This window comes from Macrotis lagotis, chromosome 4, assembly GCF_037893015.1.
Source record: "Macrotis lagotis isolate mMagLag1 chromosome 4, bilby.v1.9.chrom.fasta, whole genome shotgun sequence".
NCBI classification, from domain to species: Eukaryota; Metazoa; Chordata; class Mammalia; order Peramelemorphia; family Peramelidae; genus Macrotis; species Macrotis lagotis.
In genome coordinates this window covers 217,587,424-217,731,602 of record NC_133661.1, presented here as the reverse complement: position 1 = coordinate 217,731,602, position 144,179 = coordinate 217,587,424, and the positions used below count along the sequence as shown (strand labels likewise).

The 144,179-nt window shown below is 33.7% G+C and overlaps 1 non-coding gene across 1 annotated transcript; it reads right to left on the bottom strand.

The window, feature by feature from the left end:
* Nucleotides 1–120,017: 120,017 nt before the first annotated feature.
* On the bottom strand, nt 120,018–120,145 carry LOC141523207 (U6atac minor spliceosomal RNA). Its single transcript, XR_012478398.1, has one exon. It is a non-coding gene; the product is annotated as a U6atac minor spliceosomal RNA (small nuclear RNA).
* Between the last annotated feature and the right edge of the window lie 24,034 nt (nt 120,146–144,179).

Sequence of the window (144,179 nt, the reverse complement as noted above, 5' to 3'; positions counted from 1 at the left end):
ATGCTAAAACTAAACCCATGGCGGGAGATTGAATCATTTGATAGCATGATGCATATTGGCAGTAAAGTTTTTCAGTAGATGTGATTGCTGATGAGGCAAGGGGCTAGAGCACTCACAAAGGAGATACCAAATTGTAGCTCCATATCAGCCAAAGTTGATGGCTGAGGTGGCCAGGCTAGAAGCAGGGCTTGGTGGTTGGGGCAGGGTAAATACTTGTTTTGAAGACTCTCAAGCTTTCCTTTTCATTGGTGGCTGTTGGTTAGTGATTGTTGGTCATACTGGTAGACTTGCTTATTCTTCCCAAACATGATACTTCTTGATCTTGGTTACAAGAGTCTGGACTGGAAGCAGAGCTAATGGTTAGCAGGGATTATGTCTATCATTCTTGGGGCTTTAAGGATCAGAAACCTGAGTCCAGGCAAGTTTATGACAAAATTGTCCTAATATCATTATGTACACATATACAAACATATACATATATGAAACTTGCATGTATACATGCACACACATGCATATACACTACACATATACATATCTATACAATGATCTTGGAATTATTTCAAAGCACTATCAGGAAAAATGCTAATCTCTGTCACTAAAATTTGAACTGATATGCTTTAACATTACCTATAAATGTGTTTTCCCCCTTTGCAACATGGAAGGAATTTCAACCCCTCCCCCCAAAATAAAACAACCTAAATTCATATTTTCTTCAATTTAGAATAGTCTATGGTAGTATACCCAATCCCATTAAATACTTTGCAGAGTTACTGGAAAAGTACAGATAAATTAAGTGAATTTACCTTTAAGGCTCATTGTCTATTTGAATTCCAGAGAAGATAAACACTATTTTCTCATGGATTCAGGATTTATAAATATCTTCATGCAGAACAAACACTATATAAGGAGTGATTTAAAGGAAGATGTTACAAATAGAGAGATGAGCATGCAGGCTTGTGTGTTCATGGGCAAGTGATATACGAGTTAAGATTCAAAGACATAGAAGGAGATAGCAGCATTTTTGCCTTTCCAGTGCTAGCATACTGCAAATAAATAATCCAGGACCTTTCAAGTAATATTGATTGGCAGATTTATTTCACTTCTAACATCTGTGGCCTCTAAAATTTGGCCTTGGGATGTCATAATAATTCAAAATTATGGATTTTCTCAAACTAAAGGATTTAGAAGATAGTTTGCAGGTGGTACTTTGTTAAATGCATCTGGAAATTTTTTTTAGATCAAATGAAGAGCAAAAAGAAATATTGTGATTCTGTTTTTATTGCAAAAGAAATATATTGACAATTGGTATGATTTTTCAGAATGGACTGACTTCAAAATTATTTTTTTTCATAAAGTATACACACAATAAAGTATACACACAATAAAGAATTTTCATAAAGTATACACACAAGCATTTCTCTTATATTAATGTGTGTATAAAAAGACAGAATTTAGAAATACTAAGCTTTAATTCTTGGTGTACCTATTTCAGTATCCCTAGCAATCCCTAGAAGTTACTCCAGTGGAAATGATCTTACTTTGTGAATACTTCCATATGATTTTTGAACAGGAAGCATGATACAGAATACTATAATGATAACAAATGATGAAACCTCCTATTGCAAAACTCTTGAAAGATGAATAAATGGAAGGCCAGAGTGATTGTGTCTTGCTTAAGGTCAGAAAAGTCCTGAATTTAAGGAATAGTATTAGAACTCAGAACTTTTTCCTCCTACTCTACTGAACTATATCACAAATTCTCTTGCTGATTATTTTAATTAAAGAATACATGTTTCTGTCCTTTTGGTGAATGATTAGGAAAGTGTCTATCTAATTAAATGCTCTGCTGGTATTGATAATTGGGTGAAAATGGGATATTTTTGTGTGAAACAGGAATCAGAAAAATTCTATGGGCAAAATGATCTATGGGAAGAACTCAGATGTTGTTGGTATGCCATTAGTAATGAGAACATGCATATTTAAAAAATTATAATCTATTGGTGTTATCAGTAAGAAGCTAGTTCTATTCTTAGTTAACTGTTGGATCCATAGGGAGAGATTTCTCAGTTTACTCATCTGTAAGGTTATAATGCTATAAGGATAAAATGAGTTAACATATATAAAACATGTCATCTTTTTGTAAATACTAGCAATGATGACTAAAGTGATGGTGGTAGTGGTGGTGCTGTAAGAGATCTTAGGTAGTGAAATGGTTTTTGTCATATTCTTTGTCTTCATCTTTTAAATTAGACATGAATATCTTATTTGGAATAATGGTGGCAATTAATAAATATAGTAGAGCTTTAAGAGGTTTAAGATGTTTTCTATAGAAAAACTTTATAAATAAAAAAATGAGAAAGTGACTTTGAAGAGCAGTTAAAAACATAGAATTATCATAAACACCATTTATTTAGACTCATTAGATAAAATCTTATGGAATCCCATGTGACTGACCTAAATGGAGTATGAAGATTTCAGTTTTATGTAAAAGTAGAAATACATAATATTTCTGTCTGATAAAAAGCAATAACTCAGAATGTACTTTCTGTATTTGTAATGCAAAGGTTTTCATCAAACAGGAGGAAGAGAGGCCATCATTTTTGAGCAGAGCATCTCTTATGAATTTCTTTGCTGATTGTCAGTTTGGGCAGCTAATGTTTTGTTTTCAGCTCTCCTACTGCAGTTGATCCCTTTAATACCAACTGCCTTTCATCTTCATCTACTCTAGCACATCTGGCACTTACAATGTACCCTGTAGCTTCATTGAGTTATTTCCTGCTGATATATGTCTATATAGAGTTGTGATGATCACCTATGTACGTAAGTAATACAAACCTGTTCTCTCTCTCTTTCTTTTAAACTGAGATAGCATTGGCACCAGCCTCTAATCTTATGTACCACTTTTTCCCCTTTTAGAGCTAAACTGGCAATTCTCATCTTGAATAGCTTTAAAATTGCTCATAGCAATCAATGACAACTGAGGCATCACTAAAGAATTCCTTTTATCTTCAAGCTCCAATTTAGATCTGTCATTAAGCTTGAGTAAGCTTGAACTGTCGGAACATTTTTCCTCATTGCATGCTCCAAGCACAAAAAGTCAACTTCAAAATCAAATTTGTTCTCTCTCTCTTCCTACACTTTGCAATAGTTTAATATGAACAATAAAGCTGAACCAAACAGTATTGTAGATCTTTACTAACAAATAACAATATGGCTTAAAAATGGTGAACCTACCAGATCTCAATTATAAGGTGCAATAAATCATTCACTCAAACTGTATTTCTTTTTTTCTTCTACTGCCAAAGAGGAGGCAATATGGTATTGAGAACAATAGTTTTGAAGACAGGAGGCATGGTTTCTAGTCCTTGACCTTGTTGTGGCTTTGGGTATGTCATCCAATCTCCCTAAGTTGTTTCTTCTTCTTTAAAAAGTTGTCATTAGACTAAATGACTTCTCAAGTATGTTCCAAGACTAAAAAGAAAAAAAAAAGATATGATTTTAAATGTTGTTAATCATTTTGCTGAATTTCATTACCATACTGTTCAGGCATTTAAAGGAAATACAGTAGAAGAAACTGCCAAAAATTTCTAGAAACAAAAAAATTCATTAGGAAGTGTAGTCTCACAAATTAGCCCAAGAAAAGGTGAACAACAAGGTTCATATAAACAAGGTGAATATGAAAGTTGACATTATCAAATAAGTTTCTATCCTGATGATTTTCTTACTTCCTCTCTGATTCACATGCCTCAATCCAGTACTTTTCTAATATTCCTTAATCTGTCCTGGATTTTAAAATTCCAATTTAATAAAGCCTCTATTATAAGTGTTAGGAACACTATGCTGAGATTAAAGAACATCGAACGTGGCACTAAAGTTCACATATATCAGTTTTTAACACCTGAGATAATTGAGAGAGATCGATAATTTGTATTCAAAGTTAGAAGGGAGGTGAGTGTTGGATCTGCACGCTGTGTTTATTTCTTGCCCTACAAGTCCTCCTCATTGTGTATAGAAATTCACAGATTTAGAGGTGGAAGGGATGTTAGAGATGCTCTTATCTGATTACCTCATCTAACTGAGAAGAAACTTAAGACCCAGAGATATTAAGTGACTTGACCAATTGTTACACAAGTAAAAATAGCAGAGGTAGAGTTTGAACCCAGCTCCCCTGATTACAAATCCAGAATCCTTTCCTTCCCATTACATGAATTCCCTAAGTCAGTGGAATGAATGTTGTCTGGTCTCACTAAGACAGAGAAAGAAAACACATTCAGCAGGACAATGGAATGTATTTGCTGCTCTAGGAATGACCTAAGTAGAGAAGTAATCAACAATCTATAAATGATGAATTCTTTGGCTCTGTAACCCTTTGAACAAATTTAGATGCAAATAGTCCTAAGTCTATCTTTTTCAATGAAAATGACATAAAGTTTAAAAAAATTGAAGGTGCTAAGAATCATGAGTTTCCGATTATCTACTAGTCTTTTTCAGTTATTCAGCAGTTTTACTCTTCATGAACCATGTACATTTATACTCTAGGCCCTTTTATTTTCCACTATCTCATGAAATCTATCCAAATTCATGTTCATTGTTTTCATGATATTAACCATCTCACCCACTACTGTCCTCTGTTCCTTTTGCCTTCAATCTTTGCCATCATCAGGATCTTTTCTAATGAATTTTATCTTCTCATTATATGGTCAAGTTATTTAAGCTTCATTTTCAGTACTTGACCTTCCAGTGTTCAAGGGATTCTCAAATGTTTTCTCTGGCATACAAATACGGGATGTTTAATCTTTTCCTTTCTTATTTGATCACAGTCAGCTTACCTTGGTTCATAGATCTTAAATACAGATTCTTATGCAATTATTGATTTTTACTTTGTTTTCTTCACCAGATACATCCACAGCCAAACTTCTTTTTAGTCTTTGTCTAGCCATTTTATTAGTACTGAACTTTCACATAGTTGTCTTTTGAACTCTTCCCCGATAGAATATTAGACACCTTTGGACCCGAGGGTCTCATCTTCTGATGTTATCTCTTTTCTAATTTTAAAATAGTTCATGGGGTTTTATTTGTATAGATATTAGAGGAGTTTGTCATTTCCTTTCCCAGTGGATCACTGGATCTATTTTTTTTTGCTAGAAATCTCTACTATTACCTGTTTATCTTGATAGCCCCTGCCTGGCATAGCTCATAGTTTCACTGAGCTAAGCAAGCCTATCCACCAAGACAAGGCAGTGAAACAAGAAGAGAGAAAAAAAATTTAAAAGGAAAAATCTTTGTTTCATGTTAAGTACATTTAAAAAATATTTTGAAATTAAAGCCTATCTACATTAAAATCTTACATAAATAAATTTAGAAGGCTGAAGTAGTTGCAGTTAAATGGAAGGTTCATAGCTTTCTCAAAAAGTTGAGGAAAGGAATGAGCAGAGTCAGTTATATCATACAACAAAGAAAACAAGAAGCATCATTTAGAGGGACACTTGGTTAGTTCATTATGCACTATTCATTCTGAGCTTCAGCAAATATGCCAAGTCCAAGATAATTGTGACCTGTATGCCAACATTGGTAGCAGAGAATAAGGTAATAGAAAATTTTTGCAAGATAGTTACCTAATCTTTTGAAATTACTGTGAAAATGGATCCAAATAATGGTGAAAAAAATCATTACAAAATATGATGAGTTGAAAAATAAGGCAAAAGATTTGTACATTATTCAAAAATCTCATGTATATCATAAGATGGTCTTTCAGTAAGCAAGATAGCTTATACTAGAAATGGAAAACAGGAACCATGTCATCAAAGGAATGGTAACTGATAAAGCATTCATTTTAAAATAAGCTGACTGTGCAATCAGATCTTTGGCTACATGAGCCAGGATAAAAAGTGAAACAAAATTAGAGGAAAAGATAAAATTAGAAAGCTCTTTCTTGCAATTTGAAATAACTCCAGGGACAGAGCCAAGATTATCTAATAAAGGCAGGGACTCCTCTGTGTTTTCCCAACTTTCCAAACAACAATAAAATAACACCTCAAAATGAATTCTAGAGCTGAAGAACCAACATATGGATGGAATGAAACAGCTTAGAGGGTTAGCAGGAAAACTTTGAATCACTCCATTCAGTATGTATAACACAGAATGAGTATTGGTTATATTCAGCAAGCCAACAACAATCCTTAGGGGGAAAGAAATTAGTGGCCACAGCACTTTCTGGAGTTCTTAGCCCAGCAAATGTAAGGTGGTCATGACAATTGATCAAAGATTACAAGGAACTCCTTGCTGACCCTGGGAGTAGGGCTCTTTTGCATTGCTCAAATATAATTCTCAACCACAGTTCAAGGGAAAAAAGGAGCACTAGCAGGAGAGGGGACCCTGGCCACAGTTCCAGGATAGAAATGACTGCTTAGCTCATTTCAAAGACCAGAACACAGAAAAGGAGAGTAGTGACCACATTGCTTCTTGGATTATGCCACTTTGGAAGAATCAAAAACTTATCAAACCTCCAGTACTAATTCTGAGGACAGCTGTATGAAAAAACCTGTAGCTTAGGAGAGTGCCATATCCACCTAGGAAACAGCATAAAATTAAAAAAAATAGTTTGAAAAATTAAATAAAAACAAAAAAATCCTCATCATAGAACATTTCTATGTTGACTGGGAAGATCAAAACACTAATTCAGAGGGCAGTAAAGTCAAAAGTTCTATATCTAAGGCATCAAATAAAAAATGAATTGATCTCAAGTACCAAAATAATTCATAGAAGAGTTCAAAAAGAATTTCAAAAGTCAAACAAGAGAAGTAAAGAAAAAAATTGGGAAAAGAAGTGAGTGATGCAAGAAAATTATGAAAAAGTCAACAACTTGTAAAAGAGTTTTAAAAATGAGAATAAAGCCCTAAAAACAGAATAGGTAAGATGCTAAAAAAGGCACAAAGCTACACTAAAAGAACTCCTTAAAACAGAATGTGCCCCATGAAAAAAGATGTATAAAATTTCACTGAAGAAAAGAATTCATAAAAAAGCAGAATTGGTAAAATGGGGAAAAGGTACAAAAATTTACTGAAGAAATGGATTTTCCAAATAAGAACTGTTTAAATGGAAAAAGTGGTACAAATGCTTATTGAATGAAATAATTCCTTAAAAATCAGAATAGGGCAAGTAAAAATTACTGACCCAGTAAGATACAAATAAATAATAAAACATCATCAAGTGAATGAAAAAATATATCTAATTGAAAAAGCAGTTGAGATGAAAAAATAGATCAAGGAGATGTAATTTTAGAATTACTGGGCTACCTAACAGACTTAATCAGATAAAGGGACTAGACATTATATTTCAGGATATCATCCAGGAAAAACTGCTCTGGAATCCTAGAACCAGGGAGTAGCAAATGAAAAAAATTCAGTAATCACCCTCTGAAAGAAATCTCAAAATGAAACTCCTGGGAATATTAAGAGTCAAATTTCAGAGTTCCCAAGGAGAAGATATTGCCAACATCCAAAGAATGCACAAATCAACTATTATGGAGAAATAGTAGTGGTAATATAAGATTTAGCAGCTGCTACATCTATTAGTGATGTTGGAATGTGACATTACAGAGGACAAAGATGCTAGGATTACAACCAAGAAATAGATGGGTTTCAAGTATTCCAGATAAACAGAACAGAACTCAATAGAAAATTTGACTTTAAAAAATAAGACTCAAGAAAAGAATTATAAGGTAAATGAAAGAGAAATCATAAAGGATTCAATAAGGTATTACTGTTTACATTTCTACAAGGGAGGATGATGCTTATAACTCCTAAGAACTTTATATTATTAAGGTAGTTAAGAGTGTTCATAGACAAAAGATATGGGTAAAAGTCAATTATGATAGAATGATGACAAAAAAAAAGAAGTTAAGGAGATGAATAGAATTTTAGAAAAGTCACATTTGCTAACCCTCTGGAGAAAACTGAATGGGAATAGAAAGGTATATATCTTTTATTTTTTTCCCCTGTGGTACATGGCACCTATTCAAAAAAAGAAACCATGTATTAGGGCATAAAAATCTCAAAAGCCAATGTAGAAAAAACCAGAAATATTAAATTCATCATTTTTCAGATCATAATGCAATAAAATTACATTTATTAAAAAGTCACAAAAAGATTAAAAATTAATTGAAAACAATATAATCTAATCCTAATGAATAAATGGGTAAAAAATAAATCAGAGAAACAATAAATTATTTCATTAAAGAAAATGACAATAATGAGAAAACACACCAAAAATTAGGGCATATAACCAAAGCAGTACATAGAGAAAAATTCATGTCACTTAAATAATTAACAGTAAAATAAAGGAAAAAGCATATGAATGAAATTAGTTATGCAAAAAAAGAACAAATTGAAAACCACCAATTAAACATTAAATCAAAGGAGAAATTAATGAACTTGAATATTAGAAAACAATTGCATTAATAAATTAAACTAGGAACTGGTTCTTAAGGGGGAAAAGCTCACAAAACAAATTATGGGCTATGTTATTATCACTAATGAAGATGACATCGAAGCAGTTATTAGACACTATTTTGGAAAATTAAATGCTACAATAAATCTACAATATATTTAAATGTATAAATATTTCCAAAAATATAAATTGCCTAGATCAACAGAAGAGGAAATAAATTGTTAAAATAACCCTTACTTTGTAAAAAAGAAATTGACCAAGCTATCAGCAAACTCCCTAAGAAAAAATTCCCAGTTCCAGATAGATTTGCAACTGAATTCTACCAAACATTTAAAAATAATCAATTTTAATTTGCAATACAAATATGGGGTTGATACCTTAAACCAGGAAGAGCAAAGACAGATAATGAAACTCCAAATTCAATTTCCTAATGAATATTGATGCAAAAATTTTAATAAAATATTGTCAAGGAGATTACAACAATATATCACAAAGATATTATATTATGACCAGGTTGGATTTACACAAAGAATATAGGGCTAGCTCAATATCAGGAAAACTATCAGCATAATTGACCAAATCAATAACAAAATCAGCAAAAATCATATGATTAGCTCAATAGATGCAGAAAAAGACTGAAAAAATACAACACTCAAGCTTATTAAAAACACTTAGAAAGCCTATGAATACATTGAGCTTTCCTTAAAATAAGAAGCATTCATGTAAAAACATCAGCATGAATTATCCATATTAGAGATAAGCTAGAAGCTTTTCCAATAAGATCAGGGGGTGAAGCATGTTGCCCATTATCACAACTATCATGACTAACATTCAATAGATATGCTAACTATGGAGATGAGAACAAAAAGAAATTGGACAAATTATAATAAGCAAAGAGTATTCCAAAACTCTTATTCCTCCCAGATGATATGTTGCTATACTTGGAGAATACTAGAGGATTAATGAAAAATAACTAATTGAAATAATTATGAACTTTAGCAAAATTGCTTATTTAATATAAACCCACATTAATCATTAATAACAAAGTCCAGAAGCAAGAGCTAGAAAGAGAAATTACATTTAAAATAATTGTAGACAATATAAAATAATTGGTAGTCTATCAGCTAAGACCAACTCATAGAAAACATTTATCACAAAACATTTGATCTAAATAACTGGAAAAATATTAATCTAAACAATTGGAAAAATTTGATCTAAATAATTGCAAAAATTACCTCATGATTGGGCAATATAATGAAAATGACAATTAAACCTAATTTAATTTACATATTTAGTGCCATACCAAACAAGTATGTTATAGAACTAGAAAAAAATGATAACAAATTTATTTGGAAGAATGAAAGGCAAAGAATATTAAGGGAATCAATGAAAAATGTGAAGACAGTGGCTGTATTACAAAGTAGTAATTGTCAAAACAATGCAGTGTTGGCTTGGAAATAGAGTGATAGTTCAGTGGACTAAATTTGGTATACAATTCACAGTAGTAAAATACTATGTCAAATCTAATGTTTTAAACCCAAATGCTTTTGGACCAATGCTTTTGGGACAAGAGCTATTTGATAGAAACTGTAGGGAAAAGTGGAAAGCAGTCTGGCAACCAGGTAATGCAGTGGTAGTGTAGTGCCAAGTCTGGTATCAGGACATTCTCAGATCAAATCTGACTTCAGGCATTTACTAACTGTGTGACCCTGGGTAAGTCACTAAACCCAGTTTGTTTTAGTTTCCTTGTCTGTAAAATGAACCACAGAAGCAAACTGGCAAATCACTTCAATATCTTTGGAAAGAAAACCATGAAGGAGATTATGAAAAACTAGACATGACTGAAATGACTAAGCAGCAACAACTAAGCAGCCCATAGTTTAGAACAACTCACACTGTATACCAAGATAAAGTCAAAATGGATTCATTATTTACATATTATAGGTAATACCATAAGTAAAGTTCTAGAAGCATCTATGACCAAGCAGGAGACAGAGAACAATTCAGGATGTAAAATGAATGATTTTGGTTACATTAAATTAAAAAAAAAATATTTTTTGTACAAACAAAATCAATTCAACCAAAATTAGAAGAAAACTGGGAGAGGAGAATTTATAGCAAGTTACTCTGATAAAGATCTCATTTCTTGGGGGTGGCTAGGTGGCACAGTGGATAAAGCACCGGCCCTGGAGTCAGGAGTACCTGGGTTCAAATCCAGTCTCAGACATTTAATAAGTACCTAGCTGTGTGTCCTTGAGCAAGCCACTTAACCCCGTTTGCCTTGCAAAAACTAAAAAAAAAATCTTATTTCTCAAATATATGGAAAACTGAGTCAAAATTATAAGACTACAAGTCATTCTTCATTTGATGGCCAATAGATATGAATAGGCAATTTTCATAAGAAATCAAAGTTACTGATACTGAACAGCTAGGGGCAGCTGGGTGGTGCAGTGGATGGAGCACCAGCCCTGGTTAGGAAGACCTGAGTTCAAATCTGCCTGAAACACTTAATAATTACCCAACTGTGTGACCTTGGGCGAGTTACTTAACTTCATTGCTTTGCAAAATCAAATAAATAAGCAAATAAATAAATAAATAGTAGCTTGATGGTATAGTAGATAGAATAGAGATAGCGCTCCAAATCACTATTAGAGCACTGAAGAAGAAAACAGCTCTGCTACATCTATCAGACTGACTAATATGAGAGAAAAGGAAAATGATAAAATGTTGGGAGGAGATGTGAAAATATTGGGACACTAATGTATTGTCAGTGGAATTGTGAACTGGTCCAACTTCTGGAGAGTAACTTGAAACTGTGCCCCAAAGGCTATAGAACTATTCATATCCCTTGACTGTCTTTATATAAAAGTGTTTTTTTCAAATAAAGGAAATAGATATATGCAAAAATATTTATAGAAATTCTTTTTGTGGTCACAAGGAACTGAAAATTGTGGGAATGTCCATCGATTGGGGGAATGGCTGAACAGGTTGTGGTATATGATTATGATGGAGTACCACTGTACCATAAAAAATGATGAACAGAATGATTAAAGAAAAAGGTAAGAAAGACTTAAATAATTCATGAAAAGTGAAGTGAGCAAAACCAGGAGAACTTGTACAGCAATATTGTGTAAAGATCAACTGTGAATGACTTTGTTATTCTCAGCAATACTATGATCTAAGACTATTCCAAAGGATTCATGATGAAAAATGCTATCTGTATCCAAAGAAAAAACTGATAGAGTCTGAATGCAGAGCAAAGCATATTTTTTAAAAAGCTTTATTCATTTTCCTTGTTTATTTTTTGTTATGTTTCTTTCACAACATGACTAATATGGAAATATGTTTTGTATGATTGCCCATGTATAACCCATATTAAATTACTTGTCTTCTCAATAAAGGGCAAAGGGAAGGAGGGAGCAAGAGAGGGAGGGAAAGATTGCATTTATATCTCAAAATTTTAAAAGAATGTTAGCATGTAATTGGAAATATATTAAAAAGCACATGATTCTAGTCTGAAAACTGACTAAAAGTGAAAGAAAAGTGAATGATAGGTCATTGGATTTTTAGAGAACTATAAAAGATATAAAAGTTGCTAAGGAACTAACTTACTTGGTAATGCTTGATTCTTTGCCAATTAGAGCAACACAACAATCAAGTGAACTACACAGATAGAGCAAAACGTTGTTGGGGAAGTATTTTTTCAAAACCATTTAAAGGGGATAATTAGTTTAGTGTGAAACTCATCTAAGACAAATCATCCTGGAAAAATGTAAAGTCTGCAAGGATAGAACCAAATAAAAATAAAATTTAATCCAGTGAGTATTTCTTAAGTGCCTATTATATGCCAAACACTGTGCTGAGCACTAAGGATACAATTACTAAGAATTATAGTAAAAAATGATAGTCCCTATCGTGAAAGAGCTTACATTCTAAAATTGGAGACGACATACTAAAGGTGTTTCTTGTTTTTGTTCTCTGTTTTCTTTCACAATATGACCAATATGCATATATTTTGTGTGATTGCCATGTATAATCCAAATTAAATTGAAAGGGACAGAGAGGAAGACAAAATAACTACTTGAAACAAGACTTCCCTGAACCAGAGAGAAGAGCTCCAGTTTCTAATCTAAATTTTCTTCTTGTCCATAAGCAACTGGGAATTTAAACCAATAGTCTAGATATTAGTCCTTTGAGTTAATTATATCTTATTCATAGATTCTGGAAAACAAAAATAGCCAGGATGTTGTGGAGCTATAAGTTCCTCATTCTGGCTTCTGACTGTAGAAAACCAAACTGATTAACTGAATAGGAAAACTGTTTAAGGTTCTATCCTTAATGAACGTCCTTTCTTTACTCCAAATATTCTTTGACTATGACTGTCTTATTTTGTTAAGTGAAGTGTATCATTTCATTGAAATCATGGAACCTGGTCTATTACAGAGTCCCTTAAGCTTGCCTTACTTTTTGAAGAAAGTAGTCAGAATCCTGATGAACTGTAACTAGCACTACACTAGGAGAGAAAGGGACTGGTCTTTGAAATATCTCAGAGGATATTTTGTTTATTTTTGACTTGGGAGTAGTTTTAAATCACTAAAGCTCTGTAAGGTGTCATAAAAATATTAATGTCAAAATGACAGAGAATTCACCAGCAACTAGAATCATAAATTAAGAGGTAGAATTAGAAATATATTGGAGCCATATCTATGAGGTATAACATGGTTATACCTTGGAAATTGGAAAATTATAAATGATTTTGAGTAATAGTTTTGTTCATTGCCTATACTTAAGAAAGTGATAAAGATGTTAATAATTCAAATGAAACTTAAAAGTTTGTAATGCATCCATTTATTTTTCCTCTGAGAGATAATTGTTAATCATTTACCAGCACATCCCTGAATAGAAGGGACATTAGAAAGATCATGTAATCTACAATACCCACACTTCCAATACCCATATTTTACAGCTAAGGAAACAGTCTTAGAAAGGTTAAAATGATATGATCGATGGAATTAAGTCATTCCAGAGTTCAAATTTAAACCCAGATGTTTGAATTCCAAGTCCAGAACTTTTGGCATCATATTTTATCATCTTTTAAATTACTTTTTATGAAAAATTATTTATGTATATACTAAGATGAAGTTGAGGATGTCAAAAGAGAAAAGGAAGATTTATATGAACCTCAAATAAAATATTTTTATAAACTGCTTAATTTTTTAAAAGAGGATATTAAGCACAAGTTAAAAATTAGAATCTTTCTTTCAAGAGAAAACAAGAGGTGAGTAGGATATTAGGTAGCAAAAATTAAGTCTTAAGTAAATGTGTTTTATGCATCTAGGTCTAGGGGAAAAAGAAAAAAATGTTTGTGTGTATTGTTTATTGATTTTTTTCTCTTAAAATCAACTTTCACATTGTCTAAGAGACATTTTGAGTCCAAAAAAGCAAATCATATATGGGAAAAAGAAACTAAGCACAAGATTTATAGTATAATAAATTAGGATGTACTGGATAAAGAATCAAATTGATATTTCAGTGACATAAATCCTCTTCTGATTAGTATATTAACATTTTTGATGTCAGAATAGTATAATGTTGAATTCTCATATTTTGAGGAGAGCTAAAAGTATGTAACAGAAAGGTCTGTGAGAAGATTATATATAGGGCACTTCAGGATAGAAGCTTCCTTATGTTTCCTAAGCCTATATGAGTATGGACTGATGGGATTCTTATGAGTACAATACTTGGAGAAGAAAGAAACAGTGGGTCAGAGGTATGTGTATATCTATCTATCTATCTATAACCATAAAAAATATATATATATATATATATATATGTACATTCACATTTGAATAAGCAAATAACTTCCATTTTTATTTATTTTTCAGATTGCTGGTAAAATATGGTATCAAACACGTAAATTAATTTTTCTTTCTTACTTTGTGGCATATTTGTTGGGGGCGGGGGGAAGAGGCTTGGCGGTCGCTTAGCGGGGGAAACATAATCACCTTATAAGGGAATGTTACAGAACTCGGCCCCTCATTGAGTAAGAGTTCATGGGAGGGAGGACAGAGGGGATAAAAGTGTCTGCTGAGAGGTTGGGAGAGCGGGATGTGATCACAGAAGAATAAAGACTCATTATCCACCTCAGGCGCTCTGTCTGGTTCTTCCCCCATCAAAGAGTGGGGGCCGGAGGTACCCCGAAGACTCATCATGCGTTGGACTGGTGAGTAAGAGGACGGACTAGCATAAAGAAGCTGGCGTTGTAAATAAAAACCCGGCACATATTAATGTTGGAAAACCTGTGAAACATATTAATGCCAGGAATGTTCAGGTTAGCGATAAATGCATCTGTCTTTTCTTGCATGCATATATTCATTTATGATTCTCAAGTTAGAAAAAAGAAGAATTCAGTGAAACAGTAAATCTTTGTAAAGAAAATCTAAGTACATGGGGAAAAGGAACATTTATCTACTTGGGGAATTTCTGAAATATGTATGCTATTATAAAAGTTAATTCCCCTTCTAAATAAATGATATTCAGTTTTTTTTATTAGTATACAGATCTGAACCACTGCACAAAACTGCTAAGATTTTTTTTTTAAGTTTGGAATTGAAATTTTGTTTTTAGTTAGGCAGGTGAAAGGGCCGAGTAGGTAAACTCTTATTTGTAGTTTGAGCAATTTTTCCATGAAACTTTGGGATTATTGGATTAAATTGATAATGAAATAGTTTTTAAATATGAACATTTCACTCAGCCCTAAATAGATTACTAATAAATGAGAGAAAGAACTCTCATGCCCACTAATTTGTATGAATTCAATGTCTTAGATAATTGGAAATTATAGGAAATCTTAATAACATTTCATATTCTTTTGTTTTACCTCGAGGTTAGTAAGCTTATAGGATCATAGATTTAGAGGTGAGAGGTCAAGTCTAACCCCTTCACTTTGCAGACGAGTAAATTGAGGCACACCAAAGTTTACAATCTTGTCTGAGGCATCTTGTCTGAGGTTATATAAATAGAGAAATATATATATATATATATATATATATATATATATATATATATATATACATATAATAAATAGTTATATAAATAGAGACAGGGTCCAACACCAGTTTTTCTTTTCCTCTAAAACTAATTTTCTGTGCTGTCTTTCAAGGAATTTGGATATAACTATGAGTTGTAGTTAGACTTCAAATTTTCCCAAGATGTCTTGGGGGAAATCAATTAATTGGAGGGGGTGGGGCAGAGAAAGAATGACTAGTGGAAAAGAGTGGAATGGGGAAACAGCATCAGTAGCTATCTTATATTTGAGATGAAGATAATTGAGCCATTTTGTGTAAACATAATAATAAACATAACAAACTATTAATATTAAAATTCTTTATAAAAACAATATTTTATTATCATCATCACAATTGCCTTTATCTTGCTTTCATCTTTGTAAAAATAGAATTCAAATGCAAATAGTTCTATGAAAAGTAACTATTCTATTATTCTTTTATTTTTAGTGTTATTTGTATTATTGTAAAGGGAATAATATCCTTGATTTTGGAATTGTATACAAACAGAGGGAAGATAGCATGGAAGACAATAAGGAGTTAGTAATCATAACTTTGAATTTGAATGGGGATGAACTCTCCCTTAAAATGTAATTGAATAGCAGAGTGGATTAAAAACAAGAATCCTACAATATGCTGCTTACAAGAAACTCATTTGAAGCAGAGAGATACATATATAGTAAAAGTAAAAGGTTGGAGCAAAATATATTTTGCTTCAGCTGAAGTGAAAAAACAGGGGTAGCAATCCTTATCTCAGACAAAGCAGCTGCAAAAATAGATAGCACTAAAAGAGATAAGGAAACTATATCCTTCTAAAAGGTATCATAGAGAATAAAGTGATTTCAATACTGAATATATGTACCCAATAGGATAGCATCCAAATTCTTAGAGGAGAAGCTGAAAGAACTACAGGAAGACATAGACAGCAAAACTCTACTAGTGGGAAACCTCAACCTCCTGCTCTCAGATCTAGATGAATTGCATCATAAAATAAATAAGAAAGAAGTTAAGGAGGTAACTAGATTGTTAGAAAAACTAGATATAATAGACTTTTGGAGGGAATTGAATGTGGATAGAAAGGAATATGCCTTTTTCTCTGCAGTACATGGCACTTATAAATAAATTGACCTTGTACTAGGGCATAAAAATCTAATGATCAACTGCAGAAAGGAAGAAATAGTGAATACATCTTTCTCAGATCACAATACAATAAAAGTCATATGCAATATTGGACCAGGGAGATATAGACCTAATTGGAAACTGAATAACCTCATTTTAAAGAATGAGTGGATCAAACAACAAATAATAGAAAGAATCAATTATTTTATCCTAGATAATGGCAATAATGAAACAACATACCAAAAGCTATGGGATTCACTCAAAGCAGCTGTCAGGGGATATATTATATCTTTTTTGTCTTTGTTTTTTTGTTTGTTTTTGTTTTTACATTTTTCAAGGCAATGGGGTTAAGTGACTTGCCCAAGGCCACACGGCTAGGTAATTATTAAGGGTCTGAAGTCAGATTTGAACCCAGGTACTCCTGACTCCAAGGCTGGTGCTCTATTCACTGTGCCACCTAGCTGCCCCAATATATTATATCTTTAAATGCTTACATGAATAAATTAGAGAAAGAGGAAATCAATGAACTAAATATGCAACTAAAAAAATTAGAGAAAGAACAAATTAAAAATCCCCAATTACATACCAAATTAGAAATTCTAAAACTTAAAAAAATTGAAAGCAAAACACTATTGAATTAATAAATAAAACCAAAAGTTGGTTTTATGGAAAAAACCAATAAAATTAATAAACCTCTGCTGAATTTGATTTAAAAAAAAGAAAGAATATTTTACAATTGTAGTATTAGGCTATTAAATATTCTTCTTTAGGTTCACTGAATCAGTATAACTATAACAACAAATTAAATGATAACTCAATTTGCTCCCATGTCACTAGATCTCCTCTGATCAGTTTCTTTGATTTGAAAGCTTTTCTAACAAGTGCTATAATTTCAATGAGAATTTTTGTGACATTTTTGAACAATTTCATTCTTAATTTTTTTTGTAGATCAGTGTTTCTTCCAGATGGTAATATACAACTATTTAGTCTGTGATGTTACAGTAAATATTGTTGGATAAATTCTCCAAATTCTTTTGAGGTTTGTGTTTGTAACATGGGGATTTGTTGTCTATCAGACCATTAAAGATAACTGATTTTCATTTGTAATGATCACATCACATGTCTTACTTGTATTTGAAATTTTTGTAGCCTAGAACATCATTTCTACTATTTTAATCCATAAGATCAATTGATCATTTAATCTGAGACCCTTAAGGAAAATCTTGCTGTAGTTTGCTTCATGCCATGGTTCAGAATCACAATTATAAACCCCTTTTGTTTCCAACAAACAAAATTCAGAAATGTATTTGAATATTCTTTGTGAATTTATCAACTGAAGACTTCATGGTGTCACCCAGAGATAGTCTTTTGATTTGATTCTGGTGTCTTAGTTGTTTCATAGGATCCAGACAAAAGGAAACCACTTTCAGATGCATTTTATTTATCTAAAGTCACGTACCTGTTATAAGACTTTCCTATTGCTAGATAAAGTAATATGTGCTTTATATTTGTGTATATATATATATATATACATATATATATATATATGTAAAGACATGCATATAGATGCATATGCAAACATACATATATGTGTATTTATGTTAGGTATAGGCATTTGAATATATATGTATGCATATACATATGCAAATATGATATACATAAACATTCACATAGGTATAGATAAGCACAGTGCACATTTATATACCTATAGCATATATATATATATATATATATATATATATATATACAATAGATAGGCATATGTATGTATATATGCATGTATTTAAAGATATATGCATCTATATACAGTTACACATATGTACATATCCCTGTCTCTATTTCTATGTTTATTATATGACCTAAGAATATCTATCAGCCATGTTCTTCCTTTTTTGGTGAGGAAGTATTAGATTTTTCCATAATAGATTTCTGTCTTTTAATCAATTTATTTTTCTCTTTATGGGTTTGTTTGAGTGCTTTGCAAGGATACTTTCCAAATCAAAAATAGTTAATTTTAGAGTAGTGGATGATACTTTAAGAAAGTCTTTTCACAGGGATTAACTTCTTTAAGTGTGTTTCTCTCATTCAGTGTTGATTTCAGGATGCCTGAAGTCTTTTAACCTATTAAACAACAGATATATTTTTTTAAGTAATTTTATCTTCAATTTGTTAAAACTAAAAGAAACCAAGGTTTTGATTCTTTTTGACTTCAGTCTCTGGTTCATTGCAATTTTTAGACTCAAGATGGAAGCCTTTAGTCTTTCTCTTTTCTTAGAATACATTAAGAATTTTTTTTATTTAGATTTAATTTTTTTAAAATATATTGAAGAATAATTTCATCAGATTAAAAGGTTTTCCAGAGGATCTATATAACTTGATATCCTTCATATCCATCAAGAGAGTAATAAGATATTTTGATTTAGCTCATTATTTAATTTGAAAAATCATATTTAATTCTGCTAGAGAGATATTAATAAATTTATAATTAGACAGAACCTGATAGGAGCAATTAGATGGTTGGCTCTGGTCAAGAAGAATTCACTTAACACTTTTTTGCCTCAGTTTCTCATTTGTAAAATGAGTTGAAGAAGGATATGGAAAACAACTCTAGTGTCTTTGCCCAGAAAATTCCAAATGGGGACAAAGAGTCATATGTAACTGACATGACAGCAAAAACAATAGCAATAGCTACAGCAACAAGAACTTGAATGAACTTTGTCTTTCTGAAAAGCATATTATGTCAATTATTCTTGAAATAATTGTATTTGTGGCATGTATTTGAGATCAGGTTTCCTTGCTTACATCAAAAATTGTAGCATTCACACTACAATGGTCTGTTTCATTTTTGTAGTTGAATAAGCCATGACTGCAGAGATACATGAAAAGTTTTTCATTAATCAACAATGGCAACAAAAATACTTTAACATTTTGTGACTATTTATTTGAGGATTTCCAAATAAATAATAAATTGCTCTTTGATTATCTGCTTAACTTGTTATCTCCTTATTGTCTGACCTTTGATGAATAATTAAGGGAATGTAGAAGTTCTGATAAATTTTGGATTTTTAAAAATTCTTTTATTTTCTTTTTCCTGTTTTAGTTTTTTTCCCTGAATATAATAGCATCTGGAAAAAAAAGAGAATTTCTATTCTATAGTATATTTTTTTTTAAAAAAGGAATTTATTTGAAATAACAAATTTATGTTGTTAATAATTGCTTTGTCTTAAATATATAATAGCTTTGCCTGTAGTTTTCAGAGTTGTCCTGTTTATTTAAACTTTATTGTGCATCTTATGTTTTCTTCTCAACTTTTTAAAAAAGATGCCTCAATGATCATCCTGTTTTTTTTCTTTTTTTTGAAATCTCCCTTTCTCTTTTCTTGACCCTTAGTGTCTCTGTCTCTCTGATTTGTCTTTAAACTCTCATTCAATGGAGACAGAACCCACAGAACCAGTGGGGCAATTCTCCAGCCCAAGGTAATCTAGAAAATTGTGGGGAAGGCTTTTGTTCCACAGGGTTGGAGGGAGAAACAGAGTGGAAGCACAGTCAAGATCATCAAGAGGGAGTAAAGGAGCCTTCCGGGGGAGCCTGGGTCCCTGGGAGCACCAGCTCCTAGCAGCAGAAGCAGTTTACTGACCTGCCAACCCAGGAAGCACCAAGCACAACTTGGAAGATCAATGGGGAAACCTCTGCCAGAGTGAGTGGGGAGCCAGCAAGGCCCTCAGGGCAACTGAGGTCTTCAGCACAGGCTAGAACCCAGGAAACCAAAGCAACCTCATGGAGCTGTTCAGCAGGGAGCTGCCTGGCAGTTGCTCCCAGAGTGCTCAGCCCATGGAAGGTAAGGGGGTGGAGGTAGACTGTTGAGGTCTTTCCTCCAGTACTCTGATGCTTTGTTCACATTCAGACCTTGGTCACAGTCTGGGTCCCCATACTGTCATAGAGCAACGACCCTCCTCACAGCTCCAGGGCAGAGGGGGTATGTTTATGGTCATCCACAGACCAGGAGGACAGTCAGAGCCTCTCATAGTACCTTGATGGAATTGAGGTCCTTGCAGGGGTGTCCCAATAATACTCAAAATCTCAGGAAGCACCCCAAAACTGGGGTGGGGAAATGAGTAAACAGAAAAAAATGGAACCTGGCCATAGACAATTACTTTGGTCCCATGAGGATCAAAATACACATTCAGGAGATGAGAAAGTTCCAACTTCTGCATCTAAAGATGCCAAGAAATAGAGAATTTGGGCTCAGGCTATGAAAGAGCTCAAAAAAGAGTTTGAAAATCAAATAAGGAAGGTAGAGGAAAAATTGGGAAGTGAGATGCAGGAAAACCATGAAAACCAAGTCAACAACTTGGTCAAGGTGATCCAAAATATGCTAAAGTAAACAACATGCTAAAAATCAGTTTAAAGCAAATGAAAAAAAAAAACAGTTCAAAAAGTTAATAAGGAGAAGAATGGCTTAAAAAGCAGAATCAGGGGACGTCTAGGTGGCACAGTGGATAAAGCACCAGCCCTGAAGTCAGGGGTACCTGGGCTCAAATCTGGTCTCAGACACTTAATAATTACCTAGCTGTGTAGCCTTGGGCAAGCCACTTAACCCCATTTGCCTTGCAAAAACCTAAAAAAGAAAAACAATCAGCGAGATGGAAAAGGAGATAAGAAAGCTCTCTGAAGAAAACAAATATTTCAAATGTAGAATGGAGCTAAAGGAAGTTGACAATTGAGAGGCATCAAGAAACAATAAAACAAAACTAAAAGAGTGAAAAAGTAGAAGAAAATGTGAAATATCTCATTGAAAAACAACCAATCTGGAAAACAGAACCAGAAGAGACAGTTTAAAAATCATTGGGCTAGCTGAAAGTCATGATCAGGAAAAGAGTCTTGACTTCATTTTTAAAGAATTTTACAGGAAAATTGCATTGATATGCTAGAAGCAGAGGGAAAAATAGAAATTGAGAGAATACATCAATCATCTCCTGAAAGAGATCCAAAAAACGAACCCCCAGGAATATTATAGCCAAGATCCAGAACTCCCAAGTCAAAGAGAAAATATTACAAGCAGCCAGAAAGAAACAATTCAAATATTATTGTGCTGCAGTCAGGATCTCACAGGACTTAGAAGTATCCACATTAAGGGCTTGTAGGCCTTGGAATATAATATTCCAGAAGGCAAAAGAGCTTGGAATGCAACTGAGAATCAACTACAAAACTGAAAGTTTTCTTCCCCAGGGCAAAGATGGACTTTCAATGAAAAGGGGGAATTTCAAATGTTCCTATTGAAATGGCCAGAACTAAACAAAGTTTGATCTTCAAGTACAGGACTTAGGTGAAGCATAGAGAGAGTGGATGAGAAGGGTAAATTATGAGGTACTTAATGATGATGAACTGTGTGTATTCCTGCATGAGAAGAAGATACTGATAATACTCATGAGCAGTTAGAAGGAGCTTTTATAGATGAGCTACAGGAGAGAGCTGAATTTGAAGGTATAATTTATTGTAACAATGGATTATGGGTAAAAAGGGAATGAGAGATAGGAAAAGGAGAGGTAGAATGGGCTAAGATACTTCATGTAAAAGAGTTAAGAAAAAGCTTTTGCAAGGTTATGGAAGGGGGGGGAAGTTGAGAGGGATTGAGGGAGTCTTCATTCTCATAGAAAAATGGCTTAGAGAGGAAACAGCATACATACTCAATGGGGCATAGAAATCTAGAAGAAAAATGAGAGAAAGGGGATGGGAGAAAGGGGATGGGGGGGGGAGGGGGATGTAGGTGATGGGGAGAGGGTAGATCATGGAAGAAAGTAGTGAGATGTAACATTTAATTTTTTATTTTTTGCAAGGTGATGTGATTGGGTGGTCTGTCTGGGACCCCGGGACTGGGTGGCTGCTGAGTCTCTGGGGTGTATGCTTGGAGAGTGAAAGGAGTGAGAAAATATAATAAATGGTAGTGTGGAGGAATGGATGAAGGAAATTACAATCAGTATAATCAACTGTGGAAAAATAGGGAAGCACCTTTTCTGATGGACTTATGATAAAGAAAGAGATTCACCCCAGAGACTGAGCTGATGGTGTCTGTACAAAGACCGATTCACATTTTTTCCCCTCTTTTACTTTATTTCTCATGAGGTTTTTAATTTTTGTGGGGGGAGAGGTGAGAGAGAGCAAGATTATTTTAATAATGTATACATAAAAATAAATAAAAAACCTCACTCAATATCACTGGAAGGTGAAATGAAGGAGGTGCAGATTGGAAGAGGAGAAGGAGGGGAAGGAATAGTGGGGGGGAAGGGGAAGCAGGCGAAAGAAGAGGAAATTTTGCTTCCAAAGTCAACCAAAATAAATCCCTATAATAGTGGTATTCAAAAATGTGTGTTTTATTCTCCATCCTGAATTTACTATCTGTTTCAAAATAGCTTTATTCATCATCAGTTGTCTGGAATTATAATTGGTCATTGCATTCAATAGACATCTTTCAAAGTTATTTTGAACAATAATTTTATGGCTATTGTATAAATTGTTATCTTGATTCTGCTGCTCATTTCACCTTGAATTGACTCATATGAGTTTCCATGTTTCTTTCCCTTAGTTTTCAGTTCTTTGCCAGAAAAACAAAACATACAAACATTCACATGTATATACACACATTTCTGTATATATAGATATGTAATCATGTAGATTCATGTACACATATATTTGTATATATAAGGGTTTTTTATACATGTGTATATAACAAAATTTATGTTTCATACATATTTATATATATCAGATTTTTTGCTTTTTTGTTTTATGTATATATGCACATACATATATATTTGTAGTTGGAAATATTTGTGCATTACAGGTATGTGTATATGTATGTATATATGTTTATATGTGAATTCTTTCCTTTTTACTTTGATTATTTCAGTATCAAAAGTCTAGTGGTATAGCTTTGTCAAATTATATCCATTCATACTTTATTGACTTTTTAGTTGGAGTTGCTTTCCAAAATGGCTGAATCAACTCACAGTTCAATTAACAATGGATTAGTGTCTTCCCCTCACTCCTCTGGAGATTATTCAACAATTGTGAATTTCCTTTCGAGGATCAGTTTTACTAATCTGATGAGTATGAGGTAGAATTGCAGTTTCTTCAATTGTGTTTCTTTATGAGTCATCTGGAGCAATTTTCATACACTAGATAGTTTTGACTTCTTCCTTTGAACAACATTTTTTCCTGTCAATATGTTTTTAGCATTTCTTGTTTAGAGAATTATTCCTGTTATTATAAATTTGAATCAGTAGTTTATATTGTTGAATTCCCCCTTATAGTACATCCTGATATTCTTTTCCACTTAACATAGGCGTATGTTCACATCTATTACATTCACAGATATAATTAATTATACATTATTTCCTTTCATCCTGTCCCCTTGATTTTCTTTTCTTTTCATAGAATAATTTGCTTTATATTTTTATCTATACATGATACTTTTTAATTTTGAAGCCCTTTTCCCTTTCCCATTTCTTGTTCACAGGTTTTTACTATTTGTTGAGTTTCATTTTAAATCCTCTTCAGTGTCCCTTCAGCATAATAGTTTATTTTCTTTATGACTACTTCCTGATCTATCTTGCCCTTTTTTTAAATTTTTCTTCTTTCCCCTACCATGTTTATATCCCCTTTGTATTCCTATATTATGTAATGTGTGTTTATAATTCTGTGAGTATGTGTTCAACCTTTCTTTTTTCTGTTTAGATGAATGTGATATTGAGAGGTAGCATGGTCATCCCACCTTCCTCCGTGTTTGAATATTCTATATCCCATGTGACATAAAGAATTCCCTTACTTTCCTTTCTCTTTGTTCCCCAATACAGTCTTTAAAACCCATTTCTTCTCCTAAGACAATAAAATTAAAACAAAACTGCTTCCTCAAAGGTCCTCTCTTTTATTTCACTTTCTCTATCACCCTTGAAGACCATTCTATTCTGAGTATTCTTGTTTGTTTGTAACTTTATTATCACATTACAGATCAAACAGGTACACTTTTCTATATTTCTTTTCTCATATTTCCATTTCAAAGGGTCTAAAAAAACAAGAAAAAAGTATATTTCTGGTATTTTACTTAGGAAGACTTAGGATTTCTTTATTTCATTATAAATCTAGTTTTTTTCGCCCTATAGAATTATATGCAATTTTACCAAATAGATTATTTTTACTGCAAATCTTTGTTTGCCTTTTGCAGTGTTATATCCCAAATTCTCCAATCCTCCATGGAAGCAGTTAAAAGGTCTGTCATCTTCTCTGAGGCTCCTTGATAATTTAATTCTTTATGTCTGTTGTATTTTTGCTTTGAACTTTAAGCTTTAGATGTTGGTTATGACATTCCTGGTTGTTTTCATTTTAGGATTTATTTTGTGAGAAAACCATGAATTCTTTATATTTTCATTTTGTTATTCCATTCTGGTCATTTTCATTTGTGATTTCTTGAAATATGATATCCAAGCTTTTTTAAATCAAGATTTTCAGGAAATCTGAAAATTTTAGATTAATTCTCTTCAATTTTGTCTTCTAGATGTTTTTGCAATCTTTTGATTTTGTTTTAACAAAATTGTTGTCAAATGGAGTTCTTTTCTCTTTGACTCATTCTAGTTTTCAGAGTTTAATTCAGGGTCAAAATTTACCAGACCTTTGTAAAGCACTAAATTTCTTGTTGACTATGCATTCTTGCCTATAAATCCTTTTTTTAAAAATTACTCTTTTACTCTTTAGTATCCCAAATTCAGCAAATGGGTCTTTATCCTTTTTCACAGAGAAGTTCAAGGCCAACTGATAAACTACTTTCTCTGTACCTTCAAACCTCTTACATTACTATGTATTGTCTCCTCCTTTTCTAATATCTCAGAAAAAGAAGATATTCCTTTGGTTAAGTAAGAATTTTTGTCCATATGTAGCTTTATCCTAATCTCTCACAAAACCTTATATTCTTGAGTCATCCATTTTATTACCTTTCTTGGTTCTCCAATCTTTCCCTTTATTTCTACCTTTAAATTTACTTACCTCTATCTTAAAAACAAAACAAACCCCAAAGTCCCTACTCTGCACACACACACACATATACATGCACAAACACTCAAACCCACAAACACACACACATATCCCATTTCCCTCATTTTCTGATGTAGTTACCATAAACTCTTTCCTTCCAGTGATAAATTTTATGGAAAAAGTAAACTCTTTTCTGCTTTCATGCTTGCATTCTGTGAATTTCCTTTCTATTAAAATCTGTGACTACAATTGGTCCTCTTTAATGCCTTTTAAATTTGAACATTATTCAAATCTTTCCTTTTTCCCATTTGCTACCTATTACCAACAGAATCAAATAGTTAGCCCTCAGTTTGGTTTTCAAAATTCTTCTTAAATTGGTCTTTTCCTACATTTCTAGTTTTCTTACATCAATGTACTCTTGCTACCTCTCACACACACACACACACACACACACACACACACACACACACACATATCCTCACTCTGTTCCCTATTCCTTTCATGTTACCCACAACCTCCACCAATTAGATTCCTTCTCTTCCTTCAAGATTCAGCTCAAGTTCTATCTTCATGGGCAGCTAGGTGGTGAAGTATCAGCCCTGGAGTCAGGAGGACCTGGGTTCAAATCTGACCTCAGACATTTAATAATAACCTAGCTGTATGACCTTGGACAAGTCACTTAACCCCATTGCCTTGAAAAATATCTAAAAAAATCCTATTTTCAATAAGAAGCCTATTGCACTTTTGGTGCCATTACTTTTTATCTATTTTGAATGCATTATATATGTATATATATATATATATATATTATACATTTTTGAATGCATACATTTGAATGAATAGGTTATGTTCCTCTAACTTGTTAATAATATTAAATATATTAAATATATAAATATGTTTATTTTTCCATTAGAATATGAGCGAATTGAAAGTTTTTTTTCTTTTTTTATGTGTCCCAAGTTAAATCAACAATCATGGGATTGAAGGGACTGGGGAAGAGAGGCCTTTTGCAGGCGTTAGAATTTCTATTACTGGAAACAGTGGCAAGGGATGCAGTATTAGGATGAGCTAGAATGACAGAACTGAATGCCAGAAGATGGAATTAGTGAGAAATGAAAAGTTTTAAGACAAAAGCAATTTGTTGTCCATAGAGTCAGCAATGCAAAGTAGAACTGGAGAGGGACTTGAAGGATTAGTATTGAGGGGAATGGGAATAAGGTAATAGGTAGTAGAGGAAAGGAAAAATGGGCTCATCCATAATAGGCAAGGGTTCAAAAACACTGGGATTGAGAAGGTTATTGGTATGGAATTATACCCACCACTGCTGATTTGAGTTCAGGAAAACTGTGACTGTCAAGTCTATTGAAAAGAAGGGATTAAATACTCTTGGGCTTTCCTTTAATAACCAATTTTGTATCAGGGTAGAGATGTTAAAAACCTGTAAGAGTGAGAAGGCTTTATTTTTAGTAGTTAGAGGTAACATGGAGGGGATGGTACAGGAAGAAGTAGGTTTATTCAAGATAGGGCTAAACTAGAATCAGCATCTGATCTGGGAATCGGCATCAGGAAATGTTCTGAGAACAAGGACAAAACAATAATAAATGTGTTTGTTGGCTAATTAGTTATTCTGATCTCTCTTCCTATATTCTTTTCCTATAATTTCTTCATTTATTCTTTTTTTTCCAACTATTACCATTATCTTGCATTTGGATCTGGAAGAGAGAGTCTGGTGACTATGGAGCCTTCTTTCACCTAAATTCAATTCACTTGTATGTACTGTCATCATCTCCCTGACTTCATGTCCTGTGCAAGAACAAAGGACCACCACCACCACAAACATCAGTGGTAGCAACAGCAGCAACTCCTAAATTTGTATCTAATTTGACATACAATACGATCTACTTTTCTAAACTTATCTGATTCATGTATTTATGGAACCTATCTTCTAACCATATCAGCCAATGTTGCTACCCTCATCTATCCTGGGGTTCCTACCTTTGAATTTTGGTCATGTTACTCCATATAAATTGAAATATTACACCTTTTCACTATTTCTAACTGCTGAAATTCTATCTATCTTTCAAAGCTCAGATCAAATGCTACCTTTTCCACATCCTGAAAAAGTCAAATATGATTCTTCTTAGGTCCCTCATAGAAATTTACTTGGATCTTTTTAAATTATCATCTACTTTATATTTGTTTGAATGAAGTTAAAATATTTTCCAAGAAAAAAATACTTTCCAGGGAATCAAGAATAATTATAAAATATAAGACTTTATCTATACATAGAACTGTTTATAAAAATAGTGATTTATCCAAGCCTTTTTCTTCTTCTCTCCCTTCTGCCAATCTTTTATAATTTCAATAGCATTATTAACAGAGGGTAAATGGGAAAAGAAATAAGATAAAATTAAATATTTTAAAATAATTTCTTTCCTTATTAGCCAAACATTAGCCAAAAGTTTGGCAAAAGGAAGATTGCTAAACAAACTAATTAAAAATAAACTTTATAATAGACAAGAATTTATTTTTTTCTTACTATCCTCTTTAATTTCTTTTTTAATCTCCTTTACTTTAACATGACCAAATTTCCTTAGATATAATTGGGTCTATCTCATTCACTAGGACCATGTTATAAAGCTTTGAATCCTGGTTCTATGCCATCAAATGTGACTGTTTTTATAAATATTAAAATTCTGTATTTCTAGACCAATAAATTTGGCAAGTAAGGCTGGTATTATATTATAATATCATAATAACATACAATCACATTATAAAATAAAAATATGCCCTTTACTCTTGAGATGTAAAATAAATCTTAATTTTGTATCTAATCTCAGAAATATAATTTATCTTTTTTAAATTTCATTTTATTTTTCAATTAAAAAGCATTTGCTTTTTTCTTCTCACCACTTCTCCCAATTTCAAAGGAGAAAAACAAAGGAAAAAACATAACAAATATACAATTAACAAAAGACAAGTCCCCATGTTATCCATGTCCAAAATTGCATATTTCAGTTTACATTCTGAATTCATCAATTCTTTGTCAGAAGTTAGTTATGATCTATAATAGATCATCTTCCATTTTCTAGAATCATGCTTAGTCAGTGTTCTTGTCTTTCAAAGGTTTTTATCTTTACACTAATGTTGTTATTTTATAAATTGCTTTCCTAGTTGATTCTGTTCTCTTCATTCTGCATCATTTTTGAAAAAATACTTTTATTCATTCCTTCATACAAAATACTATTTCACTACATCTATCAGCCATTTATGTAATAATAGTATCTCATTTCATTCACATGCCATAATTTTCTGAGGCTTCTCTCAATTGATGGGTACACCATTAGTTCCTAGTAATATGGCACTCTAAAAAGAGCTATTATAAACACTTTTGGTAAGATGTACCTATTAGATGTATTGCTTGGTCAAAATTTATATACAGTTTAGTGTTCAAATTACTTTCTAGAATGATTGGACCACTTCACCATTCCATCAAGAGCACATGAATGTTACTGTTTTCTCCCAGTCCCTCCAACAGTTGAAATTTTCCTTTTATAAAAATCATTGCCATTCTTATGAATATGAGATAGAATCTCAGGCTTGATTTAGTTTATTTCTCTAATGATTTATTTGAGAATTATTTATAGAGCTGTTGATAGCTTGGATACCTTCCTTAGGAAACTGCCTGTTCATGATTCATTTACACTGACTCCAGTTGTCAGTAGCGTGTGTCTGTTGGAAAAGGAAGTGGGAGTCAGCCTGGCCAAGAAATCCCACAAATGCATGATTGTACCCTCAGAGGCAAATTCGCAATGGGTGATGTTGACAAGGGCAGGAAGGTTTTTGTTCAGAAGTGTGCACAGCTCCACATAGTTAAAAAGGCCTGCAAGTGCAAGATGACTTAATATGAATGAAATCTTTGACCAAAAGACTGTACAGCCTTCAGAATTCTCGTTAACAGATGCTAACAAGAGCAAAAGTATCATCTGCTGAGATGATACACTGATGCAATACTAGGAAAACCCACAAAAGTACTCTGGAATAAAAATTATCTTTACAGGAATTAAGAAGGCAGAATGGGTAGATTTGATAGTATATCTTTAAAAAAGTCAACAAAGGGATGAATAAGTTGTCTTTTGTATTATTTAATCCCAAATGAAGATGTCTCATGTTGATATTATCTTTTCTTTTTCTGCATGTGCCATAACTACCCTATTTAAATTGGTTTCATTAACTGGAGAACTTTCATGATTAATAGCTGTTTAAAAATATTGTTTAGCAGTCCTAATTAAAGGAATGATATTGAGCAGGTGTATTTCAGTTATAATTCTAATCACAACTAAATTTATTAGATTTTGTTTTTCTTTTAAAATAGTTAATTAGTTGACATGTAGAGCCTATATTAGATTGCTTTCTGTCGGGGGAAGCGGGGAGAGAAAGGAAGGAGGGAGAAAAATGTAAAAGGCAAAACCAAGCCAAAAAATATGATTGGCGAAAACTAGCATTGCATGTTGTTGGAAAACAAATAAATAAAAATGTTTTTAAAAAAAAGAAAAAATGAATTAGTCTTGACATTTTTTGAGTTGGTCAAGCCTACCTTTTTTTTTTTTTAAATCAACAGCACTTCTCTTCAACTCTAACCTGGAAAGCTTTTTTTTTTTTTTTTTTTTTTTTTTTGTATTTTAGATACATTCAGTTGTGGCTCAGTGAAGAGAACAGTCAGGCAGTCAGTCTTGGAAGTCAGGAAGGCCTGAGTTCAAATAAGACTTCAGAAATTTACTAATTCTGTGATCTTGAAAAAGTTAGCTCCAGGGGCAATTAGGTGTCACAGTGGGGCACAGTGGACAGAACATTGGCCCTGGAGTCAGGAGGACCTGAGTTCAAATTCGAACTCAGATACTTTAATAATTGCCTAGCTGTGTGATCTTGGACAAGTCACTCTTAACCCCATTGCCTTAAATAAAAAAAATTAAAAAAAAGAAAAAGTTAATTCCTGTTTGCCTCAGTTTCCTTATTTCTAAAATGTGAATAATAATAAAAACTATCTCGCAGGGATATTGTGGTGATCAATCGAAATTAGGTTTGAAAAACATTTAGCACAGCATCCTGAAACATAGCAAATACTATATAAATGTTAACTATTAATTATTATTATATCATGAAGAAAGTCTACTTAGTAATTTCACATGACTTATCTGTATTATTGTTGTGAAAATTATGTGCCTTATACTGTTCAAAGGCAAGGTATACTGAGTTAAAACATGCCTAGGGATTTCCACTTTATATTTAATAATTTTTCACATGGTAAATATTCTAATTATGTTGATTTGATTATTATACTGCAATTAAAGCATTGAAAGTCATTTTGTGTTTTATTTTATAAAACCCGGAGTAAATAATACCACATCATATAATCACCTGCACAGATAAATTCAGCTGAAGACAGGACCATTTGCTGAGCTTTTAAATACTTGTTTTAAGTTAAGCTGTAGCTTTAAATTGAATTTGAAGTTTGTAGACATGTCATATAGTGTGTGAATAATAGTGTTCTTGCTCCTCACTTGGAGGATTCAAACAAAAAGATGTATCATCAATACATTTGATCATGATTTGATCATAAGGCTTAATTCAACAATTAAATATACTCCTGAATATATTTTTCCTTCATGCTATTGATTAATTCAATCTCTTAATTTTAACACAAAGTTGATCAATACAGAAGTTTCAGTGTTAATCCACAAAGGCAAGTTATCTATTGTGCTGGGTATGATCTTTTAGACAGCATGAAACAGAGCTCCTCAGAAATCTAATTTAGTTTTCAGTGACTGTAATCAGAGAAATAAATGTTCACATTGTCAGAATATTTTTTTTAAAATGGCCTTTTCATGTCTTTGGATTATTTATCAATTGGGAAATGGCTCTTATTCTTACAGATTTGAATCAGTTACTAAAAGAACCTAGAAATTAGTTCTTTATCAGCAAAACTTTCCAGTTACCTATTCTCTTATAATTTTATATACATTGGTTTTATTTATGTAAAAACTTTTTAAAAAAATTATATGCAACCAATATTCTCTGTTTTATCTTCTATGGTATTCTTTATCTGTTGTTTGACTATAAACTCTTTTTATGTTCCTCTAAATTTTAATAATATTAAGTTTTATATCAGTCACATATTCATTTGAAATTACTTTAGTGTATGAAAGGATGTGATATAAAAGTAATTTCTGCCAGACAGTTTTTTAGTTTCTGAGAAGCAGTTGAGTTTTTATAGTTTTTGAACAGTAGACTACTAAGTACATTTGTGTTATTCATCTTTTAATAATCGATATTTCTATCTCTCTTTTTCTATCTTTCCTGATGTATGTAATAAAGTTACTCTTGTTTGTAGTTGGCCATCATTTGCTCAAAAATTGCTAGTGATCATAATCTCATGTTTATGGAAAAACTGAAATTCAGGAGTCTTTAGTGGTAGTAATGGAAGTGGTATTAATTTAGGAGATAGATTTTTTTAAGATTGATTTGTTTTTGAAAAATAAGTAGAAATAACTTATTATTTGGAAAATCACTTTTCCTTTCACTAGCCTTAAGATTTTAAATTTTTTTCTGTATCTATCTTTCCTGTGAAGTGGCTCTTCTTCTCATTAACCCATATTGCTGCTACTTTCCCACATGGTGTTAATTTTTTTTTTTTGCTGGGAAATAAAGGGTTTCATAAGGGAAAAAATGATGAACCAAATATTGCTGAATTCAAGAGGTCCTTTAACTTATCTCATTTTAAAAAAGGACAGTGGAGTCAAAAGGTAACATTAAATGAAGTATTAAGATAGGGAGTAGGACTACTTGGGAAGTATAGTAGAACAGTCACTCAAACCTCCATTCTAAAAAGAAACCAGGAGTACAGAGTACATTCTTCAAGCTGCTTCCTTGTTCTTAAGGCTAAAGTAGGAACAGGGAAACCATGATTTATTATTATTTTTTTTAAGAAGTTGTTCTCAGGAAGTGGTAAATCATTACAGTAACCTCTTAATGGGATTTCTTAGTTCATCTTCTCTCTATGAATCAGAATAACTCTGGAGTTAGGGAATATTATTTTTTTGGGGGGGGGAGGAAGGAATTTTGCCCATATGCAAGGGATTAATCGGCCACCCTTGCATAGGCAAGTCAGCTAGGAAACTGGAATGCCTGGCTTAGATGGTTCCAGAAAATAGGGCATCAAGAGTTTATTGGAAGAGAAAAAATAATTTCCTGAACTACAACACATTATCTTGAATAGGAGAAATAAAATTATTTTTTTTTCTCAGGAAAAAGAGAGTCAAACTGGCTTAGTAATTCTATCATGGAGGCTATTTTTTAACCTAAAATATTCAACTTTGACACATCATTGAAATTAGGAAAGTTCTTCTGTTTGATTTTTTTATTCTATTATGTCTTTGAAATATATGTCATATAACATGCCCAAAAGAAAATAACTAGATGCTATGGGGATAGAGTTAGAGTTAGAAAGTTAGAAAGCCCTATGCTTTAGATACTTACAAGCTCTATGATCCTGGGTAAGTCATCTCTCATCTACAAAAGGAGATAGTTAGACTTAATGATGTTTCTTCCAGATTTAAATTTATGAAATCTATGGGTCCACTTACTCTGTTATTGTTAGCTAATGCTTGAATATCAAAAGATATCCTTTTTATTATGCATATTTATTTCATTTATTGTACAATATTGTACATATTTGACTGCATCTATATTATACAGTCATTTCAGTTATATATGAGGCCTTTTGAAGTTTTTTTTTTTTTTGGCAGAGATACTAGAGCAAACAGAGTTAAGTCATTTCTCCAGGGTCACACACTGAGATCAGATTTACACTCAGGAAGTTGAGTTTTTCTGATTTGAGGCCTTGGGGTCTATTTAGTTGTCCCTGACTCCATCTATATAAATCAACATTTGTAGAGAAAGCTTACTCTCATTTTCCCCAGTTCATATTTGTATAGATGGCAGAGTTTAGAGTTTTCAAAAAAGATTTAATTTGATCTTTCATTATTGGACTGACAAATTGGCATTTAGTTTTATGGAAAGAATGGTGAATTTGGAGTCAAGGGATCGAGGTTCAAATCTTATTTCAAACATTGACTAGTATAATCTTGTTCAAATCACCTAATCTAATATTAGCCTTAGTTTCCACCTTTGTAAAATGAGGATTTGGAATAAATGACCAGTAAACTTCCTCCCAAAAATAAGTTTAGAGCTAGAAGAAAAGTTGGAGAGACTAAGATTCATCAAAGTTATGTGACCTACTCAAAGACATTGAGGAAATAAATGTTAAAGGTAGAATTTGTACCCAAGACCTCTAATTTTCAAGCCAGTGATCTTTCAACTGCATCCTTCTTAACATCTGATAACCCTCAACTGAAAACTTCCAAGCTATCTGAAGAAGACAATTAATAAAGTATTTCTCCTCCTATTTTCAGAACATCTCATACCTAAAATCCTACTACCTAAATACCTAAAATTTTTTAGGCAAAAACAGGGATAGTATAATATTTTAATTTAGTACTCATTAGCTATTCCATAGTTCAGATAAGCTTTAGACAGAGAGATATAATACATATAGCTTTTTAAAAAATAATTTCAATTTTATTAATCTATATTATTTAAACTTTACATCCTGTCCTAAAGAATCATTATCTTTTATTACTGTTGAAAGAGGATGTACATGACAAAAAATTATTAGAGGGGTTGCTGACCAGCATCTTTATATTCTGTCTAACATACTGGTGGAGAAATTTTGTTACAGTGTCTGATATTTCTTTGTTTTCAGTAAACTCCCTTCAAATTGACTTTTAATAAAAACCAGTGTGGATGGGATCTGTGCTGAAGGCCACTTAGAAGAGAAAGAAACCACAAAGTAGTCTATTTGTTTGTGTTTTTATAAATTAGAAAAGGGACTAGTTTGAGTCTATGTTTCCTTAGGGATCAGGTTATTTTCGCTTTGAACATATTTTAGACCTCATTATCTTATGGATAGTACATGTTATTTTGAGAAAATGTATGCAAAGAATTAAGGGAATCTGATTAACTCTTCTATCAGATCCTGTATGACACACTTTTGAAATTTTATGGTGATTTGGAAACACTGAATAATTCTAGAAATCAACATTCTAGCAAAGAAGCTGAATGTGCTCCTAGAACATTTTCTTCTCAAATTTTTTGTTTCTGGGGTTTGATAAATATGAAGTCCATTTTTGTGGATGGGTTCATATTTGTTAATTTTCATGGTTCATTTTAGTCTAGAAAACTTCTAGTTTGATTTGGTTTCCCTGGTCTAGTATTTTTTGTGTCCAGCAAGGTAACTGGGCCTTGACTTGATTGCCTCTCCTAACTCAAATTCTCTCCTTTCTATTTTTCCCTTTCTCTAATCCTTTACAAACTAACTACCCAATCTGGAATATTCTAAATCAACACAGGAACTTCCTGTTTCCTAGATGATGCCCTAACTGGGATTTTTTGTTTTGTTTTTCATGTATATATACATATATAATAAGTATACACATACATATATGTGTAGGTATGGGGGTGTGTATTGGGGTGGGGGGATGTGGGTGACAGGGTCATGCTGCTATTTGCATGCATGAGAATTACTTTTGAGGCCAAGAGTGATGTTAAGTCTTTTCTATATTTAATTGTTGGATACCCTGCAGTCTAATCCTATTTCTGAAATCATACATTTTTTTGGGCAGGGGGGAGAGGAGCTTTACAGAACAATCAGATAGACCAGACAGTCCCGAAAGAAAATGGTGAGTTATGTTGCTCAGTGAAGACATTGAAATTTACCTGGAAATCACTACTGAGTGGGAAGCAGGGACAAAAGGAAAAGGGTGAGAATCATCCATGGGCATCAGCAGACACATCAAAAGCTTAGCAATCCTTTCTCCACCACAAACCCCTGCATTGCTCCAAGGTCTATGCATCCAAATTAGGCAACCTTCCACCAAAGATATCTCCAAAACAAAAAGGAAAATGTCAAGGAACCACCAAATATACCACTGGGAAGCCTGAGGAGGAGTCCATGTATTCTTGTAGGAGACTACTTCTAGGAGACATGGCAAATAGACCAAGCTTTCATTTTGACTCTAGACTCTATCTTCACTCAAAGTTTAAGTACTTGGATAGCTATTTAGGTACATGTAACTCTTTAATAGGAAGGTTTTTCTTAGGTTGTTATGTTAATTCTTCCAATTCTGAAACTCACAGTTAGGGTATCATCTAAGAAACAGGAAGTTCCTATATTGATATAGAATATTCCAGTTGGGTAGTTTTTAAAAGGTTAGAGAAAGGGAAAAATAGAAAGGAGAGAATTTGAATTAGGAGAAACAATCAAGTCAAGACCCAGTTACCTTGCTGGACACAAAAATTCTAGACCAGGGAAATCAAATCAAACTAGAAGTTTTCTGGACTACGAAAATACTTTGTCATTCCATTTCTAATTGCTGCGTTCTAGTCAATGGGCTCATTGCTTACTGTTTTTTACCTTGTTTAAAGTTGTATTTGAATTTCTTTATACAGTATACTTTATAGTATTTCTTCTACCTGTTCCATTTGTAAGCATCCTACTTAGGACACTCTTGCCATGCTGAAAAAAATAGATTCCAGTGCTGAGAATGAGTATTGCATTAGAATGTAAACCATAGAGAAATAGGAAAGATGGCTCCAAAATCCAAAGATGAAGGATTACCCTACTAGCCATAATTATATAGGGTATCAAATTCCACTCTCCTTTACCTTTCTATTTTCTTTCATATTTATTTCTGTGTCCACTTGAGGTGGCAATATGGTAGAGGAATTTAGACCTGACTTTAGACTCAAAAAGATCTGAATTCAAGTCTTGACTCTGACATATATTGGTTTTGTGATCCTTGTCAAATATCATAACCTCCCAGTACTCTATGAGAAAATAAGTTGATGGAAAGAGAGAGCTTTCTTATCTGGGAGTTCCCTATATTAAAGAAGCTATAAGTTCCTAACACATAACATTTGTCAAACTGACTTAATTATTCACAAAGGTTACAAATTTAGACATGGAAGGCTATCTAGGAAGTTCCGTCATTTTTCCTTTGAGAGAAGAGAAGCCAATAGAGGTGAAAGAACTTGCCCAAGTCACATAAGTAGTAAATTTTAAGGCAGGATTTGAATCTCAGATTCTCAAAATCTAGCCTACCACTTTTTCCACTGTACCAATCTGCACCTTCTTTTAAAAAAAATCAAATTAGGAGAGAATTCTGCTACACTAGAATGAATGTGGAGAGAGGAGCACAGGCCACAGAAACTGCAGTGAGAAATGGGGAAAACCAGCCTGTACCTCCAGAGTACAGCCCAAAGACACTAAGGGGGTCAGGGAGATGGCAGAAATCTGCTCTCCCTGGGACAAGACCCTGCTGTTTGTCCATAGTCAGATCCAGGTTGCAGTTTGGCCTTCCATACTAAGATAGCAGGGATCCTCCTCACAGCTCCAGGACAGAGGGGCCTGTGGTCATCCACATATCAAATCACAGGCAAGAGACCATAAGACCTTGGAGGAATAAAAATCCCTGTGGAGTGTCACAAAAAACCCCAAAGCCTTGGAAGTGCTATAAATAAGTCTTAGGCTAAGGAAATGAGCAAACAATAGAAAAGGAAGAATCTGATCATAGAAAATTACTTTGGTCTCATGGAAGATCAAAACACAAACTCAGATGACAGCAAAATTGAAACTTCTGTATCCAAAACCTCCAAGAGAAATAGAAAATGGACTCAGACTATGGATGAGCTCAAAAAAGAAAAAGACTTTGAAAAAAATAGAGGGGGGGAAGAGGAAAAATTGAGAGGAGAAATGAGAGCAATGCAGATAAATCATGAAAACCAAATCAGCAGTTTGGTGAAAGAAATACAACCCCCCAAAAAATAATATGCTAAAAATGAGTTTAGGCCAAATGCAAAAAGCAAAACAAAAAGGCAAAGGAGGAGAAGAATGTTTTAAAAAGCATTATTGGCCAGCTGGAAGAGGAGATAAAAAAGCTCCCTGAAGAAAATAACTCCTTCAAATGAATAATGGAACTAAAGGAAGCTGATGATTTTTTTCAAGAAATCAGGAAGAAATAAAACTCTTCCAAAAAGGCCAAAAATTAGAAGAAAATGTGAAACATCTCATTGGAAAAAAAAAAAACTGACCTTGAAAACAGATCCAGAAGAAATAACTTAAAAATTATTGGGCTACCTGAAACTCATGACCAGGAAAAAAGCCTAGACTTCATTTTTCAAAAAATAATATAGCAAAATTGTCCTGAGATCCTAGAAGCAGAGGGTAAAAATAGAAATTGAAGGAATTCACCAGTCACCTCCTAAAAGAGATCCCAAAGGAAAAATTTCCAGGAATATTATAACCAAATTCCCAAACTCCCAAGTTAAAGAGAAAATACTAAAAGCTGCCAGAAACAAACCAACTGCCATTACTCCATAATCAGGATTACACAGGATCTGACAGCATCTACATTAAGGACTTGTAGGGATTGGAATATGATATTCCAGAAGGCAAAAGATCTTGGTTTACAACTGAGAATCAACCATCCAGCAAAGCTGAACATTTTCTTTCAGGAGAAAAGATGGATTTTCAATGAAATAGGGGACTTTCAAACTTTTCTATTGAAACAACCAGAGCTGAACAGAAAGTTTGATCTTCAATTCCAGGACTCTGGTGAATGAACCATAGAGGACATGGACAAGAAGAACTAACTGAGGAATTTAATGATATTGAACTGTTTGTATTCATGCATGGGAAGAAGATACTGATAACTCATATGAACTTTCTCATTTATAAGAGCTCTTAGAAGGAAAATATATAGACAGGGCACAGAAAGGAGCAGAATATAATGGTATAATATAATAAAAAAGATGGAGTCCATGGGTAATAAAGGGAAATACTAGGAGGAAGAGATAGGAGAGGAAGAAGGAGCTTAGATATTTCACATAAGAGTCAAGAAAAAGCTTTATCAATAGAGTGGAATGGGGGGAAGGTAATGAGGAATGAGTGAGCTTTCATTCTCATCAGAAATGACTGAGAAAGGAAATAACATACACATTTAATAGGGTATAGAAATCTATCTTACCCTAGAGGAAAATGAGAAGAAAGCGATGGGATAAGGGGGAATGGGAGGAGGGAAGGGAGGGAATAGATGATAGAAGAGAGGGAAGATTGTGGGAGAGGGTACTCAGATACAACACACTTTTAGATGGGATGAAAGGAGAGAATCGAAAAAATAAGAGTGTAGAGGAATAGAGTGGAGGGAAATACAGCTAGCAATAGCAACTGTTGGAAAAATATTAAAACAACATCTCTGTGGACCTATGATAAAGAAGGCAATTCATCCCAAAGGCAGAGTCATTGGAATCTGAACATAAACTGAAGTACATTTTTTTTCACTCTCACACTCTTCTTTAGGTTTCTCATCTTCTTGGGTAGGGGAGGAGGGTTTATGTTTACTCTTATAATAAAATTATTATAATAACATAAAATAAATAAACCAAAGGAAAAAAAGAAAAAAGATCTGAGGTCAGATTTGAACTTAAAATGATGAATCATCCTGACACCAAGCCTACCCACTGTGCCTTCTAGCTGCCCATTTTATAGCCCCTTCAAATTGATTTATATTTCTCTTGACTCCTGTGTTTTCATTTCTTTTTTTTTCTTTAGGTTTTTGCAAGGCAATGGGGTTAAGTGGCTTTCCCAAGGCCACATGACTAGGTAATTATTAAGTGTCTGAGAACGGATTTGAACCCAGGTACTTCTGACTGCAGGGCCAGTGCTTTATCCACTGCGCCACCTAGCTGCCCCTCTGTTTTCATTTCAAAACATATTCTAATCCTCATTAGAAATATTTGAAAATTCTCTATTTAATAAAGATTCATTTTCTCTTTTAGGATTATACTTAGTTTTGCTAGATAAATTATTCTTTCTTATAAATTATACCTTTAAAATCAAATTAACTAAAAATTTCCTTTTTATTCATTTTTATTAGATATGAAATTAAATATAGATAACAAAATGCACATTTTCTTTTTTCTTTTTTATATGCAAGGCATTGGGGTTAAGTGACTTGCCCAAAGTCACACAGCTAGGTAGTTATTAAGTGTCTGTGTGATCTGATTTGAACTCAGATACTCCTGACTCCAGGGCCAGTGCTCTCTCCACTGCACCACCTAGCTGCCCCTCAAAATGCACATGTTCAAATAAAAAACTGAAAAGTTTTTGCAAGAATAAAATGAACCCGGTTAGAATGATAATAGAAACAGTTAATTGAGAAAAATCTGCAGCAATTATCTCTGAGGTCTGGCTGTTCAAACTATATAGGAAATTGATACAAATATTTAATAATATAAAATGTTAATGGATCAGTGTTTTAAGTTAATGAACAGTTTGAAAAAGAAGAAACTGTTTCAAAATATTACTAATGAAATAAATAGAAATCGAAACAACAATGAAATTTTGCTTCATCTTTTAGAAAAGAAAATATAATTAAAGATGATAATAGTAAATATTGGAGTGAATGTAGGAAGGTCAAAATATCAGTACCTTCTTTTTTTTTCTTTTTTTTTGTAGTTTATTTTTTAATTTATTTTTTTATTTTCATTTTGTACAAATGTTTTTTTTTTTACATTAGTAAAATATACTTGTTTACAAGTAAACAAAATACCCCTCCCCACATGAATATAGATAGACTTCCTTGGGCGAAAAAGTAAAAGGGAGAGAAAAAAATTAAAATAAAAAAATAATAGTAATAATTGTAGGTATGGCCAGGTGGTGCAATGGACGAAGCACCAGCCCTGGAGCCACGAGCACCCAAGTCCATATCCAGCCTCGTAAACCCAATAATCACCCAGCCATGTGACATGCAAGCCACCCGATCCCCACTGCCTTGCAAAAACCAAAAAGAAGAAAAAAAAAGACCCAAAATAAAATAAAAAAGTAATAATAGCAGGGGTGGCTGGGTGGCAGACAGAACATTGGCCCTTGAGCCAGGAGCACCTGGGTCCAAATCCAGCCTCAGACACCCAAAGATCACCCTGCTATGTGGCCCCAGGCAGGCCACCCAGCCCCACTTGCCCTGCACCCTCCCCCAAATGATAATAACAAAAAATGTGCTTCAGTCTTTGTTCCAACACCATCAACTCTGTCGTGAGTGAATCACGTTCTTTATGATAAGTCCATCACAAAAGTTACTTCCATATTTTTCCACCATTGCCATTGCTGATTGCAACTCTGTCCTTTCTTATTTCTCCTCTACCATGTTCTATATTTTCTCTCTCCTTTCACTCTGACTCTGCTGTAGGGTCGCTGAGTAGCACAGCAGAGAGATCCCTGGTCCTGGGGCCAAGAAGCCCTGAGCTCCCATACCACCCCTTAGGCTCAGAATCCACCTGGCCCTATGGTCCTGGGCAGGCCATCCAATCCCAGCCCCTTGCAAGAAGTAAAAAAGAAAATGTGTTATATCTGACCACTCTCCCCCCATGGTCTATCCTCTCCTCCTTTCTTCACATCTCCACCCCTTCCCCCTGCTCCCCCCTCTTTCTTACTCCAGTTGTCTATACCCCATTGAGTATATTTGCTGTTTCCTCTCTTAGCCATCTCTGATGAGAGCAAAGGTTCCCTCATTCCCCCTTGCCTCCCCCCTTCCATATCATTGCAATAGCTCATTGTAATAAAAAAAATCTTATTATGTGAAATATCTTGGCCTATTCCCCCTCTCCTTTTTCTTTCTCCCATTCCATTTCCCCTTTTTTCCTATTGACTCCATTTTTACACCATATTTTATCTTCGAATTCAGCTTTCTCCTGTGCTTCAACTATAAAAGCTCCCTCTACCTGCTCTACTAACTGAGATGGTTCATATGAATATTATCAGTATCATTTTTCTATACATGCAGTTCATCCTCATTAAGTCCCTCATATTTCCCCCCTCTCCTCCAATCTCCATGCTTCACCTGAGTGAGTCCTGTATCTGAAGATCAAACGTTCTATTCAGCTCTGGCCATTCCAAAAGGAACCTTTGAAATTCCCCTGGTTCATTGAAAGTCCATCTTTTTCCCTGGAAGAGGACATTCAGCCTTGCTGGGTAGTTCATTCTCGGTTGCATTCTAAGTTCTTTTGCCTTGCAGTATTCCAAGCCCTATGAGCTTCCAATGTAGTTGCTGCTAAGTCCTGTGTGACCCTGACTGCAGCTCCATGATATCTGAACTGTGTCCTTCTGGCTGCTTGTAATATTTTCTCTTTGACTTGGGAGTTCTGGAACTTGGCTATAATATTCCTGGGGGTTGGTTTTTTGGGATCTCTTTCTCAGGGGGATTGGTGGATTCTCTCCATTTCTATTTTGCCCTCTGCTTCTAGACTATCAGGGCAATTTTCCTGTAGTAATTCTTTGAAAATGATGTCAAGGCTCTTTTCCTGATCATGACTTTCGGGTATTACAATAATTTTCAAATTATTTTTCCTAAGTCTGTTTTCCATATCAGTTGTTTTTTCAATGAGATATTTCACATTTTCTTCTAATTTTTCATTTTTTTGGTTTGGAAGTATTGATTCCTGATTTCTGGTAAATTCATCAATCTTCCTGAATTCTATTCTTTCTCTGAAGGATTTGTTCTCCTCAGAGAGTTTTCTTATCTCTTTTTCCATCTTGCCAATTTTGCTTTTTAAAGCATTCTTCTCCTCAATAACTTTTTGAACCGTTTTATTCATTTGACCTAAACTGTTTTTTAGCATGTTATTTTCTTCAGCATTTTTTTGGATTTCCTTGACTAAGCTGCTGACTTCTTTTTCATGTATTTCCTGCATCTCTCTCCTTTCTTTTCCCAATTTTTCTTCCAACTCCCTCATTTGATTTTCAAAGTCTTTTTTGAGCTGTGTCATAGCCTGAGCCCAATTTCTGTTTTTCCTGGAGTCTTTAGATGCAGGAGCTTCTGCTTTCTCATCTTCAGACTGAGTATTTTGATCCTTCTTGGGCTCATTTGCAAAATATTTCTCAATGGTCTTCCTCTTGTTTCTTTGCTTGTTCATTTTCCCAGCCTAAGCCTGTTTTTGGGGGTGCTTCCTGAGCTTTTGGGACACTCCCACAAGGGTCTCAGTGTGTGAGGTTCTGTCCTCCCTCCTGATCTGTGAATGAACATAAGCGTCCCCCTCTGCCATGGGCTGAGGTTGGGGGGGGGCCCTGTTGTTCTATGGGGGGGCCTAGACTGGGATCAGGATCTGAATGTGGTCAGAGCCCCAGAGTCCTGTTCCAGAGGCAGTGGACAGAGCTCAGCAGTCTCTCTCTCTTTGCTCCCCTCGCTCAGCTCAATGGGCTCATGCCCTGGGGGCTCCTGCTTACAGGCTCCACCTGCTTCTGTTTTGGGGTCTAGGCTGCTGGAAATACCAAGCTGCTTGCTGTGTGCCCTGAGGGCTGGGCTCCACGTGCTTGCTCTGGCAGAGGTTCCCCGCTGTTCCCCCACTTTGTGCCTGGTGCTCCCCGGTGTGCAGCTCAGGAGACACCCCCGCTGCTGTGAGCCATGGCTCCCAGCTCCCTGGGGCTGCCTCCGGGAGGCTGAAGTCCTTTGGCTCTGGCGGGCCACCCCTCTGGCGGGCCACCCCTCCGACCCCGGGGAGCAGAGCCTTTCTGTTCTTTTCCAAGTTACCTTGAGTAGGAGAACTGCCTCACTGGATCCCTTTGTGGGTTCTGTCTCTCAAAAGTTTAGTTAGAGTCCTTAGCTTATGAGTTTTTATGAGAGAGCTCCTAAGAATCAATCCCTTCATGTCGCCATCTTGGCTTCGCCCCCTATCAGTACCTTCTTGCTGGGACTCTGAAGGTGTTCAACTGCACTAAAAATTTAAACTTTACTAAAAAATATCATTAAACTGAACTTCCTATTTGACCCATTTAAGTCGCTACTAGATAAAACTATGAAGGGAATCAAAGATGGAAGGAAAGATTTCATATATTCAAACATATTTGTAGCAGCATTTTTTTGTTAGGCAATAGGGTTAAGTGACTTGCCCAAGGTCACACAACTAGGTAATTATGAAGTGCCTGAGGCTGCATTTGAACTTAATCCTCCTGACTTCAGGGCCAGTTCTCTATCCACTGTGCCACCTGGCCACCCTTTTAGCAGTATTTTTTTTTTTGTAACAACAAAGAATTGGAAACAGAATGAATTCCCATCTGTTGGAGAATCACTAGAAATTATGGCATATGATTAACATGTAATATTAATGGATAGTGATAAATGATAAATATGAAGAATTTAAAGAACCTTGGGAATATTAATCGAATAGAACTAGGTGAACAATCTACATGATGAACACCCTAAGTCAGAACTCTGTTCAATATAGTATCTAATTGTGACTTCAGAGTAGTGATGGTGAACTATGCCTCCTGGAAGATGTTATGATAAAGCTGTGAAACGAAATAAATAATTTAAGGTAATGTCAATAATTCAGTTTCTTTTGTTTCACTTTAATATTTGTTCCAGTGGAAGTTTCTGGATCTATATATGGAAAGAAGGGAATGAGAGCTTCTGATTTAAGGAATGTAGTTTTTGGATTCAGAGGACCTGAATTCAGATTTCATCTCTGTTGCCTACTTTATTTGTTCAGTTCTGTCTAGTTCTTCATGAGCCCATATAGAGTTTATTTCTTTAATAAAAATACTAGAGTGGTTTACCATTTCCTATGGATGAATTCATCCATAAAATGGAAGTAGATAATAAAATTACTTAGAATCCAGAATCTAACAAAATGTTGTTTACAAGAAACACTTGAAACACAGAGAGTCACAGAAAGTTAAAATACGGGACTGGAATAGAATCAACCATGCTTCAGCTGAAGTTAAAAACTTGCCCAATGTCACATAACTAGTGAGCATCTGAGACTAGATCTGCACTCAGGTTTTCCTGACTCTAAACTAATCTGAACTATCTAGCTGTCTCCAGTTTACTGCTTATAACCTTGAGCAAATCATTACACCTCACCGGGTTTCCATTTCCCTCATGAGGAGGGAAATATATATTAGATGATTTCTAAGTTTTCTTTTCACTCTGAATCTGTGAACCTGTGATTCTATGTTTAAAAAAGAAAATAAAGTCAATAAAACATTAAAGAAAAGGAAAAAAATAACCACCAGCAGTAATAAGAACAATTAAAAATCCTTACAATGAAAAAAGCCATACAAAGCCAGAGGTGGAAAAAAAAAACCTAAGGTCATAGTTGTATGTGACAATGCTATTGAGAGCAAAGAGTAAAGACTAAGGGGGTACTCTTCCAACTGACACAAGAGTGCTGAGACAAGCAAGAAGTATGTTGTCTGTAAAACCTAGATAAGCAGCTAATCAATATGGCAGAGGTTAGTTTATTAATAGTAACAAATAGAATTTCTTGCTGGACAGTGCCATAGGTAGGACTGTCAATACCAATGAATATGATCTGGTGAACTTCAGGTGTGGAAAAGTGGTTTAGAGAAAGTCTCCTTGGAAAGGATCATAAAGAAGTCTTTTATTTGGGCTATCGAAGTCTGTTTTATTTCACACAAGGAAGGTTGATAAATGTGTTTTAGCAAGCTGTATATTTTAATGGTAAGAATTTAACCTCTAACTTAGCAGATAGAAGGCCTGTACCCAGAAATAGGAGTAAATTTTTTTCCTTTTCAAGTCTAAACTCATATGTTCCTTATTCCCTAAATTAAGCCATGTCCACTATTTACTATTAAAATAGTAAGGAAACATTCCTAGAAATGGGAATATTGACCTCAATTTTCTTGTTTCCTAAACCTTGTTTGGATATAGAGCTCAGAAGTACAGATATATATTTTTTCTGCTTGTCCTCTGGGCAGCTTTTTCAATGTTTCAAAGTCTTGGTCCCCTCAAGTCAACAGTGTTTATTGTGCCTTCAGCTTGGACTTCTAATGTCCTTAGAACTCCTCCTGCATTTTAATATAGTCCCTGTCATTGAGCTTAGTTGGGATTATGGACAAAGTATATGAATAGAAGTTTACTTATGGCAATAGAGAATAAGATTAAATATTAGAATCAGTTGTTATTCTTTAAGTTGTTCAAAAGTGTAATGCACTACTGTTTTGTTTTGTTTTGTGTTGGTAATGAATTTCTCTACTCAAGCAGTAGACTTGTCAGTCACTTTTATGCTCAAGAAACTTAGAACAATGCATGACCCATAGAAAGACCTGATATGTGCTTTATGGATTCCTTGAATTTTGTAGGGGGGACTAGATGATATCTGAGGTCTCTCCCTCCACTGGGTCCCTGACATAATAGAAAGTATATAACAGAAAGGAGAAGTCCCTGTAGGCTAGCAATGAAGCTAGGAAAAGATTGGTTGGAGAATAAAATTTAATGTGGATTCTTGAAGAAATCAGATTTCTAGGGGAAAAGGTAATAAAAGAACTAGCAGTAGGAGGAAGACAACATATGGAGAAGAGCATGGCAGGTCCTGGTCATAATGAGAATATCTGTCTGAGATGACTATCCACAAATATATAAATAGTCCAGAGTAATAGAAAAAAACAGAATGCTTAAATAACTGTTTTAGAAAAAAATGAAAGAGTCATAAACTATTTCCCTAAGGGGAAAGAAAACAACAGACCAGGACTAAATGAATTATGAGAAAATTCTACCAAAACTTTAAAGAACAATTTATTACAAATGGCTCACAAAGAAGAGCTTTTACAGTAGAGGAGAAAAAAGGAGGGAGAGGGTTCAAGCAAGACTTGAATCTTACTCATTTATGAATTGATTCAAAAAGAGAATGAATATAGATATATATAACTAAATTTATATCTAGATATATCTCATGTAAGCAAAACATATATTAGAAGGAGGACAGTATAAAAAGAGAGAGAAGTAAGATAAATAGAAGAAAATAGGATGGAGGAAAATTCATAGTTAGTAATTATAACTATGGATGAACTTATCTATAAAATGGAAGTAGATAGTAAAATTACTTAGAAACCAGAATCTAACAAAATGTTGTTTACAAAAAAATACATTTGTAAAAGAGAGATGCACAGAAAGTTAAAATAAGGGACTGCGTTAGAATCTACCATGCTTCAGCTTAAGTTAAAAATTCAGATAGCAATAATGATCTCAGACAAAACAAAAGAAAAAATAAATCCAATTAAAAGGAACAAGTGAGAAAAATATAACATGCTAAAAGGAATCATAAACAACAAAAATACTGAATATATATATATATATATATATATATATATATATATATATATGTCAAATGATATAACCCAATTTCTTAAAGGAAAAGTGAAATAAATTACAGTAAGAAATATACTACTCTAATGGGAGACTTTGACATTTCCCCTTGCATAACTAGATAAATTTAACTATAAAATAAATAAGAATTTAAGGAGAAGAGTAGAATCTTAAAAAGAAATAGATATGATAGACTTCTGGATAAAAATAAATGGGACTAGAAAGATGTGTACCTTTATCTTGGCTATCCATGGGACCTTGACAAAAATTGACCATGCATTAGGGCAGGGATGGGGAACATCCAGCCTGAAGGCTGTAGAAGACTTGTGAAATCATTTGATCTGACCCAGTCAATACTATTTCAGGAAGGACTTGAAATTCAATAAATCTAGGAACTTATTTTTTGCAACATAAATTTATATTAAATGAATCATAACAATGGCATAAATGTTGAGGGACAAGTAAGGAAACATTCATTACCAGATAGACAGATAATGATGAGATGAGTTGTGATAACATAGTATCTTGTAATGTTATTGACCATGCCTCTGGTGATTGACATCAATATCATTGACTGTCAACTCATACCATAACTCCATTCCAAATTTTATCCACATGTTCATGATCAACAATCCTCACAAAAACTGAATCTCAGATGAAGATTAAGGAAACTGTAGTGTCAAACATACATTTTGTTAAAAACAGAGGGTTTTACAGCCTTCAGTTTAAGGAATTGCTGAATGGTCTTGACTCTGGATACAGTGACCTTGTTTATTGCTGGGAGTGCGATGGCAGAGATACAGGAACATGCTCATGAGATTTTATAAACTGATGAAGGGAAAACCTGTTAGGGGCCTCAGTGAGAGCAAATGGCTCTGTAATCTAGGGTTCATGGTGGACATTACCAAGTGCCTCTTAGAGTTGAACATCAAGATGCAGGTCCCAACAAGCTTTTCAGCTCATAGCTTTCAAAAGTGAACTCATTTGAAGCTAAATTGGAAGTCTAAATTAAGGGGAGGAGGTGTAGTTCAAAAGGAATAACCTGGTGCATTTCCCTACTCTGGAAGGACAAAGTCTTCTACAACAATTGAATATGCTGGTGAATGTGTAAAAGTAATCGAGGCATCTAATGAAAGCTTCAAGGACATGAAAAGTAAACATTAAATTGAACATCTTTGCTACAACATTCAATGTAGAACCAGCTGATGGTCCTGATAACTTACAAATCAAAATAATTCAACTGCAAGATGATGATCAGCTGAAAGTGAAGTACAACAACCTCCTACTGTTTGAGTTCTATAACCATTACAGAAGAAATGATGAATTTCCCACATTGAGGAGATATGCATTGAAATATGCAACTGTGTTAAGAACAATTTATTGCTGTAAGCAATTCTTTTCAAAACTTACTATCCCAAAGAGTCAACTATGTTATAACTAAGGTAAACCTGGGAAACCAGTTGTGAGTAGCAACATGATCAATACCAGCTACAATCATATGCCTCATCAAAGAGAAATAGTTCCAGCCATGACATTAGGGTTGAGTTAAGTGTTTGACCAAATATACCAGGCTAATTTTTAAGCTGAATAGTTTGTATGACCCACAAATGATGTTATAAATATCCAAATGGCCATTGACATTTTGTTTTGCATATTAAAAACCTCACTATAAAATGCAGAAAGGCAGAAATATTAAATACATCATTTTAAGATTATAATGCAATAAAATGCATTTAATAAAAAGCTATAGATGAGCATATATTAAAATTAATTTAAAACTAAATAATCTACTTTTAAAGAATGTGTAGGTCAAATGAGAACAGGCACAATGAATAATTTCATTTAAGACAATAACAACAATGAGACAGTATTCCAAAATTTATGGAATGTAGTCAAAGCAGTTCTTAGGTGAAAATGTATGTCCTGTAATGTGTACATCAATAAAAGAGAGAAAGAGCAGGTCAGTGAAATAGACATAAAAATAAAAAAGAAACTAGAAAAAAGAACAAATTAAAGCTCTCCAATTAAACACTGAAGTAAAAATCTTGAAATCAAAAGGAGAGATTAATAAAACTGAAAGTGGTAAGAAAATCATTGAACTAATAAAACCAGGAGCTGGTTTTATGAAAAAAAATAAACAATTGGATAATTTTAATTAAAAAGAAAACAAATTGCTGCTATACAAAAAATGAAAAAAAATGCATACACTATCAAGGAAGATAAGAGTAAAAGCAATTATTAGGACTTACTTTGCCCAATTATATGGCAGTAAAACTGGCAAGCTAAGTGAAATTGATGAATATTTGCAAAAATATAAATTTCCTATATTAATAGTAGAGGAAATAGATTACCCAGACCTATCTTAGAAAAATAAATTAAACAAACAGTTAATAATATTTCTAGGAAAAAAATTCTCAGGACCAAGTGGACTTACAAATAAATTCTACCAAATATTTTAAAAATAATTAATCCCAATACCATATAAACTATTTGAAAAAGTAGATAAGGAAGGGATCTTACCAAATTCCTTGATGACAAAAATATGATCGTTATATAAACCAAGAGCAAAAATAGACAAGAAATTATAAACTAATTTTCTTGATAATATTCATGCAAAAATGACATTTGTTATGTTTTTTATATATATATATATATGTTTTGTTATGTATGGAATAACATAATAACCAGGAAATTACAGCAATATATCACAAATATCTTATGCTATGATCAGGTGTGATTTATATCAGGAATACAAAGCAGGAACAATATTAGAAAAATTATCAAAAACAAACAGCATAATTGACCTTATAAATAACAAAAATTATTTAATTATATCAAAGGTACAGAAAAAGCTTTCTTATAAAATAAGACACACATTCCTGTTAAAAACAATCCATAGGAATCAATGAATCCTTTCTTGAAATAAGTAATATCTAGGTAAAATCATGAGCAAGTATTATCTGTAATGGGAAAAACCTGAAGTCTTTCTAATAAAATCTGAGTAAAATAAGGATATCCATTATCCCTACTATTATTCAATATTATTCTAGAATTACTGGCTATAGAAATAAAAAAAGAAAAAAATGAAGACATAAAAATAACCAACAAGGAACCAAAACTGTCAGACTTTGCAGATAATATGATAGTATATGTATGTATATATATATATATGTATACATATATACATATATATATATATAAATTCATTGTTGTTGGATTTTAATCTTTTTTTTAACATTTTTTAAAAATTATTTTATATTATTACAATAATCTTGTTATGAGTAAACATAAATTCCTAGAATATCAACTAAAAAATTAGTTGAAATAGTTGACATTAGCCTTTCTATGTATTATATGCCCTACACCAAGGAACAAAAGAGAAATTCCACTTTAATAATTGCACACAGAATAAAATACTTTGGGATTTTTCTACCAAGACAAACCAAGATATTATATTAATCCATTACAAAACACTTCATATACAAACACATACAAGCATACACATACATGTGTGTATGTTTATATATGTGGTATATGTACAATGTATATGCAAGTATAAGCATAAATGTATACATGCACATCCACACATACATTGATGCATATATTTATAAAATATATGTGGAATTCATATATTCCAAATAGGCACATGTTTGCATGCATTGTGTGAATCTGTATATACATATATGCATACACTTACACATGTATATGGAAAACTATAAACTGTTCATAGATAAACTGAGTCAATACAATCAAAATTACAATTCTATCTAATTTACTTATTCAGGGCTACATCACTTACACTACCAAATCAATTTTTATAGAGCTAGGAAAAAATAGAAACAAAGTTCATCTTGAAGAAGAAAAGGGCAAGGATGTTAAGGGAAGCAAAGGGGAAAAAAGTTAAGTAAGGTGGTCCAATAGTTTCAGATTTTAAATGATATTAAAAAGTGTTAATCAACAAAACAATTTGATACTGGAAAAAGATATATAGTGGTGGATCAGGTGCACAACACACATTAGTAAATGAACATAGTATTCTAGTGTTTGATGAACCCCAAAATCCAAGTTTGGGGGAAAATAAATTGCTATTGAACAAAACCTTCTGGGAAAAATTGAAAAGCAATTTGTCAGAAACTAAACATACACCTATTTAGCACACCAAAAACCAAGATAAGAATAAATGACTTAGGGGTGGCTAGGTGGCTCAGTGGATAGAGCACCGATCCTGGAGTCAGTAGGACTAAGTTCAAATCCAGCCTCAGACAATTAATAATTACCTAGTTGTGTGACCTTGGGCAAACCACTTAACCCCATTGCCTTGCAAAAAAAATAAGTTAAAAAAAGAATAAAAAGAATAAATGACTTAGACATTGAGGGTGATATCACAAATAAATTAAGATAGTATGGAAAATGTACCTGCTGGTGTACAAATTAAGGAACAATTTGTGACCAAAAAAGAAATGGAGATGATCATAAAAAACAAAGTAGATAATTTTGATTGCATGAAATTAAAAAAAAACTTCTTTACAAAAACCTAATGAAGCCAAATTAGGAAAAAAAACAGGAAATGAGAAAATTTTATAGCAAGTTTCTGTGATAAAAACACTTTTTTTCAAATATTTATTAAATTTATAAAAATAAGAACTATCCCCCATTGAAAAAAGTTCAAAGACTATGTGTAGTCTGTTTTCAAAAGAAGAAAGCAATGTAATCAATAATCAAATGAAAAAGGAACTTAAATCACTACTGAATAGAGAAAAGTAAAGTAAAACAATTTGAATATGATTTCATATGTACTAGAGTGTCACATGTGACAGAAAAGGAAAACTGACAAGTGTGGTAGAGGAGGTGGAAAAATTTGATCAGTAATTCATTGCTGTTGGATTTTAATTTTTTAAATATTTTTAAAATAATTATTTTATATTATTACAATAATCTTGTTATAAGAGTAAACATAAACCCCTCCCCACCCAAGAAGATGAGAAACCTCAAGAATAGTGAGAGAGGCAAAATAAGTTACTTCAATCTGTGTTCAGATTCTAATGGCTCCATCTCTGGGGTGAGTTGCCTTCTTTATTATAAGTCCACCAGAGAAGTTGCTTCAATATTTCTCCCACAGTTGCTATTAGAAGCTGTATTTACCTCCATTCTATTCCTCTCCACTCTCATTTATTCTATTCTATTCTCTCTCTCTCTCTCTCTCTCTCTCTCTCTCTCTCTCTCTCTCTCTCTCTCTCCTTTCATCCCATCCCTGTCCACAAGAGTGTGGTATCTGAGTACCCTCTCCCACAATCTTCCTTCTCTTCTATCACCTATTCCCCCATTCCCTCCCCCTTCCCTCTTCCCCCATTCCCCCTTATCCCATCCCTTTCTTCTCATTTTTCTCTAGGGTAAGATAGATTTCTATACCCTATTAAATGTGCATGTTATTTCCTTTCTGAGACATTTCTGTTGACAATGAAGGCTCACTCATTCCACCCCTCACCTTCTCCCATTCTACTCCATTGAAAAAGCTTTTTCTTGACTCTTATGTAAAATATCTTAACCCCTTCTTCCTCTCCTTTCTCTTCCTCCTAGTACTATATTTTATCACCCACTGACTCCATCTTTTTACTATATTTTACCATTATATTCTGCTCTTTCCAGTGCCCTGTCTATATATGCTCCTTCTAACAGCTCCTATAAATGAGAAAGTTCATATGAGTTATCAATAGCTTCTTCACATGCAGGAATATGAACAGTTCAGCATTATTAAGTTTCTCATAGTTAGTCCTTCTTGTCCATTCTCTCTGTGGTTCACCAGTGACCTGTACTTAAAGATCAAGCTTTCTGTTCAGCTCTGGTTTCAATAGGAAAGTTTGAAAGTCCCCTATTTCATTGAAAGTCCATCTGTTCCCCTGAAAGACAATGTTCAGTTTTTCTGAGTAGTTGATTCTTGGGTGTAAACTAAGATCTTTTGCCTTCTGGAATATATTCCAATAATGTAGATGCTGCCAGATCCTGTGTAATCCTGACTATGGAGTCATGGTAGTTGAATTGTTTGTTTCTGGCAGCTTTTAGTATTTTCTCTTTGATTAGGGACTTTGGGAATTTGGCTATAATATTCCTGGAAGTTTTTCTTTTGGGATCTCATTCAGAAGGTGACTAGTGAATTCCTTCAATTCCTATTTTACCCTCTGCTTCTAGGATCTCAGGGCAATTTTGCTGTATTATTTCTTGAAAAATGAAGTCTAGGCTCTTTTCCTGGTCATGAGTTTCAGGTAGCCCAATAATTTTTAAATTTTTTCTTCTGGATCTGTTTTTGAGGTTAGTTGTTTTTTTCCTAATGAGATAGTTCACATTTTCTTCTTATTTTTGGCTTTTTTTTGGGGAAGAATTTTATTTCTTCCTGATTTCTCACAAAATTGTCAGTTTCCTTTAGTTCCATTCTGCATTGAAGGAGTTATTTTCTTCATAGGTTTTTTTTTAATCTCCTTTTCCAATTGGCTAATTCTGCTTTTTAAGGCACTTTTCTCCTCATTTTCCTTTTCTGTTGATTTTTCCATTTGGTCTAAACTGGTTTTTAATATATTATTTTCTTTGTTTTTTTTTTTATATTTCTTTCACCAAACTGCTGATTTGCTTTTCATGATTTATCTGCATCGCAATCATTTCTCCTCCCAATTTTCCTCCACCACTGTTAATTGATTTTCAAAGTCTACTTTGAGCTCATACATAGCCTGAGACCACCTTCTATTTCTCTTAGAAGCTTTGGATATAGAAGCCTTGTTGTCTTCTGAATCTTCCATGGGACAAAAGTAATTTTCTATGGTCATATTCATCTTTTTCTTTTGTTTGCCCACTTCCTCAGCCTAAGATTAATTTAGCTCACTTCCAAGGCTTTGGAGGGTTTTTGGTACACCCCACAGGGACATTTATTGCTTCAAGGTCTTATGCTCTTGCCTATGCTTTGATATGTAGATGAACACAGGAGCTCCCCTCTGTCCTGGAATTGTGAAGAGGGTTCCTGCTCAGCTATTGGCTATCATGATATGGAAGCCCAAACTGCAACCTCCATCTGAGTGTGGGTAAACAGCAGAGTCCTGTCCCAGGGAGAGCAGAGAGATTTCTGCAATCTCCCCCCTACCCCCTTACTGTCTGTGAGCTGTGCTCTGGAGGTGCAAGCTGGCTTCCCCTATTTTTGCAGAATGTACTCACTGTAGGGCTGTTCTGAGGCCAGTACTCCTGTCCTCTAGTGCAGCAGAATTCTCTCATTGCCCCTTCAAGCTGTTCCTGGTGATCCCTGGGCTGTGCTGGGGTCCTGAAAGCCTTATCTGTAATGGGGCCACATTAAACATCTTTCCAATTTGATCTGGGGAAAGACAAGGACATCTGGTATCAACATTATTATTCAGTATTATATTAGAATTCCTTGTGATAGCAATAAAGCAAGAAAAAGAAATAATCGTATGTGACAGAATCAAAACTATTACTTTTTATGATATGATGACATGCAGAGATACCTAGAAAATCAGCAATAAACTAGCCAAAACAATTGACAACTTAAGCAAAGTTGCAGGAAATAAAGTAGAGCCACAAAATCATTAACTTTTCTTTATATCAACATAATATTTCTATATTTAGAAATATAGAAGAATAACACAATATGTAGAGGTAGAGAAATTCCATTTAAAATAGCTGCATTAAGTATAAAATAGTTTACTTGCAGAGCACATATGAGCAGTTACAAATATTCTACACAAATAAAGGCAAATATCCACAACTGAATAAATATTAATTGCTCATGGATAAATTCAACCAATGTAAATTAATTTACTTTTTTCAATGCAATACAAATAAAACTGTGCAAGAATTACTTTAATTCCCCTCTTGATCAAAGGCCAGAGGATATGAGCAGGAAGTTTTCAGATAAAGAAATTAAATCTATAATCATATAAAAATGCTCTAAATCACTATTGATTAGAGAAATGTAAGTTAAAACAACTCTGTTGTACCACTTCACACCTATCAGATTGCCCAAGATGACAGAAAAGGAAAATAAATGTTGCAGAAGCTGTGGGGAAATTGGAACACTAATATACTGTTGATGGGGTTGTAAACTAATCCAACCATCCTAGAAAGAAATTTGGAATTATGTCCATAGGGCAATAAAACTGTGTATACCCTTTGATCCAGCAATACCACTGTTAAGTCTATATCCCAAAGAGATCATAAAAAAGGGATAAGGACATACAAAAATATTTATAGCAACTCTTTTTTTTAGTGGCAAAGAATTGGAAATTGTGGGAATGCCCATCAACTGGGATATAGCTGAACAAATTGTAGTATATGAATGCAATGAAATACTATTTTTTTATAAAACAATGATAAGCAGGCCAATTTCAGAAAAGCCTGGAAACACCTACATGAACTGATGCTGAGTAGGTAAGCAGAAGCAAGAGAACATTGTGCACAGTAATAGCAACATTGTGTGAAGATAAATTATGATAGTCTTAGCTTTTCACAGCAATATAATGATCCAAGACAATTCCAAGACATGTTATGAAAAATACTAACCAAATTCAGAGAAAGACTATGGAGTCTAAATGTAAATCAAAACATGCTATTTTCTATGTTTAACACAAATGTATATATATATATATATATATATATATATATATATATATATATATCTATATCATATTGAAGAGAGGAGAGGGTAGGAAGAAAGAGAAAAATTTGGAATTCAAAATTTTACAAAACTGAATGTTAATAACTATCTTGTGACTGAAAAAAACACAAAATAACATTAAGTGGGAAAACAATTATTTGATAGAATCAGAAAAAAATAAAATTTACCTGTAGTAAGAAAAAGGTCAAGAATATCAAGAGAATCAGGTTATAAAAATTAAGGAAGGGGGCCTAGTTGTGCTTGATCTCAAACTACACTACAAAGTAGTAATCATTAAAATAATATAGAGGTCGATCAATAGAAATGCATGCAATATAGATCAATAGAATTGATGCAATATAAAGAAGCAAATGAGCACAGGAATCTAGTTTTGATCAACCCAAAGATGAAGTCATTATTTCATAAAACTGATTGGAAAACTGGAAAGAAACTAGGCATAGAACCAACATCTCACACTGCATAATATGATAAGGTCAAAATAGATACATGATTTAAACATAAAAGATGAAATCAGAAGCATATTTGAAGACTATGGAAAAATATTTGTTATATTTATGGATAGGGGAGGAATTATGACCAAATAAGTGTAGAGAGGATCATGAGATTTAAAAGGAATAATTTTGATTTAATTAAGCTAAAAAGGTTTTGCTCTAGCAATACTGATGTAGCCAAAATTAGAAAGAAAATAGGAAAAAAAACACAGCAAACTTCTCTTCTAAATATATCATTTTTATAGAGAAGTGAGATACTTCTTAATTGATAAATGATAAAAAATGGATATTTTTTCAGAAGAAGAAACATCACACCCATCAGAGTGACAGAAAAGCTCCATTGATGGAAATGTGAACTAGCCCAACAAGTCTAAAAAGCAATTTTTAAGTATTCCACAAGACTTTAATACTGTGCATACCCTTTGACCCAGCAAAACACTGCTATGGCCCCAAAAAGATAAAAAAGGAACAAAACACTCAAAAGTTCAAAAATATTTATAGCAACTCTTTGTGGTAATGGAAAATTAGAAAATATGGGGATGTCCGTCATTTGGAAAATGACTGAACATGTTTTGGCATGTGATTTGTGATGGAATACTATTGTACTGTAAGAAAGGATAAAAATAATGGTTTCAGAAATTGGAAAGAAATCTAAACTGATATAAAGTGAAATGAGCAGAATCAAGAGGAAAGTTTCCACAGTAATAGCAGCATTATAACAATAATCAGTGATAAAAGACTTCTTAACTGATAAATACAATAATCATGGCAATTCAGAAGTACTCATGATGAAAAAAGCTGCCCAACTCCAAATAAAGAACTGACAGACCCTGAGTTCAGATTTAAATATATTCTTTCTTTTTTTTCTTCTTTTTTTCCTCAGCATATGTTTTATATGACATTATATATGTATATATATATATATATATATATATATGTAGAGAGAGAGAGAGGTATCATATTTATTGCTTTCTCAATGTGTAAGGGTGGGATGGAGGAAGAGAAATTGGAAATAAAAATAACTTTTTTTTCTTAAGAAAGATTATTTGCTTGATACTAATGAAGATTTTATTTAGAAATTGGAGGGAGATAATATTAGTTATGTAAGATTAATTGAAGAATGAGCAAAATAATTTGGAATTTTTACCAAACGATCAAAAGTGATCTTTTTACAGGTTAGGGGATATTTGATAAAAGTCCTTCTTTTAGGGAATTATTCTGATAGTAGTCTAAAGACAGGTAAGGAGTGGCAAAGACTGGAGATAGAAAATAAGAGGGTTTTTTAAGTAATACTTTTATTTTGTGATTTTTGGAAGGCAATGAAGTTAAGTGACTTGCCCAAGTTCCCACAGTTAGATAATTATTAAGTGTCTGAGGTCATATTTGAACTTGGGTCTTATCAATTCCAGGGCTAGTGCTCTATCCACTGTGCAACCTAGTTTTCCCCAATAATACTTTTTAAAATTTTTTAAAATTTTTGTACAAGTAATTTTTTATAATTATCAAAATATTCTTGTTTAAGAGTAAACATAATACCCCCTACCCCCAAAATATAATCTGTCATGATAAAGTACCAGAAGGAGAAAAAAGGTGTTTCAGTCTATGTTCTAATACTATCAGCTCCATCTCATAGGTCACATTCTTTATAAGTCCACCACAAAAGTTATTTCCATATTTTTCCACTGTTGCTGTTGCTGATTGTAATTCCCTGCATCCAAACCTCCCCACTACTCTCTCTCTCTCTCTCTCTCTCTCTCTCTCTCTCTCTCTCTCTCTCTCTCTATATATATATATATATATATATATATATATATATATATATATATATATATATTTTATATTTTCTCTCTCCTTTCGCTCTGTCCCTCTTATGAAATGTAGTGTAGGGTAGCTGAGTGGCCCAGGGGACTGATCACTGGCCCTGGGGCCAAGAGGCCCTGAGCCCACATACCACGCCTGAGACCCAGCAACCACCTGGCCCTGTGGTCTCACATAGGCCACCTAATTCCAGACCCTTCCAAGAAGTAAAAATGAAAATGTGTTATATCTGACTATTTTCTTCTATGATCAACCCTCTCCTCTATCACCCACATACTCCCCTTCCCCCTTCCCCTTCCCTTCCCCCCTTCTCTCCTTTTTACTCTAGATGTCTATACCCTATTGAGTGTATATGCAGTTTCCTCTCTGAGCCAATTCTAATGAGAGTGAAGGTTCCCTCATTCCCCTGGCCTTCCCCCTTCCATATCATTGCAATAGCACATTTTAATAAAAAAATCATATATGAAATATCTTAGCCTATTCCACCTCTCCTTTTTCTTACTCCAAGTACATTTCCCTTTTAGTGTTTGACTCCATTTTTTACAAAATATTATATCTTCAAATTCAGCTCTCTCCTGTGCTTCATCTATAAAAGTCCCTTCTACCTGCTCTATTAAATGAGAAGTTTCATATGAGTATTATCAGTATCATTTTTCTATGCAGGAATACATGCAGTTCATCATCATTAATTCCCTTATATTTTACCCTTCCCCTCCTCTCTCTGTCCTTCACCTGAGTCCTGTATTTGAAGGTCAAACTTTCTGTTCAGCTCTGGTTGTTTCAACAGGAACATTTGAAATCACTCTGGTTCATTGAAAATTCATCTTTTCCTCTGGAAGTTTTGCGGGGTAGTTGATTCTCGGTTACATTCCAACATCTTTTGCCTTCTGGAATATTATATTCCAACCCCTTCGAGCCCTTAATGTAGTTGCTGCTAAGTCTTGTGTGATCCTGACTGCAACTCCATGATATTTGAACTGTGTCCTTCTGACTGCTAGAACTTGGCTATACTATTCCTGGGGGTTGTTTTGTTTTTTCGATCTCTTTCCTGGGAGATTGGTGGATTCTCTCAATTTCTACCTTTGTCCTCTACTTCTAGGATATCAGGCCAATTTTCCTGTAGGAATTCTTTAAAAATGAGTTCAAGGCACTTTCCCTGATCATGACTTTCAGGTATCCCAATATTTTTCAAATTATCTTTCCTGAATCTGTTTTCCAAATCAGTTTTTTTTTTTAATGAGATGTTTCACATTTCCTTCTAATTTTTCATTCTTTTGGTGTTGAAGTATTGTTTTGACTTCTCGTAAAGTCATCAGCTTCCTTTAGCTCCATTCTACATTTGTAAGATTTGTTTTCCTCAGAGAGCTTTCTTATCTTATTTTCCATCTGGTCAATTCTGCTTTTTAAAGCATTCTTCTCCTCAATAACTGTTTTGAACTGTTTTATTCATTTGACCTATGCTGGTTTTTAACATGTTATTTTCTTCATTATTCTTTTTAGATCTCCTTAACTAAGCTGCTGACTTCTTTTTTCATGTTCTTTCCTGCACCTCTCTCATTTATTTTCCCAATTTTTTCTTCTATCTCCCTTACTTGATTTTCAAAATCTCTTTTGAGCTCTATCATAGCCTGAGCCAAATTTCTGTTTTTTTTTCTTGGAGTCTTCAGATTCAGGAACTTGTACTTCCTCATCTTCAGATTTAGTATTTTGATCCTTCTTGGTATCATACACAAAGTATTTCTCAATGATATTCCTCCTTTTTCTCTGTTTACTCATTTCACCAGCCTGTGCCTGGTTTGGGGGTGCTTCCTGAGATTTTGAGTATTATTGCGATACCCCCTCTCAAGGATCTTAATGTGTGAAGTTCTGATTGCTCTCTTGGTCTGTGAATGATCACAAGCGCACCCCTGTGCCATGGGGCTGAGGTGGGGGTGGGCCTGTTCTATGGAATGTCTAGTCTGAGATCAGGATCTGAATGTGGTCAGAGCCCCAGAGTTCTGTTTCAGGTACAGAAGACAGATTTAGGAAGCCTCCCTACCCCATCTTGGTGATGTGAAGCAGACTCAGATAGGTAAAGTGATTTATTTATTTAATGTGACATGACTAATAAGTAATAAAATCAGGTTGTCAGATGTATAGTTCAGTAATCTTTTCATTCCACTACCATACCTTTCTGCTAGTCTCAATGAATAGTAATGGAAGTCTTTCTAGTATTCTAGCAATGATCTTATCTTACCCTTTAATCTAGAGGAAGGTATAGATATGACCGATAAAATTGGTTAGTCTGTAAAAGACACTCATGGCTAGTTTGGATTTTTTTCTATTGATGAGTAAATATGAAATACTGGATCTAGAGAAAAGAGATCTGAATGCAGGCATGAGGTGGAGTCAACTCATACTGATTTATGAAAGCCAACTATTGAATTTTTAGTGTGAACAATTATATATCAGAGATTATCAAGGAAATTCATTGATCATTTGATCCCCCACTTTCATTTTTCAGAAGTAGAAACTGACATCTTGTAGACTTAGGGTCACACAGGCAACGAATAACAGAGTTGGAATTCACAACCTGCTTCTCTGATTCTAAATTCAGAGCTCTTTCCACTCCACCAGATTTCATTCTTGACAGAGGATATAATTCTGAAAGGAAACACTGTTTTTCCATTACTTTCAACATGTTGAACACATTACTCTGTTAGGCATAGGTAGTTTTATGTCCAGAGATTCAAAGACTATTTGAATAAAACTGGATGACAGACTGGAGCAGCAAAAGGGCAAGAATAGCAAGGGAACTGATGAAAAAAAATGTAAAGGAAGGTGGACTAGTTCTACCAGATCTAAAACCATACTATAGAGTGATACTCATCAAAACTACCTGATACTGGTTAAAAATGAGTTATGGTCAGTGGATTAGGATTGGTTCAAAAGAAAATGCAGTAAATGACTACAGAAATTTACTAGTTGACAAACACAAAGATATTAACCTCTGGGATAAGAACTCACTATTTGAAAAAAGTTGTTGGGAAAACTGGAGAATAGTATAGCAAAAACTAGGCACAGGCCCACATCTCACAGCTTACATCAAAATAAGATCAAAATGGGCTTAGAATTTAGGCATAAAGAGTGATAGACCAAAACTACTCTATCTATCTGACCTATGAAAAAGGGATGAATTTATGACTAAACAAGAATTAGAACACATTATAAATTGCAAAATGAATGATTTTGACTATATTAAATTAAAAAGTTTTTGCATTAATAAAATAAATGCTGTCAAAATAATAAGAAGAACAGAAACTGGGAAACAATCTTCACAATCAGTTCTGATAAAGGTCTCATTTCTAAAATATATAGAGAATTGCATCAAATTTATAAGATCACAAATCATTCCCCAAGTCATAAATGGTCAAAGGATATAAACAGTTTTCAAATGAAGAAATTAAAGCTATATATAATCATATGAAAAAATGCTCCAAATCACTATTGATTAGAGAAATGCAAATTAAAACAACAATGAGGTATCATCTCACACCTATTTGATTAGCCCAGATGAGCAAAAGGGAATGTCATCCATGTTGGAGAGGGTGTGGGAAGATTGGGACATTGATGCATTATTGGTGGAGTTGTGAATGGATCCAGCTTTTCTGGAGAGCGATATGGAACTATGCCCAAAGAACAATACAACTGTTCATACTCTTTGACCAAGCAATTCCAATTCTAGAACTATATCCAGAAGAAATTATAAAAAATGGGAAAAGTCCTACATGTTCCAAAATATTCATAGCAGCACTTTTGTAGTGGCAAAGAATTGGAAATTTTGAAGATGTCCACCAATTGGGGAATGGCTAAGCAAGTTATGATACATGAATACATGGAATACTATTGTTCTAAAAGAAACCATAAATGGCTGGACTCTAGAGAAGCATGGAATAACTTATGGGATCTGATGCTGAGCTAAGGGAGCAGGGTCAGAGAACAATCATCAACTGCATTATGAGATGAACAGCCTTGATGGAAGCAGCTCCTCTCAGCAGTCTAGAGGGTTGAGCAACTGTATTAGACTGGTAATGGTCTATATTATCCCCAACCAAAGGAAGAAAAACAAAACAAAACACACAGGAAAAACCACCCCTACCGAAACTGATGAACAATTTATTTTATTTTTAGGTTTTTGCAAGGCAAATTGGTTTAAGTGACTTGCCCAAGGCCACACAGCTAGGTAATTATTTAATGTCCGAGGCTGGATTTGAACTCAGGTATTCTTGACTCCAGGGCTGGTGCTCTATCCATTGCACCACCTAGCCTCCCCCTGATGAACACTTTATAAAAATTATCTCTTCTGTATCTCTTCCTTAATCCCAATTCCTCATGCCAAAAATTACTAATTTGTTAATTTGTTTATCAAAATATTTATGTAAAATGCTAACTTAACTGTTCCCTACTGAGTAGAGGGGAGTGGGAAGGGGGGGTGGACAGAAATTTTGTGACTTGGAAATATGCATATACAAATGGATGAAAACAAAAAAAATTAATAAAAAACCTGAATGATAGATCCTTAGAAGGGTTTTCAGGAGAAATCATGGTAATGTGATATAATGAAAAGAGGTAAAATTCAGAATCAGAGAGGCCTATATTCAAATTCTGACTACCACTTGGCACATTTTTTCCTTTTTGATTGTCACTTAAAGTTTAAATGATTCGACCAGGGTTACATTTAGAGTATTTGTCAGGGATGAAATCTGGACTCAAGTCTTTCTGACTCCCTCTTCACTCATGCCAATTTTTCAAAAATCAGTTACTCTAAACCTAGGGTTTGTGATCTAAAAACTTATCATTTTGTCCTTTGCCTGTTTTATTTTATGTATTTTAAAACATTATTCTGAGAAGTGATCCATAAATTTCACCAGATTGCCAAAGGGATCATGAGAAAAAGTAAAAACCAAACCAAACCAAATCAAACAAAATGATTAAGAACCTCTAAACTAGAAACTTGGTCAAATGAGGCAATGCTTGTAAGGTCATTCATTGGTCTCAGAGGCTTTCCTTTCTCATAAACTTCATCTTCCCAAGTCTCTGAACTTATCCCTGTTGTGCTTAGATAAATCACAGGGCTAGAGTGAAATAGAACACGAGAACCTTATACTGTATTCCCCTCCAGGTCCAGTGGTATTACCTTCACCTTGAAAACTCTATGTAAAGGAGTAGCTTCACTGAACCATAGAATCTGCAAGTTGAATGTTTGTTGTTAATTGATTTGCCTAAGGTTACATAATCATGTGCATGTCCTTTTGGGAGAGGAATTAGGTTGTAGGATTCTAAGTTTAATGACCTTTTTCACTTCACTGTTGGGGAAACTTGGAGAGACCAATGGATCACTTAGAGGACCCCTAAGGGTTACCAATGTTCTATAGACCACATTTTATAAAATGACAGTGTAAAGGAGAATCTAACGGAGTTGTGGTCTGTTTAACTCAGCATCCTATCATCATTTAACAGCTGGGCCTCATAAGCACATAATTTCAATAAGCTATCTACAAGGAAAGAATGGTAAGGAGTGTGTGGGAGAAAAGGAAAAGATAACAAACATATCTGTGGGAGTGTCAGCAAAACTTTCCATGGTTGGTCAGTGTGTCTTGATCCAAGAATAACTTGGCCTTAGTCCTTGGCTGATGTGAAGAGGTTTTTGCAGCACATTAGGTGTAAGAAAATGTAGGGAAGAATCATAAACACCTTCACAGTTTCATTGCTGAAGGATCCCATGCCATCTGTTTCTGGCAGTTAGTTGTGTCCTATGTGTAACTGCCCTAGGAAATTTTCAAATTTCTATTGAAGATTGCAGGAAAGAAACATTGATTAAATCAGTGTGAGCTGTTAACTGGTTAGTTGTTCTTTCCAATATATGAAATGGGAAGGGGTGCAGATTCCAGGCCTGATTTGTTTCATTTATTTTATTGAACCCTCTGAATACTGTAAACTCCCTGAGGGCAGAGACTATTTCATTTGAATTTATTTTTCTATGACCTACTACAGTGCCTAGAACATAATAGATGATTAATAAATTCTTGCTGAATAAATGTATTTGTAAAGTTAATGTTGCTTTGGGATTCTGATTATTTTTAAGATCTTTGTCCAAACTCTGGAAGATATTAGTCTCAATAATTCCTAGGGCATTGGTGAATATCGAAAAAGGCATTAATGAATTTCTTTTGACCACACAAAAAGCACTTGAATATGTAAAGTCTTACATACTCAAGTATTGTTTTTCAGAGAAGAAAATGATGGTGAAATAGAGACTGAAGGCATTTGTTGGTCAGTGATTGGCACACTTACAAAGTACCTAGCAAAAATAGGAGCTTGAATCACAGATACAAATATTAAAGAGTATTTTATTAGATTTTTCTTTCCTAAATAATACACATAACTCTCAACTTTCCTCTTCACTTGACTTTTGTAGACATCTACTTGAAAGCTTTCTTGAGCTGATAATTGTCACTAAATTTGCAACTTTGGCAATATGCTGACACCTGATTTGCCAAGAGAAGAAAAATAAAGTCTGAGCAATAAAGAACTTGGGTTTTTGGTGGCAGTTTTGGTGTTGGAACCTAGCATTAGATGAAGGGATGGTTCCATTTGGAGAAATTCCCATATTCTGATCATAACACAATGAGACAGACATACTGTAAGCACCTATCCCTGTAAGCAGAGCACTTAGTCATTATTGTAAAGCCCTTGGGCAATAAAGAATATCACTATGAAATTTATTTTATATACTTGTCCATCTCCCCTTTCTAGAGTACTTTTTCTTATTTTTCTTTGGACTTTTTTTTCCTCTTCCTCATTTTCCCTTTGTCACTCTCACTTTCCTGACTTCCTTAACCTTATTAATAGTTCTTATATTCTAGCATTTATGAAAATAAAATCATATATTTTCATCTGGAAAGGAGATCAGAGGCTATCATATCCCAAATCCTCATTTCTGAAATGAGGTCATTAATATCCAGGAATTTTAAGTGATTTGCACAGATTGTAAGTTCTGGAATCAGGATATGAAGCCAGGTTCTCTGACTTGAGAATCAGAACTTTTCCCATTGAACCTCAATGCTTTCTGACTCATAGGAGTCTTGGTGCCTCTCAATCAAGCAAACCAAGGACCAAGGTTTTTTTTCCCCCTCTTATTTATTATGTGCAAAGAGCACTGTCCTAGGTATCATGGTAGATATAATGAAGAATTATAACATATTCTCTTTGCTCAATGAATTTATTTATTTTCTAATAAGAATGATAAGACAGTTGTATAAATAAACACACCTAAGTTAGAATACAAAAAGTAGGAACCAAATATTGCCAGAACTCACTTATGACTGGAATGAAAAATGAAGGTATCTTGGGGAAATTAACATTGTCTCAGTCTTGTTTATGTGTAAATGTCAGAGTAGTGGTAAAGCAGTAGAATATCACCAGTGGATAATAAATTTGGAGCTGAATGAGACTTTCCTGTACTATACAACTCTCATTTTTCAGATAAAGAAACTGAGGCCCAGAAAAATAAAATTATTTTCCTATGGTCAAGGAGGTAGTGAATGAAAGAGTCACAATTTGATCCTAAGCCCTCTGACTTCAAATCAAGTACCCTTTCTACTGTTACCATTCTTCTGAATCTACTCAGAGCATCATTCCAATCCTTTATTTGACCCTTTTCTTTCAGTAATATTGCTGAAATTCAGCAATATTGCTATCTCTTCACTTTTATATCATATAAATCTACCATCTCTTCTTTATTTTCTCCTTAACTATCAAACTTCAGAAATTTTATATCTTCCTCACCACCCATTCTCTTTCCTGGAAGAATTAATATACTCAGCTTTGGAGGATGATCTGCACTGATTTTTCAGTCTGGTGAATGAATGCAAACTTAACCCCAAATAAAATATTTATTTAGATAATTCCAGATTCCAACCCCCATATTATACTCATGATATCATTGTCCTCTTTGAGAAAGAAGGATACCCTTCTATGCATATGTTTCTCTCATCACAACACCTTTCCTGTCCAACCATTCTCATTTTTCCACCTCTCATTTTGGGAAAGTAAGCATTATTTCTTTTGGAAATGGCATGAAAATTGATTGCCCTATGATGATGCTTCCTATTCCTGTGATTGTCCAGGAATCCTCCTTTCTCTGGCTATATTTCCTTATATATGTTGTCTCTACCCATATTCAAATTAAAATTTATCTCCTTTGCTGAAGTCAGGGATATTACAATTGAGTACAACTTTAATGACTGTTTTCATAGATATATTCATTTTCATTTAAACATAAGCAAGGAAGATAATTTCAACAAATCAAAAGTTTTATCAGTGACCATTTGGGACTCCATTTATAGAAGAGTAAGGAACTAAAGTATAAGGAAGTAAAATTATTTGTCTAAGTTTACATAGAGAGTAAAAATAAGAGGTAGAATTTGAAATGATATACTTTGTTACAAAGCTATAATTTTTCTAATAGGAATGTATATCTATTAGAGTTGTACTTGAAGGAAAATAATGCAGCAGAATTGATGCTTTTAATTGTGCTACTGGAGAAGACTTTTGAGAGTTCCATGAATAGCAAGGAGCTCAAATTAGTCAATTTTTAAAGAAAGTAATTCAAATTATTCACTGGAAGGTCAAATATTGAAACTGAAACTTAAATATTTTGGTCAAATAATGAGAAGACAGAATACATTAGAAAAGACCCTGATGGTGGGAAAGATTGAAGGTTAAAAGAAAAGAAGACAGCAGAAGATGAGATGGATAGAAAGTGTCATGGAAACAATGAAAATGAATTTGTACAGATATGAAGAGATAGTGGAAGATGGAAAGGGTTGGTATATTATGGTCCAAGAAGTCACTAAGAGTTAAACATAATTGAAAGATTGAACAATAATTCTGATACAAGAGTAAGTGTTCTTTCCACTCTATTTTGATGCCTTCCTGTGACTGGTTTGCTCATTTACTCTATGCTACTGCTATCATTCTTACAGACTTCATTTTGAAGACTACTTAAGAATTCTTATCACCCAGTCTTAACCTTTTGAATTCCAATGAATTCTACCACACACACACTGGTATGGTCATACCTGAAACCCCATCATTTCCTTGACCTCATCTACTTCCAAGATTCTAAACTTCAAAATTTTACTGCCTAAACACAACCTGCTATCCTTCCACCTTTTCGCCATCTCACACCAAACTGATTTCCACCTTAATCATGATCAGTAATCCTTTGAAATTTCCCTAAAGTCTTATTTTATCTTCCCTCACTTTGAATTCCTTCTTACTATAAACTTAAACCCATTATCCACCACTTTAATGTGTGCTAGTCTCCACTTTGGAATTCTTCACCTTTCCTTCACTTTCACTTATTTCCAACCTTTTGATGCTTCCCCCCCCTTAATCCCTACAAGTTTATTTATCTTTCCTGATTATTACTAGAAAAAATTCCAGCATTGAAGTGATTTGACTACAAATGTTTAGAGGATCTCTCAGCTGAACCTTTCAACAAGGATTCAACCCATTTATGAAGACAAGACTTATACTCCATTCTCAAGTTTCTATCTCTTATCTACAGTAATTATTCTAAATAATTTCCTTCTTCCTTAAACCTCTAACCACTTTACTATTTTCTCACATAAATATATAAGTAGGTAATTTAGCTTCCTACTTCATTAGGAATATTAAGATCATCAGAATGCAGCTATCTTAACCCCCTTCCACTAATCTAATATCTCCTATTCTCCAGCCCTAATTAATGACATTCCTCTTTTAGACAGATCTAATTGCACTACCTGTAACCCTTGAAGGACTATGCTCCTGGGATGATTCCTGGTACATCTCTGGTTTCTTGTTTTCCAAAGGTTCCATCCCATCTTCTTACAAAAGTGTTTTAAAAATATTTTCCTTGAACTGTATACACCAATGATCAATTTGTTCTTTATTCTATGTTCTTGGACTAACAAACTTCTGGAGAAAATTGTCTATATCTGATGCTTCTACTTCACCTTCTCTCCTGACTTGAAATGTGTCTTTCAGTCTACTGAAACTTCTTTCTCAATTCTTACAGATAATTTCCTAAAAGATAAATATCTTATAGGAGTACCTTGAAGATTGAGAACTGCATTTACAAGCTTTAATTCTCATAAAACATGCCAAATATTGTTGTCAGGGTGTTGGGAGTTTTAAGTGGAGAATTCTGATCAACCTGATAAAAGTATAGGGTTGTGAGTCTCATATTGAGGCTTTGATTATATCTCCCTATGGAAGGCATGTACATGCCCTTTGACACCTCATTGAAGATGAGAGTATGTTTTTAAGCCTCATTAATTAGTCATGAAATGATTGGTTTGAGCTGCTTAGATTGATTAGAGATGAATTATGTAGCTTGTTGTGGGTCAGGGTCATCCTTTTGTGCTGGGCCTTATAAAAGGAAATCTCCTTGGAAGAGTTGGTTCTTGAATCCTTTTCTGCTGTGTTGTATCCATATCCACCAGGTTGTATCATTAGCTTCCTTAGATCAAAGTTCTATTTCAGATGCATTTGCTCTCACTTATGCAACTGACAAGGAGTGTTCCTAGACCCTGATGTGAAGAGGTATTTCTTAGTCTGAGATATGAGTGTTACAGAGAGAAGAAGGCTGTGAACAAGTTGAAGAGTTCATGACTCTACTAAAAAAACAAAGATGAGTTCCTTAATAGAGTCAGCCTTGTTGACCTTCTAGCAACCCAAATTTAATGAGAAGCCTGTAATTTTGCTTCTAGTAAGAGAAAAGAGATAATAAATATTTAGCTCTAGTCTTTTGAGTTCCATGTTTAAATCTCCAAATGACTATTAGAAACTCCTTGATAAAGAAGGTTTCTATCGTTTAAAACTACTTGATAAGTCAGCCCCTGTACCCTGCTTTTGGTGGTTTCTCTGGAGAAAGTTCTACTTATTTGGGTGTTCCTTATATGTTCTGAAGTAACTAAAGGAATGAGTTGATACTTCTTTAGCCAGCAACATTTTGGGATCTTATTAAATAAATATTATTATTTTTGACTTACTAATAAATATCAAGAAGTGAGATCAGAAGGGACTTTGAATTTAGAATATGTAGCTCACAGGGAGGCATTAAAAATTCTTGCAGATTTCAATATTTTAATGGGGCATTTTATATGCCAATATTGCTTAATATTTTAAATTAAGCCTATTCTCCTTCTGATATTCACATGTAACTACCATTATGCATTGTCAGGGGGCAAGGGTGCAAGGGTGGCTTTATGCTTAAGAGGTCCACAATAAAGTCTTGATTTTCACCAAACTGAGGTCACTTAATAAAGACTGCAATGCTTCAGTAAGCATTTTACATTTTGGTTAAAATAATTCAGTTGAATAGTGATAGCAAGCTTCCATATGGTCTCAGTTAAAATTTATAGTTTTTCTAATATCATTCTTTCAAGAGAACAGCACATGTAAATTGCAGGATCTGGGCTGTTAGGGTCACTTGCAAATTTTCAGGAGTCGATGATTCTGAGAGATGACGGCTCATATAACTTAGTTAATTGCCATCATTGTGTAGTCCTGAATTGGATACTTGAATTTCTTTATGAAGTGTGGCAGTTCCCTTCTTTCATCTTTCTCCTTCAGGAAAAAGAAGGGAAGAAACCATTAGAAAGGTATACCTGGGAAAGGATGTCTTTAGTTCTCTTACAAGCTGGTTACTTGTCTAATTTAGTGAACAGAAGAAAGGAAGAAATTCTATATAAAGATAAATAAAAGGAAAGTATGGAGATGTTTTGAATGTGGATTCTGAGTATTGTAGTTAATGGTATGCTGATAATTGAAGAGACGGACAAAGATTGCCTAGGAGGTTACTTTAGCTTAGCAATTTTGTGGTTTCCCTAAAATTTGTTACTATTCTTTTATTTTCTAGGGTACATATTGTTCCTGCATCCTTCCTACAAGAGAAAGATTTAGCTTTAATGATTATATTAGTGTCTGAGCTTCAGGTGGGAGAAAAACAAACAAACAAACAAATAAAAAGATGAGGGGCAACTAGAACTCCTCCATAAAAGCTATGTCTCTTAGTTGAGAAATTGGGGAAACAATTATTTTAGGATCACAAATTTAGAACTATGGTTATCTGAGATTATCTTGTCTTATATAAATAAGGGAACTTAGGAACAGTGATGAATTCCATCTCTGTCTACAGAATGATTCATCATCATTGTGAGCAGGAATGCTCTTCCAAGCAAATGGAAAAAATGACAGTCTTGTGATATTGTAGTAGAGGAAATATTGGACAGAGAAATATGTTCTATAACTAATCTGTTCCCTCTGTAGCTATATTTCTTTCATTAATACTGAATCCCATTCCATTGTCCAAGATATTGAGATGATATTAATGAACTTCAATTAAAGTACTTTGCACACGCCACCTCCAAGAACTAGGCAAATTCCTGTTTCCCACCCCAGGCATATGACAAGCTCCTATCAACAAAACAGTGAATTCCTGCCCTAGCCTAAAAGAATTATCATTTGAGCTTCTGCCCATCATGTACTTGCCCTTAATTGCTTCATCTTTGCTCTTTGAAATATATCCCTCATTTATGTATTCCAAATAACTTTATTTCTGTTCTCTGAGTTATTGCCCCAATCAACATATATCTAATTACCTCATCTTCCTGTCCCTTTACAAGCTCACCCTCTACTCAACTGAATTGCTCATTTTCCTTTGGGAGGTCAGTCCTTTTTCTTGAGGGGCTTGATCCCCCAGATAACTTCTCTTACCCCCAAATCCTTTCTTTACTGCTTATCCCCGATAGCTAGTCTTATTTTGGGAGACCAGCTGGCTCTTGGAGATCATGATTCCCCCAACTAAACTCTCTTGCCTCTATAACTTTCCTCACTACTTATTTTCTCCTGGTGTCTGCCCTGGCTACTGCTAATCTTTTTTTCTCTTAACTTCTGTTAATCATAGGAATACCTAAATAAACATTTTTTTGCTGTTCCTTCTGGTCCAGAAGAATTGGCTCAAAACCATGAAAACCTTAGCTGGCTACATTTTCTGGCCATAGGAGTTGAGGAACTTTAGAAAGGAAGCCAAATTTCTTCATGAGTAATCTGTTTATCTGGGATGTTCAGTGTATAACAGGTAGGCTTTCCCCCTTCCTCCTTGTTTATTAGAATACTGTCTTGAATCCTCACTGAATCTAGGTCATCAGTTTAAACCTTTTTGGATAAATTCCTGAACCCAGTCAACAAAGTAGTTTCCCTTGCGTCTTCCTTCTTCTTTCCCTTTCCTTCCTCTACACTTAGGCTATTATTTCTGGTCTTGAATTCAGGATTAGCAATAACTAATAACAAAGAAAGATACCTGAGGAATGTGAAGATACTTATTATTTTTAGCCTACTATTCTTTAATTTTTTTGTTCAATAGTGTATTTTTCCAATAATATGTAAAGACAATTTTCATTATTCTCTTTTTGAAAGATTTTGAGTTCCAACTTTTTTCTCTCCCTTCCTTTCTGCCATCTCCCCTCTTCAAGAGGGAAAGTAATATATGTTATGCATGTGCAATCATGCAAAACAAATTTTCACATTAGTTATGTGAAAAGAAGAAATAAAACAAAGGGGAAAAAGAAAAAAAGAATAGAAATGATAATAGTATGTCTTGATTTGCATTTAGAATCTTTTCAGTTCTTTCTTTGGATATGGATAGCATTATCCACTATGATAGATGTTTCTACCATACTGTATTTCTACCATACTACTACATTCTCCTCTTCCTGATAAAATAATCAGGACTGGGTCACATGCATAACTCTTGTTTCTCTGATTCCCTATAGACACTTCATCATTATACTTAATATGACACTCTATTTTGTACATTGATAATATATCTGCATAGAATTATAATACATGCACACACACATATATTTTCCAACCATACTAGACTATAAGTTCCATGAGAGCAGGGGTCATATTTTATATAAAATTGTGTCTTGCACAATGCCAAACACAAATGTTTTATGCTAGCTAAGCTCTTAACAAATGTTTACTCAATGAAATTCATGCCTCTGAATCAAAGCAGTGCATAGTAAAATTGTTTCAGTCATTAACCTAATACTGTCAGAATCATATATCAAATTCTACCTACATTCAATTTATTTAAACAACATTAAGTTATTATTATATGAACTTACATGAAGATGTAAAATCTAGATGAAGCAGTCTCTGCCTAAAGAATAAGCTGTCTAGAGAAAAAAAAATACCTTCCTTTTTATAGAAAATTTCCTGGAAGAAACTCTTTGCTCTCATTGCATGTTATCATTTCCTAATTGAGTTCTCAATCCATTGAAGTTAGGCTTCTCTCCAACTGATAAATGGTCAAAACATATGAACAGACAGTTTTCATATGAAGAAATTAAAACTATATATTATATTTATAATATATACACATGTATTATATATATAAAATCATATGAAAAAATGCTCCAAAATCACTATTGTTTAGAAAAATGCAAATTAAAACAATCAGGCATCATCTCACACCTATTTGGAGAAGTTGTGGGAGGACTGGGCCATTGATGCATTACTGGTGGAGTTGTGAAAGGATCCAATCTTTTTGGAGAGCAATATGCCCAAAGAGCAATAAAACTGTTCATACCCTTTGACCCAGCAATTCCAATTCTAGGACTATATCCAGAAGAAATTATAAAAAATGGGAAAAGTCCTATATGTTCCAAAATATTCATAGAAACTCTTTTTGTAGTGCCAAAGAATTGGAAATTAAGGGGATGCCCATCAATTGGGGAATGGCTAAACAAATTTTGGTACATGAATATTTTGGAATATTATTGTTCTATGAGAAACCATAAAGTGTCAGACTCTAAAGAAGAATGGAATGACTTACAGGATCTGATGATGAGCAAAGGGAGAGAACAATGTTCACATCAACCACAACATTGTGAGATGAACAACCTTGATGGAAGCAGCTCCTCTCAGCAGTTCAGAGAGCTAGGGCAACTGCATTTGAGTGGTATTTGACTATATTAACTGCAACCAGAGGAAGAAAAACAAAACAAAACAAAACACATAGAAAAAAAAACCCTTCCAAATCTGATGAATACTTTATAAAAATTATCTCATATATCTCTTTCCCTTAATCCTAATTCCTTATGCCAAAAATTATGAATTTGTAAACCTGTTTAACAAAGTATGTTTGTAAAATGCTAACATAACTGTTCCCTGCTGAAGGGAGGGGGTTGGGAAGGGATGGGTGGAGGGAAATTTTGTAACTTGGAAATGTGCATGTACACATGGATGAAAATAAATACATTAAAATTAAAAGAAAACCTTTATGAAACAGTTGAGATGATATTTTTCCATGATCCTCCCAGTTGCAAATGTGTCCCTCTATAAATGTAGTTGTATTTGTTGTGTATATATTCTATATATCTTTATTATATTTATGCTGTGTTTCTGATTCAATGTAAGAGTAGGCTGGCTCTTCACACTGAAGACTCTCAAATCTCATTGAGAATTTTTTTCCTTGGTAGCCCCAGCGTCTACCAGTATCTGTTTGATATAAATACTTGTTGATTAATTTTTTTAAAAAAGTTAGACTTCTGACCTCATTCATCATTTGCCTGATATTGCTCTTTCTAAAGTCACCTGTGATATCTTAATTTTTGATTCCAGTCGCTTTTTTCTCAGTCCTCATACCTCTCTACCTCTCTGAAGCATACAACATTCTTGATCATTCTTTTCTTTTGGCGACTATCTTTTCTTTCATTTTTCATAATCAAGTTTCAGTTGGGTTTCCTTCTACTCTCTGACAACTTCTCAGTCTACTTTGATGGATCATCATAAATATCTAATTCCCTCACTGGGAGTGTACCACAAAATCCAATCCTGTGCCTTGGCTTTTCTCAGTCATCTCTCTTAGTATTGTCAGAAGCATTCATATGGATGACTTTCAGAAGAGTACACACACATATTCAAATACATAAACACATGCATGAAACACACTTTAATGATTGTTTTTAATTTCAATCATACATCAGCAGCTCCCCATTAGACTAGGTGTTCAAACCAGATGTTTCATGAACATCTCAAATGCTATGTCCAAAACAGTACATGTATGTTTGTTTATTTATATAGTTACCCTTCTTCCTTACTTGACTATGCTTTTTGAAGGACAGGATCACTCTTAAAATAGCCAGGTTTGTAACTCTGGAATCATGTTTGACTCCTGTGTTCCTTTCTCCTTCCCCAAATAAATTCATATAAATTGTGAGATATTGTTAAATTCTCTTCCACAGCATTACTTTCCTCTCGACTCATGAATCTACTACCTTAGTTCAGGCTCTCATCATTTATGGTTTTCCTGTCACAATTATCTCCTTTGTCCAATAGTGTGACAAAACCACTTAAGATAATTCTACAATTTTAACTTTTCTGTTCTTCTACTCATAAAGTTCTAGCGGTTCTATTTCTAGAACAAAATACAAAAAGCACTGTCTGACATTCAAAGATCTTTATAAAACCTCCTTTCTAGATGGACTTAGACAATGTTACTTCTTAGTACACCCTTCTCTCACTCCATCTATAGAGTGGAGAGAGCTTAAAGCAATGGCCTTACTTGACTATCCTCATCCATTATATTTTCATAGATTTGAACAGACTCTAACCCATGCCTGAAAGGCTATTCTCCTTATTTTCTCCTCTTAGCATCTTGTCTAACAATCTTATTTTGCAGAAGTTCATGAGGTCCAGGTATGTTAAATGAATTTTCTCCAATATCACATAGGGTTGAAATAGCAGAACTGAAATACAAACCCAGGTCCTTTGAATACAATCTAGTATACTTTCCATTATTATATCATGCTGTATCTCATTTCTATGGAGATTGTATCTTCTAATAACCCTATTTTGCAGATGAGGAAACTAAGTTCCAGATGCAATTTAATTTTTGTTTTGTTTGTACTCTCAGAAATACTCAGGTATTTGTTAGTGGTTAAGGACTTGAGATCTGTTTTTTGTATTTGTTTTACATTTGTTAAGAGTTTACCTGTCAAGGATTTATGTGGAACCTACTATCTGGTATCTTTTTTTTTTTTTTGGCAATCATAGGAAGAAGTAAGGAAATGTATATTTGATTAAGAAATGGGAGAAAATGTCTTGGATATTTTTCTATACCACAAAGAAGAAATTTTACAGGAATTATTTTTGTCCATAAAGTTTGGAGTTTTTTGAAGTCTTAGGTTTGGAGTTTTTTTTCCTACTAAAATCACTCAAAGAGTCAACATCTAAGAAAATTTTAATGTTGTAGCTATTTAAAGAGACTGAGAGTGTGTGGATTATGTAGATGGATATGACTATATATGTGTCTAAGTATATATACAAATATATATATATATATATATATATATATATATATATATATAATATTCTGAGAAATTCTCTTAGCTCAACCAACTCCTTTTGTCCCTTAATTGTGTTGGTTTGACATTCATTTCAGTAATATCTACTGAATAGGCATATGAAGCATAGCAAAGAAATCTGGTAGTTCTTAAAGTTATAACCAGAGTAGTATATTAGTAAACCTGGGGTTTTGTTAAAGGCATTGAGTTCTTGGGCAGAGGAGGAAGGAAATATGTTTCTATCCTCAGAGAAGTGTGTGCCTTTTCCCTACTTCATTCTGGAGACTACAAACCCTGCTCTTCTCTGATCCTATGCCTTATATTCTTCCAATAGTCCATATATTCTCTTGCAAGTTTTTGAGCTTGAGGGAAGACTTTGAGAAGATAATGCAGCAGGATTCACCAACCAATCAACAATCATTTATTAAGTGCCTTTTTATATATCAGAAAATGTGTTAAGTGCTGGAGACACAAAGAAAAAATCCAACCAGTCCTTTTCCTCAAGGAGTTTGCAATGTATTAGGAAATAAGGGAGATGGCATGTACATATATAATTTTATACAAACACTATTTCACATAAAGTTATATAAACCATTTATTAGATGCTTATCAGAGAATACAAATACAAGGAAAAAGAATGATAGTACCTGTTCTCAAGAAGCTTACATTCTAATACTGGAAGACATCCTTGCCAAAAAACAGTGATATTATAAGTTTGGAGTAGAAGGGTAGCACAATAAAGGAATTGATGAGCAAAGTAGAATAGTCACAAGTTGCATACAAAATATACACAGGATAATTTCAAAGAAGGAGATGCTATCAGCTAAGAAGATTTGAGAAAGGTCCCAAGTAAGAACTGGTGTTGAATTCCAAGGAAGTATGGGCAAGTGGTCAGGTAAAAGTTAGAGGGGAAAAGGATGGGGTCATACCTTATATCAAAGTATCTAACATCAACTTGAGCCCCTGGTGAGCTTGGAAAAATTGCAATTCTTTTCTATAGAAGTTAAGGTAGAAATAAGTAGGGATAGGCTGCTCCCATTTCCTTCCCCAATTGACTCATCATCATACTGTTTCCTCTGGGACACACTCCCTACCTTATCAATCATCATAGTAGTTTGACTGGATTCTGGAAGGTGGTATCTAGCTCCCTTCACTGAATTTGTCTTACAGCTCTGGTGGTTCCTGAGGATGATGAGAGTTGTCAGAAGAAGAAAAGAATTAAAAAAATCTACATTACATGATGGCATTAGAACCTGGATTAGTTATTAAACATCTGGAATTGGTTATGTGTTCTGGGCTATCACTACTTTGTATCAGAATGGAATAATATCCAAGCTATATTAGTTTTTCTTTAGTGAAATTTCAAAAAAACACTATGATTTCTCTCTGTGATAAACTATATATATGGAAATGCAGATAAATAAAATCCTTTTAGAACAAATATGACTAGAACATTGGTTTCTCTTGTTTTTTAAACAAAAACAACAAGAAAATATATCTAAATATCACTAATTTCAAACTATATTTCATAAAATTAATACTGATATAATTTTTAAATTTATTTGGGGAGAAAAGGGAAAGGAAGGAAAGAAACTTTGAGACAGCTCCTTCTAAGCTCTCTACAAATATCATCTCATTTATTCTGATTTAGATTTTTCATAAAGCTATTTGATCTGTTCTCTGGTCATGACCACTACAACTTAGAGACAATGTGAAAATAAACATTAAACAATTTTTAGTATACTTTCATTGTTAAAAATTTATAAAATTATTCTAAATGACAATATCTGAAATATTTGATGACTTCACAGAGTATTAAAACTACTGCTTTAGAGGAATATAGGTCAAATTTTTTCATGAAATATTTTCTTCTTTGGAAGAAAAAATAATTATTTAGTCAGATAATTGAATGCTGAAGACTAACTAGGAAGCATTATTAGAGAAGTGGTTTAGTAGATGTAGCTAAGGAAATAGAGGCGCAGGCCTGGAGTGAGGAAGACCTTGATTCAAATCAGACATTTACTACTTTAATCACCCTGGTCAAGAAACTTAATCCTGTTTGACACAGATTTCAGATTTCATTTGACAAATGAACTGGAGAAAGTATTAGCAAATCACTCCTGTATCTTTGTCAAGAAAACTCTAGATAGGGTCATTACTAGTGAGATACAACTGCACAACTGCAACAAATAGATTATAGTTAATAGAAAGCTGGTCCCAAAGTTAAGAAGGTCTGGGTCTTTGGAAGATTTGTTCTATTAAATACTACATGTATGTCCCAGCTCTGACAAATCATATAAATTCTCAGTGCTCTAGGATAAATTCTAGGAACAATAAGAGCCTCTGCAATAGTAGGCATTTTTCCATCTGGGAAATTCCCAAACCAGTGTTATCACAGTTTTTAATTCTTATTCCTACTGATGATAATTTTATTTGTATTTCAAGTTGATCAACAAATATAGAAATTAACCAAGGTTTCTTGTTAAATTGTGAATTTTGTAGATAGCTCAATCTCTTTTCTAGCTTATCAAATCATATTGACTTTTAAATATTCTTCTGAATATTACTTTCTACCTCATATAACTGCCTAATATTCTATAATTTCCACAAAATTTTATTTTAAATCATATCACAGAATATAATAAAATTTTGGGACTTTCAATGTAATTGTGTCACTGTAGAACAAAAAAGACTTGAGCTGTCCATGACATAGATTAGCCTTCATTTCTCCACCTACAGAATGTAACTTATTGCTGCTTTGATTACTTGTGGGGAGATGTTTATTTCTTTATTTTCAAACATGCAGAGATTTTATTCTCTTTTTTTCTATTGAACTCATGCAGGGAATTAATTATGACTAAACCATTTTTAACTTTCTAGGGCCGTCAAGTTATAACATCTGGAGGAAACATCATACTGTTAAATGAAAATATCAGGCCAAGGTTCCCATAAGTGGAATATGAGATAAGAACTTGCTGAAGGGCATGGTAGTATGTAATAGACCAAATTGACTAGCAGAAGTGAGGGCCAACTGAAAAGGATATAGAAACCTGCTGTAGCAGCTCATTTTGAAATACTTAATTGCTGTTTCGTAGAACTGAATGCCAACATATCAAGTATAACATTTCTTAGATGTAAATATAAAATCCATTTTGTATATGGTTATACTGAGGAACAAAATATTAAGGGACTTTACCAAACAGTATGGGGGAAAAGCAAGAATTTTATTTATCATAAAATAAATGTGTATGTGATAAAAAAACATTTATTTAGACCCTCTATATGTTCTTAGAACTAAGCTAACTGCTTTACTAATTGTACTCAGTATCAACAACTTTTGTGATGACCAACTATGAATGAACCAGCTCTTCTCAGCCACACAATGATCCAAGTCAAGTTGAAGGACTCATGAAGGAAAATGCTATCCATATCCAGATAGAGAACTGATAGATTCTGAATGCAGCATGAAGCATTTTTCCAATTAATTTCTAATTTATAATGGTTATTTTCCCTTTAATCTGTTTCTTCTTCCATAACTGAGACTAATATGGATATGTATTACATGATAGCATATGTATAAAATATATCAAACTACCCACCATATTCAAAAGGGGGAATGGAAGGAATGAGGGAAAACAAATCTGGAACACAGAATCTTATAAGAGAGAATGCTAAAATTTTCATGATATAGAATTGGGGTAAATAAAATACTGTTAAAAAGAAATAACATGCTTTGCTAATATTTTCTCATCTAATTAAAGAATTATTGGAAAAACTATAAAATTAGGAAATTAGGTTACATCAAACAATAATGACTTAATATTGACAATATGCCCCCTACTATATAAAGTACCAGGGACATAAAAACAAAAATGAGATAGTCATTGTCCTCAAATAGTTTGTATTCTACTCAAGGAATTCAAGATGCTCATATAAATATAAGATAAATTAAAAAAATAGAAAATATTTGTGAGGACAAATGATGGGGAAGTTTAGATATCTGTAGTCTCTTCTAACTCTAAATATCTGTGAATTTTATACATCCAAAGTCAGTTTATAGCATACATGCTATTGTTAGAGTATTATAAAGAAGAACACTCTTGAGTCTAATCTTTAACTGGATGAAGACAGAGATGAAAGAGATGAGAAGGGAAAAAAACTCATATCTAAAGTTGGCAAGAATTGGAGAGATCCTGACAAAGGATGAATTGGAGAGATCCTGACAAAGGATGGTTATGCCTAAAATTTGAAGCAAGAAAAATTCCTGAGAAGATCATAAGTTTTGGATCAAAATGACTTCAAAAGCTATCTAGTTCATTATTTTATAGATGAAAAATCTGAAGCTCAGAGGTTAAAGGATGTGCTGAAGATCATGTCAGCAATAAGTGCAGGATTTGGATATAAACTTGTTTTCTGATTCTGTAATATGTAACCTTTTCACTAGATCTTGATGTCTCCTAAAAGAACAAGAATAGGGTCTTTCCTGTCACAATATAGCAGCAAATAGACTGAATAGGTAATGTTCAATGCATGCTAAGAAAATCACAAGGAACAAAAACACCTATGAGAAACTCTCATAACACTTTATAGTTAATGTGACTTGTGAATGGTTTTTGTTTGGAGACTTTTTAACATATGTTTACATATTCTATATATTATAGAGAGGGAAAGGGAGACAGAAAGACATGCAGGAGAAGAAGAAGAAAGGAGGAGAAGGAAGACAAGGTGGAGCAGGAAGGAGACAAAGAGGAAGAGAAGGAGGAGAGAGTAATAACAACATAGATCAAGGGAGAGAGGGAGAAAGGAAAGGAAAGAAAAAAAGAGACAAACAGTGATAGAGACAGAGAGAGAAAAATGACAGAGACAGGAGACAGACAGACAGAGATGGTGGGGAGAGGGGAGGGGGAGAGGCAAAGAGGAGGGAGAAAACGTGCTAAGAAAAAGGTATAACTAGTGGCATGTGAACTGGAAAAAATGACCTGGATTCAAATTCAAGCTCTGCTATTTACTAGACATGGAACTTTAAGGAAATTAGCTTCCTTTTCCAAGTTTTTAGTTTCTTAATATGTAAAATGGTGATAGCATTGTTTATATTGCTTCCCTTCTCAGGAAGATATTAAAAGAGTACTTTGAATTACTGATTTTTTTTGGTGAATTACCATTATTGCTCTTTATTACTAAAAGTGTTTTAATGTTGATCTTGTGCTTGGTGGTTTGATAGGTGATCAATAAAAAGAAACAGAAAACATGAAGTATTATAGTTTTAGAAAGATAGAGTTGTTCTTTGTAAAATATGTGCAAGTTATCCAATTGAGTTTTCAATGGAGTATGAGGAAGGAGAAAAATGAAAAGGGATATAAAATGCCACATAATTCATGATAAATTCATTGAGTCAAATAGCATTTACTAAGTACCTACTATGTGAAAGATACGATGATAAGCAATAAGAATAAAAAGAAAGGAAAAATTACAGTCTCTCTGTCTTTGAGCTGCTCATTGTCTTGTGGGATAATCAATAAGCAAAGATTTGTACACAAACAATATATTGAGGATAAATTGAGGAGGAGGAGTAGAGAGAAGTCATAAAGATTAAGAAGGATTGATAGTGCCCTCTTGCAGAAGGTGAGACTTTAGTTGAGACTTAAAGGAAGCCAGAGACATCAAAAGTTGGAGTTATGAGTGGAGAGCATTGCAGGGATAAGGGATATGGATAGGGCGGGCATCTAATGAAGACCTTCAGATTTGGGAGATGAAGTATTGTATTCAAGGAACAGGCAGAGGTATAAGCTGTAGGAAGATTAGCAAGTTGGGAAGTGATTAGGTTAGAGGACTTAAAAGCCAAACAAAGAATTTTATATTTGATCCTGGAGGCAATAGGGAGCTACTGGTGTTTATTAAAATACAGGGATGATAAGGTCAAGCTTGCATTTTAGATAACTCAATTTTGGTAGACTGAGTTAATGAAGGACTTGAGTGGTGAGAGGCTTGAAGTAGAGAAACCAACAAACTATTGCATTATTCCAGGTGTGGGATAAGGGTCTGCAGTGGGGTGGGGGTGGTGTTGGAAGTGAGAAGGGCCTATGAATGAGAGAAATCTTTATAAGGTAAAATCAACAGGATGTGACAATGATTGGATTTAGAAAGGTGGAGTAGAGAATGTTATGTAAATTGTGAGCTTAGGTGATGGAGCCTGATCTTACACTCAATAATAATAGGAGAGTTGACCATAGTAGAGAGTTTTGAGGCAAAAGATAATGAGCTCATTTTGGGACATAGTGAATTTAAGATGAGTTTGGAACATCTAGCTTGAGATGTTGAGATGTGAGACTGGAACATAGATTTTATATAGAGAATTTTAGTATAGAATTTAGGAGAAAACTGAGAGTCAACCTTATAGAGATGCTAATTGAAATGATGGGAACTGATAACTTCACAAGTGAAACATTATAAAGGAAGAAATGAAGAGGACCCAGGGTAAGCCCCCATAAAAAAGGACATCATAATTTCCAAATTTGGTTTGGTTTTGATTTGTGATACACATCCATATCCATATAAATACACACAGACACAGACACAAACACATATACAGTTATATAATGCATATATAAACATACATATGTAAATATACACATAAGAATATAAGTCAAAGTGTATATATGTAGAAAAGAATACAAATATAGGACATACTTAGATTAGTGAGCATTTTTCAATTTTTTATTCCAGACAGAAGGAAATATTTAAACAATATCTCTATTTTGTATTCATCCTTAGTTACCTGCTCTCATTTCCATTTTATCTATACCTTTTATTACAAAATCTAAACTAACTGATTAGTCCTACTTTTCTTCATATATATATATGATATGTATTATATAGTCATATTTTCATTTAAAATCTAAACTTTTCCAAATACAGATACATACATTTATATATATATGTATATATATATATATATACATATACATATACATATACACATATATACATGCACAGATATGTGTGTGGACATAATGTGTTTATTATCTAAATATATTTGGGAGAGGTCACATATCAAATATAGAATTATTTGGAAAAGATAAGATGTTTTACCTTTCCTAAGGTGCTATGGTATTTTGTACTAATTATTGCATTATAATAATTAACTCAACCACAAATAAAACTATTTACAAGTGAGAACTTTCTCTTCTCTCTTACCCCTTTAAACTGCTACACATATAGAATTCACTTATGAAAGCGAGAAAAGCATTACTAATCACTTTGACAATGTATAACATGTTAAGAAGATGGTAACCAGCTGTTCTCTTGATCTACAGAGGTCAGAAAAAGAATAAACAGACTTACATTGCAGCAACATATTTAGATTACTTATCAAGAAAAAAATGTTCAGGTAATTACTGATATGCCAGGTACACCCTTAGTCATTAAGATACTGTGGGTTCTTCTTTCCTCAAAGAACTGTAAAAAAGAGAAACAATCATAATATCTACAGACAGTCCAATATTTATAAATCTTCAGTGAATGAATAAAACATAAAGAAAACATTAATTAAATGCTCACAATGTACAAAATATTGCACTCTTCTGGGTGTACAAATACAAACAAATGATAATTCTTGCCTTCAAAGTACTTAAATTGTAATAAAAGGAGAAAGCGTTGGAGTTTGGATGTTGAGGGAAGGAGAAGTGTGTAGGAGAATGGAACAGACAAGGACAGAAAGTGGCTTGTTGGACCCAAGGTCAGGACAAGATAACATGAAATTCCATCTAGGAAGAGGAGAAAACAGCTGAAAACAAATGTAGCATAGCATAAAGATGGTATGAAAGAGGTATGATGGTTTTAAGACCCAGCACTTGATGAAGCAAAAGGCCATTAATTAGAGTACAAAATTATTGCAAAAAAAAATCACAAAAGGTTTGAATTCAAAGGAAGCTGGGCAACGTTTCAGAAGACTAATTATTAATTTGAGACTAACTATACTTGGGTTCAGGACCAGCTAGGTAGTACAGTTAAAGGAGTGTTCAGGGAGACTCAACTTGGGAGTTCAAATTCAATTTGAGACATTTTCTAGATGGATGACCCTTTTTGCCTCATTTTCATCATCTGCAAAATGAGCTGGAGAAGGAGAGGGCAAACCATACCAGTATCTTTGCTAAGAAAACCTCAAATAGAATGAAGAAGAGTCTGATATGACTGAAATGACTGAACAACAAATATTTGAGTTCATTTTAGGTCAGTCTTATAAATGCATTCCTCAAAAGGATGGTACTGGCTTATTATTACATCTTTTAACCACTTTTTGCCCTTCAAGTTAATGTATGGCAATCAAATGAAACAAGTGTTAGACTCTAAGTTCTTGTGTTCATTTTTAGGGGGGGGAATATTTAGTAGAATGCTGCATAAATATGTGAAGTGTTTTAATGGCATTAGTTTGATGTTTCTGCTAATTTCTTTTGTCTTTTGGCTCATCATGGGTAAATGAGAGGTTTCAAGGTTGATTTCTCTACAGCTCTGGTTGGAAGCAGAGGAATGAAATTGGTCATTTAAAAAATTTCAGGCTCTTGTATCTTGACTGACTGTCCAAAAGCTAATCACCAAAAAAATTTGTCATGTTATGTTCATGAAAGTCTTACCTCAAGAACCATTCTTTTCAGGAAGTTTTAAACTTTCCTACATCACCCCTAATTAAGTTGGATAGCAAATAGCTATCATGGAGAAAAAATGGTTCCATCTCTTTTCCCTAGTTTTTCGAATAAAATACTCCTTAAAAAAAGAGCAATATTAACACCAGCAATAAAACTGGAGCAGGAACTTTTAAAATGAGACCAAAATACTTTGCACATGATGGGGATTCAGCAAATAGGAAACTATGAACAGTTTTTCAATCTTTCCTTGTTGTTGTGGTGATCATGATCCATGGCAACATAGGATACAGACTGCATGCCACATTGATGTAAGATCCTAGCTAGGCAGCTCCCATTTAAAATGCAGGATGAAATAGAAATCCCAGAAGAAGAACATAACACCAAGAACTGAGGATTTAATTCTGTTCCCTGATATTTGTAGCTTATTCATGATATTTTTCATAAACTATAAGGACATTCTTTACTTTTAGAACAGAAGCTTTGCCTTTCTTTGTATCCCAACTCTTACTACAATGCCAGATACACAGTAGTTAAATGTGTATACCTACTAAAAGTTGGCACTATTGTCTTCATGAAAGTTATACTACATAATTATTATTCTTCCAGGAAGGAATTGATGGATAGACTTTAAGGGAGAATTGAATGCTCATGGGACATAATAATAATAGCAGATCTATAGTTGGGATAGAAAAGAGCCAATATCAAATAAAAGATAAAAATCTCTAAGAAATATATTGACATTAAGACATTTCTTTTTTAGTTTTATATGATGGTACCTTATATCTAATAGTTATATGTCAGTATTATCCTAAGTAAAGTACTTCAACCTTTACCCAAGTTATTCCAAAAGTCATAGTGGAATTTTAAGACATTATTTAAGAGCTTAAAATTATATTAAGATTTTGGGGACAGTATAGATAACATTTATATGGTGCTTCTGGGATTACAAAACATATTTCTCACCACATTCTTATATTGTAGGCATCTTATCATTTCTTCCCAGATGGGAAAACTGAGGCCAAGTGAGATTCCGTAACTTGCCTACAGTCAAATAGCACAAGGGTATTGGAACCCGACTTTGAAGACGGGTCTTCTGATGCTCAGTCCTGTATTCTTTCTACCATGCTATTTTGCTTACTAGATTAATGTGGCTCTTTAATGCCAAAAAGAGCTGGAAACAACACTATCCTGCACTATCATTAGAAATAGTGGTTTCCAAGACATTTGGGGTGGAGTTTGTTTGTCAGGGTAGTTTATCCACATGGAAGATGTTGACCCTGTTGATTAGGTAACTTCTCTATTTTTTAGCAACAGAATGATGCTAAGGGAGTAAGAGAAAGAAGACTAGCTCTGAGGCCATCTTGCCAAAGGAGACTTTAATTGCAGCCAGGGTCTGCTTCTCATCTCTTGTATAGAAACTGACATGTGATGTGAGGGATAGTTGGCAGGTGTGAAAAACCTGCACCTGTTTGGCAACTAGGAAAAAAAAAAGTTCAGTTCCTATTTCTGCATATATCTGTTGCCTGTGGGATTGAAGTTGATTTTTTTTATGTTGGTTTTTAAGGAACCAAGAAATAGTGCTCACTGGCACAAATAATTCAAGTTTTATGTTGTCTTAGATGAAATGACAAAGAAGAAGAACTCTGCTGGGTGTTTGGGGAGAAAAGTATTAATGTATAAACTGACTGAAGAAGTTATCATTTGTTATACAACTCAATAGAATTAGAGGATAGGAAACTGCTTTGGATAGAAGTCTCACTTTAGGATAGATTTCTCAATTTGGATAGAAGTCTCATGTTGGATAGATTTCTCACTTTAGGCTAAAATAGATTTTTATCTTTTTTGAAGATACTCAGAACCTTAGGCTATATCCATTTCTTCTTCTTTGTGATCTCCAAATTTTCAAACCTAATAATTCTATAGAATATTTATTGACACCTATAAAAACGGCCATGAAATCTCCTATGAACTCTCACTCATTCCATTTGTCTCTTGTCCCTTCATTTCGTCACAAACTACTCAAAACATTTTTAAGTAAAGATTCATTTGCTGTCAAAGATGGTATTTTAGTAATCATAGCAGTATGAACAAAATCTCCTAAATAATCTTTAACTGTGTTCTATGGGGTTTATACATAGTAATAAAATAGCACAACAAAAACATCAAAAAAAATCCTTATTAGTCCTGACCAGAGTGTGAATATATTAAAATTTTAGCAGGTGTCCTATCAGATGTTCTGTAATTAGTCCTAGAAATGGTTGCCAGAAATTGCTCTCATCTCTGTTAGGTTTTGGGAATCCTATAATCTTTCTACTTGAAGTCAGATGCACACTCCACATGTCTAGAAATTATTCTGTTTTGTGTAATTTCCATTCATATTTTAGTGAAGAAACCCCACATTTCTTGGGATGATTATGTACTCATGGGTTGGGGGGAGGTAAAGATAAAGGAATCAGTGACCTAGTTAATGTTGACTCTATCTTTACTCTTAGATTAATTCGATTCTTATTTCAAATTTATTATTTATTTATTTTTAACATTGCTTTCTTTTTTAAATTTTTGAGTTGCAAATTATCTTCCTCTCACTCCTCCCACACCCACTGATAAGGGAAATGAATTGATATCAAATATACATGTGAAATCATATTAGCCATATCACATAAAAAAGCAAGAAAAAATTTAAAAGTTGAAAAAATTATCTTTCAGTTTGCACTAAGAATTTATCAGTTCTTTTTTGGGAGTTAACATCTTTTTCAACATTACTCCTTTGGAATTGTCTTGAATCACTGTATTGATCAGAGTACCCAATTCTTTCGCATTTGATCTTCAATGTAGTACTTCTGTTATCACAGACAATGTTCTCTTGGCTCTTCTCACTGCACTATCAGTTCATAGAAGTCCTGTTTGTGTTTTTTTTTTTTTTCTGAAATCATCCCCTCATTATTTCTTATAGCACAATAGTACTCCACTTTTCAGTCATTCCCCAGTGATGAGTATCCCCTCAAAAGAGTTACTATAAATAATTTTGTATATATAGGTCTTTTTTCTTTTTCTTTGATCTCTTTGGGGTCTAGACTTAGTAATGATATTGCTGGGTCAAAGGGCATGTATCATTTTATATCTCTTTGCACACAATTCTAAATTGTTCTGCAGAATGATTATACCAGGTCACAGCCCACCAACAGTGTATTAGTTATTTCTCTCCCCCCCCACTTTTCCTCATTCTTTTTACTGTTAATCATTTCTGAAAGTTGTGAGTTATTTCAATTTGTGTTTCTCTAATCAATAGTGATTTAGAATATTTTTACATGACTATATATAGCTTTGATTCCTTCTGTTTTTTTTATTAAAAAACTATCTTATTTATAGCTTTTTACCATTTATCAGTTGTAGTTTAGCTAATATTTTCAATAAATTTTATGTGTTCCCTAAACATTTGAGAAATTAGGTCTTTATCAGAAAATAATGCTCTTAATTTCTTTTAGATAGGACTTCATTATCTAGCATATCAGTTACCAAAATTTAGTGTCCCTGATTATATATTTTAATTAGATGTATTTTTTTTGCTTTTGATTTGTCTGAGATCATGAACCACCCCTGCCTTTTTAATTTTAGCTAAGGCGTAGTAGATTCTATTCCAGTTATTTATTTTAAATCTGTGAGTGTCTTTCTGTTTCACATGTGTCTCTTGTAAACAACATATTGCTGGATTTTGGTTTTTAATCCATTCTGCTATTGCCTTCTGTTTTATGGATTAGCTCATTCTATTCACATTTGCAGCTATAATTGATGTGTATTTCTCTCTGTTCTCTTTGCTTTCGTTTATTATTTGTCCCTTTTTTGTCTTGTCCATCCTCAAAAATCTGTTTTATTTCTGAATATTGTCTTTTTTTATCCGTCCTCACATTTATCAACTTATTCCCTTTCTCTCCTATATCCCAATTGTATAGTTTTCTTTACCCAATTGAGTGTGTGTGTATATCTGGACATATGTATACACACACACATGAATATGTATGTATTTTTGTGGGATGTATGTATAGATGCATATGTAAAATATATCAGTATTACATGTTTATATATATATGTATATATATAAATATTTATATAGACATATCTCTTTCTTTGAGCCAATTCCAATGAGAGTGAGGTTCAAACCTTGCCACCCAGCCTATTTCCTTTTTAGTATGAGTTCTTCCTTTTGCACTTCTTTTTTGTGAGAAAAATTACCCTATTCTAACCATCCCTTCTCCCTTCTCCCTGTGTATCTCTCTTTCTCATTTCTGTTATTTTCTTTTGAGATCATCCAAACATAATTGATTTACTTCCTCTTTCTACATATACTCCTTCTAACCACACCAATGACAAAGGTTATTAGGAATTGCATGTATCATCTTTCCCACACAGGAATGTAAACAGTTTAACTTTATTGTTTTCCTTGTGATTAATCTTCCTTGTTTTCCTTTTCATACTTGAAGGAGTCTTCTTGATGATTTCTTGAAATATAATTCTTAGACTTTTTTTGTTTTTTGTTTTGCTTTTTGTAAGGAAATGGGATTAAGTGACTTGCCCAAGGCTACATAGCTAGGTAATTATTAAATATCTGAGGCTGGATTTGAACTAAGGTCTTCCTGACTCCAGCACCAGTGCTCTATCCATGGCACCACCTGGCTGCCCCCAAGTTTCTTTTCTTAATCATGTCTTTCAGATAGACAAATAATTCTAAAATGAATTCTAACATTTTCTAGGTCAGTTGCTTTTCTGATGATAGCATAGTTTCTTCTAGTTTTCTTCTTTTGACTTTGTTTTACTGTTTCTTAATATCTCAAGGAGTCATTAATTTTCCATTTATTCAATTTTGATTTGGGGGAATTATTTTCTTCATTGTGCTTTTTCCATTTGACCAATTCTACTGATTTTAGGAGTTCTTTTCTCCAGTGAATTTTGGAGTTTCTTTTATTATTAGAATAAACCTGCTTTTAAGTTACTCTTTTCAATATTTTCCTCCTCTTCTTGCTAATCTTTCAAATCTTTGTTCATAATTTTCGTGCATCAATCTCATTTGTCCCTTCCATTGTTTTTCCTCTAGTATTCTTGTTTCTTGGGCTTTGCCAGGAATTCTTATTGGAATTTGGTCAATTAGTATTTTTCTTTGAAGCTTTACTCATAGATGCTTTTACAATTTTTTCTTCTGAGTTTTTGTATTGTTCTTCCCTGACACTGTGGCAGCTTATTTTTAAAAGATCAAATTCTCTTTTTGCCTTGCTTACTTATTTTTCAAATATATTTTGAGTTTGAATTTTAAGTTGAAGTTGGTTTCTGTTCACTCGGTGGTAGAATGGAACATTCCTAAACTTCAGACTTCCTCTTACTGCTATTTCCTGAGATAATTCTGGGTATCTGCAAGTTTTGGGTATTTATTAGATGGTATGACCTGGGACATGCCTGATCATTACTCTTTTGATTTGTGCTCTTGTCCTTACTCTGCTCCCCTGCAGCCACACATTTAGAACTCCTCTTGGCCCTGGAAATGTGACCAGATATCCTGTTCTTCTGCAAGCACAGTTCTTTTCTTTTCCTTGGAAGTCAGAGAAGGGATCATGTCCCCCTGTGACTGTTCACAAGCACTTTTCTTTGTCCTGAAACTATTTTCTATAAGTTTACTTTGGTGATATGATTGCCAATCAGTACCAGGTATACCCAGTGCCAGCAAAGGGTCCCCTGTAATCTATTTTTTTAGGTTTTTTTTTTCCAGGCAAATGGGGTTAAGTGGCTTGCCCAAGGCCACACAGCTAGGTAATTATTAAGTGTTTGAGGCCAGATTTGAACTCAGGTACTCCTGACTCCAGGGCCAGTGCTCTATCCACTGTGCTACCTAGCCTCCCACCCCCCAGTAATCTATTTCTGAGCAGTTGTCTGAACTTTTTACCATTTCTGGCTTGATAGTTACCAAATCTACTATTGGTGGGGCTGCCGCTATCATAGCCATTTTGAAGGTCCATGGTTGGTGCTGCTCTTCAACTCTGGGATGTCCCTCATGCTGGTGTTACCGAATTCTTTTGCAGACCTCCTAAATTATCTTAGCCTTGAAAAAAATGTCTCACATTGACCTTTTGTTGCCTTTGTCATTCTAAAATTTTATTTGAGGAGCTATTTTAAAGTTGTTTGGAGGAGAAAGCTGGGAGAGTTCATCAGACTAAGAGGCTCTAATTTGTTATTTTGGCTCTGATTTTTGATTAATTTCATTTCTCTATATTAACATTGTGTTATAGTCTCCAACATGAAATAAATGATCTGAGAATATTCTAGACAACAGTTCATATAGCTTCTATCCAGTTCATCAAGCAAATGAAAAAGGATACCATGTTGTTTATTGACACCAATTCCCCTTGCAAGCATACAATTCACAAAATTCATATGAAGGAAGTTTTTTTAATAGATTCAAAAAATAAAAGCAAACATGATAGAACTCATAGAATATAGAAATAAACTTCCACCCAATAACTTCTATAGCTTTAATCATCATTATCATTATTATAACTAGCATTTATAGAGTGCTTTAAGATTTGCAAAATAATTTACAAACATCATCTCATTCAAATTTCATAATAATTTAGGAGATGTGTACTGTTATCATACCTATTTCACAGATGAGGAAAACAAGGCAATAGTTAAGTGACTTTTCCAGGATTACATAGCTAGCAATTGTCTGAGGTTGGTTTTACTTCATCTTCCTGTGTCCAGTTCCAGAACTCTATCTGCTGTGACTCTAGTTGCCTCTATATAGTTATAGTACATTTCGAAGTCAGTATTCCTCATCTCCTAGTGGCAGAATTGTTTGCATCTTTTATAGCTCTTCAGAGCTGCTCACAAGGAGCATTGGAATCTTTTACCATTTATGCTCTTTATAATTCAATTTAGTTCTGAACAGACAGCATTCCACTTGTGAGTCACCCACTCATTTTGCAAAACCATTAGCAGCTAGGTTGACATCATTCTTCATCGAGGTTTCTCTAGACATTCTGCACAGTGTGACTCTTAAAGCAGCAGTAGAGCTTGGCAGACAAAGTTGTTCTGTGTCAAGGATATTGTCCTAACAACAGAGAGAGAAGAAGCTCTAATTTCTTTGTCCTGGTAATATACAATAATTCATCATCCTAGCAAAGTATTCATAAATAATAATAGTTCTCATTGATATAACTCATCCATTGCCTCATTTAAGAAATGAAGATAATTATAGCACCTATCCCATAGGTAGGTGAAGATCAAATATGGTATTATACAAAGAACTTTGTAGATTTTAAAGAGCTACATAAATGCTGGCTAATATTTCTATATTCTATATTATATCTATATAAAAAGTTATATAAGTGCTGACTATACTCTAGTTTGCAAGGTACTTTTCCTTTCTTTCAGTCTGTTGCTCATGAGAACATACCCTAAATATGAAATTGTTTTATAAAGAAACTTTTAGGTTGCTTGGTGGAGAGAGAAAACTGGAAAGAAAGAGTGACTCCTTCCACAAGTTCTATAAGTTTTACATCTTATGTAAGATTTTGACAAAAATAGCTACACCTGAGTCAAACATGAAGAATACTTATTTCTGTTAAGCAGTTTTCCCAAGAAGACAATTGAAAGCCAAGTGGATTAAGATGGTCATGAGTAGAAATAAAAATAAAATTTGGGCCAAGTCAAAAGGGAACACAAAACATAAGCTTAGGTGGACCCCAAACAAATCCTAAGTGTTTTGGGTGGATCAAGGGGTAGGGGGAAGATCTCAAATTCATTGCAATCTTTTAAAACAATCCCAGAAAATTACTCAGTCCAGGTATCATTCTAGGTGTGAACAAACTCTAATTTCATAAAGTCATAATTGAATAATATTAATGAATGATAAGTAATCAGTCTTTCAGCAATTTGTGAGATAGGTATAAATGAGGAAACAGAGGCTCAAAGAGATTAAACAACTTATGACCATCATAAAGAAAGTAATAAAAGTGGGACTTGAATGCAAGACCATTCAACTCCAATTAAATCATTCCAGATGCCTAGTTACCCTGGTCTCCTAGTCACTTCATTGTCAGAAATTAGGAACGAATGAGGTAATGGGGATGATGTCAAAGGACTTTGAGATGGTGATGAGGGAAGGATAGGAACTCATGACAAATGTCCTCAGCTTTCCTATTACATTAAGAGGTGTCATCCTCTCCTAGCAGGGAATGTAGTTACTTGGGGTAGGGGGAGGGTGTTGAGGAGAGAAGGAAAGGCTAGGAAAAGCTATTGTGAAGGATGAGGTAGGGAATCTATTGGGGAAGAAAAATAGAATTGTCTCACTTTCTTGTTCTAGGGAGGGCCCAGATCTAATAGGATAGCATCAATTTATAATGTATCCAAATAAAAGAGTTGTATTACTTCCTCCATTTGTATATGAGTAGCAATACTGGGGTAAGATATTGGAAGTAACCCAGGTGGAAGTTTTGGAAAGAGATGCTCAGTTCGCAAGAGTGAGGCACTTTTTCTTCTTTTGAGTAGGTTAAAGAGACCATTATTTTGCAACATTTCTTACCTAACCTAGCTCAGTCCGAATGAATATAAATGTTTTGAAGTAGAATTCTGCTAAACTAGGCTTTGAAAAAGTCCATTTCTATTCAAATTGAGCTTTTTGACTGTGCTTTAAAGTTTCTGGCTTAAACCCAAATCACTCAAGTTGTCACTCTTGACCTATAATGGACCTCAACCTCAGTTGGTCATTGTTTTGGGGCTTACACTAAGAGTGAATGCAAACAGCAATTTTTTCTGTTCTGGCCAGAAATGCTGAGTCTTCCCCTTCAAGATTGATTTTTCTTTCTTTTGAGTAGGCAAATGAGGTCATTTCTTTACTCATTTTTTAAGTAGCCTTAATCACTGAATAGAGACTCTAGAGACCTGGGAACTGCCTTAGCCTCAAAAAGGCAAAGTCTCAAAGGATTGAATAGACAGTTTTCAAATGAAGAAATTAAAGCTATTAAAAATCATATGAAAAATGCTTCAAATCATTATTGATTAGAGAAATGCAAATTAAAACTCTGAGTTATCACCTCACACCTATCAGATTGGCTAAGATGACAAAATGGGAAAATGATCAATATTGGAGAGATTGTGGGAGGTTTGGGACATTAATGCATTGTTGGTGGAGTTTTGAACTGATCCAACCATTCTGTAGAGCAATATGGAACTATGCCACAGAGCAATAAAACTATTCTATACCCTTTGATCCAGAAATTTCAATTCTAGTCTTTATTTAGAAGAAATCATAAAAAAGGGAAAAGTCCCATATGTTCCAAAATATTCAAAGCAGCTCTTTTTGTAGTGACAAAGAATTGGAAATTGAGGGGATGCCCATCAAATGGGGAATGGCTAAATAAGTTATAGAATATGAATATTATGGAATATGCCATTGTTCTATAAGAAACCATAAATGGACAGACTCTAGAGAAGCAATGAATGAATCATAGATCTGATACTGAATGAAGGGAGCAGAATCAAGAGAACAATGTACATCGAAACAACATTTGAGATGGTCTACCCTGAAGGGTGCAGCTCCTCTCAGCAGTTCAAAGATCTATGACAACCATATTAGATTGACTATGGACAATGCTATCACTATCCAAAGGAAGAAAAACAAAACAAAATAAAACAAAAATAAATCCTTCAGAATCTGATGAACACTACATTCACTTAAAAAATCTTTTATTTATTTCTTTCCCTTAATTCTAATTCCTCATAATGAAAATGAGTAATTGGTAACCATGTTTAACACATATGAGTATGTACAATATTAACCTGTTTGCTGCTGAGAGGAGGGGAAGGGGAAAGGAGGATAGAAGGAAATTTTGAAACTTAAAATATGTATAGGCATAAGAATGAATGTTGAAAAACTTCTATAACATGTATTTGGAAAAACAAAATATCAATAAAACGTCAAGGTGTCCCAAAGAATCCTGGGTCATCTCTAGTCTTCCTGATCTGCTGGAACCAGATAGCTCTAGAAGAGAAAAGTAAGTGACTTTGCACTACTTTGCCTCACTTAAATTAAATTCACTTGCAAATCCAAACCTCACCTTCCTGTTGCTTTTAGTCCTCCTTGAGAACAAAACACAAACAACAATCTCTTAAGTAGTAGTAGTTGTCCCATTGGGGTTCCAACTAGCTAGTTCCAGGTGACCAATGCTCCTTCCTTGTTACCTGGCATATAACATACTTATTAATTGATTGATCTCTTAATTACTTGTTTCTAAGAGTTTGAACAAGTGTATTTGCATTGATAAGTCATTTATAATCAGAGTACTCTCACTTACTCCCCTTTAAAAAAAAGGGATTCACAACCACAGTAACTTTGTCATGACCTTTTAGCCCCCCCATCCCCACCTGTTATGTTTTTTTTGCTTTCCTATTTTTTGTCAAAGTCATCATCATTTATTAAGTCACCCATATTCAAGGCCATAATCGACACTTTTCTATCCCAATCAATTACTAAGTCCTGGATAGATGGGGAGGGAAAGGAATAATGAGAGAGAGAGAGAGAGAGAGAGAGAGAGAGAGAGAGAGAGAGAGAGAGAGAGAGAGAGAGAGAAGAAAGAAGGAAGAAGATGAGGACTAGGAGGGGGAGAGAGACAGAGATGGGGAACAGAGAGACATACACACAATCAAAGAAAGAGACAGATACAGAGATAGAGACAGGGGCAAAGAGAATGAAAGAGAGAGATAGAAAAAGTTACTGAGATAAATGGTGAAAGGTAGATAGGGAAAGACAGACAGAGGTAAACACACATATACATATACATACATACACACACACACACACACACACAATATTGAATGAGCGCTTACTTTATGGCAGCCACTCTGCTCAGTATTTGGAATACAAAGAAAAAAATAAATAAGATAGACCCTGGTTTTAAAGGGACTGATAAAAAGTAGATCAGATTTTCATCAAGGAGTTAGTGCTGTATCATCCCTTCCTTTCCTTTTAGTCTCACTCCCACTGGTTTATTTCTTATAAAAAAGAAAACAAAACTTTTAGTTATAGTCAATTGACACAATAACTATATATGAGAGCATATGTCACAGCTATTATCCATAGTCCTTAGTCTTTAATTAGAGGATCAAAGTATGTCTTTATGGTTCAACAGGATTGAAGCTGTTAATTTTATTTCATCAGAATATTTGTTCACTTTGACATTACTTTGTTCACTTGACATTGTTTCCTATTTAACTTTCCATATTTTTCTGAATTCCTGTATTTTGTTTTTTATGGCACAATCATATTCCATTCCCCATATATCATTTGTTCAGCCATTCGCCAATCATTGGGCAATGATTTACCCTAACTATCCCACTTTTTATTTTTAATTAATTAAATTTTTTCGCTGATACAAACAGTTTTACAAACATAAATATATAGATGTATATATAAAAGCATGCACTTAACATTCATGCATGTATATAATTTGTGTACCATTCAATAATTGACTTCCTTAGGGTACCTTTTCATATGGGGATTATTGGGTGAAAGATAAATAATTTATTAACTTTTGTATTTTGCAAGGCAATGGGGTTAAGTGGCTTGCCCAAGGCCACAGAGCTAGGTAATTATTAAGTGTATCAGGTCAGATTTGAACTCAGGTACTCCTGACTCTTAGGCCGGTGCTCTATCCACTGCACCACCTAGCTGCCCCTAACTTTTTTTGTTTTGCAATTTCCAAATAGCTTTACAGAAATATTAGGAAAATTACCAATTCCAACAATCATGTATTAACAGTGTAATTAATTTTTAATTCATAAAATACTTTACATTTATTCCTATTTGATTTCATTTTTATGAAATTTTTCTTGAATCTATCTTTCAGGGTACTAACTCTTCTTCTCTGTTGCATGGTACCCCAAATTAAGTAAGTATGACATATGGACTCTTTTCCCAGATGTCTGATTATAATTTTGAATGGAGCATAGTGAATTACAATAGCATCCACTTGGGATGTCTCTCTATTTTTACATCAATTAATTAATCACTACTCTTTGGTTAAGTAACATTCAAGAAATTATTAATGATGCTATCTATCTCCAACTCATATCTCTCCATAGAATCATAACTCTATTGCTAGTTGAGGCATTAGATACCATCTATGTCACCACTCCCCCTTATTCTAAAAGTTGGGAAATAGACTGCCAAGTTTAGTGATTTGTCTGAGGTAACAAGAAATAGACTCAAAATCTGAGCCTTATTTCTCTAACTGCATAGTATCATGATTCTGCTGTGTCCACATTATTATTGAAAAACACATTGTGTCAAAAGCCTCACTGAGTTTCAGGCGTCTCTGACTTTTTCCTAAGAGACCAATCTAGCAAACCTCCATAATAGGAAATATAGTTATTTTAGTATAACTTAGTCTTGATAAATCCATTCTAATGTTTTATTCTAGAAACTTCTTTTCTAAATAAGTACTTGCAAACATTTTCTTTTATACTTTTCCTAGGTATTGTTAAAATTCATTTGGATTACTGCTACTTGTGTTGAGGGCTAAAATTGTATCTACTTTATCAATAGCCCCTGGTGCCTAGTACAAAACTCTGCACATTGTACATCCTCCATAAAAGTCTGCTGAAATGAACATCATATCAGAAACCTAGTTATTAGAAAAATAATTTGCATAAAAACTTGCCTAAATTGCTTCTTCTCCAATTCGTTTTGGAGCAGCCCATAAATTACTAGAAAGAACACAATAGGTGAAATTCATATTACTTAGAACTTGTCTGGTGTACATTTGCTAACATATCCTGAGAAAAATGATTATGTGCAAGGCTGCCTCTGAGTCAACCTTGAAATACATTGAATCATACTTCCCTTATAATTAGATCTTCTTTTCTAGACAATCTTTAGTTGTAATAGTGACAGTAAGATAGTGTCCTACTTTCCAACAGGGGAAATTTTACTATTTTCTAGTAATACCCATGAATTCACTGGATGCAGATCAGGAAGAAGACTCATGGAAATGGCAGCTGGACCATTGAGGGAGACAATCTTTGTGGCAAAAAAATACCAGTGTCTCTTCAGGTCAATGTTAAAGGAAGGATGAATTAACTCCTGAAACAATTTCTAAAAGGTGAAATTCAATGACATTGCAGTTGTTGGACCAGGTGTTAAAATATTATTGGGTGTTAATTTAATTTTTATCCTGTCAACACTCATCTGAACTGGAACAGCTGCTAAACACGGTTCCACAAGAGCAAACCATCATTGCAGAAGAAGCAGATGCCTAATCAATAGGGCCAATAGAAATGTATGGCACAGCCCAGCACACTGTACAAAAGGGGAATGAGTCCCATAGGACTATGTCTCACCTGAATGGAAAAGAACTTTAATGACAGCGTGAGCATTCAAGCAGCTAGAATGGGAGGCTGGAAGTCCTAGGTTTGATTCCTACTGCATTTCACAATATACTGTGTGACCTTGGACTGTATAATGCTGTGCGTGTGTGTGTGTGTGTGTGTGTGTGTGTGTGTTTAAATGAGCAGGTGTTGAGTATGAACAGGATTTTTAAAACCTTTAGATATATTTAGAGGGAAGAGGTTCTATGAATTTTGTTTATTAGATCACTCATTTTGTGTAATTCAAGTTTAAAACAACCTACTGGCACTGATGTATATGCATATCACTAAACAAGATCTAAGGCATTAGATGAGATAAAGACAAGGGAGATGGTCCACAGCTGTTCTTTCTTTCAGCTGAAGATTGGTCAAAAGGGAGTGACATAAAATTTCACACTCTGGGTAAATGTGAGAAAGTTTCTCAAGTACTTTGGAATAATGCCAGGATAGGTTCTCTGGAGCGTCCTCTACTAGAGACTTTGAAAGAAAAGATCGACTATCATTTTTCTCAAGCGATTCAGAAGTACACTAGCTTAAAACTAATGGGTCAAAAAAAAAGAGAAGATACCTTTCAGGACTACAATTAGGGGAATTTTGTATAACCAAAACAAAAGGATAATCATAAGCACAACAGACAAATAGACAATACTAGACAAATACAAAAGCTTTCTCATGGACAAAACTGACTAGAATACGTCAAACAGGAAAAACAAAATTTGTATCAAATAATCTGGCTAAGAGTCCAATACCTAAGACATATGGGTAACAATACAAAAAAGTCAGTCACCAAAAGAGAAAAAGATATGAACTTCTTATAGTCATCATCTAAGAAATGCTCCAAATCATTAATGATAAGAGAAATGCAAATTACATTAACTTACAACTATTAAATTGACCTAGAGGGTAAAAAATACAAATGATTTTGGAGTGGTGATAAGAGGACAAGGTATAAAAGCACTATTGGCTAAAGTATGAATTAATTGAACTATAACAATTTTGAACACTTCTGAAAGGTGGTTCAATTTTATGATTCTGGCCCACATGGACTACTTTACATGTGCTTGAGTATATTCTAATATATTCATAGCAGTATTCTTTGCAAGAGCAAGAAACTGGAAGCAAAGTATTTTTCCATTGGTTGGTGAGGGCTGAAGAATTTGTGATATTCATATGTAATCAAATTTTATCACACTATAAGCAAAAACAGATATAGGAAATTCAGAAAGAAATAGGAAAACATGAATTGATGAAGAATAAAGAAAGCTGAATAGTCCTAATTTTTTTTAAAAAAGCATTCACAATAACTATGATAATATAAATGATAACAACTGCAAAACAAACCCTGCTGACCTCAGATTAAATGCAATGGACAGTACTGGTTACAAAGATAGATGAAAAAATCCAAATTCCTCCTCTTAGGGAGAGAGAATACAGATGTGGATTGCTAACATATGCTGATGAATTTGTTTTGCTTTATCACTTTTTCTTTGTTACAATGGAGTTTAATAAGAACAGATATATAGGGAAAAGAAATTTGTTATAAAAATAAGAAAGGCATTACTCTAATTTTGGGGAAAATATTTCTTCCTTCCTATGGTTAAATAAAATGTCTATTATTTTTATTACAATATTGAAGGTTTTTTAAAGAATGTACTGTCATTTACTTTTCTCTTATCTCTTTAAATCAGGATAGTCATTGGGAAGAGCAGAGATCTTCCATCTTCCATTAGTTACCTATAAGTCAAACACAGACTCATCCATTTAAAGCTTCACAGCATTTCTACTGGTTCTTCCCTTCCTCCTTTTCAGCTCTACCTTAACCTTTCCTTTCCATAACAAATAAGCTTTAGTACTAAGAGTAATGGCATGAATTTTTAGAGAGGTAAGTTCATGTCTTATGTGTGAATTAAAACTAGCTAACCATCAGGTCTCTCCAAATGCCTTAATAAAATTGTAAGCTTCCCATTACTGAAGGTCTTTATAGAGAGAGAGGCAGGATTGTCACTTGACATGGACATCGTAGAGGAGATTCTTGTATAGGGAGAGGTTGGAACTGATGACCAGTAAGGTCCTTTTTGAAATTTTACAGTTTTGTGATGTCCTCTGATAGTCATTTAAATGCAATATTGTCAAAAAGGCACAAAATTGACTAGAAGTGAAGCAGGGTACAGAGAAAATGCTGTTATCTTTTGAGACTTTTCTATGCTGTGGAAGGCATTCTCCATTAGATCTCCATTTCTTAAGCCACATTGGACTTTTGGTCACATCCTCTGGGGCAGAGGTCTAGTACTTAGTAGAACACCATTCATCAACAATGATTACTGTCTAAGTCACTCCTTGGGGACCCCTCCCCCATGTGGCTTACACATTGGAGAATACCTAGAACTAGGTGCTAAACCTATTTTCAAGCACCACCCTTGTCCCACCCACCAAAAAGGTTTTTGAGCAGGACTTCCACAAACTCTTGTTCTCTTTCCTTCTTGCTTTTCCCTCTTCTGGACACTTAATAAGATCTACTGGCACTTTCTAAGCTAGACCACATAGACTGCCCATGTGACTGGAACAATATGTTCCCAGTTTCATGTGACTGGCTCTAGGTTGTTCTAAACTTCTCTACCTTTTTCTCTTCTACATTTCTTCTCTTTTCCCTTTTCCCCTATAAACTTGACTAGTCCTTTCCCAGCTTGTCAACTACCTATATGTCTCCATCTCCATTTGACTGGATTTGTGTTGGTCTAAGACCCTTTCATTCCTTTTTCTTTTAAGCACTTTTACCTTTTTAATCTCAACTTCTGCTAATCAGCTTGTCCTTTAAGTAGCTCACTATCTTGCTGCTTCTGCAGAGAGCTCAACCTGTAAACTATTATGTTTACCTGTGAACTTTTGTAGTAACCTGTGAGCTTTCTGTAATAACCTGTGAACTTTGTTATCACCTATGAATTAAAATCTAAGCCTTTCTTACCCTCCTGAGTCAGAGTTGGTGAATTTTTCATACCAAATGTATTCCCATAGATAGATCTTTAAACCTCCTTTCCCTAAGGGCATGTTGCTGTAATCAGAAGAATATCTAAAAAAAAAAAAAGAATTGACAAAAATCAAGCAATGTAAAGACTCTGATAATGTCAGTTCAGATGAAATACATTGGAGAGAACTGGGATACAAACTGAGATCAGGTCACACCAGGTCATGAGAATGAATTCTTAAATCTTTAATGTGAGCATTTATACCTCAGATATCAGAATTTAATTTATTTTATTGTTTATCTAGACTTCAGAACGTGATTATAAAATTATTATATATAAATTATGTAGTGTTATATATATATTATAAAATATGTAGTATTTTATATATAAAGATTAATCTTAGAAATATATCGTGAATATTTTTTAAGAACTTGTGAAATATTGAGAAAAATGAGCAGAACTCTGATATAGTTAAAAATGTTTGTGAAGAAACATAATTGAGGGGCAGCTAGGTGGCGCAGTGGATAGAGCATGGGCCCTGGAGTCAGGATACCTGGGTTCAAATCCGGCCTCAGACACTTAATAATTACCTAGCTGTGTGGCCTTGGGCAAGCCACTTAACCCCATTTGCCTTGAAAAAAACCTAAAAAAGAGAAAAAGAAAAGAAAAGAAAGAAATATAACTGGAGAAAACTGGATTTAAAGGTTTTTTTCAGGTATTTTTGCTTGATTCTACCTTCCCCTAACTTTCAAAAATAGACAACTTTAAACTAATATATAGTTTACTATAATCAGATTGAAGAGTATAAAATGTGCATTCTTATAAATTGTAAAATTCATTATAGAATTTTATTAGGATAATGAATTTTTTAATATTATGTCTAATATTGCTTCCCCTTAGATATTTATTATTAAATATAATCAGTTATATTTTAAGCAGGTTTTAATGGAAAATTGGTTTTGCTTTTGTTGACATCACAAATGCTACCAGTTCATTTCAAATATGTGATTCATATAGGAATATCTTCCAGTTTCTTATTTAGATAAAATGAAAGGGCATATATGCATTTTATAAAATGGGCAGAGTAAGTCAGTTCAGTCAATAGACTTTTTTATTTCAAACATATTGAAAGGACAAATGAAAGCTTTTATCTTTTATTTTTTGAAGAAGGAAGACAGTAAATCTTCCATCTGGTAATTTACTTCCTCACAGAGTCTAACCTCAGGGAATAGGTGATCACAGAGCCCTCTTAAATATTGGGACTTCAATAAAAAAATATACAATACTCAACAATTAGGAGAGAGAGAGAGAGAGAGAGAGAGAGAGAGAGAGAGAGAGAGAGAGAGAGAGAGAGAGAGAGAAGATTTGGAGGGAATAATTCAGAAAACAACTGAGAGAAGTCTAGAGCCCTTCTGAACATCAGAGGATTCAGGTATATTCTATTTTTCAATTTTGAGGATTTGCATTTCATCTGAGGATTTGATGAGTAGGATTAAGAGTGCTGACACCTTTTATTCTACAGACTTTTTCTCCCAGATTTTTACTTAGTGCAAGAGATGAGATCATGTTAATTTAGATTTTTCAGATTTTTTAAAAAACTCTTTCAATACTATAAGTAACATTGTGGACAAATTTCTGTCTTAGAGTCACTTGTCTTCTTATACTTTATTAGCTTTCTGATCCTGGGCAAATCAGTCAGCCACTCTTTATTAAATGACTATTCATTAAGCACCTTCCATGTGCCTGGCAATTAAGCTACATACAGGGATAAAGAAGAAAATATGAAGCACATCATGCCATAAAGAATTTATATTCTCTAGAACTCTGAGTCTCAGGGTTCTCAAAGACAGATTTCAATTCGCATTGGAGAGTTCTCACACTGAAAGTTTTCAACATTGTTAAATTGACAAATTCTTTAAATATTTTGATTATTGCCAGTATTGCATGATACTGTAACTTCAAGTGGTAAATAAATACTGACTTATTGTTCCCCACTAATTGTCCAAACTATATTATATGTTTTCATGAGTAACCCACAATACTGCTTCATCTTTACATAGATTTTAGACATGGACCCTGAATGAGCAATAAGTTGGGCTTAAATTTAAAAAGGAGGAAGGGGAGTGGGTTGGATTGCTTTTGGAAAACTGATATAATTGTATATAAAACAATGACTCATCTTTTTTGGCATAAAAGCCTTTTGAATTTTCCCAAGAATATATCCAGTTTGAGCACCAGTTAGCTAGCTGCAGAACAAATCTTTACCAGTAAAAGGGATGCAAACTACTTAATGATGAATTCTTTCACCATGGAAAGCCATAAATCAAAGAAAATATTCAGTGTTGCCTTCAGTATCTCATGAATTCCTTCCATTTTTATAGCAATGGTGACAGAATTGCAAAAAAGTGTGCATTGGGGGATTGCATAGAAACTGTATTACACAGCTTTGAGACAGTTTATAAATTTTTACTTTAGCAGTTGTATTCTATATATGAGATCCTTGTCTAATGTCTAATGTAAGTGCATTTACTACTTTTATTACTGGAGAAACCAAATATTTTAAATCTTGACATTCTTACTATAAATGAAATGAGTTTCAACTAAATGTAAGACTATCTTACTGATACTTAAGATATTAAAAGAAAAACCACAAAAAAATAAAAACAAAAATTCCCCAAACATAAAATCCATGAAGTTGGTTTTATTGTGCATTTAAAGGCAATAAGACATATTATATCATTTAACCATGTAGCATTGTATTGCCTATGATAAACGGTTGCAAAAAAGACCATCAAGAAGATAACTGAAGCTAATGCAATGCCATATATTGTAGAGCATATGAGAATTCTATGAAGAAATATAAATTAAATTAATATACACTTGATGCATATTTTGAAACAAAAGAAGTATTGACCAAAGATGGCAAGGGATAAATTGGTAAGCATATATCAGGAGTAACAGATGAATTGATTTACATAGCTGTAGGCTGCTTGAAGGCTCATGTCTTTGTATCAGGACTACTTTATTCTTAAAAAAATGGTAGAAGTTGAACATTGAAAGTTGAATTTTATTCAAAAAAATTGAAATTTATTACATTTAAATTATGGAAAGTGGCTTATAACAAGTAAATAACTTATTTATGAATATGATTTCTATGGATAGTTAAGACCCTTAGCATAGATAAAAATTAGAACAAAATGAGAAAAATAAAAATAAGAATAAGGATATTGTTCAAAAAAAGCAATTCAATTTTGATCTATCTAAACAAATTTTTAATAATAAAATTTGGTTGAGAAAAGTACATGAGAACTAATTATCATACTTTCATATGGAAGTTTGAACAATATAAATCACCTGTAATAACAAAGAAACCAAAAAATCTAAGTCTTACCTTGATCAGAAAACACTTGACTTATATTGCCAATAAGAGATAAAATTGAAAAACACCTTGAGTTTAGAAAATAAACTTATTTCATATAGGAATATCTTCCAGTTTCTTATTTAGATAAAATGAAAGGGCATATATGCATTTTATAAAATGGGCAGAGTAAGTCAGTTCAGTCAATAGACTTTTTTATTTCAAACATATTGAAAGGACAAATGAAAGCTTTCATCTTTTATTTTTTGAAGAAGGAAGACAGTAAATCTTTTTTTAGGTTTTTGCAAGGCAAATGGGGTTAAGTGGCTTGCCCAGGCCCACACAGCTAGGTAATTAAGTGTCTGAGGTCACATTTGAACCCAGGTACTCCTGACTCCAAGGCCAGTGCTCTATCCACTGCAACACCTAGCTACCCAATATTTTAAAATCTTAAAGAATAGAACCATCAAAGATTATGAGTAATATTATCTCAGAAAGCAGACAACAGAAGTTAGAAGTATGTAGAAGTATGTTCAGTCAGAGATGAAGCAAGCAAACTTATTCAAAGGTCATTTCAGATAAATGTGAAAGAGAGACAAATGGAAGGACATTTTAAAAATCCTCATTAAAAGAATAATGAGAACAATAAAACGATTTTTTCATTGAATAGAATCACCATATTTGCATCCTACTGTCATAGTACTGGAAGTGACTTTAAAGGAGTCAGAAATAAAATTAAAGAGAGCAAAGTTGCTAAAAGTAGTTAGAAGAGACAATGCATATTCATTATCTAAAGATTAGAACTGACACCTTGTGAGTGTTAAGGGAGGATATATTTACAAAGGAATGTGGAAGTAAGGAAGACTGATGAAAGCATGGGAGAATTCCCAGATATTATTAATATCCACAACAAATAACTTGGAGAACACCAATCTCTATTGACTTATATGTCTTCTCTACTACTAATTTAAATGAAATTTAAATTAAGCTTATGAAATTCTTATACACACATACAGAGGGCATCATTGATAAGGGTATTGCCATGGAATGAATAGGCTTTTATAAACTGTATTTTTTCAGTAAATCACATCTTTGCTTTCAATAAATTTATTGAAAGCTATAGATAAAACAGGATCCCAGTCTATTGTCTGTCAATTATGATAGGGAGGGGAGAGTATATATTTGATCTGGTAGAGTAAGATTTCACTTTAAATAATCTCTTCCATTTATATTATTTATATACTATTTCTATGCATACATTAATATTATTTCACTTTAAAGAATCTCATATATATATTTATATACCAAATTATTTCAGATTCCTTGAAAGATATGAGGGATGAGATAAATTTTATCATGACCCTCTGAGTATAATCATCAGATGAGTCATATAATAGGAAAAATATATATTCAGCAGAGACATTAGAGATATTAGAGATTCAGTGCAGGGGCCAAGTTGAAAAGTGATGTCCTGAGGATTGTGAGTCCTCTAAATGCTTTTTTAATGTGTATGACATTGTATTGATTGCATAAATACCTGGAACATTGTAGAAACTACGAGAAGAAATTTATAACCACTCAAAAGAATTTAGTCCAATCTATAAACATGAAAAAAAGGAGATGAAGAATATTTTCTGTGCAGATTCAGTTGAATGAACAACCTGTAGGTCTTCAGTGCATATATCTGGGAAAGACAGTACAAATGGGCAATGAGTGGGACTGAAATTAAATTGCAGAAGAGTAGAATGAATTGACTTTAGGAAATCACATAGCACCTTTAAAGAATTTAATCATCTCACTTAAACAAAAAGTCTGTATTTTAAATATCATATATTATCATAAATTTCATAATCTCTGAAGAATTGACTATGAGTGGAGAACAATAAAGAGGAATATGAGTGGGGTGATCTGGATACAGTAATAAATATAAATTTAAAAGAAAAGAAGTAAAGGATTTTAATTATCCTTTATAAATCCTTAACTTTGAATCCTCAGAATTTAGCACTGTATCTGGTACATATTAAATAATAAATGCTTGTCATCAAAAAAATATGTGATGGAACGAAAATGTGGGCTCACCATGTGGCAAAGGCAAGAGCTAACCAAGGGGATGATCCAAGTGCTCTAGTGATATTCCTGACAAATTTTCTGATGTTAGAGAAAGTCCTTGAACTTATCGGGTGTGTTGATAGGTAAACTGCTTGGGAGAGAGGGCTAGTTTATCAGTGAAGAAAACATAAAGCTCTTTGTCTCAGGAGTGTAAGGAAAGGCCATAAATTTTAATTCATAAGTTATTAAAAAATTACAAGTTAAATTTTATAAGAGGAGGCAGGTAAAGAAAATAAGTTTTTGGTCGAGATAATCAACTTAATCAAAGAGGGAAGTAGTAGAAGGGAGGTGGGGGCACGAAGAAGAGAAGTACAGTTGTAAGGTAGCAGGCCAGCTGATTCAGTGAGGTTGGAGGTTTGAAGAGGGAAAGATGGTTTTTTCCCAAAGAACTCTTGGGGGTAGGGGTTGGTGGAGTTAGAGCAGGACTGGGGAGGAGTTAGAGAAGGGGTTAGGGTGGTACCAGGGAGGGACTAAGGAGTGGTTTAGCCTAATGACATAAGGTAGAGATCCTGAGCATGTTTGGAGAGGTTCAGAGTTTAATTTAACTCTAATTAGTTTCAGTCTCTGTTAACACAAGGTAACCTCAAGAAATTCATGATGTATAATAAGAAGACCTGGTGAGAAAATTTGGAGACTCTAGTTTAGATAGAAGTATATACCAAAGTGAATATAGAGTCAACTTAAAGAATCGAGGAGTTTAATAGTTTTAAAGAGTAACTGTTTTAACAGAGTGCTTATTTGAAATAGGATTTGATAATTGAGGAAGGGGCAGTTTTTGCTAATCAGGGGTTTTCTTGTTAGTTTAATGCCAATTCAGAAAGGAAGGTATTATAGCAATGCAGAAAAAGAAAATAATTATATAACATTTGACAGAATTACATTTTTTGACTCTAATACAGAAGAGGGGAAAAAAACATAATATTTCTTTCTCTACCCAAAGTTTCCCTGATTCTTCCCACAGATTGGGCAGACATTGAGGAGTTCTGATTTGTATCTTTAAAAGAAATATTCAAAATTATAAAACCACAAATTAATTTTTCTATTTGAATATCCCTTCCCCCTCCACCTCAAGTTCAGTTTTTCCCAAGTTGTTTTTGTTCTTGGGTTTATTGCACATTGGATTATTAGTTCATTGTCTTTTGATTCTTTATCTCGTCAGACTCACTGATTAAGTTTTCTAATTTTATGAGTATTTCATTTTATTTTGTTTTAATGATAGCTAAAGTTTTTACAATGAATGTTTTATATTATAGTATGACATATGAAAGTGTATATAAGTTCCTTTGTCATGCTTTCTCCTTATGAGAGTCTAGACTTTTCTACTTCTAAGTTAATTGTGTTGTTATTTTGTTTCTCTACAAAGTATCCTTAGGAAGTTTGATTGGCACAGTATTAAATTTTTTAATAAATTGAGACATTATAATTATTTTTATTTTCTTAAAACAGTTGAATCATTGGTAATGAATATACTGCCAATGATTTAAACTTATTTTCATTTCTCTAAAGAGCATTTATATAATCATATTTAATATGTCTTTAGTATATATTTGTATGTTAATTCCCAGATATTTAATGTATTTTATAGTAATTTTGAATGGGTTTCTTTCTATTTTTTCCTCTTATTTCTGTTATTTTTATAGAAAATGATTGAAATTTTGTGAATTCATTTCAAAACATCTTGATATTTTAGTGAAGGTATTGATTATTTCAATTCATTTATTTGTCAATTGTGTTTTTCTAACTAAGCCATTATGTTTCATGATATAAGAATAATCTTCTATTCATCTATTATTTTGCTTTAACTTTTTTCCTCATTGCTATGATTAGAATTTATGAAACTGTATACATAACATTATATAATAGTTTAATGGGGGTTTGATACATGCTCCCCTAAAATGGCATCATCCATGTGGAAAATGCTAGGAGACTTGCTTCTATGACACCATTTTATGTGCCTCTGCTAACCCCTTAATACAATAATAGAGGAAGCATCCTTCTTCTTCTTCTTCTTCTTCTTCTTCTTCTCTCTCTCAAATTCTATTAGCTCTTGGTTTTAGAATTATTTAATGACTTTATAATGGTTCTATGTCTAGGATTTCAGACTTCTGAGCACAGAGTTTTTAAAAAAATTTAAAATACTTTTTCTTCATCTTTTAATACAATCAAGTCTGAGCTTTTTTATTTGTTCTTATAAATTCATTAAATTCAGTGTTTTCCTATTGAATCATTCCTGAATATACCTGGTATAAATATAACTTTTTCAAAATAGCTAATTTGGGGAAAGAGATCATATTCTCTTTGCCTTTTTTTATAATTTTATTTAAACTATTTTCATCAAATTTAATTAATGAAATTGATCTCTAGTTCACTTTCCTTCTATTATAGTTTCCTTGCTTAGGTATAAGGACTATATTTGTTTTATAAAAAAAAAAGTTTGGTAGAATGTTTTCTTTCTCATTTTTAAGAAAAATCTCTGTGGCATAGATATTAATTACTCCTTTAAGACTTGATAAATTGTATGTATAAATGTATCTGGATGAAATATTTTTTCCTCTGTTTAATTTAATTTCAGTTTCTGAGACTGAGTTGTTTAAGATCTCTAGCCTGTATTCATTAATTTGAATGTGTTCTACTTTTTATGTAATCACTGATTTCCTTTAAATTTTCAGTTATGAAAATCCATATAATGTATAATGCACTTAGTAGGTTTTCATAATCTTTGCATTTCTTCTCTGATTGGAATTTGTTTTATTTAGTTTTTATTTTATTAATTCAATTTCATTTTTTATTTTATAACTTCATTTTTCTAAAAGTTTATTGCTTCTCAAAGATAGTTCAATATGACGCAAGAAGAAATGCTGATGAAAAAGAAGTTACTGATTTCAAAGGAGGACACAATTGGTGCTTCATGTTCATGAAACAGAATGTACTAAGCAAAAGTACACTCACCAGACTTTCCCAGGAGTTCTTGTGAACACTTACAGACCAGAGCACAGGCAGGAGAGCAGTCCGAGCCTCTCTTAAAACAAGGATTCATCATCAAACACAGATGAGGACAAGCTAATGGATGGCAGTTTTGACAGGGATGTGGAGTTGTTTGAATTTTATGATGAATAAAACTTGAGTTCAATTAAAAAAAAGCTAAATGCTTCTGTTAATCTTTTCAAGAATGACTTTTATTATTCAAAAATATCATTATTTAGAGTTGAAAAGGACATTTTATATATATATATATGTATATATATATTATTTAGTCCTTTGTCAGAAGTGTTAGTCTTACCCTCAAGCTTTCCCACAATTTAAGCTTTTTTTTCTTAAAATGTTCTGTAACTATTATAAATACCTTTTAGATAGTATTAGCTTAAAGGTCTAAAAGGCTTATCCTGTTGACACCATTTTGGTCACAAGAATACAAAATAGTCACAAAGAGTTTCAGGGGGTAATTTGATACTTGATTGACTCTAATGAGCAGCTGAGGCAAGGGAGTTACTCAACTGAATCAAATCTGAATATCATCTTAAGTATCCTCTTGTTATGCCTAAGTACATATCCTTTTGTTAGCCATTGTATAACCCTTAAGTATTTTGTTTTATTATATATCAAACTTCATACATAACAAGAGCTACCTCTCCAAAAAAGTCCATAGTCATCCTTTTATAAATGAAGAAATGAATATCCATGAAAGTGACTTACTCAAGGCCCCAAAGACAGGTAAGAAAAACCAGTAGCATTCCAAAAAAGATCTTCTCAATTTAGACCCAAGATCCTTTTTACTATATCCTTGTTGCATTCATATAGACCTAATATAGACTAAAGATTAGAAATTAATTATTGTAGTAATAATTAGATCTTTTCAGGTTCCTTAAATATTTATACCCATGTTTTAAGACCATTTATAACCTCAATTGAACAAATAGTTTTAAGCAAAATCATATTTTTTCCATAATATGCTTACTAATTTCACACTGTCCCTGTTCTCACCTCAGTATCTTATAATGAAAACTTTACCTAACTGTACTACTTGTGAACTCTTAATTTTCAAATCCGTTATGTTTTGCTCCAACAACATTCTTCTTGTCCTTCTGCAGCATTTAAGACTCTTCCTAGATATTCTCTCCTCTCTAGGTTTTCATGACATTCCACTGTTCTTTTTTGATTCTCTTCCTATCTGTCAACTACTCAGTTCTCTTCGCTGGGTCATCATATATATCAGATACCTTAACTATGAGTGTTCTCTAAGGCTCTAATAGTCTTTTCTCTCTTTTTCACTCTCTTGTAAACTTCATCAGCTCCTTTGAGTTCAATTATCATCTACAACAAGATGGTTCTAAGATCTCCATGTCCAAAAATATTCATTGAATTCCAGTTACATATTACCAAGCAATGGATGCCTCCAACCGTATAAACTATAGTTGTCTAAAAAGCACCTTGTCTAAACTTAAACTCATCATTCCCTCCCATCTCAAAGTCACCCCTTTCAAATTTCCTATTTCAGCAGCACCCTTCCAGATACCCAGGTTCATAATTTCTTGTCACTTCTTATATCACCCCATATCTACAATCATTTTCAAAGTCTTGTTGCTTTTACCTCATAGTATCTTACAACTCTCCTCTTTCCATTTAAATACCTACTTCAATACATCTTAGCTAAACTACTGCAATAGCCTTCTAATTGAAATTCTTGCCCTCAAGATTTTCATCTTTCCTCCACACAGTCTCCAAAGGTATATTCCTAAACCACAGGTCTGACTAGGCCATAGACCTGTTTAAAAAAATTGCAGTTGCTCTAGTTGATATTTAAATCCCTGCTCAACATGTCTTCTGCCCATCTTTCCAAGCTTATGATATATTACCCTGTTTTCATGAACAATACATTCCGCAAAAGGTCTTTCTTGATAGTCCTCACACACAATATTCCTTCCCTAGTTTCTAGGTCTTTGAAGAAACACTTTACTATACAATTCCTCCATCTCTCTACCTCTTAGAATTCAAAATTTCTTTCACAATTTAGTTTAAATGATACTTCTTACATAAGGCCTTTCCTTTTTTTAAAAACTTTTTTATATAATTATTTTTTTTGGAGGGGGGAAGGCATTGCAAGGCAATGGGATTAAGTGACTTCCCTAAGGTCACACAGCTAGGTAATCATTAAGTATCTGAGGTTAGATTTGAACTCATGTCCTCCTGACTCCAGAGTTGGTACTGTATCTACTGTACCACCTAGCTGACCCCCCTAAGGCCTTTTCTAATGATGCAGTTAGGTGGTAGTAGAAAGAGCACTGATCCAGGAGTTAGGAAGATTTGAGTTCAAATTTGGCCTGTGTGAACTCAGACAAACCACTGCCTCAGTTTCTACAATAATAAATGTAAATAATAATGACATTCTAGGATCATTGTGAAGATCAAATGAGATTTTTTTTTGTTATCTGGTTCTGGTATCTAGGAAATATTTATGTAAATTGTTGTTTCTTTCTTGCCTGATCCTGACAGTTGATATTACTGCCCTCTTGAGATGATATTATATTTATCTTCTACCTATTTTGTCTATTCTTATATGTGACCTTGTTCCTTGCAAACAGGAACAATTTCATTTTTGACTTTGTATCTCTAATGTTGAGCACATAGTAAATAGGCATTTCTTAACATCTTTTTTTTTGATTCATTAACTACCATGTTTGAAATGACAAAAGCTATCTCAGGAGGTTTGCAGCTATCATGTTTCCATTTAGTTACCAAAGATGAGTTTTTATTTAACAATAGATATATGTAGTACATGACCACTCATCTGTAAGTTCTGACCTGTGGTAATAAAAATCTATGATAGTCAAATAAAGTGGCCAGTACATGCAGGGGGGAAAGGAAAAATAATTTACCGCTATACTTCAGTAATAATAGGCTCCTAGAGGGATACCAGGCTAAATATAACCTATTGAAATTGCCCTCGATTTCCAAAGACATTTTTGAGTTGTATTTAGAACATAGCTGTTGATTATAAAGTGTGATTTGAGAAGGCAAAAGAGGCAAGTTTTCTTGCAAACAAATTAAGAGATGTATATTGACTGTGGGGAAGCATGTCATCACTGAAAATTGAAAGCAATAGGACCTTAAGAAATCAGTCAGCAACCTGTTTAAATTAGATTTCTTCTCACACACTTTTGCTTGATCTTTGTATAATTTTTATTCGATTTCACCAAATGTAAGTTTTTCAAGTAAACAGAATGCATAGTTGGCCTGTTTAGAGTTTGATGTTAGTTGCCCTTCGTTCTTGAAGAAGACCATGACACCAGGATAGGGAGACCATGACATGATTGTGAATTGCATGTGAGTGAAAGGGGGGGGGGGCTTTGCTAAGTCAACAGCCTCCTTCTCTCCTCCCAAGTCATCTGGGCCCAGTGACAAGATATAAATCAGGACTACTGGAGATAACCCTATCTGTGAGGCAATCAGGACTAAATGACTTGACCAAGGTCACATAGCTAGTAAGTGTCTGAGACTGGATTTAAACTCAGGTTCTCCTGGCTTCAGGGCCAGTGTTCTACCCACAGCATCATCTAGCTTATTCAGAGGTTTTATATAGATATACTCAGATGCGTTTTTTTCTATGCTTATCTAAGGCATCAGCTAACGTAGATCTCCTGAATAACACTGAATTCTTCAGTAATCTTCCAACATTTGAATGGATGCTTTTTAAATTATTCTTTTCCTTCAATAATTCCTTTTTCTTAATAGATCTTCCAGTCTCCTGAATTGTGTTGGATAGGTTTAAAGCCTGACTGAAAGTTGGTAAACTACTTGCCACTTTTAGTTCCTTCTTACTCTTGGGAAAAGGTTAAAATATATGAACCTTCAAAACAGAAGGAGTGACTGTCTCTAAGCACTAACAAGTCTGGTAAAGTGGGAAAAGGCCTTTATCTGAGCATTTAGAGATCCAGATAAGGCTCAGGGTTTGAGTTCTACTATGAAAAACGTTGTGACCTTTAACCAAATATGGTATGTCTCTCACACTTAATTTCCATATCTACAACACTAACTTAGAATACTTCATTTGATTACTTTGATCAGTATTTTTATCAGTCAGGTACTTCCTCTTCAAAAGCAAATTACAATTCTTTCATGCCTTCTCATCCTGTTTAATTCTTAACTTTGATTTTCCATTAATCTCATTAATAGTGAATTAAATTTGTAAATTGCTTCAATATTTATAAAGCATTATCTTATGGGATATCACAATAATAAATCTATTCATTCATTTAGTGGGTTTTCACTTTGGAAGAGGAAATTTAGAGGGACAAAGGAAAAACCAAAACAACTCCTACCCTGAAACTCCTTACACTTCAATGTAAATATAAGGCCTTTCAGCTTTAAGAATTTCATTTTGAAGCAGAAGGATACAAGCATTGGACAAGGGAGAGACTTGAGTTGGAATTTTTCAATTAGGAGACTATTTTCTAGAATTCAAGGTGATGAGGTTTTAAACTAAGATTGTCGGCCTGTGAGTTAGAAAATGAATGAAGTAGTACTGACAAAACTTAGCAGCTTACTGGATATGACAGGTGGAGAAGAAAGTAGTACCTTATTATTTTTGTTGTACAGATCAGAGTGCCGAGATTCAGAGAAACTGATGACTTGTACAAAATGAATTAACTAGCAAACATTGGAACCAAAACTCAAATCAAAATCTGCTTTTCTTCTTTTACATGTTTACAGTATGTCACACTGTTTCATGAGATGAAACAATGCAGATGGGTTACTTCATATGGTAAAATGTTAGGATTATAGGATTTAGAGCTAGAAGAGACCTTAGGGAGAATTTTGGAGATTTAAAAAAAAAGACTCCCTAGAGTCAAGTTCACAAAACTAGTAAGTAAATGGAGGAACTTGGATTCAAACCCAAATTTTTCATCTTCAATAATAACATATTTTTTCCTTTTGATATCCCATTCATAATATGAAAGTAGAATCTTTATAATAAAGGTTTTCCAAATTGGAATTATTGTCAAAATATTATAGAATTCTATGTAGAAATTTTGTACTGATTGGATCAGATAATTAATTTTGGGATATATAAAAGTCTAGGAAGAGGGCACATCTCTTTCATCCCTTTCCCACCAATGTCAGGTACTAATAAATTATCAGAAGATTTTCAATGGTGATTCTTCCAGTTGGTTTGCATGCCAGGCAAGAAAGGAAACCAGAGGCCACTAGGACATTTCTCACATTCATTGTCCAATTATTGCTTCAAGATAGGATCATAAGGAAAGTAATCTAGGCATACGCACTAGCCATTGCTATTCCTGAAATTAGTGTACACTCTCCAACAGCATCATTCTATTTGTGTGCTATCTTGTAAATAAAGAAGGGACTTAAAGCTGATACTCTTCTTAATGGGGAAGATGACTCAGTATGGTTATTACCCTTGATGGATATTCAGATAACAAATAATAAGTATTGGAAGAATGACAATAATTTTAATCCTTATTTATATAGGCATTTAAAGTTCATGAAATTCCCTCCTTACAACAATACTGCCAGCTAAGAAGCATAAGTATTATTGCCCCTATCTTATAGATGAAGAAATCAAGGAGAAGGGTATAATCATTCTCATTTTTTCCCGGGATGTTGTGGACAGTATCTCTGACCGAAGGCTAATAAATAAATTGTCATTTTAGTTCCTTTTATCTTGAAGATGAGTTAGGGAGCTAGAAAGTATTGGAAAATGTCTCGTTACTGAGTCTTTTGTTCTTTCTAGTATGTTGTGATTCCTGGAAATATGTCAAAATTGTGCCAGTTGTTTGACAGGATAATGGACTAGGGCTAAGGAGGAAAATGAATAAATTATATGTTTAATTATACTTTTGAACATCAATCTCAGTTGTAGTATTGGGACATGAATGCATAAGTGTAAAAATATGGAACTCTTCCCTGTTTTTAACCACTTTTCCCAAAAGGAGGAATCATAATGCTTGAGGTAACAAATCCAGAACCCTAACTTCCTAGAATGCTATTAAAACTTATTTACAAGATTGTTGATGGGACAAACAAATTTTCTCTCTAATTTCTCTTCACCTGAACATTTCTCATGGATTCAAAAAATAAGAGAGGCATGTCAGGAAGAGACATCTAAAGATGGGTTATAGATTTTTGCTAAATTAACTTCTTGATTTCTGAATTTCTACTTTTGATAGGCATCCCTCTGTCATTTTTGTTCATGAAAAATATCTTTTTAACTGTTCAGTTCTTTTCTTATTGATTCATAGTGAAAATTGATACTCTTATTTGAAAGCTTATTCCCATGAGAATCTTCAAACCAGATACAGCTCTATACATTGAGATTCATCAATTAACCTTGAATGTTTTATTGCTTTTTTCTCTGTTTTTATGTCTCAGGACTTTTTCTATTGTGTTATCAACAATCCCAGAAATAGTTCCTCTCCTCCCTTCTACTAGCCACCACAATTCTGTTTCAAATTATTGTCAATATTTAATAGAAGTAATATTTTTCACTATCCATAATCCCTAGTGTCTCTTCCCCAGATTAAAAATAATTAAGTGTAATGTATTAAGAGCAGCTAGGTGGTGAAATAAATAGAGCATTGGCTTTGGAGTAAAAAGGACCTGAGTTCAAATTCAGTTTCAGACACCTGACACAACTAGCTGTGTGACTCTGCCTAAGTCACTTAACCCCAATTGCTTCACCAATAAAACCAAAGAACAGCGGGGGTAAAAAAACAAGATTAAGTTATATTGATGATTTTATATAATATGCCTACATGCAATATATAAATCCAGTTAATATATTCGTCCATATATTCAGGCAATTAAATATGCATATATGTGCACACTTTAGATGTAATTATGTTAAAATTTACCAGCATATCCCAAACTAGAGAGAACACACACATATATATATATATACATACAAGCTATATATATGCATATGAATATATAAACATTTCCTTCATTCCTTCATTCCTTTCTTTATCTATATGTTCCAAGCTCTTTATATACAATGTGTATATATGTCTACACATATAGATGTGTGAATACATATATATTTATGTGTTCATATATAAACACAGACATATAAAATAACAAAATGCTAAACACGTGTGGAAACATTTGTGTAAATATATTATGTGTGTTTGCATATATGCACATGTAATTATGTACATATGCAAGCATATATGATATATTATAGGGCTATTCAACCTTAGGGTCTCATTAAAAGAAAATAATTATTCAAGGATTATACCCAGAATAAAATAAATAATAAATAATAATAATAAATAATAAAAATAATAACAAATAATAAAATTAATTATGTTTAGCAAGTGTTACAAAAAGTCATGGTATTTGTAACTTCTGAAAAAGGGGGATCTCATCAATACAACTGGCAAAGGCACAATGCACAAAAACAAACACAAACAATGAAATGACAACACAAGAGTATAAAAGTAGGTGCATACTGACTAGTCTGCATCATACAGATGTAACGCATGTCACAGATCGATTGAAAATTGTGCTCTATATTTCATCCAAAATACTGCTAAAAAAAACCCAAAGTAAATTAACATCAATGAGATTATTTATTAGTGATGGAATTAAAACTTTAATTTGCATTCCTTTCAAATTATTTTTTTTTATTTTTTCAGTTGTGAAAATTAAAACCCCCATGTGGCCCATGGGCCCTATTTTGGACAATCCTTTCATAGAATATGTCATTCTCTGCGAGAAGTTTCCTTATGCAAGAAATTAGATATATTTTCTTATCTATTTTTGGCTTCCATTATTATTAATTTAAAAATTTTTGAGCTTAAACACCTTTTCATTTATATCACTGTATATATTAGTCCATTTCTACTTATTTCACTCTTCATAATCTTTCAAAGACTGAATTTTTCATGTTTCTTGTTTCTTATAAAAATAACATTTCATTATATCCATTTACTAATTTGTTCAGTTATTCATTTTGAAGGATTGACTACCAATTTTTATTTTTCCATTTTTTTGTTGCTACTAAAGAGTGAAGCTAAGAATATTTTGCCATATTTTAGACTTTTGATTCCATCTTTGACCTCCTTGTGTTATATAACTGTTAGTGAAATAATTATGTTCAAGGATATGCAAGTTTTAATTACTTTTCTTAGAAAATTTCAAATTGATATCCAGAGCAGCTGGAAAAGTGTACAAGCCCGCAGACAATGCATTTACATCTAATATATAGCATACAACAATCATGACCATTTAAAAAAAAAATCTGTGGGATCTGAAGTGAAAATTGAAAATTCATTTAATTCTCTAATTTTATTTAAGAAACTTCTGGATATGAATGATATTTTCCTATAAACCTGTGTTCATTTTAAGAATAGATCAGTAATTTATGAGCTTGGATAGAATTTATAGAAAGAATCTAGGGATCTTTTTGTTTTTCTTAAGTCACTTTCCTCCTTAAAGAGTTCCTACAGTCTGATTGTAATATAATATTTTAGGGACAAGCTGGAGACCTTCAAACTTTTAGTACTCTCAAAGTGATCTGATCCAAAGAGTAAAGCTGCTTTTGCTCAAGCCCCATTCTCTTTCCTTATCTGAGCTAACTTGAGTTTAGGTCTGAATAAGAGTAGAATGATACTGGACTCCTCCTCATCTGTCATCTGAAAAATCTCTTGGAATAGCAGGGATTGTAGGCTCTTAGTCTAAGTCTTGTCCTGGTTAAGTTGGCTAGATGCTGGAACAGAGTTGTTGGAGTATGAACCACTACAGCATCTTGCTTCTGTTTTAGTTCCTTTCCCAGGACAGGGAACTGTTCTCTTGGGCACTGGTCTACTTCTCAGTCTACCTGGCAGATCTGTGACCTATAACTATGGAGTGTACCAGCTGGCATTTGTATCCATTGTGATACCTCTTGTATAGATCTGGTGGTACCTTCTCCTGACCTGGGGACTTAACTTTTTCCTTGGTCCTGAAGTGTTATAGACATGGTTCTCTATCTTTCTCCTTCTTTGACCTGGACTGAACAAATGACTCAATGTGGTTTTTTTCCTGGATATCTCCATCAAGATTGAGGATTCATTTTCTAGATGTATTTGGAGGAGTTTTGTGGAGAAAACACTGCTTCCATCTTCTCTGCTATCTTGTTGCTGTCTCCCATACAATAAATTCTTTATAAATATTCGTTAACTTACAGACATTGCCTGACAATCTCTCGGTACCTCAGATAATTTCCAAGAACTTATGTACCAAGTTATTGTTTGCACTCCACATAGGCAATAGGAGTTCCATTCTCAGATCTTTCTTGTAATTATATAATATGAAATTAAAAGATCAATCTTTGAATGCATATATTCACTGTCATCAAGGAAAATAATAAAAAATCTTTACAGTGATATAATGATATATCTATAAAACAAAACTTCCTTTATGATTTTTTTTGATTTGCAATGAGGGTCATTCCTTTGACACTTTGACAGCAATAGGAAAAAATAAGAAAATTCTTCATCAAGATTTGTGATGCCCACTCCCAACCTTTAAACAAAATCTTTTTATTTATTTATTCATTTATTTATTTTGGTCTTAGAAAGCATCAAGAACATTAGTATTTTTAATATATGAAGTGACAGAAAAAGAGGATTGTCTATGAAATCATGAATCAATATTATATAAGCTTTTTAAAATGTATAGTATATGTTAAATTAATAAAATCCTGATTTCACCGTTTTTTGTGTTCTTTCCTTATATTTCTTTTGATCTCTTCTGTGTATTTTTAGGATGTTTTTATTAACTCTCTCCCTCTCCCTTTCCCTCTCCCCCTCCTCTCCCCTCCCCCTCCCCTTCTCCTCCTCCTTCTTCCTCTTCTTCCTTCTTCTTCTTCCTTCTCTTTCCCATATCTATTGAAATGTCTGATTTTCTGTATGTTTTCTTTTTTTTAATAGTATGCTTTGCTCTGTATTCAGACTCCATAGGATTTTCCTTTGTCTTTCTATATTTTATATTATTACAATAATCTTGCTGTGAGAGTAATAATAACCCCCCTCCCTTCCCAAAAAGATGAGAAATATCAAGAATAGATAGATAGAAAAAAAAGTGTACTTCAGTCTGTGTTCAGATTCCAATGACCCCATCTCTGGGATGAGTTGTCTTCCCCATCAAAGCCACCAGAGAAGTTGCTTCAATATTTTTTTCCACAGTTACTATCACTAGCTATAATTCCCTCTACTCTATTCCTCCCCACTCTCATCTATTCCACTCTCACTCCTTTCATTCTGTGCCTGTTCAGAAATGAGTACCCTTTCCCACAATTTTTCCCTCTCTTCTATTACCTACTCCCTCTCCCATTCCTCCATTACCACTTATCATATCCCTTTCCTCTCATTTTTCTCTAGGGTAAGATAGATTTCTATACCCTATTAAATGTGTTTGTTATTTCCTCTCTGAGCCATTTCTCATGAGAATGAAAACTCATTCCCTCTCACCTTCCCCATTCCACTCCATTGTCAAAGCTTTTTCTTGATTCTTATGTAAAATATCTTAGCTCCTTCTTTCTCTTCTTTCTTTTCCTCACAGTACTTTCCTTTATCACCCATTGACTCCATCTTTTTACTATATTATACCATTATGTTCTGCTTCTGCCTGTGCTCTGTCTATATATGCTCCTTCTAACTGCTCTTATGAATGAGAAAGTTCATATGAGTTATCAGTATCTTCTTCCCATGCAGGAATACAAACAGTTCAACATCATTAAGTTCCTCATAATTAGTCCTTCTCCCTTAATTGCTTTTCAAAGTCTTTTTTGAGCTCATCCAGAACCTGAACCCATTTTCTATTTCTCTTGAAGGTTTTAGATACACCTTCAATTTTGTCATCCTCTGAGTATGTATTTTGTCCTCCATGGGACCAAAGTAATTTTCTATGGTCTAATTCTTTTTATGTTGTTTGCTCATTTCTTCAACCTATGACTGATTTACTACAATTCTAAGACTTTGGGTTTTTTTTGGGGGGGGGACAACCCCCCAGGGATCTTAATTCCTCCAAGGTCTTTAAAGAGACTCTGACTCCTCTTTTTCTTGGGATTTGTTATGTGTATGACCACAGGCCCTCCCCTCTGCTCTGGAGCTGTGAGGATGGTCCCTGCCCAGCTATGGTGATTGGGAGCCCAAACAACAACCTGGATCTGAGTTTGGGCAAACAGCTGAAAAACCATGGTTAGATGCCACAGAGTAGGTGACAATGCCTTAGCTATATATGTATTGTAAAGGCCACTAGGACCCTTTCCATCCTTATCAAGGGGAGTGCTAACCTTCTCTCCTTTCATACAACACTATGTGTGTGTATGTTTTCAGTTCTTCTTTTTCTTTTTCAGATGACTGAGGATTATTAGATGTCTTCTTTCTCTACCTGTCTTTCATGTGTGTGTATGTTCTCTGCTGTACCCCCAAAATAGAAAGGTATGTGTTTGTATCCTTTTCCTCATTTTCTCCATTGTATGCCAATTCTCATCTATATTCTTTCTTATTTAAATCTACTACAGTAAAAACAGTCTCCATATAAGATGTACCAGAGTGAAAGCATTTGCCAAGAATGTTTTCATTAATCAAGAACAAAAGTCAAAGCTTCAAAGATAATCAGTTACCATGGTAGTTCTGACCATAAAACATGTCAACTAGCATTTATTCCCATGACCCACCACTTCCAGAAAAACCAAAGTCTTTGGGTTTCTGGGGTTGAATAGTTGAAGGTTTGAGAGGAAAGCTCCTACTAACAATTAGTCCATTAAGAGACACATTTGGATTAACTGATTTGTTGCAGTCTGACGTTGCTGGAACATCATTGTGCCTCATTTACCATATGCCGCCATTGTGTTCCCAGAATTAAAGGAATATTGAGAATACCTCATTGATATAGGAAAGAAAATCATAAGCAAAGGCCAACAGATTCCTGCAGCATCCAGACCATCACCAGATGTCCTGTTTCCTATCAAATTAGACATTGGGTGAAATGGTTCTGGAAAAAGCAAATGAGAAGGATATATATATATATATATATATATATATATATATATATATATACATACACACACACATATATATATATTACTATAATAGACATAATATGTGAGTCATGCTACTATTATTTTGATTAGCCTCGTCTTCTTTGAAAATTGAAGGACAATTATATTATTATTATTATTATTATTACTATGACAACAATAAACTAAACCATCCCATTTTTCTTTATTCTTTCAGTGACCCTAGAAAGCAATTCTCTTTTCTCCATTTATAGGAATATAAAAATTTAATTAATATGTAATGTTTTCCAATTGCTCAATATATTTACCTCTCTAGAGGTTACTCTTTTCTCTTGTATTTGTGTTTCAAAAATTCTGTTCAGTTTTGGTCATTCATTAAGAATGCCAGTAAATCTCTGTTCTCTTAGACTCATTTTCCTCTGTAGATTTGCAGGATGAGTTATTTGTTGTTGTTTCTTTCCTTTTTTTCTTTTATTCTTTGACTCCGTCTTTCTATTTTTCTCTCTTTCTTTCCTTTTAATATATCATAGTTTAAAATTTCTCCACCTTCATATAATTTTCATCATACTGATACATGTTATTTATTGATATTTTTGGAATCTAATTGTTTTTAACTTCCTACAGCATTTTTTTTTTTTTTACTTAAAAGCTCTGGATATTGACTGTGATGTTACTGAGATTTTTCCTCCTTTGGAATTTCAGGAAGTAAATGGTGACTCCTTTCTATGTTCATTTTCTCTCAGCTTCTATTAGGTCTGTGCTATTATTTTGAAATATGAAATTCATGTTTTATTTAAACATGATTTTTTTTTAGGGAATCCTGATTCTTTTTTTTTTTTTTTTTGACAAGGCAGTGGGATCAAGTAACTTGCCCAAGGTCACACAGCTAGGTAATTATTAAGTGTCTGAGGTCAAATTTGAACTCAGGTCCTCCTGACTCCAGGGCCAGTGCTCTATCCACTGTGCAACCTAGCTATCCCAGAATCCTATGATTCTTAAATTATCTCTCCTTGATTCATTTTACAACTTAGTTGTTTTGATAGTAGATACATGTAAAATTTTGTTTTCTAATTTTTAAGTTGTGATTTTTTTATATTTTTGTTTTCGTGGAATTATTGGAATCTTTTTTACTCCATTCAGTTTTTGGAGAAATTCACTATTTGGAGGAGATTTTCTGTCTTGTTTTACACTGTTTTCCTTTCCATTTTTTTCTTCAAGAGTTAAAACTTCATTTATGTTTTCTTCCTCTTTTTTTTTTACTTTTGTTTAATGTTTTCCAGTCATATGAGCTTTTATTTTCTCAAAGCCTCTAGATACATACATATGTATATGTGTCTGTGTGTCTGTGTGTGTGTGCGTGTGTGTGTGTGTGTGTGTGTGTGTATGTTGTAGAATTAATCTCCTCTGAGGTTATTTAGTCAGTGTGATCACAGATTTAGAGTTGGAAACAACTTTAAAGACCATCTAATTCCATTCTCTAATTTTATAGATGACATGTTTAGGATCACACAATTAATAATTGGCTGGTGTAGGATTTTAATAGGTCTTTTGGACTCCATATCCAGTGCTCTAATAATTATTCCACATAGACTTTTGTCACAGTCATGTTATTCCCTCTCCCACAGTCTTGAAGGGTTTGGGAAGACCTTGATTTTTCTGTCCTTCCTTTGCATCTGGATAATACTTTTCTTGGGTAGAATAACTGTAACACAGTTTTTACCCTCTGCCATACAGTTCATGACTGCTACCTTTATTTCCTCATGGCACAATGTAGGTTTTGGAGTTAGTCCTGTTTCTGTCTACTTCTTGAATGATTCTTATTTGGAAATTGGCTCCATCTCCTACAGGTCCTAGTTAAATGTTAGAAATCTTGTTGCTTGCAGGCTTAGTGCCAAGCTGACTGTTTCTTATGATTTTGATGAACTCCATGGTTTTAGGTCTTTTGAGCACTCTAGGTGTCTATCTTTCTTTTAAGTGAACTATTTATTGGATTCTGACTCATTGACCCTCACTGAAACCCCATGCCTCACTGGCTCTGGATTATCAGATACTGGTAGTTACCTCTTTTGTTGTGGTTATCCTTCTGGCTGCCTTCTTGTGAATTGTAGACTGAATAGTCTAATTGTTGTTTCTCTTTGGTTGTCTCAATCATTTTTATTTCTAGTGTCATTTAAATCTTTGCTGGGGTATTTGTGGAAGAACCAGGGTCTTCTAGGACATTATATGAAACCATCTTAACCAGAGGTGACTACCATTTAAAAAAAACCCTCCTTTTTCTCTTGCAAAGATAGAAGACAACTTTATTCCACATTGAGGCACTGTCAAGGCTCCTAATTACCAATTTGGACTCATAAAGTTTCTGAGCACCCAAAGATTCTTGGTTTATTTCACTTTTTCCCCTTTTGCTTCTCGCTTATATCCTTTGGTTTTACATCTCTGGCACATTCTGTCTCCAAACAACTCAAAAACATAAGCCTTCAGTCTTTCATTATTTATTTTCAATCTGCCTTAGATCACTTCAGCAGAGGCCTTCCTTCATCTGTCTTTTACTGCTGAAATGTGCACTCTGATTTCCCTCATATGACACTCACAACTCATTCTTCACTTAAATGAGACAAAAGTACAACTGATGTCTTTCATCTTAAAAAGGCAAGATGGCATTCTATTTGTCCTTCTATTGCTTGCCATCTGAAAATCTGATCCTGCATATGCCCTATAGGAAGGGCAGATTTAAAAGCCCAAATGAGAACCCATAAGATTTTTGGCCCAGTTTGACTAGCATATCTAAGAAGAGTTAAAGATCTCTACTTGTCCATATGTTGGGAACACTGGCTTGCCCAAAGATATAATTGTTCATGTGTTTTGCACATTTCTTTGGTTCATCTGTTCCTTGGTCTGCTTTTCTCATCATTCAATTGTGTAGGAAATAATGCTTATGTTTCATCAATCAGGGCAATGTCTTATGGGGGAAAGATAGCTGAGGAAGCTTAGTTTAAATGTCAGCTCTGACACTTTAAAGTATTTCAGACTTAAGTCACACAGTTATTTAAGTTGTCAGAGTCTCAGTTTGCTCCTCTGTAAAATGTGGATAATTATAAATATATCACATAACTCACAAGTCAGCTAGGTAGCTCAGTGAATATAGTCCTGCACTTTGAATCAGAAGAATCTGAATTCAAATTCTTCCTCATTTCCTAGGCTTAATGCACATGAAATAACCTCTGTCTGCCTTAGTTATTCCATCTCTAAAATGAGGATGATGATAATAATAGTTCTGCCCTTCTAGGATTATTGTAAGGATCAAATGAAATAATATATTAAAACATTATGCAAACTATAAAGTTCTAATTAGATGCTAGCTATTATTATATGATTATGATGATGATAGCTATAGAACTGCTGTGAGGGAATGATTTTGTAAATGTTAATGCATGTGCTAGACTGGAATCAAAAGGAGTTTTATTGAAATGCAATCTTTGCTACTTACTACTTGTGTGACCCTGAGCAAGTTATATCATCTTCCTGAATTTTGATTTTCTCATAGGTAAAATGGAAGGAGAGATTTTCATTAGAGCTTCCTAGGTGACCCAGTGGACTTGGTCTTAGGAATACTTGAGTTCAAATTCTACCTTAAATACTTCCTAGCTATGTGACCCTAAGCAAATGATTTAACTTCTCTTAGTTAATTTCTGCATCTGCAAAATGGGAATAACAATGGCACCTACTTCTTAAGGATGTTGGACAGCTAGGTGGCATAGTGGACAGAGTGCTGGGGATGAAGTTAAGAAATCCCAAATTCAACCAGGAGGGTCAGGAATTCAGGGAAGCCTGGAGGGATTTGCATCAACTGATGCTGAGTGAGAGGAGCAGAACCAGAAAAACACTGTATGCCCTAACAGCAACATGGGGATAATGATTAGCCTTGATGGACACACTTATTTCATCAGTGTAATAATCAGGAACAATTTTGGGTTGTCTGCAATGGAGAATACCATCTGTATCTAGATAAAGAACTGTGGAGTTTGAACAAAGTTCAAGAACTATTCCTTTTAATTTAGGGAAAAAAAAAACCTGATTTCTTATTGTCTGATCTTGTTCTCTCTCTTATACTTTATGCTTCTTCTTTAAGGATATGATTTATGTCTCATCACACTCAATTTGGATCAATGTACAACTTTGAAACAATGTAAAGACTGACAAATTGCTTTCTGTGGGGGGGATGGGGAGGGAAGTGAGATTGGGGGAAAAATTGTAAAACTCAAATAAATAAAATTTTTAAAGGATAAAAAAAGAAATCCTAAATTCAAATCCAATCTCAGATATTTAGTAACTGGGAAAGTCACTTAACTCCATCTGCCTTAGTTTCTTAATATGTAAAATGAGCTGGAGAAAGGAATATTAAACCACTCCAGTATTTATGCCAGGAAAACCCCAAACACAATCACAAAGAATTAGCAGTAACTGAAATGACTGAACACTAAGTATAGCAACCCAAAGATTTTGGGAGTATTAAAAAAGGATACCATAGCTGAAGTGCTTTGCAAACCTTAAAGCTCTGTATAAATTCTAGCTATTTATTAGTTATTAAACACCTTCTATGTTCCAATCTAGTTCTAACTCTATAATCCTATGTTAAAGTTTATCATTCATTTATGTCTGACCCTTTGGGACCATGCTGGAGTTTTCTTGGAAAAGATATTGCAGTGGTTTGATATTTCCTGCTTCACTTCATTTTACATATGGGTAAAATGAAGCAAACAAAGTTAAGTGACTTGCTCAGAGTAATACACAGTAAGTCTGTAAGGTCAGAACTCTATCCACCATATTATCTAGCTGCCCTATATTAGTGCAAGTTACTAAAGTTCAAATGATGATAATGCCCACTCTAAGATTAAATGCATTTTAGAGAACATGGGTACTTCTTGGGACCTGATTACCTTCCATTTTTCATCCTATGGGTTTTTCATGTAAGAAGTTATGAAATTGAATTTGTTTTTAGTTTATTCAAGTCATATATATATATATATATATATATACATACACACACACACACACACATATATATATATCTGTATATATATATACTTTTTTTAGTCAGTTCATTTGTTTCAGGATTTAATGCCATATATATAAAATAGACTGGTTGGACCTTGATTTTATAAGAATCAACTTTGTGGCCAAGAAGAATGAACTCTTCAGTCTAGTATAAGGTATAGTTGTGTTTGAATCCTTGAGTCTGTATGAAACCATTTGGATGAGGATTATAAAAGTAAGCAGATAGATACCAAAATCTGACAGAATTTCAGTTAAAAAGGGAGATCCTTGTTCCTAAATCAACTAACACTATTACAGAATAGAGTCCTCAGTTGTTTTTCAAATTATTTAACTAAATATATTTCACACTCTAGTTTAGAACTCAGAAAATTACCTCAAGGAGTCAGTTTTTATGCTAAATTATGCTTTTTTTGTACAAATTCTAAGCATAGTTTAGATTTCAGTGTTTTCTGGTCTAAGTTGCTTTCATGAAATGCGATAAGCTTCACTTTAATTAGGTGAAATAAGGCATTTCTGGATCAATGATATATGCATATTAAAATTCATAAGGAGTTGTATTGGTGCTAATTCATTAAATTGTCATGGAAATTTCCTACATCTGCAGTGGTGTTTTTATTTTAGGTAGGAGTTTGGATGAGATTCCTTTTAGAAACCAATTTTCCCTTATTGTTTTCCTCTTCCAGTCTTGAATTCTAGAAATCCTTTCCCTAGTTTTCCTCCTCCTCAATATAAAGATTTTTCTAATACTAGCATTATTTAAACCTTAGCAGTTCTGGGGTTAACAATATGAAACTATTCCTGAGCCATACACATTTGTAATCCATCTTCACACTGGATTATTTCTTCTTGAGTGATTTTTCCACTATGGTCTTAAATTTTATTATTATTAATTAGTATGACATCTTAAGTCACTCCTTCCCCTTAATCATTTTTATTGCTCTACTTTGACTTCCTGCCATGTGTTTTTATCTATCTGGTTAACTGAATTAAGGAAACCTAATTCCCAAAGATATGGGCTCATAAAGCTTCCTGTTGGACTAGCTACTTTCTACTGCAAAAGGTTTTTCCCTCCCAACTGCTAGCACCTTCCCTCTAAGATTACCCTCCATCACCCTGGATTGTATAGACATGTTGGAATATTAATATTAAATAAATATTAAAATATGAAGCTGCCTACCTGAGAGAGTGTTTTTTTTTTATTCCCAGACTTTAGAACACTATCTGGCATATCAGAAAGGTTTAATAAATTCCTGTTGAATGACTGGTTGGCATGTCACCTTTTTTCTCTTTCTTGGGTAATAACATAGTATGTTCATACTTCTTTTTCTCACATTTTCCATAAGAATAACCTGCAGAAATCTGGGGATTTTTGAAAATTCACAATTCTTTGTATAGACTCTGTCCCCATCTCTTACCAGGAAAAAATCATTAGTAATTTAACTTTTGTTGTTGTTGTTGTTGTTTTGTTTGATTCACTGACCTTTCTTCTTTCCTAATACCCTATTCCCATTTTCAATGATTTTTTTTTTCAATTCCTGTTTCCTGAAAAAAAAAAGGTCCCAACCTCCACCTCAAGCAAATTACTATTTCTTCAGGTGAACTTTCAGCTCCTGAATTCTTGGCAACCTGGCATTTTTTTATGCAATTGGTAGACCTATGGCACAATTGAAATACGAAGTTAGAAGGTATAAGGAGCACTTTCCTCTTACTAACCAGAAGTGTTGACCCTTGTTGTGGCATTCCCTCCTTCCCCAGAGGAAAGTCTTTCAATAATGCTTTTTTTTTTCCCTTTGTAGGAGAATGGACTTTGTTGTCATAGAATAACATATGGAGGTGGGATGGGGAGATGAGCTAGCTTTTAGCTGCCAAGTGTACACAAGGGCATTGAAAAACACACACACAAATAAATGAGCAAAATGAGCAGAAAACAGTGTAGTTGGGGAAATGTTTGTTTGGCTGTTGAGGTAACAGCAGCTTGTTGCGCAGTTGGGAAATGAAATATGTGCCCAGCATGCATAAACACGATTTTTTAAAAAGCCAAAATAAAAGGGGGAATCATTTCTCCTGTTCTTGGTAATCTATTTTTCTTTCTTCTTAATGTATATCTTCATTAACTTTGGGTTAATGTAATGTGACTCCATAGTCAGTGCCCCCTATGGAAGTGTAATGGAATGAAAATTGGATGTGTTTCTTATGTGACTGGACAATAGGGGGTGGTGAACTGCTAAGACTACCCTCAGGCTGAATCAAGTATCCTAGCACAGAAAAATCTCTCAGTTAATAAATCCAAGTTCACAAGTCACAGAGTTTTTTCCTTTTCTTGAAAACTAGCAATTCAAATAGCAGTTCTTAATATTGTTTGGTGTGCCAGATATTTGAGGCAACTCTGTCATTCAAATACATTATGTTGGAATTGTGAACCTTTCTTCTTACTGCCAAAACTGTTCTCTAGGGAGTGATACAGAAAAGGTACACATTGTCACAAGGGATTTCAAGTTGCATCATTTGGGTAAATGGCTTATTTTTCTTCTGGGAATGACTAAGGACAAGAAATTTTATCCATTTCCTCAAAACACTTAGGGGTTAATAAAGGAAATGATAACATGTATAACTGAAAGGTTGTTGAGTCTCCTCCCCTCATCCCCCAACTCCCTCATTTTACAAATAAAGAAAATAAGATTCAGAGAAAAGAAATTATTTGCCCCATGTCCCCCTTCACAGCAAATATCTGCTGCAGAAATTGAATTTAAGTCTTCTTGACTGAAGTCTGAAACTCTGCCCACTGCAACACACTACCCCAAATATTTTATGGCTGATGGTTAAGGGAGGTATTAGCTCTCTAGATTACCAATGTTAAGATCAATCAGGAGAATGGCCTGGGCAGTACAAAGCTAGAATTAATATTCACCTTTACTCAAAGGGTTCTTACCAAAAAGGTATGAATAGAAATATGTAATACAGAGTAGAAAAGTCAGTTTCTGAGTTAGCAAGCATGAAATACAAAGCTACTGGTGCCTGATTCATATACGTTTAGGGATTAGAAAGTCAGTTGTTAATGAGGTATTGAGATACAAGGGACAGCAAGAAACCAAGTCCAAGGTCAGGCTAGAGTTCAGTGAAACCAGAGGCTGATCAAACAGATTTAAGTTTTAAGTTAAGAGGGTTCATGTACCATTTATCATTCTCAATGAAATAAGTGAACTTTTAAGTCCTCATATGTGATGCTGACCCTGCCTTCCTTGTTTCACGGAACAATTTTCAGCTGGAGACATCTGGCAAGTTAGCATTTTTGATAGGTCTACCTAATGGATAGTGACAAATTTGAGTGAATGAACCAAAAGATGTAGGAGGCACATTTCTCTAAGTCAGGTTGATGGATGAATCAGAAGAAATTGTACAACCTGTTGGGGGGGAAAACTTTTTGTGGATGTAAAAAGAGATTGCTTGTATATCCAATATTTTATTCTTACAATTCTTTTCAACTTTACCATACCTCAGGTAGCTTACCCAGTGGATAGTGCTGGACCTACAGACAGGAAGATCTGAGGTCATTCACTTAGACATTAACTCTGGGTGAGTTCCAACTTTGCTGGTTTTTGATAAAAATCAAATGAAATATCACATATAAAGTACTTTGCAAACCTTAGAGTGTCCTATAAATGCCATTTGTTATTATGCAGTTTTTATAGTGACTCATTTCTTCTAATTTCTCTGTTCTTTTATATTTGTCATTATCCTTTATAAAGGAGCTTAGTATGGTTATGGGTGGGAGACAATGGAAAAGGAATCTTTTGCTCTTTGTCCTGTTTACCTTTTTGAGGACGTGGGTAGTTATGAATTTTATAACTTTTTGTGCAATACATCACTTCTTTGAGCATCAGGGCTAAACAATACTATTGAAGTCCCAACATTACTCATACTCTCAGTGACATAAAACATTTACATAGAAGTAATAAATTCCTAGGTTCTACGAACTCAAGATTTTCTCCTATAAGTTGTCCAATTGAGAATTATTTTTCATGATTCTCAATTGATCTATGTAAAATGGGTAAAACAACTCTTTTGCTCAGAACTCCCTTAGGAAAATGTCACCATGACATCTCTTTCTAAGCTTCACTGTATTCCTCACCAATTCCCATAAGGCACAGACTATTTCTGACCCATCTTTTCTCTACCCTACTTAGTTGTCCTTTGCCCCCTCAGTTGTTTTTGCCCCCAGGAAATGGATACCTAGCTATAATTCTTGTTATAGGGAAATTTCCTTTCAATACTCCCCTCAAAAGCTTGAACCTCCTTTAACAAGAGACAAAATCTTTTATCTCATAATTCTAAATAAGACTTAAACGCAGTTGCTCCTGGGAGACGCACCACATACATTTAAAGTGTGACTGACTGATATTGGATCCTTTCCCAATAGCAAGTCACTGGGGAGGTAAAACCTAGAGAGAACTCTAGGTCATTTAATGACTAAAAGACTGAAGAAGGGAGGGGATTGGAAATAGAAACAAAAAACTGAGGGCACCTCTTTCACACTTTTTCCTCATCAAGTCCCTGACTGATGTGACTCCTCAGGAAGACTGGTTTGTTCATTATTGTGATTTCTTCACAGTCTAGACTTGCCTGAAGCTGTGTTTTGAAGATTTCTTTTGTTAATCTGTTCCTTGCTTAACAACACATCATTGATTTCTGTAGATGTCTTGCCTTATCTATCCTCCATGAGCGTTGGCTCTAGGGAAGACAGGTTCAATAAGCATGGTTACAATCTTAGTGTCTTGGTTGTTTTCCAAGCTTCATTATGGATAGTTTTTCCTTAATTTTTGATATAGCATGTAGATGGCTATGGTAGGTCTGCCTAGTAAAATCTGTATAATAGTTATTTGTACCAAGTAATAGTCATATAAAATTTTCATTAGATGCCAAATTTATTTTGGAGTTTGATACCATGTTAAGATTGGGATCAAATGAGTAGCCAAAGGAATTCACAGGCAATTTTATTTCAGTTTGAGTCAATTTATTATATCACAAGCTAGAGCAGCAAAATAGAGAACAACTTTCCATTTTAGTTTTTGGAAACAGTAATAGAGAGGGTATATGGCACAGCAGAAAAATAAGGGCTTAGAGTCAGAACAACTGGATTCAGATCCTGGTTCTGCTTTACTTAGTACTTATATGACCTTAGGAAAATTTCTTTATTTCCCTGAACCTTGGTTTCCTTATCTGTAAAGTGAGAGGACTTCAGTCCCCACTAGCCTTATCATTTAACAAATAACATCAACAGGTAAATAAATCCCAATTTAGTTCTGCTTGGTTATGAAATGTAAGGATACTTAGTCATTACTCAATCTTACCAACTTCTTACTTCTTGGATAGGGGTGAAGATTAATTATTCTGAGCCACTAACTTCCCTCATTTTGTAGGATAGTTAGAGTATGTTTGTTTCTTTGGACACCCCACTCTTCTCCCTATCCCATTTTTCCTCTCTAGATTTGGTTAGAAAAGTAGTAACTTACTCTTTAGTTTGGGGGAAAATAAGATTTTCAGACCAAAGTGGTCCCCCCCTCCTGTGGTTTTATGGCATTTATATTAAAAAGTTATTAGAATAATTATAATAACTCAGAGCCACCAGTAAGGAAAATTTCTGACATTCAGACAAGTTAAATTTTTGTGTAACTCCAAACTTCTCTATCTTTGAGACAAACTAAATATTTTGAAAACACAGGTAAAATTCAAGAACAAAATGGATGATAGTGTCTGTCATTGACCAATCACAATGTTATAATTTGGTAAAAGAACAAAACTGTTTTGCAACTTTTTTCTGTATTTGAAGAGGTGAATACAATAGGGAACTTCCCTTTCTATAGATATTTAATTATTCAAGTAGTTCCCTTCTTTCTTTACTGTAGCTCTTCTCTTTCTTTTTTTTTTAGGTGATTTTATTCATTCATTCAATCATTCATTCATTTATTTTTACTGTCAGTTGTACCTCTCCTGCTGATACTTATTAAATCATTATTGAACTGGGGATGCTGTCTTCTTGCTCCTTCCTTGAAAACCCATGTGTCCTCTTTGAAAACTTATAGTTCTGGGGTGGCTAGGAGGCACAGTAGATAGAGCACTGGCCCTGGAGTCAGGAGTACCTTAGTTCAAATTCGGCCTCAGACACTTAATAATTACCTAGCTATGTGGCCTTGGGCAAGCCACTTAACCCCATTTGCCTTGCAACCCTAAAAAAAAAAAAGAAAATGTATAGTACTGATTTGAACCCAAACCCCTTTTCCCCTCTTTCTTTTTTTGGCCTCACAGGTAGCTATAGTTCAAATTGCTTTCATTTCTGATGAAGTATTAATCCTCTGAACTGAACAAATCTTGGGATATGCCAATCATTTTACAGATCCCTCTAACCTTGTCATTGAACAAATCTGGTAAGTTGGGAAAGGTAGTGGAATTTGTCTATGAGAGAAACCAGAACTTTGAATGGGACAGACTATTGCAGGAAAACACTACCCTCTATTCATTTTCCCTCTTACATGAAGTATTGGGATAAATAATCAAACTTCTGTATTCTCTGATCTGACCAGAATGCTCCACCACTTAATGCAATTTTAATAAAATTATTTTTCATCCTGTCTCTCTTATGTTACTTATCCAGAAAAGTTCAATAACTACTTTTCTGCATGATCTTACTGTTAATAATATTGCAGTTTTACTTAGTTTGGTGCAGCATAATCCAAAAAGCATTTTTATAGATGATCCCTAGGAGCACTGCTTCAGGAATACAGAGACAAAACATTAAAAAAAGCCTGACTGCAAAGAACTTATAAGGCCCTTAGCTCTAAGGGAAAACTGTTAAAAGCTGAGTGTCAAAAATGCCTTACTTCATATACTGTAACTCTCTTCCATTAGGAAGTATTAGAAACTATACTAAGCAGTATTCCTTGAGTTTGCTACCACATCACCATCATTTTCTTCTGCCTTTGGATTGTCCTTGACATTTACCTTATAGAAAATGACCTCTGCTTACTATGCCTTATCATTTTTGAATAATACTTGGTACCTATGCCCTCTGTGCTTGATTACCTCTCCATGGCTCTAGAAACTAAATGGGAATTGATGTTGCAGAGAAAATGATCTTCTTTCTAAGAATCAAAGAAATGGAAGAGACTTCAGGGGCCTTTATTACCAAAAACATGGATTTTGAAAGTTATATATTCATATGGAAAAGATGCTTAATTTCTTATATGTCCACCAAGGGCAAAACTGTTATCAGTGTGATGTTATAGGCAGACAAATGTAGGTTCTGATACATCTGTGACAATTGTTTTTAAAACCTATGCTTAAAGACTTTCAGTGACAGAGAATTTTGTCAGCTAGGTGATGCAATCACTGGGTCTGGGGTCAGGAAGCCCTGAGTTTAAACCCCACCTTAGATGCTTACTAGCTGTGCGATTCTAGGTAAGTTACCCTTGTTTGCCTCAGTTTCCTCATCTGTAAAATGAGCTGGAGAAGGAACTAGAAAACCACTCCAGGATTTTTGCAAAAAAAAACCCCAAATGGGGTCATGAAGAATCAGACATGACTGAAATGACTAAACAACAATTTTGGTAGACATCCCATTTTCAGATTGCTATGAACTTCTTACTCTTGGGCAACACTAGCATGAGTGTTGAATTCAGTGTAGATCATAATCCTTATGCATCTTCTTATTGAATAGAATTCTTGTCCATATTTTTCTTCATAAATCTTCCAAACATAATATGTTCAATTCACTAAAGGTCTTCCTTTTGTTCTTTCAAGACTATCTACTTATCATCTGAGTTGTCCATATATTATCTCTTTCATCACATAAATTCTCTATTTGTATATATTTGCTTTCTGTTTATATATATATATATATAATATCTCTTTATATATATATATATATATATATATATATATATATATAATATCTTACATAATGTCCTTTATACATTTAGGAAATAGTGTAGTATGGTAGACAGTGATTTGGACTGGAAGAACATAATCCTGAATCCTACCTTAGACATTTACTAATTTTGGCTTCTCCATCTGGAAACTGGGAAAAATAACAGCACTATTTCATAGGGATATTGTGAAGAACAAATTAAAAAATGTATACATTTATAATATATATCAAGTCCTTTGCAAACCTAAAAGTCCTAAGTATTACCATCATCATCCTCATCACAGTTTCTGCAGACATGTTGGCAAATTGTAACTACTTCATGTCTGCCATGCATTTTTAATATTTTAGCTCTTCCATTATTATATTATTCCATTTGTTTAAAAAATTGAAGGCAGAAATCATTTCTGGTCCCTCTTTCTTCTTTTCTACCTAAAATATCTCCAATTCCTTTAACTAATTCTCGTATGACTTGTTTTTTGAATATTCTTGTTATCCTAGTCTCCCTTTTTTGATAGTGTTCCCAGTTCCTTAATGTTCCTCCTAAAATATGCCACTGAGAACTGAACATAACATTCCCAATGAGTTCTGACCAGGGTAGAGTACAATGGAACTATCACTTCCTTTATTCTGGACACATGCTATTTCTAATAGCATAGCCTCAGATCCCATTAGCTTTTTGGGTTGCCATGTCACACCAATGGCACACGTTTTTTAATTCTCTCAAGCTCTCAAGCCTATTTATTGATATCTTGTCATATCATATTCATCTTGCACTTTTGTAGTTATAAGAGATACAAATATAGAACTTTATGCTTATCTCTATAAAATTTCATTCTATTGAATTTGACCTGACTATAAACCCTGCCAAAATATTTTGGATCCCTATTGTGCCTTCTAACATAGCTATAGCCTTCTTTCAATTTCATGTAGCCAACAGATTACATCAGATAATCAATCAATTTTATTAAGCAACTACTATGTGCCAAACATTTTGCTAAGCACTGATAATAAGAACTGATGTCTTCATCAAGATCACGGATTAAAAAATATAGAAAATGTGAACCAATAGTCTCCAGATTCAGCAATTTAACCAGTTCCAAATCCATCTACTTTTACCTAGTTATCTTTTCCATATAAAAATGTAATGAGAAATTTTGTGAAGAGTCTCACTGAAACCCAGTTATCCTATGTCTGAGATATTTCACTACTTTACCAGATGACTTCATTCTTGTTATGGAAGGTTTCACAAAGGAAATGCGGTTTCAGGAATCTGTCCCCATTGCCCTCCAAACCCCATAAGAGGTGAAAGGGAACTTGAAAAGGGAGAAAGTTGGAAAAGGCAGACAAAAAAGTTGGAAAGAAAGATGAACAAAAGGAATAATGAAGAGTGATGTCTCTTCCAAAAAAAGAGAAGGGTAAGAAAGGGTAAGTTTCTTTTCTAAATAAGGTTATTTGATGGAAAATGAATATGCTTTTAAAAAGCTGAAGCAAAAACCTAAATAGATATTAAGTATGAAAATGATTTTTTAATGTTTAGACCATTGAAATTGTAGTCAATGAGATGGAACAGACCTACAATCAGGAAGACTCATCTTCCTCAGTTCAAATTTAGTTTCAGATAATTAGAAGCTGTGTGAGATCCTGGGGAAGGCACTCAACTTGTTTCCTCAGTTTTCTCATCTGTAAAATGAGCTGAAGAAGGAATATGTAAACCACTTTAGTATCTTTGGCAAGAAAACCCCAACTTGGGTCACAAAGACAATTCTTCCATTATATACCTAGAAAAATGAGTCAAGACTGTTTTGTCCTACATATTACTTGATAGGAAGTGAATCTATGATTTTATTGGTATTGGGAAGATGAGAATAATCCTCCTCTCAAGACAAGGAAGCTCTTTCTCTGCAATTTATAATCTTAGAGATTTTTTTTGGAGCTTTGAGAAGTTGTGACTTTGCCCAGGATACATACTTACTAATTTTTGAGATGAAAATCTGAAACCTTGTCTTCAAATCTAATTCTGAGGCTGACTGTCTATCCATCATGCCATGTTTCTTCCAGGATTAAAAGCAGTTGTTTATTTTTATTTGTTAACTTAATTTGATAAGAGGTTATTAGTGGCACTGATATGGAGGTACCCTCCACTGATGCAGATTGCAACTCTTTAGTTTCTTTGCAAGTAATCTTCGTGTGCTGATGTAATTAAAAGAAATCATCACCAGATGGCCAGCCTTCTGGTAATGAGCCTTTCTGAACTTAGCTTGGCTGGTCCTCAGATGACAGACACACAGTCTGTCACTGCATTTGAACTTGAAACTTTCCAGCCTGATGGATGTCTCCCAGTTTTTGCTTGCTTTACTTGCAGAATATTTAAGAATTCAGGATTTCCTTTATTCTAAGTGAAGAAATTAAAATAGTACTAAAGTTTATCTTAATGAGTTTCTAGCAATACTCTGGGGTGATAGGGAAGAGCATTGAAAAATTTTATTTTGGGTGATAAAAGAAAAACATGCCTCCCCTAACTGTATCTTAGCTTTTCATTTGCCTAGCTTTTTTTAAAATGATTATATTATGTGGGGAACTCCAAAAATGAAACTTCCTTTTACAAATGCAAATCTGTAAATCATTCACAAATTAAATATGAGTAGTTTTAGAGAGTTACCTCAGAGCCTTGAGAGGTTAATTCTAGTTAACACATAGTAGAATTTGGATTTGAACGATGTCTTCTGATTCAAAGGGTATTTCACCTTATTGCTCTACGGTTTCATTTTTTATAACTGTGATTTAGATCTTTCCTCTCTATCATATTTATATATGCATTATGTTTCTCTATTAAAATTTAAGCTCTTTGAGAGCAGAGCCTCTTATATTTGTACCCCTAGCACTTGGCTTACTGAGTGACATTAAATAAGCATCTAATTCATGATCTTTTATTCATTGATTTTTCAAAATTGGCTTCTATATTTTATACTTTTCTCTATTTCTCTAACATTTAATACTTAATAAAGTATATTATTATCGAGTGCTATAAATGTGAATTGATGTCTCAATTCACACATTAATTATAATATTTAAAAAATTTTAATTTTATTTGTAATTGATATACTTTGTTTTTATGTCACTTTATTTCCAAACATTTCACACATAGGCCCATCATTTATAACAAATAATAAAAAAAGTGGAAAATAGTATTAAGAGGTAAACTCACCAAGATATCAGTTTATTTTCATAACACATGCAATATTTCATGTTCCTAATTTCTTACCTCTCAATAAATGAAATTCATGTTTTTTTCCTAATGTTTTCTTTATGGCCAGGCTAAGTCACTTTAACTAGACAATCCAGTGTCTTTTTTGTTGTTTTCCATTTACATTGATATAATTCTTTTTTGTATATTGATTTCCTGGTCATCATTTCACTTTGTATCAGTTCATATATTCTTTCATACTTTTCTTTTCAAAAATATTTGTTGCTTCATGTGCTGAAGCTATATACTATGAAATTTATATACTACAATTTGCTTAACCATTTCCCAATCAAGGGGTATCTACTTTATTCCAATTATTTGCTATTGAAAAAACTGATAATAAGCACTGATATCTTCATCAAGACCATGGATAAAAAATATAGAAAATGTGAACCAATACTCTCTAGATTCAGCAATTTTATCAATTCCAAATCCTTCTTCTTTTAGCCAGTTATCTTTTCCATATAAAAAGGTAATGAGAAATTTTGTGAAGAGTCTGTACTGAGTAATTTGGGATCTTTCTATCTTAATTGTTTTGATATATTCATACTTGTAGAATCTTGAGGTCAGAAGAATTACAAAATTTTATCTTAATGATATGTGATCCATCTGAATTTATTTTTCAATGAAAATTCTTCCTTTTTCTCTTAACCTGACTGGTGGTCCTGGAATTTGAACTAGGCAAGGGAGAGGTAAACATAGACAATTTGTTGGTTGATTTCAAAAATTTGAGGCATGGTAATTGAAGGATGATAGTATCATCCACAAAAACCTGGACATTGGGAGGAAAGGGAAGGGAGAGGGTTGATAATGGAGGGGATTTAATTAAAATGCTCAAACACCTTAGTTACAAAGTCTGAGAGTTTTCACCTATGATATATCCCAATCCTCTCCAAAATCAAGCTAGCAGCTTCTCCTTTTAGACTGTCTCTATTCCACAAACCCATGACGCAGTGGAACAAACTGATAAGATTTCAGGAATTAAGAAATCAAAGAAAGATGAAAGGGAACCATATGTGGTACCAAAAAATTTGAAAATTATGTGTAGACTGATGCAAAGTGAAGTGAAGCGAACCAGGAGAACAATTAATATAGTAACAGCAATATTGTAAAGATCAACTTTAAAAAGATTTAGGAACCCTGATGCAAATATTCCCTTGCTCTTCATGATAGTCATTGTTCATTGATTAACCACTTAACAGTATCTGTCCCTGGAGTCATTCCCACAGAGTGCTATAAGTGCTAGATTAGATCTATTTTTCATCTGAATAATGATTCTTCCAAGTTGTAAGTAATAGACTCTGTTCTTCAAACCATGTCCAAAAAGGAATCACCTCTCTTCAGTTCCCCAGGACTCTGTCCTGACTAATTACCTCAGGTCAAATGTTATCCTAACCTAAAGGAATTAGTTGTTGCAGTATGAATGCTTTCCACTATCTCTCTGTTTACTTTTTTTGCTTTTTTTTTAATTCATGTTTTCTAATGTTATGATTTAGTTGTATGTGTTCAGTTCTTTGGATTTTAAACATCCATATTCTGACTCTCTTGTTTATTTCTGGAGAGTAGCTCTTCAATATCTAATTAAATTACTATAATAAGTAATATGAACTATTTTCTATCAAGGCTACCACAAGGTTTTTACTTGTACTCCTAAATATGGAGATGCTTGGCCAATTCCCACTTTGTTTTGTTGCCAGATGTCTTTTCTTTCTGTGTCTCTGTAGTTTCCCTTGTGTGAGAGAATACAAACATAGTTCTGATTCCAGAAGGTTCTTCTGCTAAATTTTGCTGATTATTTTCTGAATAAATCACCTTTGTCTCATTCCTTTTTTGAAGATAATTAAAGAAATAGGGAGAGAGTTGCATATATATAAAATTTTAGTATAAATTTATATATCTAACAGCATTATATGGATCTTAAGGAGTTAACAAGTATTGTATACAAAGGAAAATAAACAGAACAAACAAAAAATAGTCATTGATTTTTAAAGAGCTCATATTCTAATGGAGAAGACAACATGCAAACAAATGTATACAAATGGGATATATACTGAATAAACTGGAGATAATTTCTGAGGGAAAGTATTAGAATTTAGAGGGACTGGGAAAAACTGTTTGCAGAAGGTAAGATTTAAGTTGAGCTTGGAAGGAATACAGGGTAGCCAGGAACTGGAGGAGAGGATTCCAGGAATAAGGACCACTTTTGTATTCATTCACTATTTAAATGTATGCAAAGGACCTGTGATTTTTTTCACTCCTTCCACCAATGAAAATCATAACCCATCCATATCTTAGTACATAAATCCTAGGCAGTTGCTTGAGGCAAATAGACATTATGGTCTATATAGAGTCATGCAGCTAGTGAGTGTCTGAGGTCACATTTGGACTTATCTCCCAAACTCTAGGTCTGATACTCATTTTACTGTACCATGCCTGCTCAATGTTCACTTAATATTCAACAAAAAAATTATCGAACCTCTAACATATGCAAAGAATTGTTCTAGGGGAAAAGAGGAATGGAAAGATTAATAAGATACAGTTCTTGTCCTCAAGAAGTCCCAGATCCAAGGAGGGAAGTAGAAAGTGAAATTAAATAAAACATGATAATTATTATGGAAGTCTATGGCATTTATATAGCTGCTTGATCTCCCCAATATATATCACATACATTATATTATTTGAACTTCATAAGTAATCCTTCAAAAGCAAGATTCAAATCCAATACTCTATCCAGTGCCATAAGGGAGAGCAGAAGAGCTGGCAGGGGAGGGGGTGGAGAGACAGAGACAGAGGCAGAAAGACAGAGAGACAGAAAGTGACAGAAAAAGGAAGAGAAAGGGAAAGATAAACAACATTTTAGTTGCCTTTTATGGAGTGAAAGATAAATGTTAAGGAGAGAAAAGACATTTAAATATGGGGATTATGGTGAAAGCAAAATTAGCAAATTAGCATATTAGCACTAACAAGTAAATCTTGAAGCATAGAGTCCCAGAAGGGTTTTAAGGTAAACTAACAGTGAAAAGGTAGGTTGGGTCAAATGATGGTGATGATGATGATGACGATGACAATGACGATGACTATGTTTCAGTCTCAAAGAAGACCATGATATCAAGGAGGTGATGTCATGATAAGCTCATGAACTGGACTTGAGTGAGGGGATGCTGTCCTAAGTCTCCAGTCTCACTTCTCCTCTAGAAGCATCTGGGTCCAGTGACCAGACATGAATCAGGATGACTGTAGATGGGCAGTTGGCATAAGTGACTTGGCCAAGGTCACACAGAGGCCGGATTTGAACTGCAATTATGAAAGTAATTAAATGCCAAGATAAAAAGACAACTTAATTTCATGTGTAATAGAAAGTCATTGAAGATTTAGGTTTAGTGAACTAACATTAACAGAATTATGCACTAGGAAAATTAATTTGGTATAAACTTGAAGAATGGTTTAGAGAAAGGAGATAGACTGGAGGCCAGAAAATATATACTCCCTAAGGTTAGGAATTGTTTCATTTTTGTCATTCTCTACCTGGTGCCTAATACAATATATGAAAGGAATATCCATTTGCCCCTCTGGTCTTCTTAACTTATATCATGAACTGGGCTGACCCCCTTCACCCATGAAAGCCTATCTTTCAGAGCCTCTATTTTAAAGAGGAGTCCAAATTGATCATTTCCCTGATGGGTTGAGCTTCTGACTTTCTTGGTTTCAATATTGCACCCCCCCCCTCCAAAAAAGGTCCCTTAATTACGTCCTACTTCTAATGCAGTTTTTGGCTCCTTTTTGGCTATTATCTTTCCCCATTAGAATATAAACTCCTCCAGGGAAACAAGTGCCTTTCTTGTTGCTTGTATTTGTATTCTCATTACTTAAAACAGTGTCAGAAACATGATTTAAAAATTCTCATTACCCTGCTTTGTAGATTTGAATTGAATAATACTCCAGGAAAGAGTCTGTGTTGGCAGAAAATAGAGTGGGTGTTAGCAGGATCTGAAAGGAGAATGTCAATGTTTAGTTGATCTGTCTACACATGAACTTTAGAATAGGTAGAACAGTTAAATGAATCACTGAAAATAATCACCATTTAAAAATTATTATTTTCAAAAATTACTTCATTATACTAACTACATGTATTTGTTAGCTGAGAAACTTTTTTCCCATAGGCACCACTTTCCAAACTCATAGTCATCCTAAGAATAATGGTGTTAATTACCTTATTTGGGAGAAGGTTCAAGTATTGATTTTGCTGTAGTTTTATTTTTGGTCTCCATATAGGGCATCATTGAGAAGTGTTCTTTTGAAAAGACAAATCTTTTAAATATAGGATCAATTTAAAAACTCTTCTTTTCTGGATCAACTTAGATCATCAGTCTTCTTGTAATCATGTTGACATTTTAGTCTGCACAGATTCATAAAAAAAACCAAGTAAAATATAGTGAAAGTTAAGTGATGATGATGATGATGATGATGATAATGATAGCTAGGAATATATAACCCCTACCATGTTTCAAGTACTAAACACTTTATAAGCATTATCTCTTTTTGTTCTCACAACTTTTGCAGGTAGCTGTTATTATGATCCCCATTTTACAGTTGAGGAAACTAAGACAGAGGAAGAATTTTAAATGACTTGCCCAAGAGTACATAACTATCAAGTAGCTGAGACTGGAGCTGTGTACTTTGATATTCTTGAGTCCCCAGATCATTATTTTACCAACTGTACCTCCTAGATGCCTTTTCCTGCTAGAGGAAAGAGAATAATGAAATTATGAATGGGTTCAAAGTTTTCTCTTATTTTCTTTTTTGAAAATAAAGGGGGAAAAAGAACCTAGATTATCTTTATTTCTTGGTTTTCATGGTATTTATTGAACATTGGAAATAAAAGAAAGTCAGGAAAAGCAAAATATCATTTATATATTTATATATATCCTTATTTATATATACATATATATCCTTAAAATTAATCTCTTCTTGTTTTATTTGTAGTAACCAAACATTTCATTACTAGCTAAATCTAGGAAACTTAGCAAAATTTCAATAATGGGAAAAAATAAGGGTTTTATCACTTATGCAGTTATTCAAATCTTCATTATTCATTATATATTCATTTTCTGTATGATAGAGAAGTATAACAAAATATTTAAATATTTAGCAATTTTATTTAGGATAAAGGAGACTGTCATCTTGTCTCTTTCAACTAAAATTAAGAAAAATTGATAAGAAGTAAAGTTCTTATCTGAGTAATTCAGGTAAAACTTTACTCTTGAGAGCAGTGTTTAGGGTTTAGATTGTCCAGATGGGATGACTATTTTGATGAAATTCAGGTAACTACATTTTCCAGGCCACTATTCTGTGTTGACACAGGTTTAAAGGCAGGCTTTTCGCTCTTCACTTACCTGAAATTCAATATTTTCTTTCTTAATAGACTGCTTGTTAAAACATACTAGAAGTCACTTAGTTATTCACCTGATAATTTATCTCTCAAAATATGTAATTTCCATAAAGTGGACTACTGGTTTTCTGCAAATTGGCCACTGCGTACTTTCTGAAATACCCTTCTTATTGAAAAAGATGCTTGAAAGCTATTGAGATTTTATCGGTTTCTGGCTGAGGGAAAAAAAAAAACTTGGGTTAGTCATGAATAGAATGGGCCAATAACTTAGATAATCATCAGGTAATATGCGAACCCTTAAGACTGCTTTTGAGATATGATAAAACATGTCAAAGTATGAAGGCAACTTATCTTTGTAACCTTGGAGTGTTAGTTTGGGGAAGATTAAGTTTAATAGATTTTGGAATCAATTTATGCCATTATCACTCACAATAAGATGGTAAGGAACTCCTTTCAGCTCTATTTATACTCTGCAAAGGTTAACTTTGGAAATTGATGTGTGATTATCTTGGGCTTTTGGAAGTTGTTAGCTCTTTTCTGAGACTAGAAAACAGATTGGCCTTTGAGATTTCAGTTCTTTATTCCCCCAGAAGGTTCATATTTAAAAATCAAGGCAGCTTTCATGGATAAAAAAGGAAAAGAATTTTGTAGTGAACCCAGAATATCTTTTTTTTTTAAGATAAATCAGAAGAAAATGGGTCCAGTTCAAAAAAGTAGGATGAAGATTAATCTTAAGAATTGTTGGGCTTTAACCAGACCACTGATAGATCTTAAACTTCTTGGGTTAATTAATTTTAAATAAGGGATCTGTAAACAGACATGCAAAAAATATTTCTGTGGACTCATTTTCAGGAACCTTCTTGACTTCAAACATGCATATTTTATATATGAACATGCATATCATCGAACAGAAATGACTTGTTGGAATGGATGTATTTTGTGTAAAGCACCTGAGTGTTTGTGTGACCCATGCTTCAGTATGGAACTAACTTGACTAGATGTGAGAAGATGTGAGACATTTGGGGATGTAGGTAATGTGAGACTTTGTGAATGGAGGAGATGAATCTGGTGGGCTTAAACTGACTAAGATTGACAGGCAGCTGCTGATTAAGTCCAGTGATATCTCTTTTCTTAATTATTATTTTTAAAATTTAGATTATAGTTTCTGAATGATTAAAAAAAGGAATGTAAACCTACTATATGCAATTATATCAGGCAAATAATCATTACTAAGGAAGATTTGCCACTGCATAGACTACCCAGTGAATGTTTGTATATTTCAAATTCAAGCAATTAAGATACCAAAATAAGCCTCTTTAAAAAATCTCTCCCAGCACAGTATGAAGGCAATCTTCTTAGTTCATCAAATTACTTTCTGAGCAACGATCCTTTGCTTAATGGCAGTAGCTTGTAAACATTGCCCTCTTGATGTTGAAAGGGACTGGTGGAAGAATATGGTGACCTCAGGCATTATTTGTGAATTTTTCTCTTAGGAAACTTTTTCAGTTAATAAATAGACCTAATTATAACTCACCCAAAGTAAATTGTGACAATGGAGAGTTGATGATTGCTACCACTCAGCAGGTTTACAATGGTTTCTCTAAGCTATTTTGGGCTACTTTATGAAGGAAGAGAAACAAAGATCAGTCAATCAAACCAGGGTGGCATTCATTTGTGAGCATTTGAGAAGAACTGAGATATGTTTTAAGAGTTTTTTT